At 45.8% G+C, this 144,179-nt stretch overlaps 1 protein-coding gene across 2 annotated transcripts; it reads left to right on the plus strand.

Annotated features, from left to right (window-relative positions):
- The first annotated feature begins 43,046 nt into the window (after positions 1–43,046).
- On the plus strand, positions 43,047–109,949 carry OLFM1 (olfactomedin 1). Of its 2 annotated transcripts, none has more exons than XM_066580236.1 (6): positions 43,047–43,621; positions 79,894–80,043; positions 81,024–81,179; positions 91,626–91,845; positions 105,765–105,871; positions 108,196–109,949. In XM_066580236.1, the coding sequence occupies exons 1-6, from the start codon at positions 43,556–43,558 to the stop codon at positions 108,868–108,870; spliced, it is 1,374 nt and encodes a 457-aa protein (XP_066436333.1). In that variant the 5' UTR covers positions 43,047–43,555; the 3' UTR covers positions 108,871–109,949. The 2 variants fall into 2 exon arrangements, with proteins under 2 accessions (XP_066436333.1, XP_066436332.1); XM_066580235.1 differs by lacking the exon at positions 43,047–43,621 and adding an exon at positions 77,141–77,713.
- The last annotated feature ends 34,230 nt before the right edge of the window (positions 109,950–144,179 follow it).

Here is a 144,179-nt window from a genome sequence, read left to right on the forward strand (position 1 = left end):
TCCTGCCAGTATAGATTACACGGTGCAGTATATATTCTGGCTATGTAGGTGACATGGCATGATATCCTGTCGGTATAGATTACACGGTGCAGTATGTATGCTGGCTATGTAGGTCACATGGTATGATATCCTGCCAGTATAGATTACATGGCACAGTACATATGCTGGCTATATATGTCACATGGCATGATATCCTGCCAGTATAGATTACATGGCACAGTATATATGCTGGCTATATATGTCACATGGCATCAAATCCTGCCAGTATAGATTACATGGCTCAGTATATATGCTAGCTATATAGGTCACATGGTGTGATATCCTGCCAGTATAGATTACATGGCGCAGTATATATGCTGGCTATATAGGTCACATGGCATGATATCCTGCCAGTATAGATTACATGGCTCAGTATATATGCTGGCCTTACGACTGGTCGTTACGCTCAGTAGTTTGGGAGCGTGCATCATTCTGACACAGTCCAGCCCTTCCATAGTGTTAACCTTTAGACATAGAACAAAAATAGGAAGCGATAGAGCCGCAGAAATTGTTTTGCACACCGTCTTCTGCCCGCCAGCAATTTTTCAATATCTTGTAGCACAAATATGCAGCACTTCAATCCGGAGAGAGCTGTCAGATGGCGGAGCGGGTAACTTTTTACACGTTTCAGGTGAATAACAATGAGGAGGAAAACACAACAGTGCAATTTAGAGAAATGACTCCACGTTCCTCCAGCCTCACCGCTCTCCGTATCGGGGAACGCGCATAAATCAGAGCCGCAACGAGGGCGTTCAGGGCCCACGGCTCAAAACACATCATTACTGAGCCGCCATTTACTAAAGTATAACAGAAGAGGCGCTGATATGTTCTCTGACCCCACAGCCGTACGGGAACGAGGAGTCACAAGGTTCCTTCTGAACACCGTTCCCGCTAACCTAAAGTAACATTTTATATTGTTTGTCGAACTCTGAAGCTGCGGATCTCAAGAGACGAGGCTGCTGTCTGCAAGTCCCAAGCTACTGCGTATATAACAAAACATATATATGGAGTGTACAGAAGTTAATGTCAACATGTGTTCTGGAAGTTTCTGGATGGTCTATGTAGTCTTGTGTTTCTTTGTTTTTCCACTGTCTTCTGTGTATGAATATGATGTGTATTGTACCTTTGCAGCACTGAATGGGTTACTGTCTGGGTTATGTCTGAGAAAGTATCTATTTGTATGTCATGTGACCTTGTTTTTTATATATATGTGGATGAAAGTGGTTGTTGTTGAGTTTAGTTTGCGGAGAGAGGATTCCGTGTACAGTGAGCTAGGACTGGGCCTGTACTCCGACACCTTCAGTCTGAGTACAAGAAGAGATGGAAGAGGCTGAGCGCATACCCCTCTACTGCCGCAAACCCCTTCTTCTCCTTCCCCTTTTTCTGTGGGGTATAAGTGGAGTTTGCCCGCCATATGGTGTGAGGCGAAAAGGTTGCAAGGATCTGTGAGAGCGGACCGGTAGACTGTTGGTGGAGTTTCTCAAGAGTCGGTGTCCGGGACCAGGGAACCACAGATGACTAGACCTGTGTAAGTCACCCTGTTTCTCCCGTGTTTCCTCCCTGTCTCTTCACTTGTTCTGAATCCTCACTATTTTACTGGTGGATGTAAAGAGGACTGTTATAGAAGGGTTTATTCAAGTTCCTCAGTGAACGGCTTCACCGACCGTTCCCAGTTTGGCCTATTGAATTCTACCCCATGTGTGGACTCTTTTTTACTCCCCGGAGAGATCACCGTGGTGGAAGGAATGGTGGTGTCACGAGTGACAGTTTAATATAGTCTGCCCGTGCTCCTTGGATGTGTCCCTGGTTACCCTCTGGGTGGGAGACGGTAGAGTCACTGTGACAAGTGAATTACTCTACCCCGCTGTCTCCTAGGTTGGGGTCCGCTACTCGGATGCTGCAGGGCGGAGCTATATCTTGGTGTCACGAAGAACATAAGTTCCTTCTGTGCCTGTACACACTTGGTTGGAGTGAGGACGCCTCCGCCATTACCTTCCCAGATCGGAGGAAAAAAAATTTGCTATGCCCGTATCTGGAGTGTCTAAATTCCTATATTTCCAGTTCGCTGAGCCTGCTGAAGTGTTATAAGGAGGACAAGACTATGTTCCCACAGAGAAGAAAAAGTAATGCAGAGTCAAGGGGATTCTTTTTCTACACCTGATGTGTATGTTGCCAGGATGCGCTATGCCCTGAGGCAAGGACTTGTAGAGTTACGGGACCCTGCAATATTGCCTGACCTACGTGTCCTAACTGTTCAAGAAACTGAAGGAGTAGAGTTACAAAATGGGGCTCAGCCTTCTTCATCCACGGCTGCAGAGCCTGCAAAAAAGTTCCCACCACAAACTTCCCGCCATTGCTGGAGAAAAAGTAGCAGGGGCCGCCCCCACCGCAGAGCATCAATCTGCAACAGGAGACCGCCCAGAGGAGGAGACTTCCTCTGACGCTAGTGAACCGCTGGACTTCTCTCTGCAGCACAGAGCAACTTCTCTCTCTGAAGACATGGCTGCAGGGATCGTCATAGAAGTGCCAGCCGGTTATCCTCCTACATGTCCCCGCTTTTATTGGGGCAACGAGCCGGAGCTACAAGACTTGGCGAAGCTGCTGCCAGTACCTTTTTCCCCGCTGCTGAGTGAGCACTGACTGGAGCCTCCCAAGAAGTCTCTCATCAGGCCTGGAAACATGAGACCTACGAGTAAAAGGTCTCCTCCAACTTCTATTTCTCTGAGGCGGAATCCACGTCTGCCCAAGGCACAAGCATCTTTCAACATCGAGCGGAACTATGCTTTGTGCCCTGGATTGTAATCCACTGTAGTAATGCAGAGGCCCGAGCTTCCATTTTACCTGGCTTGCGTCCCCATATACGAGAGTTTGAGGACCCAGAAGTCCAACTTTATTTCTATGCTCGGACGCAACTGGCACCAATGGCAGGACTGCGCCATCCTCTTAGTGGACCCCCTCTGGTCTACACTCCTACCCAGGACCCTGACTGCGGCACCGTATCCAACTGGACTGTTATATGGTGGCAGTCGGAGGTAAACTGTTTTATGCCCTTGCAACCCACATTAGATCCTAAGGACAATGAGGACGAAGAGGTAAGACTCTTTCTGTAAGAGCCCTTCGCTGTGTTCGTCTATGGGGATTGAGTCATGGTCATCCTACCGTACGCCCACTGGACTCACCACAGAGTCAGAAGCTGAGGAGCCTACTGCTACTCATCAAGTAGTCACTTGGTGTTAAGATACTCCCACACAGACAGCCTTTTGCTGTTAGAACTTTATTTTGCTAAATTTATTTGAAAAAGAGACTCCCGTGGTTGTGAGACTTTTTTTTTTTTGCATATTTCTGGACTTTGTTTTTTCATCATCATCGTAAAAGACTTTAAACATTAACGTTGTATATAAACTTTGCATGAACAATAGAAAATGATGCAAATAAAATAACTTTAAAGGAATGTGCAATTTTGATTGCCCTTAGGAATGTGTATGCCTGCTTAAAGTATGTTTGAAGTATGCAAGACATCCAGTCTAGACGCTACCCTACTAATTACCAGGCGCTCCAGTGTCAGTCTGTGATTTCATTTGTTTCAGGAAATCACAGCCTTGTTAATATTTTTCTCTTCAGTCAAGCTGGGCTGGCGGTATATACCTCAGGTTACCACCCCGCATGAGATCTTTGGGAGGTGATGGTCATTCCACTTACCCTTCATTTTTGCCTGCAATCACCCTTTTCCATTTTATATGTAGTCACAGTGATGTATTCTCTCACTTTTGTCTTTGGGGAGAAGAGTTATATATGTGCCCCATAGCTTATGTTAGTGCAACCTGGATTCCGTCCCGCCTAACAAGTTTTCTCAAAACGGTATGGCAATACAAATATTCCTTACATCCTGTCATAGAATTACACTGTATATAGAAAGTGACGTCTCAAGTAGTCAAAAGTACACTTAGATGGGTTAAGCTTTGTATAGTAACCAAAAGGGGTACATTGTGTTTAATCGGTCTTTTCTTTGGTTTCTGGGAGAGAGAAAGAGAACCTGGCCTGTACCCAGATACCTTTAGTCTGAATACAAGAAGAGATGGAAGAGGCTGAGCGGATACCCCTTTAATGCTGCGAATCCCTTCATTCCCTTTTCCTGTTTCTGTGGGGTACAAGTGGAGTTTGCCCGCCGTGCGGTGTGAGGTGAAAAGTTTTGCAAGACCTGTGAGAGCAGACCGGTAGACTGTTGGTGGAGTTTCTCAAGAGTCGGTGTCCTGGACCAGAGAACCACAGATGACTAGACCCGTGTAAGTCACCCTGTTTCTCCCATGTTTCCTCCCTGTCGCTTCACATGTTCTCAACCATCACTATTTTGCCATTGGATGTAAAGAGGACTGTTATGGAAGTGTTTATTCAAGTTTCTCAGTAAACGGCTTCACCGACTGTTCCCGGTTTGGCCTTTTGAATTCTACTCCGTGTGTGGACTCTTATTTATTCCCCATGATATCACCGCAGAAGAAGGAATGGTGGCATCACGTGTGACAATAAGGACTCAGGTAATCCACTCATGGGTTTCCCTATTTAATATAGTCTGTCCGCGCCCCTTGGACGTGTCCCCGGTTACCCTCTGGGTGAAAGACAGTAGAGCCACTGTGACAAGTGAACTACTCTACCCCCGCTGTCTCCTAGGCTCTGCCCCCGCTGTCTCCTAGGCTCTGCCCCCGCTGTCTCCTAGGCTCTGCCCCCGCTGTCTCCTAGGCTCTGCCCCCGCTGTCTCCTAGGCTCTGCCCCCGCTGTCTCCTAGGCTCTGCCCCCGCTGTCTCCTTGTGCTGCCCGCTTACTCCAATATGCAACTGTCAGTGTTGGATTGGCCACTTTTTGGCTTTCCTCTACTCATTCTGTAACGCTGTACCCTGTCACATACAACCCATCCTAGATGTAGACAGGCCATTGCTTCTTACAGCAGCAGGACCCACACCTCCTGAAATACTCTGTGCTGCTCGGGGACCCATGTCTGTCTGTAACTATGTCTGTCCTTCCACTTGTCTCCATTGATAGCCAGCACTTGCTACATACAGCCCTACCATACCTACCTGAATCACTTAGGCCACTCCCACACCTGTGTTCAGAATATGCCGCTTGGAATAGCAAGAATTTTACCTCGGTTTCGAGCAATGTTTTTGAACACATGGTACAGCATTTGACCGCGCTTTTTAACGTACCCCATAATGGGTGATGAAGTACGTCAAACACCGTGAAATTGCACAAAAATTGAACAGACAGCACTTGAAAATTGCGTTGTTAGAAATGGCGCGTTCGAGCGCAGGTCTGTGAAGGCACATTAGAATCAATTGCGGTAAAAAGCCAAGCGTGTGAGAGCGGCCGCAGGACTCCTTCACGCCGGTGAGAAAATTGCACGATTTTTGCGTGATGTGAGACTGACTGAAAACGCATGATTATGAAGCCAATGATTTTCAATGGTTTCATTCTCATTCGCGATGTTTTCGCTCCTGCGATACTGCGTGATCTCCTGCCGCGGTTGTGGGAGCCGCGACGGGGATGAAGAGAACCCCACAGAGATGCAAGGCTTTTTCCATGTGCAAACGCCTCGCATCCAGGGGTTTTCAGAAGGATTGCGAGAGCGAGATCAGTGAATCACGGCCGATGTCGCCCTCGCCAGTGTGCACGATTTTTTTTTCCTCACAGCATCGCAAATGTGAAGTGAACAATTAAAAATGATTGGTCTCATAATTCTGTGTTCTTAGCAAAAATCGCACAATTTGCTCGCCCGTGTAGAGCCAGCCATACTGATACTAAACCAGCGCACGCTCCTCCAGAAATTCTCTGTGCTGCTGCGGACCCTGGAGCTTCCACTATGTAACGCCTATTGCTGCCATCCAATAGGTGGCGCTGTAGAGGAATTGTTCTATCTCTCTTATTTACGATAAAAAAGACCCATCATGGCGGTACATCGGATTTTCACGCAGGTCAAAATTGCATATTGTAGCAGGAAAAATGTAAAAATCGCACTGCATGCAACCTGCTTGTACCCGCTTGAGTTTTGTGCGAGCGGGATGGGATTTTTTTTACCCACTCATACCAAATTACAGATGAGTCTTCGGCGTTTTCACAGGTAAATAAGACGTGCGGCAGTTTTTCCATCTTGAGGCATCCCTGGGAGAGAAAAATCGGTACATGAAAATGGACTCATTTAAAATAATGGATTCCATTTTCGTGCGAGTTGTGTGTCTCGCAACGAACGCACAAAGCACGCACGGGTATATCGGCTGCGGAAATACGGCCTCAGTCTCTAAGCGCCATTCTCACATCAGTGCAAAGTCCGCAACTACATAACCGCCCTCCTAAAGTTCTCTGCGCTGCAGCGATTAATCTAAATACCTGGATACAGAGAAGCCTGCCGCCCGCTGTGACCCCCGGTACCCCCTAGTGGTCGCGCCAAGTGTTGACCTGCGTCCCACATGGCGCTCTCGCCTCTCGCGCTGCGGAGTTTGTCTCATAACACATTGTAAAGGCGTTTTTATTGCTCCCGCAGTCTACATCCAGCATGTAACTGCGCCCATCTAGTTTTACGGGGTTTTTATGCCGGGTCACATTAAAAGATCAACTACCTTCTATAACAGGAGAATCAGAAGCATTGCGGACGTCCGGGCGAATCACCAGATACACAGGGAGGAAATGGCGCATAATTATTTCTGGGCAGCCGGATGCGAGGCGATCCGGAGCAGAACTCATTGTGCTAAGGTGAAGACGAGGATCTGTCCGGTCCCCTCCTCCTGTGGCGTCAGCGCCTCCAGATCTGGTCTGCAGCAGCACTCTGACCTAATTAGCATCGTCTTGTGGAAATATTATACATTATAATTAACCTTTCATCCAGATGAGAACCAAAGAACGAGTAGTGGAAATCATCATGAACGGAGGAGGCCAGGATCAAGATTAGTAATTAGAGATGAGCGAACGCACTCGGTAAGGGCGATTTCGCAATCGAGCACCGCGATTTTCGAGTACTTCACTACTCGGGTGAAAAGTACTCGGGGCGCTGTGGGGCGGGGGGTTGTAGAGGGGAGTGGGGGGTAGCAGCACGAAACAGGTGGGAGCTCTCTCCCTCTCCCCCCCACTCCCCTCTGCAACCCCCCGCTCACCCACAGCGCACCCGAGTACTTTTCACCCGAGTAGTGAAGTACTCGACAATCGCGGTGCTCGATTGCGAAATCGGCCTTACCGAGTACGTTCGCTCATCTCCATTAGTAATCAAACCTTATGTCATATGTCATGTGGCTCTAAGGAGCTTGTAACTAAGAATAAATGTATTATTACACCTATAGCCTAATTACAGACATTATATTCTTGTACATAGGGGGCAGTATTATAGTAGTTATATTCTTGTACATAGGGGGCAGTATTATAATAGTTATATTCTTGTACATAGGGAGCAGTATTATAGTAGTTATATTCTTGTACATAGGGAGCAGTATTATAGTAGTTATATTCTTGTACATAGGGAGCAGTATTATAGTAGTTATATTCTTGTACATAGGGGGCAGTATTATAGTAGTTATATTCTTGTACATAGGAGGCAGTATTATAGTAGTTCTATTCTCATACATAGGAGCAGTATTATAGTAGTTATATTCTTGTACATAGGGAGCAGTATTATAGTAGTTATATTCTTGTACATAGGGGACAGTATTATAGTAGTTATATTCTTGTACATAGGGGGCAGTATTATAATAGTTATATTCTTGTACATAGGGAGCAGTATTATAGTAGTTATATTCTTGTACATAGGGGGCAGTATTATAGTAGTTATATTCTTGTACATAGGGGGCAGTATTATAATAGTTATATTCTTGTACATAGGGAGCAGTATTATAGTAGTTATATTCTTGTACATAGGGGGCAGTATTATAGTAGTTATATTCTTGTACATAGGGGGCAGTATTATAGTAGTTATATTCTTGTACATAGGAGGCAGTATTATAGTAGCTATATTCTTGTACATAGGGGGCAGTATTATAGTAGTTATATTCTTGTACATAGGAGGCAGTATTATAGTAGCTATATTCTTGTACATAGGGGGCAGTATTATAGTAGTTATATTCTTGTACATAGGGGCAGTATTATAGTAGTTATATTCTTGTACATAGGGGGCAGTATTATAGTAGTTATATTCTTGTACATAGGGGGCAATATTATAGTAGTTATATTCTTGTACATAGGGGGCAGTATTATAGTAGTTATATTCTTGTACATAGGGAGCAGTATTATAGTAGTTATATTCTTGTACATAGGGAGCAGTATTATAGTAGTTATATTCTTGTACATAGGGGGCAGTATTATAGTAGTTATATTCTTGTACATAGGGGGCAGTATTATAGTAGTTATATTCTTGTACATAGGGGGCAGTATTATAGTAGTTATATTCTTGTATATAGGAGCAGTATTTTAGTAGTTATATTCTTGTATATAGGAGCAGTATTATAGTAGTTATATTCTTGTACATAGGAGGCAGTATTATAGTAGTTATATTCTTGTACATAGGGGGCAGTATTATAGTAGTTATATTCTTGTACATAGGGGGCAGTATTATAGTAGTTATATACTTGTACATAGGGGGCAGTATTATAGTAGTTATATTCTTGTACATAGGGGCAGTATTATAGTAGTTACATTCTTGTACATAGGAGGCAGTATTATAGTAGTTATATTCTTGTACATAGGGGGCAGTATTATAGTAGTTATATTCTTGTACATAGGGGGCAGTATTATAGTAGTTATATTCTTGTATATAGGAGCAGTATTTTAGTAGTTATATTCTTGTACATAGGAGGCAGTATTATAGTAGTTATATTCTTGTACATAGGGGGCAGTATTATAGTAGTTATATTCTTGTACATAGGGGGCAGTATTATAGTAGTTATATACTTGTACATAGGGGGCAGTATTATAGTAGTTATATTCTTGTACATAGGAGCAGTATTATAGTAGTTATATTCTTGTACATAGGGGGCAGTATTATAGTAGTTATATTCTTGTACATAAGGGGCAGTATTATAGTAGTTATATTCTTTTACATAGGGGGCAGTATTATAGTAGTTATATTCTTGTACATAGGAGGCAGTATTATAGTAGTTATATTCTTGTACATAGGGGGCAGTATTATAGTAGTTATATTCTTGTACATAGGGAGCAGTATTATAGTAGTTATATTCTTGTACATAGGGGGCAGTATTATAGTAGTTATATTCTTTTACATAGGGGGCAGTATTATAGTAGTTATATTCTTGTACATAGGAGGCAGTATTATAGTACTTATATTCTTGTACATAGGGGGCAGTATTACAGTAGTTATATTCTTGTACATAGGGGGCAGTATTAAAGTAGTTATACTCTTGTACATAGGGGGCAGTATTAAAGTAGTTATATTCTTGTACATAGGAGACAGTATTATAGTAGTTATATTTTTGTACATAGGGGGCAGTATTATAGTAGTTATATTCTTGTACATAGGGGGCAGTATTATAGTAGTTATATTCTTGTACATAGGGGGCAGTATTATAGTAGTTATATTCTTGTACATAGGGGTCAGTATTATAGTAGTTATATTCTTGTACATAGGGGGCAGTATTATAGTAGTTATATTCTTGTACATAGGGGTCAGTATTACAGTAGTTATATTCTTGTACATAGAGGCAGTATTATAGTACTTATATTCTTGTAGATGGGGCAGTATTATAGTAGTTATATTCTTGTACATAGGAGGCAGTATTATAGTAGTTATATTCTTGTACATAGGGGGCAGTATTATAGTAGGTATATTATTGCACATAGGGGCAGTATTATAGTAGTTATATTCTTGTACATAGAGGCAGTATTATAGTAGTTATATTCTTGTACATAGGGGGCAGTATTATAGTTATATTCTTGAACATAGGGGCATTATTATAGTAGTTCTATTCTTGTACATAGGGGCAGTATTATAGTAGTTCTATTCTTGTACTTAGGGGGCAGTATTATAGTAGTTCTATTCTTGTACATAGGGGGCAGTATTATAGTAGTTCTATTCTTGTACATAGGAGCAGTATTATAGTAGTTATATTCTTGTACATAGGAGCAGTATTATAGTAGTTATATTCTTGTACATAGGAGCAGTATTATAGTAGTTATATTCTTGTACATAGGGGGCAGTATTATAGTAGTTATATTCTTGTACATAGGAGGCAGTATTATAGTAGTTATATTCTTGTACATAGCAGCAGTATTATAGTAGTTATATTCTTGTACATAGCAGCAGTATTATAGTAGTTATATTCTTGTTCATAGGGGGCAGTATTATAGTAGTTATATTCTTGTTCATAGGGGGCAGTATTACAGTAGTTATATTCTTGTACATAGGGGGCAGTATTACAGTAGTTATATTCTTGTACATAGGAGCAGTATTATAGTAGTTATATTCTTGTTCATAGGGGGCAGTATTATAGTAGTTATATTCTTGTACATAGGGGGCAGTATTATAGTAGTTATAGTCTTGTACATAGGAGGCAGTATTATAGTAGTTATATTCTTGTACATAGGGAGCAGTATTATAGTAGTTATAGTCTTGTACATAGAGGCAGTATTATAGTGGTTATATTCTTGTACATAGGGGCAGTATTATAGTAGTTATATTCTTGTACATAGGGGGCAGTATTATAGTAGTTATATTCTTGTACATAGGGGCAGTATTATAGTAGTTATATTCTTGTACATAGGGGGCAGTATTGTAGTAGGTATATTCTTGTACATAGGGGCAGTATTATAGTAGTTATATTCTTGTACATAGAGGCAGTATTATAGTAGTTATATACTTGTACATAGGGGCAGTATTATAGTAGTAATATTCTTGTACATAGGGGCAGTATTATAGTAGTTCTATTCTTGTACATAGGGGCAGTATTATAGTTCTATTCTTGTACATAGGGGCAGTATTATAGTAGTTCTATTCTTGTACATAGGGGCAGTATTATAGTAGTTATATTCTTGTACATAGGGGGCAGTATTATAGTACTTATATTCTTGTACATAGGAGGCAGTATTATAGTAGTTATATTCTTGTACATAGGAGGCAGTATTATAGTAGTTCTATTCTTGTACATAGGGGCAGTATTATAGTAGTTATATTCTTGTACATAGAGGCAGTATTATAGTAGTTATATACTTGTACATAGGGGCAGTATTATAGTAGTAATATTCTTGTACATAGGGGCAGTATTATAGTAGTTCTATTCTTGTACATAGGGGCAGTATTATAGTTCTATTCTTGTACATAGGGGCAGTATTATAGTAGTTCTATTCTTGTACATAGGGGCAGTATTATAGTAGTTCTATTCTTGTACATAGGGGGCAGTATTATAGTAGTTCTATTCTTGTACATAGGAGCAGTATTATAGTAGTTATATTCTTGTACATAGGAGCAGTATTATAGTAGTTATATTCTTGTACATAGGGGGCAGTATTATAGTAGTTATATTCTTTTACATAGGGGGCAGTATTATAGTAGTTATATTCTTGTACATAGGAGGCAGTATTATAGTAGTTATATTCTTGTACATAGGGGGCAGTATTATAGTAGTTATATTCTTGTACATAGGGAGCAGTATTATAGTAGTTATATTCTTGTACATAGGGGGCAGTATTATAGTAGTTATATTCTTTTACATAGGGGGCAGTATTATAGTAGTTATAGTCTTGTACATAGAGGCAGTATTATAGTGGTTATATTCTTGTACATAGGGGCAGTATTATAGTAGTTATATTCTTGTACATAGGGGGCAGTATTATAGTAGTTATATTCTTGTACATAGGGGCAGTATTATAGTAGTTATATTCTTGTACATAGGGGGCAGTATTGTAGTAGGTATATTCTTGTACATAGGGGCAGTATTATAGTAGTTATATTCTTGTACATAGAGGCAGTATTATAGTAGTTATATACTTGTACATAGGGGCAGTATTATAGTAGTAATATTCTTGTACATAGGGGCAGTATTATAGTAGTTCTATTCTTGTACATAGGGGCAGTATTATAGTTCTATTCTTGTACATAGGGGCAGTATTATAGTAGTTCTTATCTTGTACATAGGGGCAGTATTATAGTAGTTCTATTCTTGTACATAGGGGCAGTATTATAGTAGTTCTATTCTTGTACATAGGGGGCAGTATTATAGTAGTTCTATTCTTGTACATAGGAGCAGTATTATAGTAGTTATATTCTTGTACATAGGAGCAGTATTATAGTAGTTATATTCTTGTACATAGGGGCAGTATTATAGTAGTTATATTCTTGTACATAGGGGGCAGTATTATAGTACTTATATTCTTGTACATAGGAGGCAGTATTATAGTAGTTATATTCTTGTACATAGGAGGCAGTATTATAGTAGTTCTATTCTTGTACATAGGGGCAGTATTATAGTAGTTATATTCTTGTACATAGAGGCAGTATTATAGTAGTTATATACTTGTACATAGGGGCAGTATTATAGTAGTAATATTCTTGTACATAGGGGCAGTATTATAGTAGTTCTATTCTTGTACATAGGGGCAGTATTATAGTTCTATTCTTGTACATAGGGGCAGTATTATAGTAGTTCTATTCTTGTACATAGGGGCAGTATTATAGTAGTTCTATTCTTGTACATAGGGGGCAGTATTATAGTAGTTCTATTCTTGTACATAGGAGCAGTATTATAGTAGTTATATTCTTGTACATAGGAGCAGTATTATAGTAGTTATATTCTTGTACATAGGGGCAGTATTATAGTAGTTATATTCTTGTACATAGGGGGCAGTATTATAGTACTTATATTCTTGTACATAGGAGGCAGTATTATAGTAGTTATATTCTTGTACATAGGAGGCAGTATTATAGTAGTTATATTCTTGTACATAGGGGCAGTATTATAGTAGTTCTATTCTTGTACATAGGGGGCAGTATTATAGTAGTTATATTCTTGTACATAGGGGCAGTATTATAGTAGTTATATTCTTGTACATAGAGGCAGTATTATAGTAGTTATATTCTTGTACATAGGGGCAGTATTATAGTAGTAATATTCTTGTACATAGGGGCAGTATTATAGTAGTTCTATTCTTGTACATAGAGCAGTATTATAGTAGTTATATTTTTGTACATAGAGGGCAGTATTATAGTAGTTATATTCTTGTACATAGAGGGCAGTATTATAGTAGTTATATTCTTGTACATAGGGGGCAGTATTATAGTAGTTATATTCTTGTACATAGGGGGCAGTATTATAGTAGTTATATTCTTGTACATAGGGGGCAGTATTATAGTAGTTCTATTCTTGTACATAGAGGCAGTATTATAGTAGTTCTATTCTTGTACATAGGGGCAGTATTATAGTAGTTCTATTCTTGTACATTGGAGGCAGTATTATAGTAGTTCTATTATTGTACACAGGGATAGTATTATAGTAGTTCTATTCTTGTACATAGAGCAGTATTATAGTAGTTATATTTTTGTACATAGAGGGCAGTATTATAGTAGTTATATTCTTGTACATAAAGGGCAGTATTATAGTAGTTATATTCTTGTACATAGGGGGCAGTATTATAGTAGTTCTATTCTTGTCCATAGGAGAGGATAGACGTGTGCTTGTGAGCTCCCAGTAGGGAGGAGGCATGGCCTCTGACCCAGGAGGAAGTGAGTGCAGCTGGGCTGACGATCCTGGGAGAGCCCAGAGCCTGGAGTGTGGCTTGCAGCATGGAGATCAAGAAAGTGGTAACCAGGAAATGGTGGCTGGTGAGATTACTGAATCATGTAAAGCATTTGGATTGAGTATGAAAGTGACTAAGAAAAGTTTATTTAAACTGGAAAGACAAATTTTGAAGTTAAGAGAAGAGATTAAGATAGAGACGGATGCAAAGACAAAGCTGATGAAGTGTGAGTGCCTGGATAATTGCACACGTGAGCTCGCTATATTAAAGGAGCGACTAGACAAAGAAGCAAATGCAATACCTAAAGTAGAAAACTGGGCAATGGAGAAAAAGAGGGAGGCCAGAGTGCAAAATATGAAGAGGGAGGCCAGAGTGCAAAACATGAAGATTAAAGAAGTCATTGAGAAAAAAGGTACTGATTATAATGTTGTGTATGGTATGGTGGAGCAGGGAACCCCTCTGAGATGTGCGGGTGCAGCGCCTGGAGGGTCACTGAGTATGGGAGCTGAGCTATCAGACTCTGAAAATGCTGCTAATACTGAGGAGCAAAATGTGACAGCCAATAAGGGGTTAATTGCAAAGGACTCTGTTTGCAGTGCTGATGAAATGAATGCAAGTAGTAAACTGGTGTATGCTTCAGGTACTGACATTGTAAATGAAACACCGTGCAGTATAATGAGTGAAGAGACAACTGCATTGTCCGGAGTAGATATGGTGGAGATTTGTGAAGGTTCTCAGCCATCCGCAGAGGTGTGTGTACAGCAATATGCAGGACAGTCTCATACCACCGCAGGTGTGTCTGCAGGACAGTCTCATACCACCGCAGGTGTGTCTGCAGGACAGTGTGAAACCACCGCAGGTGTGTCTGCAGATCAATCAGGAGTCAGTAAGCCTGCTGATGAGGAAAGGTCAGGCACTCATCCCTCTGCTGACCGTCCACAATTCAACAGACTATTCTCCAATGTCACAAAGCCAGCTCCCCCTCCACCACAGAGGAGAAACGCTGTCAGGATTAAGTACACAGGGCCAGAAGAGAACATTCCCTCCAGACTGTACATCGGGAAGAGTCTCCTAAAAGACTTTATGAAGTTTAAAGCCTCTGAGGTGTACGCTCTGATCCATATCCCCTCCAGCAGAATCTACGACATCAGCTTTAAGCTGCAATATGACTTGGATGCATTCTGGAGTATATATAATGACACAAGGGGACAGTCAATCTGGGAGTATCTCCAGGTGATCCAGCTGTCCAAGCCTCAGGTGGTGAGGGCCACCATATTGTTCCAGTCTGAGGTGGTGGCGCTGGCAGATCTGGAGCACTGGCTGAGTAGGCAATGTATGATCATGAACTATCCAGAAAAAATCTATGATGAGGAGGGAATCTGGAATGGTGGATACACTGTAAAGATCCAATTAGAGCGAGCCAATGGTGTGACCAGACATCTACCGCACTCCTTCTATCTAGGCTCAGAGAGAGGAATATGCTATTACCCTGGTCAGCCTCGTCTATGTCATAGGTGTGGGGGCAGACACCTCGCTTTCAACTGCTCTCGAGTCAAGTGTTCATTATGTGGAGAGTTTGGACATTCAAAAAGCGATTGTAGAGGACCCGTCATTTGTAACCTGTGCTTAGGAGCAGGGCATACATTCCGGGAGTGTCCACATGCAGAGCATAATAAAGGAGGTGATGATATCGGCATAGAGCCCATGGAGGAAGGTAAAGAGGACGTCGCCGCAAGAGCAGATACAGCCCCAGAATCCAACAGTCCTAATACTAATGTAGTGCAAAGTACCAGTGACCCTGCTTTAGAGACTGATAACTCACCCGCTGCACTACAAGTACCAGCAGAGGGAGAGATGGATGGTCCTCCCACTACAGTACAAGTACCAGCCACCGAGAATGCATCTGATGGAAAAGGAAAAATCCTTGCTGTAAGAAGTGAAATATCCCCTGTTGTACTACAAGCACCAGCTATTGAAGAGAAACCTCATGAAAAGAAGAAAATATCCAGTAAACCTGTTGCTAAATCAACTGAACAGAAGTCATGTAAGGCTGCAGAACCCTCCGACCGAGCCGCAAGGTCCAGACGCCCCTCTGTGGATGAAGAGGGGTTCCAGGCGGTGAAAAGAAAGAATAAAACTGCTGCGGCGATTTTTCGAGCAGAATTTGCAAAGAAAATCCCGTATCAGCCGGTGCCGGCCATAACTTCCGGACAGTATGGAGTGCTGGGAGAAGAATCAGAGAAGTCGGAAAAAGAATGTGTCTCTTTACATAACTCTGATGATGACCTTCAGGAAGAGGAACCTCAGCCATCAGTGTCCACCAAAAGATGGGGCTCTGCAGGTGACAGCAGCGGACGGAGGAGGAAAAGCAAGAAAGACCAGTGACTTAAATGAGTTTTGAGAGTCTGCTCTATAAATGGGAACAGTGTAAAGACTAAGAACAGAAACAATGTACATAGTATAAACTGGAGGAGAATCCGGGTACCAACTTCTGTGCGGTTGGTCTGAAGTTTATTTTGTTCTGCTTTTCTGTTCTGATGTTCTGTTTTCGTTGTTGACTCTTATGTGTTTATAGTTAGTATATTGTAATAATTTTGTTGCAAGTTTTAAATAAAAAGATCATTATAGTAGTTATATTCTTGTACATAGGGGGCAGTATTATAGTAGTTCTATTCTTGTACATAGAGGCAGTATTATAGTAGTTATATTCTTGTACATAGGAGCGGTATTATAGTAGTTATATTCTTGTACATAGGGGGCAGTATTATAGTAGTTATATTCTTGTACATAGGGGGCAGTATTATAGTAGTTATATTCTTGTACATAGGGGGCAGTATTATAGTAGTTCTATTCTTGTACATTGAGGCAGTATTATAGTAGTTCTATTCTTGTACATAGGGGCAGTATTATAGTAGTTCTATTCTTGTGCATTGGAGGCAGTATTATAGTAGTTCTATTATTGTACACAGGGATAGTATTATAGTAGTTCTATTATTGTACACAGGGATAGTATTATAGTAGTTCTATTCTTGTACATAGAGCAGTATTATAGTAGTTATATTTTTGTATATAGAGGGCAGTATTATAGTAGTTATATTCTTGTACATAGAGGGCAGTATTATAGTAGTTATATTCTTGTACATAGGGGGCAGTATTATAGTAGTTCTATTCTTGTACATAGGGGGCAGTATTATAGTAGTTCTATTCTTGTACATAGAGGCAGTATTATAGTAGTTATATTCTTGTACATAGGGAGCAGTATTATAGTAGTTATATTCTTGTACATAGGGGGCAGTATTATAGTAGTTATATTCTTTTACATAGGGGGCAGTATTATAGTAGTTATAGTCTTGTACATAGAGGCAGTATTATAGTGGTTATATTCTTGTACATAGGGGCAGTATTATAGTAGTTATATTCTTGTACATAGGGGGCAGTATTATAGTAGTTATATTCTTGTACATAGGGGCAGTATTATAGTAGTTATATTCTTGTACATAGGGGGCAGTATTGTAGTAGGTATATTCTTGTACATAGGGGCAGTATTATAGTAGTTATATTCTTGTACATAGAGGCAGTATTATAGTAGTTATATACTTGTACATAGGGGCAGTATTATAGTAGTAATATTCTTGTACATAGGGGCAGTATTATAGTAGTTCTATTCTTGTACATAGGGGCAGTATTATAGTTCTATTCTTGTACATAGGGGCAGTATTATAGTAGTTCTATTCTTGTACATAGGGGCAGTATTATAGTAGTTCTATTCTTGTACATAGGGGCAGTATTATAGTAGTTCTATTCTTGTACATAGGGGGCAGTATTATAGTAGTTCTATTCTTGTACATAGGAGCAGTATTATAGTAGTTATATTCTTGTACATAGGAGCAGTATTATAGTAGTTATATTCTTGTACATAGGGGCAGTATTATAGTAGTTATATTCTTGTACATAGGGGGCAGTATTATAGTACTTATATTCTTGTACATAGGAGGCAGTATTATAGTAGTTATATTCTTGTACATAGGAGGCAGTATTATAGTAGTTCTATTCTTGTACATAGGGGCAGTATTATAGTAGTTATATTCTTGTACATAGAGGCAGTATTATAGTAGTTATATACTTGTACATAGGGGCAGTATTATAGTAGTAATATTCTTGTACATAGGGGCAGTATTATAGTAGTTCTATTCTTGTACATAGGGGCAGTATTATAGTTCTATTCTTGTACATAGGGGCAGTATTATAGTAGTTCTATTCTTGTACATAGGGGCAGTATTATAGTAGTTCTATTCTTGTACATAGGGGGCAGTATTATAGTAGTTCTATTCTTGTACATAGGGGGCAGTATTATAGTAGTTCTATTCTTGTACATAGGAGCAGTATTATAGTAGTTATATTCTTGTACATAGGAGCAGTATTATAGTAGTTATATTCTTGTACATAGGGGCAGTATTATAGTAGTTATATTCTTGTACATAGGGGGCAGTATTATAGTACTTATATTCTTGTACATAGGAGGCAGTATTATAGTAGTTATATTCTTGTACATAGGGGCAGTATTATAGTAGTTCTATTCTTGTACATAGGGGGCAGTATTATAGTAGTTATATTCTTGTACATAGGGGCAGTATTATAGTAGTTATATTCTTGTACATAGAGGTAGTATTATAGTAGTTATATTCTTGTACATAGGGGCAGTATTATAGTAGTAATATTCTTGTACATAGGGGCAGTATTATAGTAGTTATATTCTTGTACATAGAGCAGTATTATAGTAGTTATATTCTTGTACATAGAGGGCAGTATTATAGTAGTTATATTCTTGTACATAGGGGGCAGTATTATAGTAGTTATATTCTTGTACATAGGGGGCAGTATTATAGTAGTTATATTCTTGTACATAGGGGGCAGTATTATAGTAGTTCTATTCTTGTACATAGAGGCAGTATTATAGTAGTTCTATTCTTGTACATAGGGGCAGTATTATAGTAGTTCTATTCTTGTACATTGGAGGCAGTATTATAGTAGTTCTATTATTGTACACAGGGATAGTATTATAGTAGTTCTATTCTTGTACATAGGAGCAGTATTATAGTAGTTATATTCTTGTACATAGGGGCAGTATTATAGTAGTTATATTCTTGTACATAGGGGGCAGTATTATAGTACTTATATTCTTGTACATAGGAGGCAGTATTATAGTAGTTATATTCTTGTACATAGGAGGCAGTATTATAGTAGTTCTATTCTTGTACATAGGGGCAGTATTATAGTAGTTATATTCTTGTACATAGAGGCAGTATTATAGTAGTTATATACTTGTACATAGGGGCAGTATTATAGTAGTAATATTCTTGTACATAGGGGCAGTATTATAGTAGTAATATTCTTGTACATAGGGGCAGTATTATAGTTCTATTCTTGTACATAGGGGCAGTATTATAGTAGTTCTATTCTTGTACATAGGGGCAGTATTATAGTAGTTCTATTCTTGTACATAGGGGGCAGTATTATAGTAGTTCTATTCTTGTACATAGGGGGCAGTATTATAGTAGTTCTATTCTTGTACATAGGAGCAGTATTATAGTAGTTATATTCTTGTACATAGGAGCAGTATTATAGTAGTTATATTCTTGTACATAGGGGCAGTATTATAGTAGTTATATTCTTGTACATAGGGGGCAGTATTATAGTACTTATATTCTTGTACATAGGAGGCAGTATTATAGTAGTTATATTCTTGTACATAGGAGGCAGTATTATAGTAGTTATATTCTTGTACATAGGGGCAGTATTATAGTAGTTCTATTCTTGTACATAGGGGGCAGTATTATAGTAGTTATATTCTTGTACATAGAGGCAGTATTATAGTAGTTATATTCTTGTACATAGGGGCAGTATTATAGTAGTAATATTCTTGTACATAGGGGCAGTATTATAGTAGTTCTATTCTTGTACATAGAGCAGTATTATAGTAGTTATATTTTTGTACATAGAGGGCAGTATTATAGTAGTTATATTCTTGTACATAGAGGGCAGTATTATAGTAGTTATATTCTTGTACATAGGGGGCAGTATTATAGTAGTTATATTCTTGTACATAGGGGGCAGTATTATAGTAGTTATATTCTTGTACATAGGGGGCAGTATTATAGTAGTTCTATTCTTGTACATAGAGGCAGTATTATAGTAGTTCTATTCTTGTACATAGGGGCAGTATTATAGTAGTTCTATTCTTGTACATTGGAGGCAGTATTATAGTAGTTCTATTATTGTACACAGGGATAGTATTATAGTAGTTCTATTCTTGTACATAGAGCAGTATTATAGTAGTTATATTTTTGTACATAGAGGGCAGTATTATAGTAGTTATATTCTTGTACATAAAGGGCAGTATTATAGTAGTTATATTCTTGTACATAGGGGGCAGTATTATAGTAGTTATATTCTTGTACATAGGGGGCAGTATTATAGTAGTTCTATTCTTGTACATAGAGGCAGTATTATAGTAGTTATATTCTTGTACATAGGAGCGGTATTATAGTAGTTATATTCTTGTACATAGGGGGCAGTATTATAGTAGTTATATTCTTGTACATAGGGGGCAGTATTATAGTAGTTATATTCTTGTACATAGGGGGCAGTATTATAGTAGTTCTATTCTTGTACATTGAGGCAGTATTATAGTAGTTCTATTCTTGTACATAGGGTCAGTATTATAGTAGTTCTATTCTTGTACATTGGAGGCAGTATTATAGTAGTTCTATTATTGTACACAGGGATAGTATTATAGTAGTTCTATTATTGTACACAGGGATAGTATTATAGTAGTTCTATTCTTGTACATAGAGCAGTATTATAGTAGTTATATTTTTGTATATAGAGGGCAGTATTATAGTAGTTATATTCTTGTACATAGAGGGCAGTATTATAGTTATATTCTTGTACATAGGGGGCAGTATTATAGTTATATTCTTGTACATAGGGGGCAGTATTATAGTTATATTCTTGTACATAGGGGGCAGTATTATAGTTATATTCTTGTACATAGGGGGCAGTATTATAGTAGTTCTATTCTTGTACATAGAGGCAGTATTATAGTAGTTATATTCTTGTACATAGGGAGCAGTATTATAGTAGTTATATTCTTGTACATAGGGGGCAGTATTATAGTAGTTATATTCTTTTACATAGGGGGCAGTATTATAGTAGTTATAGTCTTGTACATAGAGGCAGTATTATAGTGGTTATATTCTTGTACATAGGGGCAGTATTATAGTAGTTATATTCTTGTACATAGGGGGCAGTATTATAGTAGTTATATTCTTGTACATAGGGGCAGTATTATAGTAGTTATATTCTTGTACATAGGGGGCAGTATTGTAGTAGGTATATTCTTGTACATAGGGGCAGTATTATAGTAGTTATATTCTTGTACATAGAGGCAGTATTATAGTAGTTATATACTTGTACATAGGGGCAGTATTATAGTAGTAATATTCTTGTACATAGGGGCAGTATTATAGTAGTTCTATTCTTGTACATAGGGGCAGTATTATAGTTCTATTCTTGTACATAGGGGCAGTATTATAGTAGTTCTATTCTTGTACATAGGGGCAGTATTATAGTAGTTCTATTCTTGTACATAGGGGCAGTATTATAGTAGTTCTATTCTTGTACATAGGGGGCAGTATTATAGTAGTTCTATTCTTGTACATAGGAGCAGTATTATAGTAGTTATATTCTTGTACATAGGAGCAGTATTATAGTAGTTATATTCTTGTACATAGGGGCAGTATTATAGTAGTTATATTCTTGTACATAGGGGGCAGTATTATAGTACTTATATTCTTGTACATAGGAGGCAGTATTATAGTAGTTATATTCTTGTACATAGGAGGCAGTATTATAGTAGTTCTATTCTTGTACATAGGGGCAGTATTATAGTAGTTATATTCTTGTACATAGAGGCAGTATTATAGTAGTTATATACTTGTACATAGGGGCAGTATTATAGTAGTAATATTCTTGTACATAGGGGCAGTATTATAGTAGTTCTATTCTTGTACATAGGGGCAGTATTATAGTTCTATTCTTGTACATAGGGGCAGTATTATAGTAGTTCTATTCTTGTACATAGGGGCAGTATTATAGTAGTTCTATTCTTGTACATAGGGGGCAGTATTATAGTAGTTCTATTCTTGTACATAGGGGGCAGTATTATAGTAGTTCTATTCTTGTACATAGGAGCAGTATTATAGTAGTTATATTCTTGTACATAGGAGCAGTATTATAGTAGTTATATTCTTGTACATAGGGGCAGTATTATAGTAGTTATATTCTTGTACATAGGGGGCAGTATTATAGTACTTATATTCTTGTACATAGGAGGCAGTATTATAGTAGTTATATTCTTGTACATAGGGGCAGTATTATAGTAGTTCTATTCTTGTACATAGGGGGCAGTATTATAGTAGTTATATTCTTGTACATAGGGGCAGTATTATAGTAGTTATATTCTTGTACATAGAGGTAGTATTATAGTAGTTATATTCTTGTACATAGGGGCAGTATTATAGTAGTAATATTCTTGTACATAGGGGCAGTATTATAGTAGTTATATTCTTGTACATAGAGCAGTATTATAGTAGTTATATTCTTGTACATAGAGGGCAGTATTATAGTAGTTATATTCTTGTACATAGGGGGCAGTATTATAGTAGTTATATTCTTGTACATAGGGGGCAGTATTATAGTAGTTATATTCTTGTACATAGGGGGCAGTATTATAGTAGTTCTATTCTTGTACATAGAGGCAGTATTATAGTAGTTCTATTCTTGTACATAGGGGCAGTATTATAGTAGTTCTATTCTTGTACATTGGAGGCAGTATTATAGTAGTTCTATTATTGTACACAGGGATAGTATTATAGTAGTTCTATTCTTGTACATAGGAGCAGTATTATAGTAGTTATATTCTTGTACATAGGGGCAGTATTATAGTAGTTATATTCTTGTACATAGGGGGCAGTATTATAGTACTTATATTCTTGTACATAGGAGGCAGTATTATAGTAGTTATATTCTTGTACATAGGAGGCAGTATTATAGTAGTTCTATTCTTGTACATAGGGGCAGTATTATAGTAGTTATATTCTTGTACATAGAGGCAGTATTATAGTAGTTATATACTTGTACATAGGGGCAGTATTATAGTAGTAATATTCTTGTACATAGGGGCAGTATTATAGTAGTAATATTCTTGTACATAGGGGCAGTATTATAGTTCTATTCTTGTACATAGGGGCAGTATTATAGTAGTTCTATTCTTGTACATAGGGGCAGTATTATAGTAGTTCTATTCTTGTACATAGGGGGCAGTATTATAGTAGTTCTATTCTTGTACATAGGGGGCAGTATTATAGTAGTTCTATTCTTGTACATAGGAGCAGTATTATAGTAGTTATATTCTTGTACATAGGAGCAGTATTATAGTAGTTATATTCTTGTACATAGGGGCAGTATTATAGTAGTTATATTCTTGTACATAGGGGGCAGTATTATAGTACTTATATTCTTGTACATAGGAGGCAGTATTATAGTAGTTATATTCTTGTACATAGGAGGCAGTATTATAGTAGTTATATTCTTGTACATAGGGGCAGTATTATAGTAGTTCTATTCTTGTACATAGGGGGCAGTATTATAGTAGTTATATTCTTGTACATAGAGGCAGTATTATAGTAGTTATATTCTTGTACATAGGGGCAGTATTATAGTAGTAATATTCTTGTACATAGGGGCAGTATTATAGTAGTTCTATTCTTGTACATAGAGCAGTATTATAGTAGTTATATTTTTGTACATAGAGGGCAGTATTATAGTAGTTATATTCTTGTACATAGAGGGCAGTATTATAGTAGTTATATTCTTGTACATAGGGGGCAGTATTATAGTAGTTATATTCTTGTACATAGGGGGCAGTATTATAGTAGTTATATTCTTGTACATAGGGGGCAGTATTATAGTAGTTCTATTCTTGTACATAGAGGCAGTATTATAGTAGTTCTATTCTTGTACATAGGGGCAGTATTATAGTAGTTCTATTCTTGTACATTGGAGGCAGTATTATAGTAGTTCTATTATTGTACACAGGGATAGTATTATAGTAGTTCTATTCTTGTACATAGAGCAGTATTATAGTAGTTATATTTTTGTACATAGAGGGCAGTATTATAGTAGTTATATTCTTGTACATAAAGGGCAGTATTATAGTAGTTATATTCTTGTACATAGGGGGCAGTATTATAGTAGTTATATTCTTGTACATAGGGGGCAGTATTATAGTAGTTCTATTCTTGTACATAGAGGCAGTATTATAGTAGTTATATTCTTGTACATAGGAGCGGTATTATAGTAGTTATATTCTTGTACATAGGGGGCAGTATTATAGTAGTTATATTCTTGTACATAGGGGGCAGTATTATAGTAGTTATATTCTTGTACATAGGGGGCAGTATTATAGTAGTTCTATTCTTGTACATTGAGGCAGTATTATAGTAGTTCTATTCTTGTACATAGGGTCAGTATTATAGTAGTTCTATTCTTGTACATTGGAGGCAGTATTATAGTAGTTCTATTATTGTACACAGGGATAGTATTATAGTAGTTCTATTATTGTACACAGGGATAGTATTATAGTAGTTCTATTCTTGTACATAGAGCAGTATTATAGTAGTTATATTTTTGTATATAGAGGGCAGTATTATAGTAGTTATATTCTTGTACATAGAGGGCAGTATTATAGTTATATTCTTGTACATAGGGGGCAGTATTATAGTTATATTCTTGTACATAGGGGGCAGTATTATAGTTATATTCTTGTACATAGGGGGCAGTATTATAGTAGTTCTATTCTTGTACATAGAGGCAGTATTATAGTAGTTATATTCTTGTACATAGGGAGCAGTATTATAGTAGTTATATTCTTGTACATAGGGGGCAGTATTATAGTAGTTATATTCTTTTACATAGGGGGCAGTATTATAGTAGTTATAGTCTTGTACATAGAGGCAGTATTATAGTGGTTATATTCTTGTACATAGGGGCAGTATTATAGTAGTTATATTCTTGTACATAGGGGGCAGTATTATAGTAGTTATATTCTTGTACATAGGGGCAGTATTATAGTAGTTATATTCTTGTACATAGGGGGCAGTATTGTAGTAGGTATATTCTTGTACATAGGGGCAGTATTATAGTAGTTATATTCTTGTACATAGAGGCAGTATTATAGTAGTTATATACTTGTACATAGGGGCAGTATTATAGTAGTAATATTCTTGTACATAGGGGCAGTATTATAGTAGTTCTATTCTTGTACATAGGGGCAGTATTATAGTTCTATTCTTGTACATAGGGGCAGTATTATAGTAGTTCTATTCTTGTACATAGGGGCAGTATTATAGTAGTTCTATTCTTGTACATAGGGGCAGTATTATAGTAGTTCTATTCTTGTACATAGGGGGCAGTATTATAGTAGTTCTATTCTTGTACATAGGAGCAGTATTATAGTAGTTATATTCTTGTACATAGGAGCAGTATTATAGTAGTTATATTCTTGTACATAGGGGCAGTATTATAGTAGTTATATTCTTGTACATAGGGGGCAGTATTATAGTACTTATATTCTTGTACATAGGAGGCAGTATTATAGTAGTTATATTCTTGTACATAGGAGGCAGTATTATAGTAGTTCTATTCTTGTACATAGGGGCAGTATTATAGTAGTTATATTCTTGTACATAGAGGCAGTATTATAGTAGTTATATACTTGTACATAGGGGCAGTATTATAGTAGTAATATTCTTGTACATAGGGGCAGTATTATAGTAGTTCTATTCTTGTACATAGGGGCAGTATTATAGTTCTATTCTTGTACATAGGGGCAGTATTATAGTAGTTCTATTCTTGTACATAGGGGCAGTATTATAGTAGTTCTATTCTTGTACATAGGGGGCAGTATTATAGTAGTTCTATTCTTGTACATAGGGGGCAGTATTATAGTAGTTCTATTCTTGTACATAGGAGCAGTATTATAGTAGTTATATTCTTGTACATAGGAGCAGTATTATAGTAGTTATATTCTTGTACATAGGGGCAGTATTATAGTAGTTATATTCTTGTACATAGGGGGCAGTATTATAGTACTTATATTCTTGTACATAGGAGGCAGTATTATAGTAGTTATATTCTTGTACATAGGAGGCAGTATTATAGTAGTTATATTCTTGTACATAGGGGCAGTATTATAGTAGTTCTATTCTTGTACATAGGGGGCAGTATTATAGTAGTTATATTCTTGTACATAGGGGCAGTATTATAGTAGTTATATTCTTGTACATAGAGGCAGTATTATAGTAGTTATATTCTTGTACATAGGGGCAGTATTATAGTAGTAATATTCTTGTACATAGGGGCAGTATTATAGTAGTTATATTCTTGTACATAGAGCAGTATTATAGTAGTTATATTTTTGTACATAGAGGGCAGTATTATAGTAGTTATATTCTTGTACATAGAGGGCAGTATTATAGTAGTTATATTCTTGTACATAGGGGGCAGTATTATAGTAGTTATATTCTTGTACATAGGGGGCAGTATTATAGTAGTTATATTCTTGTACATAGGGGGCAGTATTATAGTAGTTCTATTCTTGTACATAGAGGCAGTATTATAGTAGTTCTATTCTTGTACATAGGGGCAGTATTATAGTAGTTCTATTCTTGTACATTGGAGGCAGTATTATAGTAGTTCTATTATTGTACACAGGGATAGTATTATAGTAGTTCTATTCTTGTACATAGAGCAGTATTATAGTAGTTATATTTTTGTACATAGAGGGCAGTATTATAGTAGTTATATTCTTGTACATAAAGGGCAGTATTATAGTAGTTATATTCTTGTACATAGGGGGCAGTATTATAGTAGTTATATTCTTGTACATAGGGGGCAGTATTATAGTAGTTCTATTCTTGTACATAGAGGCAGTATTATAGTAGTTATATTCTTGTACATAGGAGCGGTATTATAGTAGTTATATTCTTGTACATAGGGGGCAGTATTATAGTAGTTATATTCTTGTACATAGGGGGCAGTATTATAGTAGTTATATTCTTGTACATAGGGGGCAGTATTATAGTAGTTCTATTCTTGTACATTGAGGCAGTATTATAGTAGTTCTATTCTTGTACATAGGGGCAGTATTATAGTAGTTCTATTCTTGTACATTGGAGGCAGTATTATAGTAGTTCTATTATTGTACACAGGGATAGTATTATAGTAGTTCTATTATTGTACACAGGGATAGTATTATAGTAGTTCTATTCTTGTACATAGAGCAGTATTATAGTAGTTATATTTTTGTATATAGAGGGCAGTATTATAGTAGTTATATTCTTGTACATAGAGGGCAGTATTATAGTTATATTCTTGTACATAGGGGGCAGTATTATAGTTATATTCTTGTACATAGGGGGCAGTATTATAGTTATATTCTTGTACATAGGGGGCAGTATTATAGTTATATTCTTGTACATAGGGGGCAGTATTATAGTTATATTCTTGTACATAGGGGCAGTATTATAGTAGTAATATTCTTGTACATAGGGGCAGTATTATAGTAGTTCTATTCTTGTCCATAGAGGCAGTATTATAGTAGTTATATTCTTGTACATAGGGGGCAGTATTATAGTAGTTATATTCTTGTACATAGGGAGCAGTATTATAATAGTTATATTCTTGTACATAGGGGGCAGTATTATAGTAGTTATATTCTTGTACATGAATCATAATCCTACCTACTAGTAAGTGAAAGGCAAAGCCTCTGGTTGGGTGCCGTGCAGTGTTAGGATTTGGACTTCAATATCATCATCTTTCAATAATTGACTCCAGACTCTTCAGAATCACCAGTGAAGTGACTCTCTGACCCTGAAGCCTCTCATCTAGACACGTTATTGTAGCTTTTTATGGGCAATTGAGCCATCGTGTATAAAGATTATAACACGTTCTTATCTGCAGACAAGGATCCGACGTTCTGCTCCATTTTATCCTCACTTCCAGCACAGGACACAATTTATAGTGTCCGGATCACAGCGACAATATTTACGCATTTTATTTCACGACATGAAGCTCACATGAGCGCGATGATCCTTCCCCTCTCTGGTGGTCAATCATCAAGATTCATTATGTCTGAGATCCGTTGTGTTGGTCCGAAGAGCCAGCACAGCACTTGAGCAAGAGGGGTACAACACTAGGTGAATATTCTGGTCTATTCAACCCCTCTGGAATCTGTCCATCAGTTGCCAGAATGAGGTGACTTGTATTTAAGGGGTATGCCAGCTGAGGGTCAATGGATATGCAATATATATCTGTCCATTACTGTTAATAGGGAGTTATGGAAATAGCTTAGCACAGCGACTTTGGCTGTATTTGTCATTTCGGCCATCTCTGCATTGAATAACAGCCTGTATGTGGCAGACGGACAGCATGGGGTCGGGGGACCTCTGTTCTCTCAATAGGTGCGCATCACACATCTATCAGATATTCATAGCATATCCTGTGGAAGAAAGGAATATCCCTTTAAGATACATCAATGGTCAACGATGCCACGCTGCCCCTACACTGTACAGTGCAGCAGTACTTAATAAGGCCAAATTTATGACCAGTGATTGCAGCTTAGACACTTCGGAGTCTGTCTGAAATTCATCTTCTTTTCAAGGCTTGGAGCACTTTCCCCCATGCTTTACACTGCATCTCTTCTATTCTTGCTTGGACAAGCTTATGTGCCTAGCAATAACGGCAGCAAGTCAGTGCATGGAGAATTGGTTTCTAGTATGGCAAGAATGATAAGAAATTACAAGAAACTAAATTGCAAGTGAGAGAAAAAGTTATCAGAAATGATGGGAGAAGCCTATATAAGGAGGCGGAGCCTAAACTCAGCTTTACCAAACCGAACAATATTGCTCGTTAGAAATCACCATGTATAAATGAAACTCCCCAAAAGACATCCATATGATCCAATGGTGCAAAATGTACTTGTGTGAATTGCTGTGATATGTGGGTAGCCATCCCCTTAAGAAGCAGCTTAAGGCTGGGCTACATGGCGACATGTCATGCAACATAGCGCCTCCTAATCATTTGTGTCATCGCTGCCACCAGACTGCTGCAGAGATGGAGTTTGGTAATTAATAACAGCCAAATCACACTCCGGTCATAGGCAAGTCTAGTAGGATGCATGGCTGGCCGTAGCTACATGCAACATGTGTGGTTTCCCAGGGCACCACCTAGGCTGGTAGGTCCGCCTGGCCTGCTGCTATTTCTCCTCCATGTAGTGTCTTGCAGAGCTACATGAACCATCTTCCTCCTGATTCTGTCTCCGCACCCTCTGATGTTCTGATTTTCAGCTGTCAGCCCATCAGAGCCCCCCCCCCCCCGCATCACAATAGTTTATTTCTCCTACTGTATTTATGTACTGAGCTTGTTTCTGGAGCCGTATGCATGTACTGAGCTTGGTGCTGGGGCTGTATTTGTTATGCGTTTGGTTCTGCTAATGTATCTATGCACTGAGCTAGGCTCTGGGGCTGTATGCATGTACTGAGCTTGGTGCTGGGGCTGTATTTGTTATGTATGTGGTTCTGCTAATGTATCTATGCACGGCGCTAGGCTCTGGGGCTGTATGCATGTTCTGAGGTTGGTTGGTTCTGGGGCCGTGTACATGTATTGAGCTTGGTTCTGGGGCTGTATTTGTTATGTGTTTGGTTCTAGTAATGTATCTATGCACCGAGCTAGGCTCTGGGACCGTAGGCATGTTCTGATGTTAGTTCTGGTACTGTATTTATGTAATGAGCTTGGTTTTGAGGCTGTATGCATGTTCTGGGGGCGGTTCTGGAGCTGTATGCATGTTCTGAGGTTGGTTCTGGGGCCGTATGCATGTACTGAGCTTGGTTCTGTGGCCGTATGCAGGTACTTAGCTTGGTTCTGGGGCTGTATCTGTTATGTGTTTGGTTCTGCTAATGTATCTATGCACTGAGCTAGGCTCTGGGGCTGTATGCATGTTCTGAGGTTGGTTCTGGGGCTGTATGCATGTTCTGAGGTTGGTTCTGGGGCTGTATGCATGTTCTGAGGTTGGTTCTGGGGCTGTATGCATGTTCTGAGGTCGGTTCTGGTACTGTATCTATGCACTGAGCTAGGCTCTGGGGCTGTATGCATGTTCTGGGGTCGGTTCTGGGGCTGTATGCATGTTCTGAGGTTGGTTCTGGGGCCGTATGCATGTACTGAGCTTGGTTCTGTGGCCGTATGCAGGTACTAAGCTTGGTTCTGGGGCTGTATTTGTTATGTGTTTTGGTTCTGCTAATGTATCTATGCACTGAGCTAGGCTGTGGGGCTGTATGCATGTTCCCAGGTTGGTTCTGGGGCTGTATGCATGTTCTGAGGTTGGTTCTGGGGCTGTATGCATTTTCTGAGGTCAGTTCCGGTACTGTATCTATGCACTGAGCTAGGCTCTGGGGCTGTATGCATGTTCCCAGGTTGGTTCTGGGGCTGTATGCATGTTCTGAGGTCGGTTCCGGTACTGTATTTATGTAGTGAGCTTGGTTCTGGGGCCGTATGCATGTACTGAGCTTGGTTCTGTGGCCATATGCAGGTACTTAGCTTGATTCTGGGGCTGTATTTGTTATGTGTTTTGGTTCTGCTAATGTATCTATGCACTGAGCTAGGCTCTGGGACTGTATGCATGTTCTAAGGTTGGTTCTGGGGCTTTATGCATGTTCTGGAGGTTGGTTCTGGGGCCGTATGCAAGTACTAAGCTTGGTTCTGGGGCTGTATTTGTTATGTGTTTGGTTCTGATAATGTATCTATGCACTGAGCTAGGCTCTGGGGCCGTATGAATGTTCTGAGGTTGGTTCCGGTACTGTATTTAGGTAATGGGCTTGGTTCTGGGGCCGTGTGCATGTACTGAGCTTGGTTGTCGAGCTGTATTTGTTATGTATTTGGTTCTGGTAATGAATCTATGCAATGAGCTAGGCTTAAGGGCCGTATGCATGTTCTGATGTTGGTTCTGGTACTGTATTTATGCAGTGAGGTTGGTTCTGGTACAGTATTCACTGAGTTGTTCCCATGTGGGTATCCTGCTATCTTCAGGCAGACTGCCTGTAGGTGCAATATCTATTGGGGTTTCTTATGATCTACCAAGAGTGCCATCTAACCCAGGACTGGCTCTGGTCGCATGGGACTTACATTGATGTCTATGGTGGAAAAGTCACATGACTAAAATGCAATTGAGCAGGACTTTCCCGATGGTGACAATGCGACGCCGCTGACAGTCGTTAGATGTGAGCAGCAGGATCTGCGCTCCCCCGGTGTAACATCCGTTCCCGAGGCCCCAAGTACTGTAAATTGGCTATAGAAGTAGACGCGATCCACCGTAAATAAGATGCCTCCCCGAAGTGCGGACCGTCACACGACAGACCGAATACTCCTCTCCAGTCGCACACAAACAAGCGTTTTCTAAGGCTATTCATAAAAAAACGTAAATTACTGCTATCGTCATGACAACAGGAGAATAGCCTGTAATCAGCCCACACGGGAAAAAAAGAAAAATCTATTGTTCTGACCTAAAAAACAGGACAGCATATGTCCTGGAAAAGCTGCCTCCTGATAGGCTGAGGGATTGTCATGTGACCGACTACTGGGGATTATTATCGCACTCACGGGAAACCAAACAGAACAAACTGCCGAGACGGCCGGAGCTGGAAGATTGTTACAGAAGCACCTGACAAAAGGCAGCGCAATTTAATAACCATTATTATTAGCGGCCTGCGAGCCCCGGAGTAAGAATAGTGTTCGCGAGGCTTATAATAAACAGCCCCCCCCTCCTCGGAGACGATAACAGACAATCGGTAGATGTTCTGCGTTCTTATATAGTCAGTGATATTAAAATGATTGATGATCTGCAGTACCGTCCCCGCGCCCCTCGCTACACGCCAGGTTCTCCATAGGGGGCGATGTTGTCAAATACGCAGCCAAATTGGAAATAATGTCTTCATCATTCAGAAACCTTAGGTACCCCATAAACCATGAGGAGGGTAATGAAGGGGGTCGACTTTTGCAATGGTCAAACGCCCTCCATGAGGGGGGACGCAGTGCGGGGGAGATGATAATGACGCTCTCCCGCTGGTAGAGGACTGATCACGATTGTCAGCCCGCTCTGCCCCAGCCCTGTTACCGCTGTTGTCATATATCCTGTGATCGGTGAGGTCCATCGTGTCACGTTCCTGCTCAGCAGAGGCTACATGATAGAAAAGTATTACCAGTGGAAGCAGGGGTACTTAAAAGGGGTCCTCCAGCAGCAGCTATAATCAAGAGAGGTAACCTGGAAGCAAGTGCTCGCTTTCCCTGCAGCGCCCCCAGAGGTGAAATGAGGAATTACACACTGTTCACATCAATTGGTTAATCTGTGTAATGAAGATCAATCCAGGTCCTTCAGGCTGAGAGGTGCCCTGGAAGCCTGAGCCGTTATGACCAGTTGCCTATTAAGATGTGCCACATTGCATTACACTACATTCTATGGGCGGCTTCAGATGACCATATATCGGACGGGTTTTCACGCCCGGCCAATATACGTTGTCCCTCTGCAAGGGGAGGAGGCTGGAAGAGCCAGGAGCAGTGCACTGAGCTCCCGCCCCCTCTCTGCCCCTCGCCACTATTTGCAATGGGAGAGGGCAGGGCATGGCGGAGCTAAGTTCTGGGACTTGGCTCAGTGTACTGTTCTTCCAGCCTCCTTCCCCTGCAGAGAGGGACACCATATATCGGTCGGGAGCGAAAACCCGGCCGGATATACGGTCGTCTGAATAAGCCCTAACTGTCGGTCAGACTGCAGTGTAATGCAAATGCTACGGTATTGCATTATATTGCATGAGCGATCCAATGACTGCAAGTTCAAGTCCCTTACAGGGACTAAAGAAATAAAAAAAAAAAAACAAACACAAAATAAGTAGGAAGAAAAGTTTTATTGATTATTAGACAACAATAAAAGGTAATAAAAGTGTATAAAACCCCTTTCTTATATTTATAATAAAAAAAATAAAAAAACACATATTCGGTATTGCTGTGGTCATAAAAGTCTGATCCATCGAAGTAACGTATTATTCACCCCCCGCAGTGGACATCGTCAGAAAAATAATTACACTATGCCAGAATCACACTTTTTTGGTCACCCCGTCTCCAAGAAACAAATTAAAAAGTGATCAAGAAGTCATATGAACTCCAAAATGGTGCCAATAGAAAGTACAGGACGTCCCGCAGAAACGAGCCGCGCACAACCGTATCAAGGGAAGAACAAGAAGTTAATCGCCATCACAAGAAGGTGAAAGAAAAAAAAAATGCATTTTTTAAAACTGGTACAGCAAAAGAAAAAAAAACTATATAGATTTGGTTTTGTCGTAATTGTGCTGAACCAAAGGATAAAGTTATCAGGTCATTTTTTCTGCGCCGTAAAATCAAGACCGCCTCATAGATGGCGGAATTACTGTACAAAGTTTTTTAGTACATTACATGGTGCATTGAATAGCACCATTGCAAAATAAGCCCTGAGACAGCGACGTCGATGGATAAATAAAAGCGTAACGATTTTTTAAAAGTGCGGCAAAATAACCCAAAAAATGGAGAAAGAGAAATGGCCGGATCATTAAGGGGTTAAAGTGAAGCTGTAAGCTAGGCATATGGGCTCATCGGACAGGGGGTTGGGGAGTGGGCTTTTAATACTTACCCGACACCTCGTTCCCTCGCTGCTAGCCCTGGAGGTTGGCGCTTGGTCAGAGGTGAGTCAGATGCACGGACCTCCCACTGAGCTGGGCAAGTATAGAAACTCCTCAGCCGCCGCCCTATAACCCCATAAGCTTAATTATGGTGCTTATAGGTGATGACAGGTTGCCTTTAAAACCGCTGTCCACACTGACCAAAAAGTGAGGAATACGAAAGAGACGCCCCCCCCCCCTCCCCATCCGCTCACAATCCTCTGATAGGGTCCATCACAAGAAGTTCACTAAGCTTGACAACTCCTTAAATTAGGCAAGATCTAGTAACAAAGACAATATGGTCATAATGATCACAGTCGCAGGGGTGCACCCCAGATCAGGCCTGGAGGGGATGATGGGAAAGGGACACACCTGAATTAGGGATCCTCCTGGACACCCCGGTGAGTGGGAACTTCAACTGGATTCATGTCTTGAGGAGCGAGTTGCTTTCTTAAATTTTAGTGAGCATAATGGGGAAGCTCTTACTTTGGGGAGTGCTGTTACTGTACGGGGGCACATTGGGGGCACTGCCACTGTACAGCAGCACATTGGATGCGCTGTTACTGTATTGGGGCACATTGGGGGTGCAATATTGTATGTGGCACATTGGGGGCACTGTTACTGTACAAGGGTACATTGAGGGTGCAGTTACTATATAGGGGCACATTGGATGCGCTGTTACTGTATTGGGGCACATTGGGGGTGCAGTTATTGTATGTGGCACATTGGGAGCACTGCTACTGTACGATGGCACATTAAGGGTGCAATTACTGTATGTGGCACATTGGGGGCACTGTTACTGTATGTGGCACTGTTACTGTATGAGGGCACATTGAGGGTGCAGTTACTGTATGGGGGCACTGCCATTGTACAGGGGCACATTGGATGCACTGTTACTGTCCGATGGCACATTAAGGGTGCAATTACTGTATGTGGCACATTGGAGGCTCTGTTACTATATAAGGGCACATTGAGGGTGCTGTTACTGCATGTGGCACATGGGGGCACTATTAGTGTATGGGGGTACATTGAGGGTGCAATTACTGTATGGGGGCACATTGGTTGCGCAGTTACTGTATGGGGGCACTGCCATTGCACAGGGGCACATTGGATGCACTGTTACTGTAAGATGGCACATTAAGGGTGCAATTACTGCATGTGGCACATTGGGGGCACTGTTAGTGTATGTGGCACATTGGGGCACTGTTCGTGTATGGGAGCACATTGAGGGTGCAATTACTGTATGGGGGCACATTGGTTGCGCAGTTACTGTATGGGGGCACTGCCATTGTACAGGGGCACATTGGATGCGCTGTTACTGTACGAGGGCACATTGAGGGTGCACTTACTGTATGTGGCACATTGGGGCACTGTTACTGTATGGGGCACATTGGGGCACTGTTACTGTATGGGGCACATTGGGGCACTGTTCGTGTATGGGGGTACATTGGGGCTGCTATGTCTATACAAGGGCACATTGAGGATGCTGTTACTGTATAGGGCACCGCTATTGAATGGGGCACATTGTGAATTCTGCTGCTGTATGGGGGCACAGTAGCGGCATTAGTATGGCACTATTCCGGCTTGTTACTTTGTGGGGCACTATGGGTGATGCGTTTGTGCTGCGAATATGTGAGGAGCCCAAAATGTCTCTGTTTTTTGCGCATGTAGGTCCCCGTGTGAAAGAGGCCAAAAGGCAGACTGGTTGCTAGGGATATACTGCAGGACATAAGCCCATAGCAACCAGCCGGCCCACTGACCACAATGGGAGAAAAGGACTAGGCAAAATGCACAGACGTTCTGTTGCCCAATCCTTGGCGTGCGCCAAATACACGACGTACATTAGACACATTTATTAATGAACTGCTGCATTTTTTGCTAATTAAGTGGCGACCGGCTGTAGAGGAAGTGATTGCACCCAAAGGTCGGTGACTAGTTATGGGGACGGAGCTAGGAAAGTGCAGCCATGATTGTTCCCTCTCTGCCAGGCTCCTCATTATGTCCGTGGGGCTCGTTATCGGCTCCGGCTGAGATACACATTGTGATGACTCCAGTTAACCCCTTCATGCACTATTTAAGGATTGTCTGTACCAAACACACCCAGGCAGCCGTAGGCTATTGAGATGTCAGATAACAAACTCAGTCCGGAGTGAGAAGGGGCAAAAGGGGCAGATTCCACGGAGCAACTACCCCCCCCCTGTGATTATAATAAAGCGCCATGGGATAACGTTTAGGAACCATATAGCGCCGTTATGTGAGCTCTCCATAGCAGTGGGTTGTGACCACTACATGATGCTATGATGGAGGCACTATTATTTAGGCATTCCATGGCGCTGCTGTGTGAGCACTATGTGGCACCATTATTATATGGTATTAGTGTGGACGCACTATATGGTACCAATGTGTAAGTGCTATACGGCTATATTAGTTGGGCATCACTGTTGTGTAAGCACTATATGGCACTATTATTTAGGCACATATGGCACTATTGTGCAGATACGGTTTGGTATTTATGTAGACACTGCATGATGTAATATTTAGGCAGTATACAACATTGCTATTGGGGCGGTATTACCGCGGTCTGATGGCGCCGCCATATGTGGCATACTTTTGTAGCAGAAAATTGCGCCATATAATCCTACGGGTGGAAAACAGATCAGCAGCACATATAAAATGTAAGGGGGTTGTGAAGGAACTGAAAACAATGGGCACAGTTCATGCAGCCTTCGAGACTCTTAGGCAGGGTTCACACAGGGCGGATTCCCGTCGGAAATCTTGCGGTTTGGCCGCAGCAAAAACCGTGAGATGTCTGCCGGGAGAACCGCCGCGGAAAAAGCCGCGGCGGCTTTAAAGTGACCCGGCCGCTCGCTTTTCGTTGTGGCCGGCGCTCCCATAGAGGAGAGCGCGGCCGCGACGAAAGTAAATAATAAACAGGCATGATGCATCTTTTGAAACCGCGGCTGCGACGGCCGCAGCCGCGGTTTTAGCCGGACTTACCGCAGCGGATTGGCCGTCCCGTGTGGACGAGGTTTCTGAGAAATCTCGTGCACATGGCTGGCTAATCCCGAGATTAGCGGCCGTGGGCGGATTTGCCGCGGCGAAATTCCGTGCGGCAAAACCGCCCTGTGTGAACCCAGCCTTACTATAACTAGGACGGAGTGATTGCAGCTCCAGACCAGAGGGGGCAGTGTTGCGGGTGGAGCTGCTTGTTCCTATCTGACAAAGGGCTCATGCCCACGGCCGAGTCGGATTTCGACTGCAAAATCTTGCAGCGCAATCAGCCCCGGAGCCCCCCCCCAGAGACCCTATACGCATCTCTCCGGATCCGCCGCGGGTATCTCGGCCCGCAAACCGGTGCGCAGACACCATTGCAGCGGGTGTCTGGTGTCTGACCACGAATTCTGCAGCGATATTCTGTCTGTGGGCATTCGGACTTAGTGCCATTCAGCCTGATAGGAATAATTAGACTCTGCCCTTCACCCACAGCCATGCCACCCAGTCCAGAGCTGCAATCACCCATCACCCCCTGCTGGTTACATAGATTGTAGAAGTGAAGTTTCATAACGTTTGTGCAATTCCCACCAAAATCTGCAACAGCCATTTGATTTTGCATAGTTTGGGCTCGTGTCCACAGGCGTTCTATCACTGCGTATTACACGTGCGCTGCACGGCCGCGCAATACGTAATCCATGCACATGTGTGTGGACAGCATGGGAAACAGATCGCAGCACGCTCTACGTCTCTGCGCAGCGTGAGCCCTATATATTAGACATCATTGAATGGCTGTGATTGGATAATCGAGCGCCGGCTTTCATTGGCTGACACAGCGCTCGATTAACCAATCAGAGCATTAGCTTGATGGAATTAGGGTATTCAAGCCCCGCTACCAGGAAGAAATGCTCTGTCGGCGTGCAGGAGGACACGGAAGCCTGCAACAGTGCCGCAGCCCAGCGCCAGGGACCCGAATGTCGGCTGCTAGGTGAGTATTGTTTTTTTTTTTTGCATGTATTGTAACTAGGGCTTTTTTTCAAGGGATGGCTTATATTTCAAGCCCCCCCTCCTCCCAAAATCAGGGTAGGGCTTATTATCGGTGAAACACGGTACATCCATATCAAGGACCACTACCTCTATACCTACATAATACGGACCACTACCTCCTATGTTCCCCGCACACCTACATATCACCACGCCACCCATCATCCTCTTATGCGCCTCTTTCCACGAGGCGTTGGCCACAACTCTCATCATTTACAGATCTGCCTGAGATGGAACTGCAGGACGAGTTTTGCAGCAAAACGACAACTTCTTCTGGGGGCCGGAGTGTAGTGGAAACTTGTAAAGTCTTTCCTGCTCTCCCAAATCAGCCCAACATGTCGGTACGGACATCCGACCGGCGCTGGGGGTCAGAGATTATACTGGCCTGTAAGGACTTCAGAACGTCTTTAGATGCCAACATGGTGCGGCTCATGAAGACCACTACTGGTGGCCACAGAGGTGACGATCGGCCGCTCCTACGAGTTCTCCCACTGATTCTGTGTACATTTTGCGCTACAGATCAGGCAGATCCCCTCCGCCCCTCCCCCACACGACACGCATTTTATTTTACCATCAACGTCTGGATTTTTCCCAACATCTGCTGATAATAAATTGTGTTCGCTGACGTTACAGGAAGAAGAGAGGTCAGATTCGTGAAAGTTTTGTGCGTCTTGCGAAACGTGAGATTTGCGCTTGTGTGCTTGTAGCCTCGGGCCGTATTCACACTAATATTTCATCGCGGCTATTTTACCGCGATAAAACCCTGTCCGAAAATCGCGACCATCTCATCCATTGGATCCCAAAGCATTTGTTCAGATGGGCCATTTTCCGGCGCGTAAAAATCAGCCCAGCCGGAAAAGATAGTGCATACGCTGCGAATTCCAGCCGGCCACTTTTACGTGCAGCCAGAAAAGATAGGTCTTGCCTGATCTTTTGGCTGTGATCAGCCAACAACTCACATAGAAGCCTATGGGAGATGCTGGCAAAGGGAGGAAGAGGGAGGGACTATAGAAGCGACTCACGCTGCTAAACTCCCTTCCCCTCCCTTTGCCAGCAACTCCCATAGGCTTCTATGGGAGCTTCTATTGCCACAATCAGCCGGCAAAAGGAGGGGGCTGACGGAATTCCGGGCTATGACATATACGCTGCACCCGGCCGTATATGGGCGAGAAAACTGGGGATTTAGCCGCAACTTGGTGCTCGCACGTTCCGCATTTTTTTGTGGATCTGCACCAAAATCCATGACAAACTTTGGAGCAAATCTACCATATGTGAACGCACCTTAGTAGATAAGAGACCTATTGAGGGAACCCTCTTATACCATCTGCATAGATCCTACATAAGGGCATAGGTTATATTCAAGGATACTCTCTTGGAGCGGCCGTTCTGTCCGCTCTTGGTTCTGGTTCAGGGCAGGGAACCCACAGAGGGAACCCACCCATGATGCCCTAATAGACAGTCCGCTAGCAGTGGAGCGACTCTCCCACTTGGTGGATAGGGATGGGGCTGCAGAGGTCTCCCATCAGAGAGGAGCGGAGCTGCAAGTGGTTGACTAACGAATTACTAATTGATATCATCTTGCTGACTAAATCAATAGCTCCAAACAATGACTGCATTGTTATATGACATTTACTGTAGATACAGCCTGACTAATGGTGAGGTACAGTGTGGCGGGTTATTAGCGGACGCACATGCGGGGCCAGGAGTGGAAGGCTTTACCTCCGCTCAAAAATATGCAAAAACAACTAAGTGCTCTGATAGAGGATGTACTGATGTGGATAGGATGGAAGGAATAAGAAATGCACCCTGTGATGTCAGCCGCCAGCAAGGACTCCTATGTGGCTGCGATCTGTGGGGCGCCACGTGTCCTACAGAACTTGTAACTGGTCATCTCCAGGTGTAGTGGTCCAGAGTTAATGGGGCCCCTCCATAATGTATGCATGCATTTGTCTTGTGCCTATGTGTTGTCAGTGTCTTTGATGTTGTATGATTATGATGTGTATTGCATAACTGCAGCACTGAATGGGTTAACTGTCAGGTATGTGAGATGTCTGGAAAATGTATCTTGTTGTTTGTCACGTGATCATGCTATATATAGTTGATTGCAAGGTGTTGTGCAAGGTCTTCTGTTTTTGCAAGGGAGGGGAGCATCTAGAGTTCTGCACGTGAGCCACACAGACACCTTCAGTTCTATGTGGGCTAGAATGGAAGAGGCTGAAAGGTATCCCCAGTTGTCGCTGGGCCTGCTTTGCCCAGGAGATGCCAGTGGAATCCTGAACCACTGAGGAGAAGAGAGAGAGTGGAACCGCCATGCAGCATGGAGTGCCTGCCAAATGTGAGTGCTGACCGGTAGAGAGCTGGAGAGCGTAAAGGAGTTTGTACCAGAACAGAACCCCACAGATAACTTGGACTGTGGATTCTTCTGATGTCCTGTGATTTCCTCTCTGTCGCACCACTTTGTGATTTTGCACCCTTTCCTGCTGGCGTGAATTTTGTACTTCCGTTGAACTGTAAATATTGTTCAAGTTAATGAGCTCTGACGACCGTTCCCGGCTTCACTCCTAAAGTTTCCCTGTGTGTGTGGATCACTTATTCCATCATCTGGATTCACCGCAGAGGAAGGAACGGTGGCGTCACGAGTGACAAGACTGTTTAAGGTAAACCACGTATTGGGTTACCCCCATGAAGGTCCCCCAGCGGTAACTTCGTTGGGTCCCAAGCTACCCTCATGGTGGGAGATAATAGAGCCCTGTGACAAGGCCTAAACTCTACCCCGCTGTCTCCTCGGTTATGGGCCCGCTCCTCGGATGCTGCACAGGTTGTCTCTAGGACATGAAAGTAACATTGGGGCCCCGAGGAGGACAAAGGCGCACAGTGTCAAAGTAATAATGGTGCTGGACCCCCAATGACCCTCCGCAGATGCCGGATACGGATACAACCATGCGGTGAATCGGCCTCCTGGAGCCGCCGCTGTAAGATGGCGAGTGACAGAGAAGCTCTCATGAGGCTCCGTCTGGTTAACTGTAATGGTTCTATTACACAATGGGATCCAAAATCCAAGACTTACTGGACTGTACAAGGTCCTAAAAGTAACAACCTCTGGTTAGAAGTCCCAAATGAGTGGAACTAAAAGTCCCAGCATAGAGAGAATAGCTTTTATAGTGGTGTATATTAGGTTTTCTCAGGTCCATTGCATCAAAATCCTCAGTACTATTTATTATCCCCTCGTGTTGGCAGAAGATAACTCAGCGCCAGGCAGTCAGCTGAGGGTGAGATGGTACTGTATGCCCGCTAGTCTGCCTCTACTGTCAGAGGGGCAGAAGGCTGGGTTTTATGGGGGAATCTGTGGCTGGTAATGTTAAGGCCTTTGCGGTTGACACTCTTATGGGGGCATCTGTGGCTAGTGATGTGAAGACATCTATGGTGGACACTCTTATGGGGGCATCTATGGTTGACAGTTATGGGGCATCTGTGATTGGTGATGTGGGGACATCTATGGTTGACATTCATATGGATGCATCTGTGGTTGACAGTCTTATGGGGGCATCTGTGATTGGTGATGTGAGGACATCTATGGTTGACATTCTGATGGAGCTTCTATGATTGGTAATGTGAGGACTTTTGTGGTTGACACCCTTATGGGGGCATCTGTGGCTAGTGATGTGAAGACATCTATGGTGGACACTCTTATGGGGGCATCTGTGGCTAGTGATGTGAAGACATCTATGGTGGACACTCTTATGGGGGCATCTGTGGCTAGTGATGTGAAGACATCTATGGTTGACATTCATATGGATGCATCTGTGGTTGACAGTCTTATGGGGGCATCTATCGTTGACAGTTTTATGGGGCATCTGTGGTTGGTAATGTGGGGACATCTATGGTTGACATTCATATGGGGGCATCTGTGGTTGGTGATGTGAGGACATCTATGGTTGACATTCTGATGGAGCTTCTATGATTGGTAATGTGAGGACTTTTGTGGTTGACACACTTATGGGGGTATCTGTGGCTGGTAATGTGAAGATATCAGTGGCTGACATTCGTATGGCGGCATCTGTGACTGGCACTCTTATGTGGGTATTGTTGTGAGGACTTCTGTAGCTGGAAAACTTTGGTGAACAGGTGCAGCTGGTAATGTTGTGGGGGCATCTGTGGCTGACACTTATTGGGGAATCTGTACTGACACTCAAAGGGGTTGCTGATTTGTAAATTATTAATGTCTGTCAGCAGGGCAAGCCATGAATAATAGTTCAGCGGGGGTTTGGCACTCAGACTCCTGCCAATCAGCTATTCGCTGGTCAGCTGTGCTTGTGCACGGAGTTGATTCCTGCAGGAAGCGGACAGCTGTGTTCCCACTGCAGTGGTCAGGCTTGGTATTGCAAGCTGTGCCACATTCACTTTACTGGGAACTTTGTATGTAATACCAAGCCTCACCACTACAATGGGAACGGAGCTGTCTGCTTCTTGCAGAAATCAGCCCAGTGCACAAGCCTAGTGAACAGCTGATTGGCGGGATTCTGGGTGCCAACCCCCCACTGATCTACTACTCATGGTATTCCCTGCTGACAGGCCATCAATAGTTTACAAATGGACAACCCCTTTAAAAGTGTCAGTACAGATGCCCCCATAAGTGTCAGCTACAGGTACTCCCACAACATTGCCAGGTGCAGATGTCCTCACATCATTACCCCATGAGAGTGTCAGCCATAGATGCTGTGGAGGCGCACACTGACCTATGGCATAGCTGATCAGCGAGTATCCTGGGCACCGAACCCCCTCTGATCTACTGTTGATTGCCTATGCTTAGGATGGGCCGTCAATAGTTTGCAACCCCTTTAAGACTGCTGCACATATGCCGTTTCTCTAATCATTTATTGCAGGAGGGTTGTGCCTACTTTTTGTTTTGGGGGGGTATCCCTGCATGCCCACTACCCCACTTTAATGCTCTTAACCGCAGCCAATAATCTATATGCCAGCTTCACAAATGCCCATTTGGCCCCCACTGGGTGGGCAGAGGAGAGAGGCCAGCATTGCATCCTTGTACAACATGATGGCTGCACCTGCCCTCCCTGCAGCATCTCTCCCAGCAGATGCCCCCCAGCTGCCCCTCTCCCAGCAGATGCCCCCAGCCGCCCCTCTCCCGGCTCTGATTTGTATTTTCTGCATAATGGGAAGCGATGTGGTTATGTGGCTGTTTAACAGGAGAGTAATGTGACGGCCGCGTCTTCCAGCAATCTGTGCATTGTTATTGCTGGAGGAGAGGAGAACAAAAGACGAGCGGCGGAGGGGACGACACAGCCTCCAATCACCACAATGCTGCACACCGAATGACGGGTCCAGTAAGCGAGCTGGGCAGGCGAATATTAATGGCCAATCTCAGCTGGGTGCACAACAGCCAATCCGCAACCGCCTTACAGCTTCCATTTTGCTGGCAGAAATTCAGTCCTCTAAGGAAAAATTGTGGTACCTTTTCACTAGCTGCATCACTGCTAACCACCGCTTCTGGGTTTTTTTTTCCTCCCCTTCTATCCCTGCCCTCCCTTTCAAGGCAAACTTTTGGCAAAAGCAATACCATCATTTTGTGCTCCATTGAGTTCCTCCTTGCAAATGCCTTTCAATCAAGGAAGCCATTAAAAAAAAAAGCCACACACATAGAGACACAAGGCGAGGAGCGAGGATCTGGGATATCATACAAATATGCAAAGTGTGCACTTCACACACCAGACTCCTCGCCTCGTCTCCTAGGGCTGCCGAGACGCACCAGAAGGAACGAACAACGGACCCCCTCTGGAACAAAAGCACAGTGAAGAGGAGGAAGAAAAAGAAAGGAACGGATCGGGAAAAAAAGATTCCCCACGGCAGACAGCCAGAGGAGGCAACCAGATCAAGACTGAACCTGGCACCGAGAAATGCAACCCACAAGCAAGCTCATGAGCCTGTTCTTCCTCATCCTGATGGGCACCGAACTCACCCAAGTAGGTTACCTTACAGCCTTCCCTATCCAAGACCCCTTCCCCCCCAATCCCATGAAAGTGATTTAGTTGCTGGCCCTCTTTGGCGTCGTGTATCCCGACCTCAGCATGCTGGTCAGGTCTACCGGAGCCCATTGGGGCAGTTGGATATGTTGCATGGTGCACCATCCTCCCCGGGGTCCCTTATTGTGGCTAGGTGTGATTGGTCCTGCCGGATGGGTGTAGTGCTTGGCTCAGCCTGCGGCTACAGTCAGCAATCCATAGGCAGTCTGTTCCCAGGGACATTGCCCGGTGCAGCGCCGGACACCCACAGCACCGCCGTCCTGGTGAACAAAGGCATCGCACCCCTCCGCCGTCCGCTGACTTTTCTTCATGTGACTATTCTTTTTTTTTGATTGACTGTGACATTTAAATGTCCTTTCAGGGTCTCCGGCAAGAGATATCCAGGGGGTAATTAGTTTTGCAGGCTGCCGGAGAAGTTCATCTACGTGAACGGCTGCGAACCAGCCGGCAGACTTTACGGATTTGTTTGATTAGCAGAATAGAAGTCAAGTGAAAGGGGATTTACACTTTCCAAATGAGATTAGGGCTATAAAGTGCTCAGAGAGAGCGGGGTGCTGAACCCAATTACATCCGGCTTACAGGAGGCTGCAGAGCGGGAAGCAATTGTCGCTTAGTTTCTGGGGGCTCGTTCGGGGGTCCCAGGGATATTCACATATCCCCTATTGCACTGCTGACAGCAATGTCATTGCACTTAGTAAACCTGCAGCCTGGCGGTCAGTGCGGTGTGCGGATGGCGAGGTTATTGTAGGCGCTCTTTATAGCACGGTCTTCTTCTGTGGCGCTGTACACTGTGACGAATCTCCAGCAGTCACCCACACATACAGTACAGTGTGCCGTCGGAGAACAGCTGGCTTCATTAGGAGAACCCCGCGAGTCTGGAGACAGAGGGCACCGGGGGTAACAATCAGTGGCACAGCCAGTCTTCTGCTGGGCACAGGATGGATGGCACCTGAGTGGGCGCCGGGTTATTTAGGGTAACACTGCAAGAAGTGTCCTTCAATGTCAGTTTCAGAAGCAAGGTGTGAAGGAAACTTATAGCGTATCTTGGAGGGGCGGCTGAGGTCACATGTCCTCTACTACCATCATATGGGACCTCTGCGGACAAAGTGCTCAGAGGAGAACAGAGACCACCAAAGCAACAGGCCGCGCTAGGAGGCAGTGCACGGGCTAGCAGAGATGAGTTAGTCATGTGAGGCTGCAATGTCTATGCGTCTATTATAATACACTAAGAGCAGTAGGACCTGCAGTCCTATGTAACAGTGATAACTGTATAGATAATGTAGATGTTATTTGTGGTGTTACATAGGACTGCAGGTCACAGCTACTACATTATCTGTACTCCGAGTTATCACTGTGGTATCTGTGATGTTACATAGGACAGCAGGTAACACAGTGATAACTCTCCTGAGTACAGATAATGTAGTAGATGTGACTTGCAGTCCTATGTAACACCACAGATAACATCTACATTATCTTTACTCATGTTTCAGTATGTTATCTGTGATGTTACATAGGACTGTGGGTCACATCTACTACATTATCTGTACTTAAGAGTTATCACTGTGTTGTTTGTGATGTTACATAGGACTGCAGGTAACAGTGATAACTCTGAGTACAGATAATGTAGTAGATGTGACCGGCAGTCCTATGTAACATCACAGATAACATACTGAAAACTGAGTAAAGATAATGTAGATGTTATCTGTGGTGTTACATAGGACTGCAGGTAACACATAGTGATAACTCTCTAAGTACAGATAATGTAGTAGATATGACCTGCAGTCCTATGCAACACCACAGATAACTCTCCGAGTGCAGATAATGTAGTGGATATTACCTACAGTCCTATGTAAAACCAACAATTGCACATTGTGGTATCAGGGAAGATTGTGCCAAATGACAAACTCAGTTTTGCTACATCTGTACCACACCAGGCTATTGTCCGTGTATGGGCTCCAGCTAGGTGGGGGGTGGGGAGGCGAGCAGCCAGGACTCCCATCTGCAGAGGACCAGGAATAAGACGGTGCTCCCCCCGCAGGCTGCATGGACCTCGGGGTCTGCTTAACGGGATTGTCATCAGCAAATGACCTCTTATACAAAAACTGAATTTCATATTCAATATTTTGGAATTTTTGGCGTTTTTTAAAATGTTCTATGCTCTGATGTAGTTCTCACACTGACCACTAAGCCTTATAAGGGTCTGACACTTCTTGTTCTGGAGCCGTTCTCTTATCATCATCACAGGCAGGATTATACTGAGAGCAACACCTATCTATGGAGAACACAGGATGGACTATTCACAATAGGTGATGTCACAGCTCACCTCCTCCCCACCCTGCACTTATCACAGCCGTATGCCCACAACACTCTCCCATAGAAAACTATAGCTCATGGCTCCAGCTCACCTCACCCCACCCGCGTCACAGAGCATGTCCACAGCACTCTCCCGTAAACGTTTATAGGCAATGGACAAAGCTCATTCTGGTCATAGAGCATGCCTGTATCACTCTCCCATAGAAGTCTATATGTGATGGCCGCAACTCACCTCTCTCCACTCTGGTCACAGGGTATGCCCACAATGCTCTCCCATAAAAGTCTATAGGCAATGGACAAAGCTCATCCTCCCCCCGCTCTGGTCACATAGCATGTCCACAACACTCTCCCATAGAAGTCTATAGGCAATGGACAAAGCTCATCTCCTCCCACTCTGGCATGTCCACAATGCTCTCCCATAAAAGTCTATAGGCTATGGGCAAAGCTCATCCTCCCCCGCTCTGGTCACATAGCATTCCCACCACACTGTCCCATAGAAGTCTATATGTAATGGTCACAGGGCATGCCCACAACACTGTCCCATAGAAGTCTATAGGCAATGGACAAAGCTCATCTCCTCCCACTCTGGTCACATAGCATGCCCACAACACTCTCCCATAGAAGTCTATATGTAATGGTCACAGCTCACGCTCCCCCACTCTGGGCACAGAGCATGCCCACAACACAGTCCAAAAGAAATGTATATGTGATGGTCACAACTCCTCTCCCCCCCCCCCCCCACTCTGGGCACAGAGCATGCCCACAAAACTCTCCCGTAGAAGTCTATAGACAATGGACAAAGGTCATCCTCCCCCACTCTGATCACAGAGCATGCTAACAACACTCTTCAATAGAAGTCTTTATGTGATGGCCACAACTCACCTCCCCCCACTCTGGTCACAGAGCATGCTCAGAACACTCTCCCATAGAAGTCTATATGTGATGGTCACAACTCACCTCCCCCACTCTGGTCACAGAGCATGCCCACAACACTCTCCCATAGAAGTCTATATGTGATGGTCACAGCTCACCTCCCCCACTCTGGTCACAGAGCATGCCCACAACACTCTCCCATAGAAGTCTATATGTGATGGTCACAACTCACCTCCCCCACTCTGTTCACAGAGCATGCCCACAACACTCTCCCATAGAAGTCTATATGGGATGGTCACAACTCACCTCCCCCACTCTGGTCACAGAGCATGCCCACAACACTCTCCCATAGAAGTCTATATGTGATGGTCACAACTCACCTCCCCCACTCTGGTCACAGAGCATGCTCAGAACACTCTCCCATAGAAGTCTATATGTGATGGTCACAGCTCACCTCCCCCACTCTGGTCACAGAGCATGCCCACAACACTCTCCCATAAAAGTCTATATGTGATGGTCACAACTCACCTCCCCCACTCTGTTCACAGAGCATGCCCACAACACTCTCCCATAGAAGTCTATATGGGATGGTCACAACTCACCTCCCCCACTCTGGTCACAGAGCATGCCCACAACACTCTCCCATAGAAGTCTATATGTGATGGTCACAACTCACCTCCCCCACTCTGGTCACAGAGCATGCCCACAACACTCTCCCATAGAAGTCTATATGTGATGGTCACAGCTCAACTTCTCCCCCTCCCGGCAAGGTAACCAAGCATGCACACAACACTCTTGCACACAAGCCTATGGGTGATGGTCACAGCTCACCTCACCCTCCCTGTACAGGACACAGAACATGTCTTGACGATTTTCACATAAAAGTTTTTAGATTATTGTCACAGCTCACCTCCTCCCTCTCCCGCCATAGATCACAGAACATGCCCATAAGACTCTTTCATACACGTCTATAGGTGATGGTGACAGCTCACTTCTTCCCCCTCAGTTCACAGGCAATAGAGCATGCCCACAACACTCTTCTATAGAAGTCTATAAGTGTTGGTCACAGCTCACCTCCTCCCCCTCTCTCCATAGGTCACAGAACTCTCCCACAACACTCTGTTATGGAAGTCAGTGAGTTTCCTCCTATCTATTGTGCTCGTATGCCCCATGAGGCTGCTATAAAGCAGATCTCTTAAGTGCTGTCTGGTGCAGCTCGGGCAAGATGGCCGCCCCATAATCATGTACGAACAATGCAAGAAAAAAATCTGCAATCAGAAGATAAACACAGATGCCATAACTGGAGAATGAGAAATAACATAGGGGATCTGGTCCCTTTAAAAGGCGCAGACAGGGTGGCCATACCCATATCAGCCGAGGGCGATCCTACGGTGGTCACCGACCATTGCAGGCTCCCCATGTATAGTGCGGCCTTATACCAAGGGCAAAACCACCCGAAAAAGGAAATAAGCAATTATTTATCATGTGAGCGTCCTGTGCGCATAGATACATGTATACAGCTGGGAGTAACACAGGCTACAACATACGGAGGTCATACAACTGCACGACCCGCCTGCACCCCAGACAATACAGTCCTAAGGAACACAGAACACATTCAGCTCTGCTACATCTAGGGGTTTGTGGGCTGCAGAAGTAGTCCTTGCAGCCCTGGGCATGAGTGTAGAGATCGGGGTACACGACCGCTGCCCCCTGCTGGATCACACGGGTGATCCAGTCCCCACTGATTTATGGTGGAAGCATCTGGAGGGAGACCAGTGAACCTACCTGCACCTCCTTAATATCCATGTGACTCTGGAATGGCTTTAACCCCGTGCGTTCACAGCGGAGCGCTCCACAGGATCCCAGGGGAGAAACCATGTGCCAAAATACACGGATGAAGCAGAGCTGAGGGAGCTATGGCACGGATTTCTTTGTGCATACTAATAACTGGATCACCTTGATCAGCAGTCCCATGTAAATAGCAGGCGGTGACACCCACGGCCCGGTAATGGAGTCAGCATCATTCTACACAGGACAGTTATTGAACGCTTAGATAAAGATTATCGCACCTGAATGGAGGGGGCGCGCCGGAGATCTCTACCAGTCAGCGTCCGTTCGCAGTGAACAGGCAGTTGTTTATAGATGAAGACGGCCTGTTTACACGGCGCAATTATTGCCCGCTTTTTAGGTCTGCGGAAAATATACGGCGAGCAATAAGTGACCGACCTGCCGTTCATCGTTCAGTCGCTGTCTGCTTTTACACTGAACCATTAGCATTCAGTTTCGCACAATGGAACAATGACCAGATCGATACAGATAATGGAGTAGATGCGACCGGCAGTCCTATGTAACACTACAGATAACACAGTGATAACTCTGACTACAGATAATGGAGTAGATGTGACCGGCAGTCCTATGTAACCCCACAGATAATACTTTGATAACTCTCTGACTACAGATAATGGAGTAGATGTGACCGGCAGTCCTATGTAACTCCACAGATAATACTTTGATAACTCTCTGACTACAGATAATGGAGTAGATGTGGCCGGCAGTCCTATGTAACTCCACAGATAATACTTTGATAACTCTCTGACTACAGATAATGGAGTAGATGTGACCGGCAGTCCTATGTAACTCCACAGATAATACACAATGAACAGATTGGTAGGTATACACAGACACAATATGCGCTGCGAGACGCACAAATCTCACACAAATACGAACCCCATTCTTGTGAGCGGCGTCGTACGCATGAGCGATTTTTATTTATTTTTTCTCCCACATTGCACCGTGATGTGGGAAAAAAAGATGGCGGCTTGTCGTATCTCTGGGCGTGTCCTCGCATCGCCCATTGCGTTCAGTAGGATCATGCAGCGCAAAGACAACAATGGGAGACGCTCCCCGAAGCGATGAGACATTTTCCATACAAGAAACCGCATGTTGGCGAGCGCGATATCCGACCGCGCTTCCCAGCCAGGTCCGGCACTCGCCGTGTGAAGTTAGCCTTATACGTGGTGCTCGCTCCTGTGCTGGGAAGGGGGAAGAGTGAGCTGGGAGCGTCCTCTTGCCTCCATTCACAGTATTGGGCCATTTACATGGAACGATTATCGCTCAAAGTTCGTTTAAACAAAGCGATAATCGTGCGGCGTGATAGCGAAACACATTATAACACCCCCCACTATGGATGCTTTCACAAGCTTTTATCGCTGTCTTCTAATTCCGTGTAAACGCTCCCCGCTCACATAGAAGGTGAAGTGCTGAGAGAGAAGCCCGCGGGGAAGTCTGTCTGTGTAAACGCTTTGCGCGAGCGCTAACGACCTTAGCGGTGACATCAGAAGCTCGCGCCGTCATTTACCCGTCGCCCTATGTAAAAGGGCCGTAAGCCGATCGCAGTTCGGTCGCTGCATGCGTTTATCGCACAGATTCCGTCGTTGCACGGCTTTGCGTGTATGTAGTTGCTATTTAAGCACTTCTCTAATGTAGAGTGTCTGCAGCGTCACAAGAGGAACACACGAAGCCTTGATGTCAGCGCTGAGGAGGAGAACGGCCCCCGATACTGACAAGTCCATTAGCACCTCGTCCCGGTGGTGGCGGCGCCCTCTCCAGCGCTGGCACACACTTGGCCGCTTTCTTTCCTTTTTCCAGCTGTAGTCCGCAGATAAGACGCCCGCGCTATTCTGCTTGACCAGCTTTATAGATAGACAGCGGGGTGCCGGCTCCTGGGGGGGCTCTGGTTGAGCATGGCATCAATATAAGCCCCTCATCTGTTAAGCGTCTTCTTAGATCTATCACTTCCTAGGAAAGCTGGGTGACAATCAGTATTTGGCCACCATTACCGCTCCTGCAGACGTTGTCAGAATCCTGAATAGTCAATGTGGTTAGCTTACGCTGCAGCGCAGGGTTGCCGGTCAGGATTCTGGAAAAGCTGGGTGAGAACATCTGTAATGGCGGCTATATAACCCAACACACAGATCCTCCAGAAATGGCTGAATAGGATTTTCACCAACGTGAGAAAAGAGCGAGGACTGGAGAACGTTTATGGTGAGCGCACACGGGCGGATTCGAATTGCGGAGTCTGGGGCGGGCGACCGCCGCTGGATCCTGCAGCAAATACCGCCCATAGCATGCAATGCAAAAGTGGTTCTTCGTGCGCACGAGCGGAAACCAACTGTGGTTTCCGCTCCCCAGTAGTTCTATCATGTCTAATGCAATGCCCTTACACAGCCAGTCCAATGACATCACTGGCCTCAGATTCATCCGTCACATGACTGCATGCGTTTTTACATTCGCCCGTACGCACCGTATTATCGCATGTATGAATTTGGGCAACCCTACACGTCGTGAAGTCTTGAAATGGGACGTGCGTACAATTTATCTCTGAGATAGCGCCAAAGAAAAAAAAAGTCAGGTGCGGTAAGATCCGAGAAGCGAGCCGGCCACTCCACGAGCGCACGCCTGCGTATGCAACGCTCTGGGAACCTCTCATCTAACCAGTCATGAATACAGGGTGTACATAAGCTGCGCCCGTCCTGATAGGACAAGCGGAAAGAATAGGCCCATCAATCCCGGGACACCATTCCTGCGCAGACCGCCACCCCAGGACTGTGGTTCTCCACCTCGATTGTCACTTCGGTTAACGCCTCTGCAGGTGGATACATACTGTCAAGTGCGATGAGCCGGGCAGGAATTTCGTATTGTGGACGGATAGTCCCGTTCTTTTTTTCCGATGATGCCTTCATCCAGGATTGGGATATTTTCAGCACCATGTGGCGGCACATCCTATTAAAGCTTGCCATCACTGAGAAGTTCAGTAACATGGCGGTTCAGACGTGTAGGGATGTGTGCGAACACGTGGCTTATCGCCTCCACGCTTGCATCCATCTTGAGGTGTGATTGTTAATCATTATGTCAAACACCGACATTACATCTACTTTGTGGATGTAACAAATGGAAATGAGAATTAGCCGGTCTGTCACTGAGCTGGTCTGTAGAAAATGCTGGAATTACTTCTGAGACGCAGACGGAGCCTTTCAAGAGACGACCCCTGCCAGGGGTGAAGCGCGCCGCCTGGTGAAGATCACTCCATATAGTAAATCTAGTCTGACTGTGTTTGGGCATCGTCTATCCCTTTTGAGCTCGGTGTGTCAAAATTCGCCAAAAAACCGAGCATAACTCGGTGGGGTATCACTTCGAGAAAAAAACATAAATTCGCAATATTTATAGTTTATATAACAAATATTTATAATATATAAAACTATTTAATAAATCCAAAACCCCCATAGCACAGGCCCTCGCCTCTCACTGCCTCCCCCTCACTTATCTTAGTAATGAGCCCAAAGCAGTGACAGCACCCCCCACAGTGGCCCCCAGCAGTGACTGCACCCCCCACAGTGGCCCCCAGCAGTGACTGCACCCCCCACAGTGGCCCCCAGCAGTGACAGTGCCCCCACAGCGGCCCCCAGCAGTGACTGCGCCCCCCACAGCGGCCCCCAGCAGTGACTGTGCCCCCCACAGCGGCCCCCAGCAGTGACTGCGCCCCCCACAGCGGCCCCCAGCAGTGACTGCGCCCCCCACAGCGGCCCCCAGCAGTGACTGCGCCCCCACAGCGGCCCCCAGCAGTGACTGCGCGCCCCCCATAGCGGCCCCCAGCAGTGACTGCGCCCCCCACAGCGGCCCCCAGCAGTGACACCGCCCCCCACAGCGTCCCCCAGTAGTGACAGCGCCCCCCTGCAGTGACAGCACCCCCCACAGCGGCCCCCCCCTGCAGTGACAGTGCCCCCCACAGCGCCCCCCCTGCAGTGACAGTGCCCCCCACAGAGCCCCCCCTGCAGTGACAGTGCTCCCCACAGCGGCCCCCCCTGCAGTGACAGTGCCCCCCACAGCGGCCCCCCCTGCAGTGACAGTGCCCCCCACAGCGGCCCCCCCCTGCAGTGACAGTGCCCCCCCGAGACCCATGCACTTACCCACTCCACGTCCTGGAAGCTCCACTCCTCCACTGCCTGGTGCGCCACTAGCAGCGATGATCTCTGGCACACACTGTAACATCAGTGTGCTGCCGGACGCCTCCTCCCCCGGACGCTCTTGCGGAACTTACAGGTAGGAGACGTCGGGGGGAGGTAGATCCCGGCTGCACACTGACATCACGGTGTGCGCCGGGATCAGCACTTCTAGTAGCGTTGGTTAGTGAATACCGGCAAGGGAGCCGCGCCCCCTGCCAGTATTTGCTATAAACCGGGTCAGCGACCGCGTGTCAGCGACTATGGCTATGCGTGTCAGTGCTGACACGCGTCATAGATTCGCCATTACAGGTCTATCCCCTGGTTGGGTTTGTACCTGGAAGGAAGCCGCCCAGTAGGACCAGAAATATGTTTTTTTTTGTAGACGAGCCAATTATCATTTGAACGAGCGTGTGACGGCGCCGCGGGCTCCTCCGTTCTCCTTCCGCGGGCTCCTTCACTTTCATGCAGCCCGTTTAGAAAGGCAGATACATTGTTGACTCGTTCAAACGGGAATCGTTCACTTGTTCCCATGCCTTCTGTAAGAGGGACTAAACGAGCGCGTCTGAAACCGAACCGCCATTTATACGGCTGCATGAAGTATACAACGATCAGAAGTAAACTATTATCGCTCAGTCGCGGCTCGCATTGCGACCGAACAATTATTGTCCGCTTTCTCTCGTTTGAACGATATTGTTCCATCTAAAAGCGTCCACGACCGTACGATTACCGCGTGTGCCGTGGGCTCTGCGCAGTAACTCGCAGGCGATCAGTTACATTGCCTTACACGGTTCCACTCACATTAGCGTGTCACAATTGCGTAATATGTGAGAGCAAAATAGAATATATATGTGAGATAGAGCCCATTGTTCTCCTTAGGCACGTATATACATGCGCCCATACAAAGTTATATTATGTATGGGCGACGGGTATATGCATCATCGCTAAGTGACGGCGCTGGAAATATAAAGCAAAACCCCCCCCAAAACAGGTGTACTATGTATAACCGTGTGCATGAGTACAGTTATGTGTAGTACAATTTCGCCATCATGCGTGGCCGTACGCAGCGTCTCGGACAGCTCCACAGCTGCGAAATGTGGCTGGAACCCAGCGTTGTATGCTCACGGCCGTGTCAACCTGGCCTAAGGCTAATTTCTCACGGGCGAGCCCGATATCGCGCTCGCCAACATGCAATGTCCTCCGCGGAGGATGGCGGAGTGTTTCCCAACTGTATATCTATAGAAACGGGCAGGTGGAAGATATAAGTCTAGACATGTAATCTGTAGATCCCCCCAATCCTACAGGATCACAGAATCTTCACTCATAATTAGAGATGAGCGAGCGTACTCGGATAAGCACTACTCGCTCGAGTAATTTGCTTTATCCGAGTATCGCTGTGCTCGTCCCTGAAGATTCGGGTGCCGGCACGGAGCGGGGAGCTGCAGGGGAGAGCGGGGAGGAACGGAGGTAAGATCTTTCTCTCCCTCTCTCCCGCCCGCTCTCCCCTGCTCCCCGCTGCGACTCACCTGTCAGCCGCAGCGGCACCCGAATCTTCGGGGACGAGCACAGCGATACTCGGATAAAGCCAATTACTCGAGCGAGTAGTGCTTATCCGAGTACGCTCGCTCATCTCTAGTCATAATATAATAGTTTGGAGGCATGAAGTATCCGGAGAGAAGGCGACACTTACTTGTGTCTTATTATAGCGTTCTTTTATTCTTCCCATTCTCAGGATCGGATCTTGTTCTGTAACCAATTCTGTATCCACACATTGCACAATGTTACTAATATATAGAAACAAATCCTTTAGAAAACATAACAAAAACACAAAAACTGTAACAATCGCAAACTCATAACCATTCATAGCAAAAAATAAAGTCGTCCCCCCAACCCCCCCCCCCCCCCGGCCCATGACCCACAAACAAAAATATTTTGATGAAATCAGTTTACATTGGGATGATTTAGTGATCCTGCACTGAGCAGGGGTCGGGCCGATGACCCCGGAGGTCCCTTCCAACTCCACCATTCTATGTCATCGGACATTTTTCGTCCGCCAAACGCTCACACACGGCATACCTAAAAGTGTACTGGTGCAGAACTCTGAGTGGAGACAAGGGTTGGCCGGCCAGAGTGATGCGGAACACCCCGTTTACGTCCCCCCAGGTTAGGGTTAGTCGTATGGATAGGCATCTGCTCACCACCCCCTTCTGCGCTGTGCAGTCTGCCTCTGCTGAGGATGCTCAGCTGCTGTTCAGCCGGTGCACACAGCGAGTGCCAGGGAGAGACAGCAGGGCATGGGAGCAGAGCTCATCCGGTGCTTACGTACAGGCATCTAGCAGCAGTGCCGGGTAAAGCGCCGGCAGCTCCATACATGCTGCCATGTGACAGCGTGGTCGGCTTGAACACCGGAGCCGGGCAGGAGAACACATTGCAGTGGCAATTGGCGGGCAGAGCCAACAGTGCCGCAGCTGGAACGTCAGAAGGTAGAGCAACAGTGAATACAGCAGCCGGGTGGGGAAATAATGGTAGAGTGGCAGCTATGTCGGGTGTGGAGATGAGGAGGGGACACTCAAAGCGGTCAGAGATGCTGAGATACAAGGGCGGCGCAGAACAATAGGAGAGGGGTCACCCACTTGTCCATCATCCAATCCTCACTTGTGCCTGTCACCTACCCCTCCCCTCTAACTGCAACAGGACCACCCATGTCTCCACCCCTAGTTTCGGTGGAGACAAGATGCACCAGTACCACTTAACAGAAAGCCAAACAGCATATGAAATGAAGCTGCCTAAAGCTCCACAAGTCTGGGCACAAACATGGCAATGTACTTTCCCTTCCTTTTTTAAAAAGGTCTCCCTCTTTTTTTCCCTTAATTTACCCTAGACCAATGTTGGCGAACCTTTTAGAGACAGAATGCCCAAACTGCAACCCAAAACCCACTTATTTAATCGCAAAGTGCCAACACGTTAGGGGGCGGGGCTTATCACGACATATGATTTTACCTCCGTCATTCTAAAAAGAACAGGACTGTTTCAAAATAGACCGGGTGCAGATTTTGACTGCTTTTTGGATGCGGAAATGCTGCGAAATTTGTCACGAAAATGTCCGCTGAGGACATTCTGCAGCATTTTTGCCACATTTAAACATACCCCAGTAGTAATAGTGTCCCCCACAGTGGCCTCAGCAGTAATAGTGACCCTCACAGTGGCTTCAGTAGTAATCGTGACCCCCAAAGTAGCCCCAGCAGTAATAGTGACCCCTGCAGCGTTCCCAGCACTAAAAGTGACCTCCACAGTGGCCCCAGTATTATTAGTGTCCCCAACAGCGGCCCCAGTAGTAATAGTGACCTCCACAGTGGCCCCACTATTAATGGTGACCCCCACAGTGGCCCCAGTGGTAATAGTGACCCTCACAGCGGCCCCAGTAGTAATGCTATTATTACTGGGGCCGATATAGGGGACACTATTACTAATAGTATACCCTATATCATCCCCAGTTGTAATAGCACCCCCCTGAGACCCATATACTTACCTCCTCCTCCTCTGCTCGGCGCTGCTGCGGACGTCAGTGTGTGCGCCCAGATGCCTCCTCCCCTCTGCTCTTGCGGAACCAAGTAGGAGACGTCAGGGGAGGAGGATCCCAGGTGCACACTGATGTCACAGTGTGCGCCTGGGATCAGCGCTGCTGAGTGATTACTGGCAGGGAAGCTGCGGCACCCTGGTCGGTATTCTCTATTGTGGTGAGGTATTCTCTGCATTCTGCCTCTGGCATGCATGCTATAGGTTCACGACCACTGCTCGAGACAATCCTTAATCTGACCCTTTGTCTGACCCTTCATAGAGACTGTCCCTATCCTGTTCCTACTGTTTTCCTCCCTACTCTAACGAAAAACAAGCCTTAGACGTGCCCAGCCTCTCATACTCCTCAGAATGTACCTTCACCAGGTCACCCAAGATGTTCCTACATACTGTATCCATGGGTAGGACTGTTAGCTAACTCTTTCCCTAAGGGTCAAAGACCAACCCTTCCACTGATTAACCTTGTGAGTGGCACCATACAGTCTGTCTACCAGGCTAAATTTGATGCCGAGTACTTTTGCCGAAGTCTGAGGCACTGAAAGGGTGTCCAGGAGATCAAACGCAAAATCCCCACTTTCCTAACCAGAGACTCTCACACTTCTCCCAGTTGATGCTGGACTCGTATGCCTCCGAGTAGTGGTCCACCTCTAACACCAAAAAACTCCTCCCCCGTTACCAACACGAAGAGTGTGACATCGTCGGCATATGATACCACCATCAGATTGATCCCAGCACTGCCTGTTCCATCCTGACCCCCTCTATAGCTTAACAATCAACCCTTCTATGGATGAAATCTAACATAAAGACATACAAAAGGGGACTTCGAGGACAGCCATGAGGGACGCCTGACCCCACTTCAAAAGGGCAGCCAACCAGCGGGAAAGTCTCAACCCCTGTATACAATGTTCAAAGCCAATCAACAAGCCCCCCTGGCTGGCCATATTTCAGAAAGACTGACCAGAGGTACTCGTTATTCACCTGATCAAATGCTTTTGCTTGATCCTGGAACAGCCAGGCCCCCCATCTGGGGACTATAGATGTTGATGAGTCTTCGTTCTTGTCCCTGCATGAGGACATCTAAGATCAGGCACCTTCCCATTTCTAATTCAATTACTCGTCGGCATTCAACCAAAGTGGTAAAAAGGACCGCCACTCCGCTATACGGCTCGGCCGCAAGAGATCAATAGGAAGGGCCTGACCTCCACTCCCTTTTTGCTTTATGTATGGCTGCCAAATCAGACAGCCTGGTCTCCTGCAAAAATAAAATGTTGGCTTCAACCCGGCCAAGAAAATCAAAGGCCGCAAATTTAGCCTTATCTGACTTAATGCTGGCAACGGTAATCGATGCCAGCGGAGTGGGTGCTGCCATCAGAAGTAATTAAATTATATGGCTTTCTTCCTTGCACCCCCTCCCTCGTGGTCAAAGGAAAGCCCATTGTTTATCTTTTTGGAAACGGATGTATCCATAGCAAGGGGTCCCCTCGTCCTTGGCCCCAGGCCCCAGAGTAGACCCTTCCTGGAAGGAACTATTCTTCTATGAGAAGGAGACCAAGCGCCCCCAGAATAGGAGTAAGAGATTGTCTTGGAGGACACAGAACCCATTGGAGAGTCCAACTGGAGGCAAGCAGGTTTCTCTCTCCAGTACTTGGCCCGGGGTGGGAGAAGACCTTGAATCCCCCTTCGTTTCCTCCTCGAGGCACCTAGCTTACGTCTTTTCTCTAACCATCTCTTGCCTTCCTCATCCACACTTTCATAGTGGAAGGAATCTGAATAGTTTGTCTCATCTTCCTCCCTCTTGACCCTCCTGTCCTCTTCATCTAAATCGTTGTCTCTCAAAGCCTCAGCCGTGAGATTTGCTTCTGGACTCCTGTCAGCTCCCTGCTCTGTCTGTGCTTCTCCTGATGCCTCTGCTGAGTAGCTTTCTTTTGCCGGTTCTTCCCTGGCTCCTGAGCTCCCCCACCTCTGCTGGTCCCTTCACCCCCAGAGGCCACATCTCGACCCCCATCCGTAGGGGCTGAGACCGTGTTAGCAATAGAGTGCGGACAACGGCTAAATGGGTGACCAAGGTCACCACACGGGTTACTCCTAATCTCTGCACAGGAGGCGGCTAGATGACCCAGACCCCCACAGAGCGCACTTCAAGGTCTTACAAGCGGCGCTCAAGTGTAAAGGGTCACCGCACCCGTGGCAGAGCTTTGGCAAAACACTCTCTAGAGCCCGGAGACAAGGAGGTCCTCCTCCATCCAGAAGTGACACTAGCATAATTACCAAATGTTGTTGCGCCACAGGGGTGAATGGACCATGATCCCCCTCTGGCCTTACTACATTGCTATTCCCTAAACTCCACCCATACCTGCATCCACTTAAGTGGCATCATATCTGCCAGAGGTACCCAAGGCACTCGAAGACTCAGCTGCAGAAGAGGCACCCATATCATCCTCTCTCACATCCCCAGCATTTTCTCTTTTTGGTCTCTGTATCACTGGGAGTCCAGGATCCTGTCTGACATACTCCCTGATAATTGGAGACATCAGATTTTAGGCCCGCAGCCCCTTGGCATCACAGGCACTGTTTACTCTATGATTTGTGGTAGCGACGCCACTTTCTTTGCCGTTCCCTCCAGCTGTACTGGCCTTTCCTGCACCTTTCTTACTCACCTCTCTGTCCCAATTACCAACTAGCCCAGAAACGGGGTCTGACCAGATTGGCCCTTTTCTTCTCAGCCCCGTACTCCTAACTCACCACAGAGCCCAAGTCAGGGTGGTTCTTGAGGAACTATGATCCAATTTTTCAGCCAAACCAACGCTCTCAGGGACTAATACAAACACCAGCCATTCCTGCAGCTTCTCCAGTGTCTTCTTTCTTGTTTTCTGGACTCCATAGTACTACTTCCCCTGCCCGGTATACTGGGTGCACGGTACTACTTCCCCTGCCCGGTATACTGGGTGCACGGTACTACTTCCCCTGCCCGGTATACTGGGTGCACGGTACTACTTCCCCTGCCCGGTATACTGGGTGCACGGTACTACTTCCCCTGCCCGGTATACTGGGTGCACGGTACTACTTCCCCTGCCCGGTATACTGGGTGCACGGTACTACTTCCCCTGCCCGGTATACTGGGTGCACGGTACTACTTCCCCTGCCCGGTATACTGGGTGCACGGTACTACTTCCCCTGCCCGGTATACTGGGTGCACGGTACTACTTCCCCTGCCCGGTATACTGGGTGCACGGTACTACTTCCCCTGCCCGGTATACTGGGTGCACGGTACTACTTCCCCTGCCCGGTATACTGGGTGCACGGTACTACTTCTCCTGCCCTGTATACTGGGTGCACGGTACTACTTCTCCTGCCCTTTATACTGGGTGCACGGTACTACTTCTCCTGCCCTGTATACTGGGTGCACGGTACTACTTCTCCTGCCCTGTATACTGGGTGCACGGTACTACTTCTCCTACCCTGTATACTGGGTGCACGGTACTACTTCTCCTGCCCTGTATACTGGGTGTACGGTACTACTTCTCCTGCCCTGTATACTGGGTGCACGGTACTACTTCTCCTGCCCTGTATACTGGGTGTACGGTACTACTTCTCCTGCCCTGTATACTGGGTGCACGGTACCACTTCCCCTGCCCGGTATACTGGGTGCACGGTACTACTTCTCCTGCCCGGTATACTGGGTGCACGGTACTACTTCTCCTGCCCTGTATACTGGGTGCACGGTACTACTTCTCCTGCCCTTTATACTGGGTGCACGGTACTACTTCTCCTGCCCTGTATACTGGGTGCACGGTACTGCTTCTCCCGCCCTGTATACTGGGTGCACGGTACTACTTCTCCCGCCCTGTATACTGGGTGCACGGTACTACTTCTCCTGCCCTGTATACTGGGTGCACGGTACTACTTCTCCTGCCCTGTATACTGGGTGCACGGTACTACTTCTCCCGCCCTGTATACTGGGTGCACGGTACTACTTCTCCTGCCCTGTATACTGGGTGCACGGTACTACTTCTCCCGCCCTGTATACTGGGTGCACGGTACTACTTCTCCTGTCCTGTATACTGGGTGCTCGGTACTACTTCTCCCCCCCTGTATACTTGGTGTAAGGTAACATTCTCTTGTGCTGCTAATGCTAGGCTCTTTCCTAGTCTATCTCGGCTGACTATTATATAATACAGGCAGATACAATATCTCACGGTAGGGATATGCATCTGTGCTCAGGAAGGTGTTTCTGGTAACATAGTGTCACTTTCAGTCTCCGCATCAGTAAGATTGGCACAATTAGTTCAACTTCCCCCTCAATGTAAGTTGCAATTTACATAGTATTTTCTACCTGTAGCCTTGCAATGAAAAGAAAAAGTACGTTTCTTAGAATCGTGCGCTACAAGGGAGGGTCCTACCACACGGCTCACGAGGGAAGGGTCCTACCACACGGCTCACGAGGGAAGGGTCCTACCACACGGCTCACGAGGGAAGGGTCCTACCACACGGCTCACGAGCGAAGGGTCCTACCACACGGCTCACGAGGGAAGGGTCCTACCACACGGCTCACGAGGGAAGGGTCCTACCACACGGCTCACGAGGGAAGGGTCCTACCACACGGCTCACGAGGGAAGGGTCCTACCACACGGCTCACGAGGGAAGGGTCCTACCACACGGCTCACGATGGAAAGGTCCTACCACACGGCTCACGATGGAAGGGTCCTATCACACGGCTCACGATGGAAGGGTCCTATCACACGGCTCACGATGGAAGGGTCCTACCACACGGCTCACGATGGAAGGGTCCTATCACACGGCTCACGATGGAAGGGTCCTATCACACGGCTCACGATGGAAGGGTCCTATCACACGGCTCACGATGGAAGGGTCCTATCACACGGCTCACGATGGAAGGGTCCTATCACACGGCTCACGATGGAAGGGTCCTATCACACGGCTCACGATGGAAGGGTCCTATCACACGGCTCACGATGGAAGGGTCCTATCACACGGCTCACGATGGAAGAGTCCTATTACACTGTTCACGAGGGAGGGTCCTGTCAAACTGCTCACCCTCGCCTAAGTCTCCAGTACTCCTCTCCTTCTTAAACATGGTGGTTTTCTTCCATTAACAGCACCACACCTGTCCCTGGGTTGTCTCTGGTATTGCAGCTTAGCTCCATTGCAGTGATGCAATACCACACACAACCTGTGGACAGGTGTGGAGCTGTTTCTGAAACAAAGCTACCATGTTTTTCTAATCTTGTACAACCCCTTTAATCGTGGCATCATTGTGAACACCGTGTATTCCATGACGGCCCATTTATTGCAATGAGCTATACATAACTCCTCATTGGTGCTGTAGCCTAGCATTGAGCCCCCTTGTGGCCAGTTGTGTATACTCCCCATATACGCTGAATATGACCGCCACCTAATATAGGCCTGGTGGTATGTGTTTGGATGCTCTGCGTTGGCAGACATTTACTTCGCTGTATTTACAATCATTACCGACATTATGTTAAAGTCAATGAGCGATGTGTACAACGCCACGGCATATGTCGGGGCAATATGCTCAGTGTATGTGTCAGGGGAATGTGGGAACAAACGGGGGGCAGTGGAGACGCTCGTTGCATTGACTGGTTCCATCTGATCCTCTCTATATCTTTGCAGTTCTCCCATGTTTGTCTCACCTACCATAAGATAGGGCGACCCACGGGCGCTACGTGCGGCTACCAGCTCCCGGGCAGGAACAAGTGGTTACTCTGCCATCACTGCCCGCCTGGTTTCTCAGAAGCACTTAGGCTGTAGTGAGGAGGCGCAGTGTCAGACCCCACAAATATTTAATGATAAGTGCAGAGTCCTGAAATATTCATCATTTACTGTACTGCTGGGAAGAAGACGGCAGAAGAAGCCCATGTGTTATGTCACCTGCAGGATCGCGCGGACACGGCTAAACGGGCCGATGAGCTTTATAACAGTGCAATGGCGTCATAAGAGGAGTGACGTATATCACACATATGATGGAAATGTCTCCGGAACGTTATAAGAGGAGCGGATGATATCAGTCACATATATGATATCTCAGGAGGTTATATCAGTATTGGAGCGTTATAAGAGGTGTGGCTATCAGTCATATATATGATATCTCTAAAGGTTATATCCGTACTGGAGCGTTATAAGAGGAGCGGATGATATCAGTCATATATATGATATCTCTAAAGGTTATATCCGTACTGGAGTGGATGATATCAGTCATATATATGATATCTCTGGAGGTTATATCAGTATTGGAGCGTTATAAGAGAAGCGGATGATATGAGTCACATATATGATGTCTCTAGAGGTTATATCAGTACTGGAGCGTTATAAGACGTGTGGCTATCAGTCATATATATGATATCTCTAGAGGTTATATCAGTATTGGAGCGTTATAAGAGAAGCGGATGATATGAGTCACATATATGATGTCTCTAGAGGTTATATCAGTACTGGAGCGTTATAAGACGTGTGGCTATCAGTCATATATATGATATCTCTAGAGGTTATATCAGTATTGGAGCGTTATAAGAGAAGCGGATGATATGAGTCACATATATGATGTCTCTAGAGGTTATATCAGTACTGGAGCGTTATAAGACGTGTGGCTATCAGTCATATATATGATATCTCTAGAGGTTATATCAGTATTGGAGCGTTATAAGAGAGAAGCTGATGATATCCGTCACATATATGATATCTCTAGAGGTTATATCAGTATTGGAGCGTTATAAGAGAAGCGGCTGATATCAGTCACATATATGATGTCTCTAGAGGTTATATCAGTACTGGAGCTTTAGAAGAGGGGCGGCTGATATCAGTCACATATATGATGTAAATGTTTCCGGCGTTTTTTTCAGTACTGGAGCGTTATAAGAGGTGCAGTGTATATCAGTCATGTATATGATGTCTCTGGAGGTTATAGCAGTACTGGAGCGTTATAAGAGGTGGGGCTGATATGAGTCACATATATAATGTAAATGTTTCTGGAGGTTATATCAGTACTGGAGCGTTATAAGAAATGCGACTGATATCAGTCACATATATGATGTACAAATGGGATACGTTTTACATTGATAGTGATAGCATGGTGCAGAACGTTACCACATGTTAACCCATTAAAAAGCTGCTGTTCTTTTATCTTAATGCAACAAAAGCCATAAAGGAATTCAAAGTCTAACTAAACCGCCCCGATCACATGCCCAACCCGGGATATGACTTGGCCCTAAGAGTCAAGCTAAATAATAACCAGTCTGTAAATGTCTCTGGAGGTTATATCAGTGCTGGATTATTATAATATAAGTTACATATATGATGTAAATGTCTTGGAGGTTATATCATTGCTGGAGCGTTATAAGAGGAGTCGCTGATATCGGTCATATATGATGTAAAGGTTTCTGCACCCCTTTTCTCACATTAGTTGTCCTCTCCCCATTCTTGATTGTCTGATAATTGGGATCAAAAGATTGTATTACCCTGTGCTATAGTCAACCTCAAGCAGGCTTGAAATGGCTGATAACAGGGAGCAACAGATTGTAGTCACCTGCACAATAAAGTTAGCGAAGACTAGTTTCCCTTTAATTAAAGTTACTCTTGCCCTGAGAGCTCTACGGTGGCAGATCTGCCCGCATTACATGTCAGGAGACTGGCAATGGGCAACACAACAAGATAGTTCAGCCGGGTGGCAGCTTCTTCTGCCCAGCGCTGGATATTATAGACTTTGCCACCAGGAGAACACATGTTAGATGTGAGCTGCTGAAGAAGCCGCCAGCGCCTGTCAGAGGCTGCATTGTCTATACTGTGCTGCCCTCTACAGCCAGCTAGTGCCTAACCAGGCTGAATATCTCACCAGCCTCACACTGCGGGCACAGCAGGGAGAAAGGCTTCTACCAACCCAAATACCAACTTTCTAATAGGTTATTTTCTATTATATACATGATTTATTCCTTCTTCACCATTCTATAGACCACTGCTGGCTGTCAGTAAATATAAAGTGCTGCTTACATGCAGAGGCTGATGAGCCCCCCTGGCCTGGTTCTGCTCACACTGGTGCCCTCTACCTGATACTATTACATGTGCCCATCTGCGGGTAATCAATCTCAGGATGTAAACAAGAATTTACCCCGTTATTGACAAGCAGCGGAGATACTGAAAATAATAGAACATCGAAATACAAAGTCTATTAGAAAGTTCCAGTACCTGCAACTATCGAATTATAACCAGGACCGTTCCTAGGACATGAAGTCATCAGCATGGGGAGCGTCCGTCCAAATCCAGATCACTGATTAATAGCCATTCTGCTGGTTAGCAGGAACTAGTCCAGTCTGCGAGGGTCAGTGAGAGAGCCCAGAAAGACGCAGGTTGGATTCATGCAAATTGAAGTAACTTCTTCAGGGCGCTTTCACACACAGCGGTTTAGGAAGAACCTTGTAGCTTTTGTAGCTGTTTTTTTGAGACAAAGCAAGAAGTAGATCTGGTAGGAAGGAGAAGAAGAAATCCAGGAGTGGATCCAGCAGGAAGGAAATGTAGAAGCAGGAAGGAGATGTAGAAGGCCAGGAGTGGATCCAGCAAGAAGGAGATGTAGAAGGCCAGGAGTGGATCCAGCAAGAAGGAGATGTAGAAGGCCAGGAGTGGATCCAGCAAGAAGGAGATGTAGAAGGCCCGGAGTGGATCCAGCAAGAAGGAGATGTAGAAGGCCCGGAGTGGATCCAGCAAGAAGGTGATGTAGAAGGCCGGGAGTGGATCAAGCAAGAAGGAGATGCAGAAGGCCTGGAGTGGATCCAGCAAGAAGGAGATGTAGAAGGCCTGGAGTGGATCCAGCAAGAAGGTGATGTAGAAAGCCAGGAGTGAATCCCACAAGAAGGAGATGTAGAAGGCCAGGAGTGACTCCAGCAAGAAGGTGATGTAGAAGGCCAGGAGTGGATCCAGCAAGAAGGAGATGTAGAAGGCCAGGAGTGGATCCAGCAAGAAGGAGATGTAGAAGGCCAGGAGTGGATCCAGCAAGAAGGAGATGTAGAAGGCCAGATGTGGATCCAGCAAGAAGGAGATGTAGAAGGCCTGGAGTGGATCCAGCAAGAAGGTGATGTAGAAAGCCAGGAGTGAATCCCACAAGAAGGAGATGTAGAAGGCCAGGAGTGACTCCAGCAAGAAGGTGATGTAGAAGGCCAGGAGTGAATCAAGCAAGAAGGAGATGCAGAAGGCCTGGAGTGGATCCAGCAAGAAGGAGATGTAGAAGGCCAGGAGTGGATCCAGCAAGAAGGAGATGTAGAAGGCCAGAAGTGGATCCAGCAAGAAGGAGATGTAGAAGGCCAGGAGTGGATCCAGCAAGAAGGAGATGTAGAAGGCCAGATGTGGATCCAGCAAGAAGGAGATGTAGAAGGCCAGATGTGGATGCAGCAAGAAGGAGATGTAGAAGGCCAGGAGTGGATGCAGCAAGAAGGAGATGTAGAAAGCCAGGAGTGGATCCAACTAGAAGGAGATGTAGAAGGCCAGGAGTGGATCCAGCAGTAAGGAGATGTAGAAGGCCATGAGTGGATCCAGCAGGAAGGAGATGTAGAAGTCCTTTCTGTTTATTTCCCATTCCTTTTGAAGCCAATTCTGGTTTTGTTTTTTTTAAAAAAAGGAATCAATAACTACCATATTTTTCCAAAAAATGTTGTTCTCTAAAGGTTACAGGGCTCTTGATATTAAATTAAAGAATTTTAAGCCATGTGTGACCTCCTGTAGACGCTGCAACAGTACATCGGTCTATTAGTAATCGCCCAGAAATACTAATTATTGTGAGAGGCTATGAGCTGTAAAGCATCGTGCATAGAGGAACATAAGTGGATGATTAGCTAGTGGAAGAAGGGTGGCATGGTGATATATAGGTGTGCAGGGAACGTAGGGGGTAGTAGTCCTTGATATGTATGTAGATCTGGAGGGCATATAGAGGTAGGGGTCCTTCATATGTAGATCTGTAATGAATATATAGTAGTCTTTGATATGCAGGACTGTGCAGAATAAAATGGGTAGTGGTCCATTTCATGTAGGCCTCTGACCCCCACCGTCGCCTCCGTTTCCAGTGGTGTTGTGAACGATGAAACTGGACGCTACGGAGGGGAACCAAGTTGTCTTCATCAACTAATCCATGTTTAATTTGAGCACTGAGGACGGCCGTGTTTGTGTCTGGAGACCTCGGGGTGAACACCTCAAACCTGCCTTTGCTGTGAAGCGGCACACTGCCCCCTGCTGGTGTGATGGTCTGCGGGATCCATTGCATATGACAGTTGGTTACCCCTAGTAGTGGCACAAGGGACACTAACAGCTCACCGATATGTTCAGGACATCCTGCAGCCACATGTGTTCCTCTCATGCTGGCTTCCAGCAGGATAATGCTCGGCCGCACACACAAGGGGGTCACAGGAGCCCCCACAACATTGTCACACTTCTATTGCTGCCGGTCACCAGATTTATCACCAATTGAACATGTATGGGACGATCTGGGACGCCAACCTCTACAGCCTACAAGTTTACACGATCTAGAGTCTTAATTACAGCAGATGTGGAGCGATATGTCGCAGCATACCATACAGAACCTGTATGCCTCCATGCCCGCCCGCATCACATCTTGTATCCAAGCTAGAGGTGGTACAACAGGGTACTAGAGCCTCCATGCCCGTATCACATCTTGTATCCAAGCTAGAGGCAGTACAACAGGGTACTAGAGCCTCCATGCCCACCCGTATCACATCTTGTATCCAAGCTAGAGGCGGTATAACAGGGTACTAGAGCCTCCATGCCCACCCGTATCACATCTTGTATCCAAGCTAGAGGCGGTATAACAGGGTACTAGAGCCTCCATGCCTGCCCGTATCACATCTTGTATCCAAGCTAGAGGCAGTACAACAGGGTACTAGAGCCTCCATGCCCGCCCGTATCACATCTTGTATCCAAGCTAGAGGCAGTACAACAGGGTACTAGAGCCTCCATGCCCACCCGTATCACATTTTGTATCCAAGCTAGAGGCAGTACAACAGGGTACTAGAGCCTCCATGCCCACCCGTATCACATTTTGTATCCAAGCTAGAGGCGGTACAACAGGGTACTAGAGCCTCCATGCCCACCCGTATCACATCTTGTATCGAGGCTAGAGGTGGTACAACAGGGTACTAGAGCCTCCATGCCCACCCGTATCACATCTTGTATCCAAGCTAGAGGCGGTACAACAGGGTACTAGAGCCTCCATGTCTGCCATATCACATCTTGTATCGAGGCTAGAGGTGGTACAACAGGGTACTAGAGCCTCCATGCCTGCTCATATCACATCTTGTATCCAAGCTAGAGGCGGTACAACAGGGTACTAGAGCCTCCTTGCCCACCAGTATCACATCTTGTATCCAAGCTAGAGGCAGTACAACTGGGTACTAGACCCTCCATGCCCACCCGTATCATATCTTGTATCCAAGATAGAGGCGGTACAACAGGGTACTAGAGCCTCCATGCCCTCCTGTATCATATCTTGTATTGAAGCTAGAGGTGGTACACCAGGATACTAGAGCCTCCTTGCCCACCAGTATCACATTTTGTATCCAAGCTAGAGGCGGTACACCAGGGTACTAGAGCCTCCTTCCCACCAGTATCACATCTTGTATCCAAGCTAGAGGCAGTACAACAGGGTACTAGAGCCTCCATGCCCGCCCATATCACATCTTGTATTCAGGCTAGAGGCGGTACAACAGGGTACTAGAGCTTCCATGCTTGCCCATATTACATCTTGTATCCAAGCTAGAGGCGGTACAACAGGGTACTAGAACCTCCATGCCCCTGTATCACACCTTGTATCCAAGCTAGAGGTGGTACAACAGGGTACTAGAGCCTCCATGCCCACCCGTATCACATTTTGTATCCAAGCTAGAGGCGGTACAACAGGGTACTAGAGCCTCCATGCCCACCCGTATCACATCTTGTATCGAGGCTAGAGGTGGTACAACAGGGTACTAGAGCCTCCATGCCCACCCGTATCACATCTTGTATCCAAGCTAGAGGCGGTACAACAGGGTACTAGAGCCTCCATGTCTGCCATATCACATCTTGTATCGAGGCTAGAGGTGGTACAACAGGGTACTAGAGCCTCCATGCCTGCTCATATCACATCTTGTATCCAAGCTAGAGGCGGTACAACAGGGTACTAGAGCCTCCTTGCCCACCAGTATCACATCTTGTATCCAAGCTAGAGGCAGTACAACTGGGTACTAGACCCTCCATGCCCACCCGTATCATATCTTGTATCCAAGATAGAGGCGGTACAACAGGGTACTAGAGCCTCCATGCCCTCCTGTATCATATCTTGTATTGAAGCTAGAGGTGGTACACCAGGATACTAGAGCCTCCTTGCCCACCAGTATCACATTTTGTATCCAAGCTAGAGGCGGTACACCAGGGTACTAGAGCCTCCTTCCCACCAGTATCACATCTTGTATCCAAGCTAGAGGCAGTACAACAGGGTACTAGAGCCTCCATGCCCGCCCATATCACATCTTGTATTCAGGCTAGAGGCGGTACAACAGGGTACTAGAGCTTCCATGCTTGCCCATATTACATCTTGTATCCAAGCTAGAGGCGGTACAACAGGGTACTAGAACCTCCATGCCCCTGTATCACACCTTGTATCCAAGCTAGAGGTGGTACAACAGGGTACTAGAGCCTCCATGCCCGCCCGTATCGCATCTTGTATCCAAGCTAGAGGCCGTACAACAGGGTACTAGAGCCTCCATGCCCGCCCGTATCACATCTTGTATCCAAGCTAGAGGCGGTACACCAGGGTACTAGAGCCTCCCTACGAGGGGTCGGTTCTCCACAATAAATGATGCTTTTGCTCTGATATGTAATCACTTATAACAATGTTGCCATTACACACAGAGGAAGTTACATTCCATCCAACAAGTTCTGGGGGAGGGAGGTTTTTTTTACAATGAGTGTATGTGGGCTAGCATTATCTTGGTTAGTTATTCCCCTCTCTCTGAATCTTGGTGCGGTCCCGCTCCTCAGGGGGGTCATGGGGTCTCATTTCAACCACCTGAGAAATACGCGGCTTTATGTTCTCTCACCCAATCAGTTTTACAGTCAGCATAACTACAGTGTGATGGTATTACATACATTGTACCACACGAGCTCTTCATGGGGGCAGAAACGCCCATCACAGTTACTGATGATGATTAGAGACTCCTGTCACACTGCATATTTATGGTCTATAACTTTTTTTAAGTCATTAAAGAAAGTAATGGCAGTATCCTTCCTGCAGGCAGAAACGGTACTACCTATAGCTGGTCATGTGATGCTGTGCTGATGCATCATGGGAGTGTTAGCAGAGCATAGAGAAAGTGAGAAGGAAGAAATCTCAGTATCAACTATAGTGCCTGATAAGTATCAGACAGGAGGCTGCATCGCATGGAAGGGACTGCAATATACATAGGAGATGTGCGGGTGAGGGAGGTAGGGATGGAAAATGTGTTTTCCTTGGAGTGGCCCTTTAATCTAAAAATATAAAATTTTCTTCACTCTCAATGGCTGCTTCTAATAAAAGCTTTGACACACGAGCCCCGCTGCTCTAACTCAATTTTTCATTTCTGCTAATCAGTATGTTGGTCTAGAGGTAATATAGGGGTAGTTGTCTTGGTTACTGTATGTAAGTCTGGAGGTTATGTAGGGAAGTGGTCCTTGATGTGTAGATCTGTAATGAATAATATATGAGTAGTGGTCCTTGATATGTAGATCAGGAGGGAATACGGGGGAAGGGCTCCTTGATAGGTAGCTAAGCAGGGAATACGGGGGTAGTGGTCCTTGATAGGTAGATCAGGAGGGAATATGGGGGCAGTGGTCCTTGATATGTAGGCCTAGAGGAAATACGGGGGTAGTGGTCCTTGATATGTAGATCAGGAGGGAATATGGGGGTTGTGGTCCTTGATAGGTAGATCAGGAGGGAATACGGGGGTAGTTGTACTTGATAAGTAGATCAGGAGGGAATACGGGGTAGCGGTCCTTGATATATAGGCCTGGAGGAAATACGGGGGTAGTGGTCCTTGATATGTAGGCCTGGAGGGAATACAGGGGTAGTGGTCCTTGATAGGTAGATCAGGAGGGAATACGGGGGTAGTGGTCCTTGATAGGTAGATCAGGAGGGAATACGGGGGTAGTAGTCCTTGATATGTAGATCAGGAGGGAATATGGGGGTTGTGGTCCTTGATATGTAGATCAGGAGGGAATACGGGGGTAGTGGTACTTGATAAGTAGATCAGGAGGGAATACGGGGTAGCGGTCCTTGATATATAGGCCTGGAGGGAATACGGGGGTAGTGGTCCTTGATATGTAGGCCTGGAGGGAATACGGGGGTAGTGGTCCTTGATATGTAGGCCTGGAGGGAATACGGGGGTAGTGGTCCTTGATATGTAGGCCTGGAGGGAATACAGGAGTAGTGGTCCTTGATATGTAGATCAGGAGGGAATACGGGGGTAGTGGTCCTTGATATATAGGCCTGGAGGGAATACGGGGGTAGTGGTCCTTGATAGGTAAATCATGAGGGAATACGGGGTAGTGGTCCTTGATATGTAGGCCTGGAGGGAATACGGGGGTAGTGGTCCTTGATATGTAGGCCTGGAGGAAATACAGGGGTAGTGGTCCTTGATAGGTAGATCAGGAGGGAATACGGGGGTAGTGGTCCTTGATAGGTAGATCAGGAGGGAATACGGGGGTAGTGGTCCTTGATAGGTAGATCAGGAGGGAATACGGGGGTAGTGGTCCTTGATAGGTAGATCAGGAGGGAATACGGGGGTAGTGGTCCTTGATAGGTAGATCAGGAGGGAATACGGGGGTAGTGGTCCTTGATAGGTAGATCAGGAGGGAATACTGGGGGTAGGGGTCCTTGATAGGTAGATCAGGAGGGAATACGGGGATAGTGGTCCTTGACATGTAGATCAGGAGGGAATACGGGGGTAGTGGTCCTTGATATGTAGATCAGGAGGCAATACGGGGGTCCCCAAGATATTGTGACCAGTAGTATGACAGCTGAAGCTATGGATTATAGCTACACATAAGAGATGTGTTGCAGGAGATGCATTATGGATCATGTCTGGCGGGATTTAGACTGCATGGCGGCTGACAATGACATCTCTTCCCCATAACTTGCCCTCAGCGGATGTCTCACACGCATCGAAATAAAGTAGGAAATGCAGTGTCCACGATGAGATGAGCGTCTCCTGCTAGATTATAGCAATCATTAGACTTCACCTCCTGCAGGATGCCCAACTAACACCAGACCTGCACCCCCCGGCCAGGGCTTGGTCTGCACATCCCAAGGATCGCCTGGCCAGGGCTTGGTCTGCATATCGTAGGGATCCCCCGGCCAGGGCTTGGTCTGCACATTCTAAGGATACCCCGGCCAGGGCTTGGTCTGCACATTCTAAGGATACCCCGGCCAGGGCTTGGTCTGCATATCGTAGGGATCCCCCGGCCAGGGCTTGGTCTTCACATCGTAGGGATCCCCCGGCCAGGGCTTGGTCTGCATATCGTAGGGATCCCCCGGCCAGGGCTTGGTCTGCACATTCTAAGGATACCCCGGCCAGGGCTTGGTCTGCATATCGCAGGGATCCCCCGGCCAGGGCTTGGTCTTCACATCGTAGGGATCCCCCGGCCAGGGCTTGGTCTTCACATCGTAGGGATCCCCCGGCCAGGGCTTGGTCTTCACATCGTAGGGATCCCCTGGCCAGGGCTTGGTCTTCACATCGTAGGGATCCCCGGCCAGGGCTTGGTCTGTACATCGCAGGGATCCCTCAGTCAGGGCTTGGACTGCACATCGCAGGGATCCCCCGGCCAGGGCTTGGTCTGCATATCGCAGGGATCCCCCTCCAGGGCTTGGTCTTCACATCGTAGGGATCCCCCGGCCAGGGCTTGGTCTGCACATTCTAAGGATACCCCGGCCAGGGCTTGGTCTGCACATTCTAAGGATACCCCGGCCAGGGCTTGGTCTGCATATCGTAGGGATCCCCCGGCCAGGGCTTGGTCTTCACATCGTAGGGATCCCCCGGCCAGGGCTTGGTCTGCATATCGTAGGGATCCCCCGGCCAGGGCTTGGTCTGCACATTCTAAGGATACCCCGGCCAGGGCTTGGTCTGCATATCGCAGGGATCCCCCGGCCAGGGCTTGGTCTTCACATCGTAGGGATCCCCCGGCCAGGGCTTGGTCTTCACATCGTAGGGATCCCCCGGCCAGGGCTTGGTCTTCACATCGTAGGGATCCCCTGGCCAGGGCTTGGTCTTCACATCGTAGGGATCCCCGGCCAGGGCTTGGTCTGTACATCGCAGGGATCCCTCAGTCAGGGCTTGGACTGCACATCGCAGGGATCCCCCGGCCAGGGCTTGGTCTGCATATCGCAGGGATCCCCCTCCAGGGCTTGGTCTTCACATCGTAGGGATCCCCCGGCCAGGGCTTGGTCTTCACATCATAGGGATCCCCCGGCCAGGGCTTGGTCTTCACATCGTAGGGATCCCCGGCCAGGGCTTGGTCTGTACATCGCAGGGATCCCTCAGTCAGGGCTTGGACTGCACATCGCAGGGATCCCCCGGCCAGGGCTTGGTCTGCATATCGCAGGGATCCCCCGGCCAGGGCTTGGTCTTCACATCGTAGGGATCCCCCGGCCAGGGCTTGGTCTTCACATCATAGGGATCCCCCGGCCAGGGCTTGGTCTTCACATCGTAGGGATCCCCCGGCCAGGGCTTGGTCTGTACATCGCAGGGATCCCGCAGTCAGGGCTTGGACTGCAGATCGCAGGGATCCCCTGGCCAGGGCTTGGTCTGCACCCCTTGGCTCCAATGGTTGGGTGTCAGGGGATGCTGGGAGTTATAGTTTTCCACTGCTGGAGAAGCACAGGTTGCAGATGACTGTTTCAGTCCACACACCGTGCTGAATATGAGGAATGGGAGACACAGAGCGCAGCGGAGGCGATTTCCTAATGTAATTTCCGCACATCACTTCCCTAATGTAATTACTAGATCAATTAGCACATATCTAATTTGACGACTTAAAAGGTAATTTCTCCCTTATACACGGCTAACGGAGAAAATGCCGCACCGTGGAGAGGAGCTCGAAATGGGGCGAAACTCAACCAATAGAGAGTTAAGTTCTGAACAATCGATGTTAACTTCCAACCATTCCCCGATGCCCGTGTTGGGCGATATAGCCGTTAGCGTCATGTGGCATTGATTCAGGGAGTGCGGGATCCTGTCCTGGGTGGCGCTGACCACGGGGTACTGACCAGAGTCCACAGTTCATCCTCATTACAAGCCGTTACTCCACGTCTAATCGTGTCCATCGGATTCTCGCTTGGACACGGGCGATCTATGAGAAACTGCTAGCATCGATACTGGAGCACCCATCGCCGTCCGCACGCTCCACATAATGTCACCGGCTGCGGATTGTGGAGGCTGGATGCAACGGTCTGTAAGCACATTTAGGTCTGCTGACCACCATCCCCAAATCTGATCCACGGATATGGGATCTCTTTACACGTCCGCCACTATAAGATGCAGAAACGAAGCGGCCGTACGTAGCCGGACAGCGAAACCGCATCTGCACAAAACAATGGCACAAAGCGGTCATCGTGGGTCCAACGGCTCCAGAGTCACAGACCGCTTTTCGCCTTTTATCCCGCTCCCAGATCACGTCTTTGCCCTGAAATTGCATGATATTTCCTCTTTGCATTTCACTTTTGGTGTTTAACCACGATGGCCCTTCATCCCCAATCCACAGGACAGATGATAAAAGCCCGATTGGTGGGGATCTCACTGCTGAGACCCCCACCGATCCCGAGGACGGGAGTCCCGTCACCCTCTTTTCTTGCCAGAGCAGGTTCGCTGCACCCACCCGCAGTGACGTCAGATTAAATGGAGCTCTGGCCGAGCATGCGCCGTGCCCCCCATTCATTTCAGTGGGGGGACACACATAGTCCAATACAGGTCTACAGCTATCTGAAGATGAATGGAGGGGCATTGTGCATGGGCAACCGCTGCTTCATCCAAACCCTTCCTCCCTGCGGGGAGTACAGCAAGCCCATAATGAGGAGGAGGGGGACATGAGACCCCTGTTCTTGGGATTGGTGGGGGTCTCACCTATTGTATGGATATGTGATAAAAGTCTATTCTGGTAGATCCGCCTGACCTGTGGCAGTAAACTTAGTGGCAACGCAGCATGAAGAGGCGTCATCGTCTCCTTAGGCTCCATTCACGTGGGGCCAGGGGCGTAACTATAGGGGGTGCAGGGGATGCGGTTGCACCCGGGCTCTGGACCCTTAGGGGGCAGATAAGGCCTCTCTTCTCCATATAGGGAGCCCAGTACTATGAATAAAGCATAATAGTTGGGGGCCCTGTTACAGGTTTTGCATTGGGGCCCAGGAGCTTCAAGTTATACCTCTGTGCAGCATGGTTTAGGTATGGGTATGGGTACAAATACAGATAGGGGGGGGGTCAAAGGGAAATTGTGCTGCTACCCCTTAATGGAGAAGACCAGCACTGTGCCCATATTAAAGGGAACCTGTCATCACCTTTAAGCCCCATAAACTACGGAGAGGGAACGGGGAGTCCAGGGGGCGGTTTCATACTCAATGGGTTTCCCGTTCCTGTGCTTTGTACCCATTAAGTTGATGCACTCACAGTCTCGTGAAAAGAGTCCTGCTGTGCCAACTTCAGGGGACACAGTTTTGGAATGGGACGCCCGCTCCCTCCCCTTTTAGCTCCGTAATTTAGTTTATTGGGCTCAAAGCTGATGAGAGGTTCCCTTTAAATACTGAACACGTGGCCCATTATCAAACAGGGCACCGTACCTACACAATGCTGCTGCCACCCTAGTGTCACCCTCTCTACAGTCGGTTCATACACCACCCCATCCGCCACTAGTCACAAATCACAGCAACGCCATCGCCCTGCGCAGTCAGGACCAGTGATGCATGAAATATGCGATTGTCACATATTCTTTTCTAGAGTTCAGCTTTGCAGGGAAGAGCGAGGAAATCTCCTCAAAAATGTGACCGCCTCGGGGCTCCTTCACAATATGACCATGACATTTTCTCACGATAGACAATAGGGCAGGTTCCACACGGGCGAGATTTTGTTTAACTACAACTCCCAGCATGCGAAATATTACCATTCAATGCAGAAAAAACGCAAATATTCAGGTATGGGGGGTGGGGATTCATGGTTGAGTAAACGCACAGGCCAGGTGATCCCCGGCTCATCTATGCCAGGTATGAGGTGCAGGCGTGTGGCGGGATCACATGGCACAGGGTCAGGCTCTATTCGCGTCTACATGCGATGTTCGCTCAGAGCCTCCAGCACAGCAGATCATCCGGCAATCCCAAAAGAAGCATGCTGAAGGGCCTGTTGTAATTAATGGAGTCTGTCCAACGCCGTTCGCTTCCGTCCTAGGACGCATTTGGCTTTCGGTTTTTCTATTCCTATGACAGAGCAGAAAAATGGAAAGCAAAACAGTGATGTCAGCGCGAGGCGAACCTTCAGCTCCTGTCCTATAGACGCAGCCTGCACTGGGGATTCAATACTGTGCTGCAAAGTATCCGTGAAAATACTGAATTTCGCCGCCACCACATTTACAGGGACGCTTCCACCATTTCTGCTCAGTTATCTGTAATGCCCCAGAGATGGATATTTTAGGACTATGCCTGGGATGCCATAATAATTGGGAATTACCCATCAGGCACCTGTTAATTAAAGAGCTAGCATTCTCTAATTGCTGTCCCTGCTGGATGCATGAGGCTGCAGTGCGGGCGAGGAGCAGCAGATGGCGCCAGGACACCACCTTTCTCCTGCTGTCATTTGGCTTCTACTGTTAATTACCCTAAAATGAAGAGCCTTCCTACGGAGCAGCGCCCTTCCCTGCTGCCAGCGGGCTCTTGCCAGAGGGGCACTACCTGTGTAAGCACTTTCACAGGGCACGATTTAAATATATTATGTTAATGCTTCTCATACCTGCGCTTCTGTCAGGAACTGTGGCTTCCTCGCAAATTCCTAATGTATTCCCTAAAGGGGACCTGCAGACGGCACTTCACATCCATCACTGTCACCATTCGACTCCTTCCTTGCCATGTCCAGCTCCGACTACCCTCCTCTTCAAGAGGAAGGAGCACGGAATCACTGGATACATCTGATCTGTCATTCTATATTCTACGCCATATCTGTGCCATCCGTAATTCTCACCGCTATAGTATATGATGGCCCTTGTATTGATACATTGTATTTACTTTGCTCCTTTCTGTAGCTTTGGGCTTTACTACTCCTATAGCCCAGACCCTTACATCAGCATCACAAGGACCCTGCCTCATTATTCATTCAGGGCTGGGAGGGATGCGTAATAGTGCCCCCCCAGGTCGGTGCCCATGTGTGTGGCAGGAGGCTGCCCCATATCTATTAAGTCACGTGATGCCATTAATTAACACATTCTTTACACTTGGATCCTCTTTTCCCTAAGATGCTCCTGTCCTTTGAGAGCCCAGATGACAAGTAGAGGAAGGAGAGGAGGAGGAGGAGGAGGAGGAGGAGGGGGGGGGGGGGCGTAGGGAAAAAAATAATCTGACATCAGCTTGCGTTTTCTTGCAGCGACCCTGCAGCTCCTCCTCCCAGCACTAATCCATCCCCAGCCTTCCTCCGATCAGTAAGTTGCATGTCAATTGCACAGCTCGGTAGGGATCTGGAGACTTGGTTCCGAACAGCAGGGAACGCTCTTAAAATAACCTCTTCCGGAAGAGAAGCGGCGATTGCGGAGGGAGGATTGTGACCAAGTGGCATCAGCGGCGGCGGTGGCATCAGGGAGAGGGGAGACTACAACCCATTCCTCTGCGTCTGCTGCTCTCGTCTAGGAGCCGCCTGCAATTGTATTAGTGTTTGTGGTGGACGGAGGGAGATCGAGACTCGGCTTTCCCCACGCAAGAAGATGTCTAAAAAGCGCCCGGCTCTGCTGGACTCCTGGGAGGCTCAGATGTTAGCTGCAAGCTCCCTGCAGTCTAAAGCAACCTGCCCGGTCCGTGCAGTATGAAGGTCTGGTGGAGGAGGAAAGCCAAGCAGAGATGTCGGTGCCTTTACTCAAAATTGGGGTTGTCCTGAGCACCATGGCGATGATCACCAACTGGATGTCACAGACCCTGCCGTCGCTGGTGGGCTTAAACACCACTAAGTTAACGGCGGCGAATGCTGGCACCCTGGACAGGAGCACCGGTGTAAGTTACGGGGGGGTTGTCATTGGTGTAACCCTCGCAGCCTAGCTGCGCACCTGGTGGCGAGACGACCCGGCTTCACCACATTAGATGCACGAGGAGATCAGGTGTCAGCTGCTTTATATTGGTGCCTCTGGGTGTCCTTTAGTTGAGGACACTGGGTCCTTGGGGGGGCGCTCTTCTCACAATGAGTAGCATCATTATAGAGGTTGTCATCATGAGAGAGACATTAACACAAATGCTACAGTCATTAGCATAGCAGGGAGACAAGTGCCGGCTCGGGAGGAGGACAGGGAGGAGACGGGGGACATGCAGGAGGGGGCCGGGGTCCTGGAGACCCCCGTGGGGACGTGATTAATACTAGTAAGAGCCGGGCTGATACAGAACATCAGCAATGTCACCAAATGCTTCATGTCTGCTACTACAAAGAGACCGGCGCTCCATCAGCTCCAGATCACTGGCAGAGATGGAGCAGACCTGAGTGTCGCCGGACCCCGAGTCAATAGTGGGCATTTCTATGTGGGAATGTTCACTGGGTGCTACAGAACATAAACTAGGCCTTACATTACATTATAGGGGGTCGTTTCATATTATATTAAAAGGGGTCATTCTGTATTGTAACATATTATAAGGGGTCGTTTTGTAGTGTTACATTGTACTATAGGGAGTCATTTTACAATAGGTAGTTGTTTTGTATTGTTCCATTATATTATATGGGGTTCGTTCACATTATTATAAGAGGTCATTTCATATATTCATTGGGGTCATTTCATACTATTATATTATAAGGGGCCATTTCATATTGTCACATTACATTATAGGTCATTTCATATTATATTATAGGGGATCATTTCATATTGTCACGTTATATTATAGGGGTCATTTCATATTGTCACATTACATTATAGGTCATTTCATATTATATTATAGGGGATCATTTCATATTGTCACGTTATATTATAGGGGTCATTTCATATTGTCACATTACATTATAGGTCATTTCATATTATATTATAGGGGATCATTTCATATTGTCACGTTATATTATAGGGGCCATTTCATATTGTCACATTACATTATAGGTCATTTCATATTATATTATAGGGGGTCATTTCATATTTTCATATTATATTATAGGGGGTCATTTCATATTGTCACGTTATATTATAGGGGTCATTTCATACAGTCACATTATGTTATAGGGAGTCATTCTGTATTGTTAAATACTATTCATTATATTTCATATTGTCACCTTACACTATAGGTCACTTCATAATATATTATAGGGAATCATTTCATATTGTCACATTACATTATAGGTCACTTCATAATATATTATAGGGGGTCATTTCATATGGTCACATTATGTTATAGGGGTCATTTTGTACAGTCACATTATATTATAGGGAGTCATTCTGTATTGTTAAATACTATTCATTATACTACATAGTGCTCCATTACATTATAGGGAGTCATTTCATATCGTCACCCTCCACTATAGGTCATTTCATAATATATTATAGGCAATCACTTCATACAGTCCCATTATATTATAGGGCTCATTCTGTATTGTTACATTGTATTCATTATATTACATTGCGGTGTATATTATTTAGTTTCCTCTAGTATGTTGTTACATCCCATCAGACACGATTGCTGTATACCTGGCGCAGTGTTACATTATAGTATACACACAACTATCATATCATATGATAACTACAGATGGGGAACCTATTTGCATACAGCAGTAATGATTATTCTGCAGACACCCCACAGAGGGTGAGAGCGGGCGGCGAGGCCTCTACACCCCGTTCCGTAGCTGGGTGCCCCAGGTTTGAATTTCCGATGCGCTTAGCGTTTTGCCTCGTTGGCCGCAGCTGCTGACATTGAGCGGCTCCTAGAAATGTTATCACACGGCAATGACGGGAAGAGGCTGTGATCCATTTCCCGGCTGCGCTCATTATCTGGAGTCTTCATTATGCCATTACAGTGTGACTGTGATGTGTGGGGCAGAGAGCTGACAATCGGCCAGATCTCCAGCCATGCCAATGTACTGAACCCCGTAGATCCTGCTGAATGTCTACTAGCAGTCATCATCTTCATATGAGTCTCTCCCATTTCTCCATCTTTCCTTATAAGATTTTTATTTTTTACGGGTTTTTTGCCCTCTGCTCCATTCCTAGGTGTTGCCAACCAACCCAGAAGAAAGCTGGCAGGTATACAGCTCCGCCCAGGACAGCGAGGGGCGATGTATATGCACAGTGGTGGCTCCACAACAGACCATGTGTTCACGAGATGCCAGGACAAAGCAGCTCAGGCAGCTATTAGAAAAGGTGAGACGACGCGGGGAATAACGGCCGTCCGCTACTAATCAGAAGCTCCAAATGAGGCGCTTGTAAGGGACCCGGGATCGGCGGCACCGCAAGCCGCGGTTAATTCTGCACCAAAATCTGCAGGTCTAATTGTGAATTCGGATGCAGAATTGAGAACGGCTTAAAACCTGCCTGCAATTCTGCATCAAAATCCTCCATTAGATCTGCAGATTTTGCTGTGGAATTTACCGCAGCGGCGAATTCAGCTTCATCCGGCGGCGAAATTCTGTCCAGATCACTAAAGCAGAAGAGAGTTGTCAAGGCATGGATACTTGGGCTGCATATGGAGAGGACGGGGTTAGGGGTTGGATGCATAGACACCTGGATTGGATGTGGACAGGAGGGGGTTAAGTATTAGATGCACAGACATTTGGGCTGGATGTGGAGAGGACGGGGTTAAGGGTTAGATGCATATATATCATGGACCATAATGGCAGAGGTGGCAGCTTCATAGAGGCCGTACTGGTTGTCAGAGAGCAGAACGAGTACCCCCTCCCCTCTCTCCCAATTCGGTCTACCAAGCCAATGGGTAGTGCCTGCACTCCCGCTAGTATACAGAGAGGTGAGACTATAGACCAAAGGTATAATGCAATGAGGTCGATCCCGTGAGGGCGGCCGATGTACTACAACCCCCATCATCCTAATGTGTCTATAAGGAAGACGAAACGCCTGGATCTGATAGAGGCCACTATATCCAAGCCCTGTGATGTCAGCATTGAACACACCGAGGGGGTCTCTATAATGGTGAACATATATCCATGTGCGGCGCTGACCCTGTGTATTATCAGTGCTGGCGGTGGGGTATGTAGTAGGGGGCACTATTACTCCAGTAATAACTGGTATTGGTGCTGTCCTCCTGATTTATGGTGTACGGCGCTATAGCAAGTGGGGCGCTATATGTACGGTTATTAGCGTGCTGACGTGCTGCGATCTCTCTGTAGGTGCAGAATATGTCTCAGTCTATAGAGGTGCTGGACAGGAGAACTCAGAGGGACCTGCAGTATGTCGAAAGGATGGAGAATCAGATGAAAGGCCTGGAGTCCAAATTTAAACAAGTGGAAGAGTCTCACAGACAGCACCAGGCGAGACAGTTCAAGGTGGGTGACCTCCTGCTGCTGCAGCCATAGGCAGCCTGTAATGCTCTCGCTGTGGCCTCACTACAAGTCCCAGCACGTTCTAGGACATGGAACTAGATTTCCCCAGCATGCACCACGAGACTTGTCGTCTTAAAGCAGCTAGAGCAGTACACAATGCCTATGGAAAGGAGACCGCCTGCATATATTTTACAGAGAAGTCTATCCTCTGGCTGGTGAAGAAATCCTTTCTCATCTCGCTTCCTGCTGCCTTGTAGTCAGGATCACAAGCCAAGGGTTCCCATTTACATCTTGGATCTTTCCATTCAGATTATATTGAGATCTGAGCTCGCATGATTTTCTGCACCCCTTTCCTCATCAGTAACTGGGGCTTTATTTTTTTTTCCCCAACTTCTTACAAAGTTGTCTTACTTCAAAAGTTAAACATTAGAGGATTGGATGCGACTATAACGTAGCAGGAACCATTCAGAGGATAGAACGGGAAGATAAAATATTTGCTCAGGCTTCTCCTTTCTTCTATGTGTGATGATGTAAGTCATATTTGCTGAGAGTGATGATGACAGTCAGTTATATAGAGCAGGAGGACATTAGACGCCACCTATTTTCACTGAGACTATTTCAAGTAATGGGGCCGAACTCACAAAACCATCAATAAGGATGTCTATGCTATTACTGCACCGCGTGCTCCAACATTCAGTACCTCAGTCACTGGGATATTCAGTCCCCTTTAGACAAGCAATCTGACATTGAGCATCGGCAACACCAATATTCAAGCACTGATACTAAGTAGGTGAATTGATTGCCCTATGATAAATCCCCACGGCTTATCTCTTTGACAGACCATAGGACACAGTTTTCCCACACACTTCTTACCCCAGGTGCATCATAAATGGTGATCCACATTAAGATGTGACAATAATTAGGTGGGGGGGGGGGGGGAGTGAGCTGTCAGCAAACACAATATGCAGAACAATCAATATTATGGACACAACATGAAGAAGGAACGTCTACCTTACAGGGATTATCATGCATAAAGTCATTTACCACCTATGAGGTGATACCCCAAGGACCACCGCCAACCACTAGAACAAGGGTCCCGAACCTCTGCTCCACCCACAGAGGAGTGTACATGGAGTATGTGTCCTGAAGCTCCATACAAGGTGGACATGGCTGAGCACAGCGCTCAGCTATCTCAGTTAGTCCCTTAGACATTGCATAGGATAGCAGGGTGCAGGCTCCTCCAGAGTAGGGGGTCTCACACCCCCATTCTAGTGATCATTGGAGGTCCTGACATTTATCTCCTATCCTGTGGAAAGGTGATAAAGGATTCTTGTGGTACAGCCCCCAATAAAGTTGATGTTAAGCTGTGGACACATGTTACAGGGTACAATACAGGATTATTTTCTACAGATGCAGCCAAGTTTAACTTGACTGATGACTTTCCCAGACGAGTTATCTTATCTTAAGGCATTGAGTAAACTGCAGCACAGACAATAACTGTAATGTGTTAGGAGTCAAGTTAAACTTTGCTACCTCTATACAAACTATTTAGTCACTTTATAAATTCTTCAACTTCAGAGTTGGAGACACCCAGCATCCCCTGCTTGTTCTGTATCTGCACAGAGCTTGGTCTAGTGATTTGCATTCTGCAAAGTGTCATCTTTACACAAGGTACGGCACAGTCATCTGATGTAGGAAAAACTAACTTCCCCTGCATTATAGGAGCGTAGCTAGGCTGCTCTAGAGTATTACTTTTCTAATTGCTAGCGCAATAGTGAGTGCAGCTCTGGAGTATAATACAGGATGTAACTCAGGATCAGTACAGGATAAGTAATGTATGTACACAGTGACTCCACCAGCAGAATAGTGAGTGCAGCTCTGGAGTATAATACAGGATGTAACTCAGGATCAGTACAGGCTAAGTAATGTATGTACACAGTGACTCCACCAGCAGAATAGTGAGTGCAGCTCTGGAGTATAATACAGGATGTAACTAAGGATCAGTACAGGATAAGTAATGTATGTACACAGTGACTCCACCAGCAGAATAGTGAGTGCAGCTCTGGAGTATAATATAGGATGTAACTCAGGATCAGTACAGGATAAGTAATGTATGTACACAGTGACTCCACCAGCAGAATAGTGAGTGCAGCTCTGGAGTATAATATATGATGTAACTCAGGAGCAGTACAGGATAAGTAATGTATGCACACAGTGACTCCACCAGCAGAATAGTGAGCGCAGCTCTGGAGTATAATACAAGATGTAACTCAGGGTCAGTACAGGATAAGTAATGTATGTACACAGTGACTCCACCAGCAGAATAGTGAGTGCAGCTCTGGAGTATAATACAGGATGTAACTCAGGAGCAGTACAGGATAAGTAATGTATGTACACAGTGACTCCACCAGCAGAATAGTGAGTGCAGCTCTAGAGTATAATACAAGATGTAACTCAGGGTCAGTACAGGATAAGTAATGTATGTACACAGTGACTCCACCAGCAGAATAGTGAGTGCAGCTCTGGAGTATAATACAGGATGTAACTGCGGGTCAGTACAGGATAAGTAATGTATGTATACAGTGACTTCACCAGCAGAATAGTGAGTGCAGCTCTAGAGTATAATACAAGATGTAACTCAGGGTCAGTACAGGATAAGTAATGTATGTACACAGTGACTCCACCAGCAGAATAGTGAGTGCAGCTCTGGAGTATAATACAGGATGTAACTCAGGAGCAGTGCAGGATAAGTAATGTATGTACACAGTGACTCTACCAGGAGAATAGTGAGTGCAGCTCTGGAGCATAATACAGGATGTAACTCAGGATCAGTACAGGATAAGTAATGTATGTATACAGTGACTTCACCAGCAGAATAGTGAGTGCAGCTCTGGAGTATGATACAGGATGTAACTCAGGAGCAGTACAGGATAAGTAATGTATGTACACAGTGACTCCACCAGCAGAATAGTAAGTGCAGCTCTGGAGTATAATACAAGATGTAACTCAGGGTCAGTACAGGATAAGTAATGTATGTACACAGTGACTCCACCAGCAGAATAGTGAGTGCAGCTCTGGAGTATAATACAGGATGTAACTAAGGAGCAGTACAGGATAAGTAATGTATGTACACAGTGACTCCACCAGCAGAATAGTGAGTGCAGCTCTGGAGTATAATACAGGATGTAACTAAGGATCAGTACAGGATAAGTAATGTATGTACACAGTGACTCCACCAGCAGAATAGTGAGTGCAGCTCTGGAGTATAATACAGGATGTAACTCAGGATCAGTACAGGATAAGTAATGTATGTATACAGTGACTTCACCAGCAGAATAGTGAGTGCAGCTCTGGAGTATAATGCAGGATGGAACTCAGGATCAGTAGAATATAGTCACTTATCGTTGATACGGATTATATCTATAATATAAAATGTAAAGTTTCTCTGTATAAAATCACATCTAGCACGGACATCGGGACGCTAGTTTAATCCTTTAGTCCCTTTTGAACATCGAATGATATAGGGATAAGGCTGAGAAGCATATATAGTTCATGCCCTCATGTACCAGCCAACTCCAGAAGGCCACTGATAACGTCTTCCCTTGCCAATTTGGTTGAAAGACATCAGTTTTCCATATATTGACCCTTCAGAATTGACTCCACTCACATTAGGATTCATTTCGGATAGTGAGGTGGCCTCATCCACAGATAATGAGATTGGAAAGACCGATTCTTCAGCAGAAATGAGGTGTGACGAGGCGTGACACTTGTTAATTAGAGGGAATGGATGTAAGCACGCCTGGCGTGACTAAATAAACACGCTCGCTTATGGCTATTCCTGCTAATTGGTCAGATAGGAATCTGCTGGAGCTCCGCAGATACAGAGGGACATTAATATGATATCCCAGCAGTCAGCGGCAGGTAGAAGGACTCACCCTGCTCTGAGACTAGAGGATACACATAGAACGCATCACACATAGTCATAGTACATAAACCAGATGTTGGAGTATTGGATCATCTTCATTACGGGGAGAGAGGCTTATGGGAAATGGATACATTACATGTAGCCGAAAGGGTCTAATAAAACCTCATTAGAGAATCTACAGCCACTGAAGCCTTCATAGATGTGAGGCAGATAAGTTCAATGCAGGAGCCATACCACAGGTCAGCGATGGTGCTGACCATCTAAGGCGAGGACGTAGAGAGAAGAGAGGAGGACCATGCCAGAGGTATTGGTAATGTTCTGGTACCTATGGAGAAGGGGCATTATATAGGCCTGCAGCACCCATGGGAAGTCAAGGGAACACAACTTTTATGGCCCCTATCTTCTGGAGGACAGCAAGTCATGCAGAACTGAGCAGCACAGTAAGATGTTGGTCTCTTGCAGTAGTCCTTCTACAGCCGCAGAGGCCACAGCTGGTCATAGAGGCTATTCCTAGGAGGTTTCTGTCTAATCCTTACTCTATAAGCTGCCAGGCCTCCTCCCATCACCTACAAACATCATTGCAGATTGTGCAGCCGCACCATGACAATTAGGCTCACTCTGTATAGTAATACACATAAGGCAATGTCAGCATCCCCCCGGGCCTCCCATAAGACGCTCACCGTGTAGCCGCAGGTTGGAAAGCCTCCGCGCCGATTCACATTTCATCCTTTAAGCAACATTCAGAATCTAGGTGAGCGGTAATTGCCGGCTCTGCATTAGTAGACTGGAAGCTCCCATATACGGCTTCTGCCACAGTTCCTGCAATGCTCTCATTATAGGGACGCCGCATTGCTCTAGTTTTCTATAGTCTCAGCAAATATTAAAGGGGGTCTCCCTTTTGACACAACCCCCAAACCAGCCGTGACCTGAATACCTGAGTCCTATCAGGCCAACCGGTCACTCCAGCCTTGGAGGACTTGGGTTTTCCACCAAAGGCTGAATTAGAATGAACAGGAGAGTAGAGAGGGATAAAGGAGCAGCCCCCCCCCCCCCCCCCATCATAGGGAGCAGAATGATGTAAAGTGTAGAGGCAGATAGTAGTAAATAATATGGTGGAGGAAAATGCTGTACATATAGTAACAGGTATAACATGCCAAACTAATGACTGAGATCTGGGTCACTGCACACCTATAAGTGTGGCCATTAGTAACAGGAGGCTATAGGGCTACTGTACACTGAGATATAGCTAATCCTCACACATGCATCTTAAATGCCACTTAGGCTTACTTTAGAGGTCCCTATAGGGTCTTACGCTCATCTTAGATATTAGGCTCATTTTAGATATCCCTATAGGGTCTTATGCTCATCTTAGATATTAGGCTCATCTTAGATATCCCTACAGGGTCATATGTTCATTTTAGATATCCCTATAGGGTCTTATGCTCATCTTAGATATCCCTATAGGGGCTTATGCTCATCTCAAATATTCCTATGGGGTATTATACTCATCTTAAATGTACCGTTAGAGTCTTTTGCTTATCTTAGATATCCCTATAGGGTCTTATGTTCATTTTAGATATCCCTATAGGGATTTATGTTCATCTTAGATATCCCTGTAGGGTTTTATGCTAATCCTAGATGTCCCTGTGGGTTCTTAGCCTCATCTTAGATATCCCTGTAGGGTCTTAGCCTCATCTTAGATGTCCCTATAAGGTCTTAGCCCCATCTTAGATATCCCTGTAGGGTCTTAGCCTCATCTTAGATATCCCTGTAGGGTCTTAGCCTCATCTTAGATGTCCCTATAAGGTCTTAGCCCCATCTTAGATATCCCTGTAGGGTCTTAGCCTCATCTTAGATATCCCTGTAGGGTCTTAGCCTCATCTTAGATATCCCTGTAGGGTCTTAGCCTCATCTTAGATGTCCCTATAAGGTCTTAGCCCCATCTTAGATATCCCTGTAGGGTCTTAGCCTCATCTTAGATATCCCTGTAGGGTCTTAGCCTCATCTTAGATGTCCCTATAAGGTCTTAGCCCCATCTTAGATATCCCTGTAGGGTCTTAGCCTCATCTTAGATATCCCTGTAGGGTCTTAGCCTCATCTTAGATATCCCTGTAGGGTCTTAGCCTCATCTTAGATATCCCTGTAGGGTCTTAGCCTCATCTTAGATGTCCCTATAAGGTCTTAGGCTCATCTTAGATGTCCCTATAAGGTCTTAGCCTCATCTTAGATGTCCCTATAAGGTCTTAGCCCCATCTTAGATGTCCCTGTAGGGTCTTAGCCTCATCTTAGATATCCCTGTAGGGTCTTAGCCTCATCTTAGATATCCCTGTAGGGTCTTAGCCTCATCTTAGATATCCCTGTAGGGTCTTAGCCTCATCTTAGATGTCCCTATAAGGTCTTAGCCCCATCTTAGATATCCCTGTAGGGTCTTAGCCTCATCTTAGATATCCCTGTAGGGTCTTAGCCTCATCTTAGATGTCCCTATAAGGTCTTAGCCCCATCTTAGATATCCCTGTAGGGTCTTAGCCCCATCTTAGATATCCCTGTAGGGTCTTAGCCTCATCTTAGATATCCCTGTAGGGTCTTAGCCTCATCTTAGATATCCCTGTAGGGTCTTAGCCTCATCTTAGATATCCCTGTAGGGTCTTAGCCTCATCTTAGATGTCCCTATAAGGTCTTAGGCTCATCTTAGATGTCCCTATAAGGTCTTAGCCTCATCTTAGATGTCCCTATAAGGTCTTAGCCCCATCTTAGATGTCCCTGTAGGGTCTTAGCCTCATCTTAGATATCCCTGTAGGGTCTTAGCCTCATCTTAGATATCCCTGTAGGGTCTTAGCCTCATCTTAGATATCCCTGTAGGGTTTTAGCCTCATCTTAGATGTCCCTATAAGGTCTTAGGCTCATCTTAGATGTCCCTATAAGGTCTTAGCCTCATCTTAGATGTCCCTATAAGGTCTTAGCCTCATCTTAGATATCCCTGTAGGGTCTTAGCCACATCTTAGATATCCCTGTAGGGTCTTAGCCACATCTTAGATATCCCTGTAGGATCTTAGCCCCATCTTAGATATCCCTGTAGGGTCTTAGCCTCATCTTAGATGTCCCTATAAGGTCTTAGGCTCATCTTAGATGTTCCTGTAGGTTCTTCGCCTCATTTTAAATGTCCTTATAGGGTCCTATTCTCACCTTAAATGTTCCTATCTGGTCTTAGTCTCATCTTTTATTGCATGCTTCTATAGAAACTTCACAGTATATTGTTTTTTAAAGATGGTGAACCCATAAGCTGAACTTTACTGCGGTCCAATAACAGACTATATAGAACGTCCAAACTACCCGCTGCTGACAGCAGATTATGGGATTGTGGTGTCGGTCCCGCATTAGATGTTGGGAACACTTTGTATTATAACACATCACAAAGGAATTATTATATTGCCCAACAGCGTCTGAAATATTGCTTCAAAAGGTAACAATTCCCTTCACACAGTCAAAGGGGCATTTGGTCTCAGCTGGCGGAACGTCCAGGGCTGATACCCAATTATAATAGCTGGGAGTAGCGCTTCTAGTAATGATGGAACAGACAATAAAGTCACGTCAGAAAGGCTCAGGAAGGACGTCGCTAGCACCGCTGCTGTCGCTTCCTCCTGTTTAATTGCTCCCACTGGGAGAGCAGCGGAGCCTGGAGAGAAATTCTGGTATTAGAGAGGCAATAGCGGAGCGGCTCGTCATACATCAGCCCCTCCAAGACACCATGCATTGACAGGGAAGGTTCCTGGCACATGCCGCCCTGCACCAGGCTGCCCGGACTAAGCAGATGAGCCCTGTGGCTTACGTGACCGCAGCTCCTCTGGGGCAGGTGTGGAGCTACTAATATAAAGGGAGAGAATGAAGTTATCACACCTGACATACTCCGCTGATGTAGCGATACAGATGTAGCAAACATGAACTTGACACAATGCATTCAATACTTTAACCCGCCACTTAACACAACACAAGCCATTGGAACAAGCACAGTAAGATCCGCTGCATCCGTACAGAAGTAGAAGCCTTAAGCAGATCTTCACCCATTTCCCGGTGGCCACGGGTTACCTGCGCCCTTGCCCATACTACACCCACCTTACTTCCCTGGCGGTGCTCCCTTATGCAGGTATGAATACCCCGGGATGATGTAGGTTGAGCGGGAAGGTTATCTCCATGGACTAGCAGGTTATTAGTGAAGCAGATACACAAATTGGGGCCCGAATCCTATTCACAAGCATTCCCATTAGTCATCATCAGGGACCCGTGACGTCAGTGTCCTCGCTCCATGCTCAGAGAGCTCCTCTGTGCTACTTGTAGCCGCAGTACCACATTCTAATCTCCATACAATGCTTAGAGCTCCGTTAGGAGACAGGACCCATTTATTTGGATGGGTGTACGCTCTTAGGTTTTTGTTTTTTACTCCGACTGATCGAGAATCTCGGGTGCAACTTTTAAGTCGCCTGTTTACAAGTAGTCTTATTATGTACTGATCCTTGCAGCAAGTCTTATACTCCAGTCACATCCAGAGCTGCTGGGGCATGTATGGAGAGGACTGTGTATTCCTTCCACTATCCGCTGCCATCATCTCACCAGAATTATCCAGGACTGCAAGTAAATAGTGAACAAAGCCTCAGATGTGATTGCAGGATAAACCAACGGTTCAGACTTAAAGCGACCCTCCGCTCCGAGGACTTGTTCCAGGATCGGAGGAGACGTACTCTTACCTCCTGCTCTCCCTTTATGGCGTTCTGCTGTGGGATCACCGGTTACCGGGACCACCTTTCATCTTCTTAATGGCCGCACCTATTCTCTGACTACCTGATCCACTCCACCTGCTCCCTGAATGGCCACCTGAGCAGTGCTAGCCAATCCAAAAGCAGCGTGCAGTGTCCCAGACTACTAATGCACTTGGTAGTGAGAGGACAGGAGTCTGAATGGTGGTCTGGTAAATGGCGACTCCGCAGTAGAACGCTGCAGGTGGAAAGCAGAGGGTAATGTCATTTTCCCAGGGCTGGAACGAATTTTGGTTCTGGGACCAGAGATTCACTTTAAAGCAACCCTCCAGTCCTGGACAAATAAAAATGGCTGCTTCTCTGACTACCGGGTGCAAACTGTGCCTTAGTATACTCTGGCAGCCTGAGACACTACAAGCCGCTCTGACTGCGCAGTACAGGGGCAGCACTGGCCAAGGAAAGCCGCATGTAGTGTCTTAAGATGGCTTTATACAGGAGGCATAGTGGTCCCAAGACTTATTGCCTCTGTGCTTGCACACAGGAGAAATGCTCAAGGACTAATGGAGCGCTGGAGACGTCTTCCTGCTGCCCGTCTCCATTCACTGTGATCAGCCAGATGAATGACTGCCGCTGCAGTGAGGGAGAACCCGCTGACTAGTCGCTTGCTTTCAGTCCAGAAATGAAGCGACTATCAACTAGTGAGTCATTCCTGTTGGGTTCCATGTTTACATGGGACCGCTACACTCGTTTGAAGAATAGTTGTCCCATGTAAGGCCACCCATGGTGCATACAAGTGCGCCCCAGGTAGTCAGAGAAGTGGTGCGGCCGTCCTTGAGTGTCCAGAACCAGAGGGTCGCTTTAATGATTCTACCCTTAAACAGATGTGCAAAGGAACTTTAAGAACTACCCTCCCAGATACCTATAGAGTAGAACAAGGGCGAGATCTTACCATATCCATAGACTACTTTATGGGCAGCGCCACGTGGGCATCCTGCCCCCGGTGACCTGCTCTCAGGATTTGTGTGAACAGATCCCAGCACAGGAAAGATCCTTCCCTCTGCTGGGATCCACAGGAGGAAGGTACACGGTAACTAGACGGAAGGTAGCGCCCCCTACCTGCATGATGTAAGTCTTCAGCACTGGAGGAAACGTGTTGATGAATGCAGATTAGTGCTCAGACTCTTCACCAGTATTTCCGTTTTCTTGATTACAGGGCTAACTTAACTTGCAGTGACTGAAGAGTTAACTCCTATGTTACCGAGACACACAGCAGTTTGGGCACCAATCAGAATTTCTCGTTTTTTTTTTTTTCCTTTGACCTCCTTTTTTTTTGATTCTTTTACTTTTGTAATCCTTATTCTCCCGATTAGAGCTATTTCACTAAGGAACGTTCAACACGTTGACTTCCAATCTTCCTTTGCATGCGAATGTAGCTGCATTTCATGAAGACTTTTTAACCCTTGTCAATGCATTCTACCTTTTTTTTAAAGAAAGAAACTCTTTGTGTATGTGTTTTAAAGAAAAGACGCATGTAACCATAAGATGTCGCATTTGAAAAAAAAAATGACTAATAAAGGCCTTTCCCAAATAAGTTGTATGGAGGATTTATTAATCTGCTATTGGACAGCACTCTCATGGCACCAGTAATGGCCTCCGAGGGGTTTATTGCACCACTGCACCCAGCGGGTAGGCAGGGCAGGGCAGGCACAGGGGCAGGACAGGGTGTTGCCAAGTTTTGCATGCAGAGCACTGAACCAGCTTATTTTAACCTTGCAGGCAATAAAAGCGAAAATGGAGGAACTTAGGCCTCTGATACCAGTGTTGGAAGAGTACAAAGCCGATGCCAAATTGGTATTGCAGTTTAAGGAGGAGGTCCAGAATCTGACGTCAGTTCTAAACGAGCTTCAGGAGGAGATTGGCGCCTATGACTACGAGGAACTTCAGAGCAGAGTGTCAAATCTTGAAGAAAGGCTTCGTGCATGCATGCAAAAATTAGGTAGGCTCAGACCTGTCACGGTGGCAACAGCCTGCTACCTCCATCTCCAAACACCCATAACTGTAGCTAGCGGTGCTGAAGCGGACAGCTCCCCGAGGCACGGTCACAGAACAGCATCCCGCTATTTGCTTTCTGTTGACGCTCATACGATATGCTAAGGCTAGTTAGCAAAACACAAGGGATTATGGGTAACACACTTGTTAGGGGGGTGCTAATTTGATTCTGTGTTAATGTGCGGGTGTAGCAGAGCTGAGCTTGTCGATGGCATGGCGGCGGTGATGCAGACGCTTTATCGGCGGTTTACAGATGAAAATCGTAATGAGTCGTGCCAAAGGACAAACTCAGCTCTGCTACATCCAACTTATTTTAAGTGAATGGGGCAAATCGAGAGATGGTTAAGAAAATATGTTGTGTTTTTTTTTTTTTTTACATTTCTGCCCTCATCTAACCCATTGTGGAAGCACCAGCTTGTGGGATGAGTATTTGGCGCGGGGTGCCTCCTACCTTGCAGGTATCTACTCCCGCATGATGGCTGCTTTCACCAGGGATGGGCGACGGGTCATGTGACATCTGTGGAGGGCTGCGTTATGAACGTGTCCAAGTGTCGCCCTTTCTTTGTGGTTTGACAATGTCTTCCGATGCGGTCATGTAATGATGATTAACTGGCAGTTGCTGCTGACACAGCGGTGGCCACGCACCCAGGTCACCTTTATCAAAATGCGGACTGATTGCCAAAACCGAGAACGCCAAACGCCAGATCAGCAGATACAATCCCAAACATGCGCAGAGTCGGGGAGCGGGGCTGGGGAGCGGGGCTGGGGAGCGGGGCGGGGAGTGGGGCGGGGAGCGGGGCCGGGGAGCGGGGCGGGGAGCGGGGTTTGGGGTTTTCTTTCTGTTCGGATGTGAGATACATGGGCTGCAAACCCAATAGAGGAGTAATAAGAGTCCAGATGCCTCCGATAGCGATAAGGGTCGGGGTAAGCGCAAAACCTATGAGCTATTATGGAGAGGGATACGATGACCTAGAAGGGTCCCGTTTACAGGGTGAGGGGGTTACAGGCAGCAGGGAGGTGAAGAACATGCCCCAATAGCATATATTACCTGTATTACTGACTTCATGCTCCTGGCAATAAAGGTTCGGCCCACAGCCATTCCTCCTGACTCCCCCAATGTCTGGCTGACAACTCTCCCCGACTCCCCCATACACATGAATGCTCATTTGGCCGAGCGCTGATGTGTTTTCCATCGGGATAGTGGAGAAGGCCACAACCAGACAGCTCTGGTCATAGCTTCATCGTATCATAGTATGTAAGGTCGAAAAAGACACATGTCCATCCAGTTCAGCCAGGTCCTCCCCAATGTTGATCCAGAGAAAGGTAGAAAAAACAGTAAGGTAGAAGCCAATTTTCTTCATTTAAGGGAAAAAAATTCCTTCCCGACTCCAAGCTGGCAACCAGAATAATCCCCGGATCACCGACCCCCTGGAGTATTTAGTGATATAACATGTAATATTGTATCTCTCAAGAAAGGCGTCCAGGCCCTCTTGTACTCTTTTATCTAGTTTGCCATCCCCACATCCTCAGGCACAGAGTTCCACAATGTCACTGCTCTTACAGTAAAGACTCCCCTTCTATGTCGAGGTAGAAACCTTCTTCCCGCTAGATGTACAGAGCGCCCCCTTGTTACAATCCTGGGTATAATAGATGATGGGAGAGATCTCTGTACTGACCCCTGATATATTATACATAGTTATTGGAGCGCCCCCTTGTTACAGTCCTGGGTATAATAGATGGTGGGAGAGATCTCTGTACTGACCCCTGATATATCTATGTATAGTTATTAGAGCGCCCCCTTGTTACAGTCCTGGTATAAATAGAGGATAGGAGAGATCTCTGTACTGACCCCTGATATATCTATGTATAGTTATTAGAGCGCCCCCTTGTTACAGTCCTGGTATAAATAGAGGATAGGAGAGATCTCTGTATTATCCTCATATATATATAGTTACCCGATCAAGCTCTGATATGTCCTTCTTGAGCACCGGTGTCCCAAACTTCCACAATATTCCATGTGTGGTCTGACCAGTGACTTTTAAAGAGGAAGAACAATGTTCTCATCATGCACCCCTAGACCTCTTCTGATGCCCCCATGATCCTATTTGCCTTGGCAGCAGCTGCCTGACACTGGTTGCTCCAGTTAAGTTTATCTCTAGGGGAAACACAAGGATGAACATTGAAATTTAACGTGTGGATCCTTCCATCCCCTGAGACAGATGAAAGCGGGGATGCCCCCATACATGTGCAAGAGTCATCTGCTCCAACCAAAATCTGTGGGTTCAGACAACTATAGTTTAATGTGTTTGGAGGATTAAAAGAGGCATCCCCGTCTTAACCAAACATAACTGAGCTGGGAATGCCAATGTATGCGAAGTGACCAGGAGGATGAGAACAATATGGCTGGGCTATACTATTTCCAGTTATGCAGTTTGCATAACTCTCATTGACTTCTATAGGAGTTATAAAAACAGTATAATGAAGCCTACTTAGTCGTTTCTGAAAGACCTGACCACCCCTGGCCATTGCAGTTAGCGGGGAACTGGTGGGTTGGCACAACTCTAGATAGTTTTGGGTTCGACCTCTGATATCCACACCTATTATACGTTTAAGACCTATTCTATGGATGGGAATAACCCTTTAAAAACTTTTTAAGAAAAAAAAAAATCCAAAAAGTTGGTGCTGCCGTAGACCTCCAGACACACGGGCCAACAGACAGACTCTAATCCAAACAGAGGCTACTCTAAAGCATTCGAATCAGAGGCGTGACTCGAGGCTCTTGGGCCCCAATGCCAACTCTGTACCCGGCCCCCACCTACTATGTGCTACTTATAGTAGCGGAGTCTTCGGAGGAGTCGCTGCTGCCCCTGCCCCCCCGATGAGGACACGGGACGACCTCCATGAGCCTGATATGCAGCTGTATAACCATCTCATAGTACATGGCGGTATATCACATTATACGGCTGCTTTTCCCTTTCATCGACGTTGATGTCATTAATTATGGAACACAGGAAATGATTAGGAGTTTGCAGCTTTCTTGTTTGTCACAGTGAAGCCTGAATTCATATTCCTATAAACGGAAGCTTTATTAGTTCCCTAGAAACCAGCGAACCGTGAAAATGATTCAGCCCTTATCCATATTAATTAGTGCAGCCAGAGCCCGCTGACATATTTATGGGAGGCACACATGCGCCTTGCTTGTAAAGGGAGATAAGCTCTGACTTGGTGACTAGAAGGCTGTTCACACATTGCAGATTTGCTGCAGCTGGACGCCCCTCGCACATCTGGAAGCCGCCGTTCCTGCAGACGGTGCAGGGATGTCCAAAGTCAGTCGAAAAAATTTGCAAAAGATCAGCGGTGTGTGAAAAAACTGCACCCTAAAAGTCCTGAAAATGCACCAAAGTGCACATAAATGCACCATTTTCACTACATGTGTATGTGAGTATTTGGTGCCTATGTGCGTTTTTTATGTCTGTGTTGCATCAGCCCAGAAAACAGGGTGTGTCAAAAAAGTATGGATGCTTATGCCTGCTTGCTGCATTTTTTTATGCACCCCCAGACATGACTACGCACTAAAATACAACATGCTGCGATTTTATTTTTTACATGCACCTATGGTCCGCATAAAATGAGCGCACGTCTGAATATACCAACGTAACTCATTGGGGCAGCGAGCGGTCTGCAGCCCTTAGACTGTGTTTCCATACAGCGAAAACTGCTTGCCGCTGAAGCCGCCAATGGTTGCAGGATCTTGCCAGCAGTATCAGTGGCATCATGTGGCCATTGGCTGCTATGGATGGGCAGGGCTTGGGCTGAAAGGGGTTTTCGTTGAGTGCAAGAGTGCTTCACACATGACTTCCATAGCTTGCGAGACGTGGAAACAGTGTAGCCCAGGGTGCATCCGTAAAACCCAGCCATCCAGCTGAGCCTGAATAAGACTGGACAGTGTTGGGGTCCCTTATTCTAGAGATACGTGCAAAAGTTGGACCCGCATCTACCACATCAAAATACTAATGACCACCTGTCCGTGAGTGACTGTGTGAGTTACATGCCCCGCCCCTGATCACATGAAGGTGACGTCATCAAAGGTCATAAAACATGCAGAGCCTGACAGCAGCTGTGTGCTTACAGGACCTGTGATGATGTCACCGTCATGTGATTAGTCATCTGGGCTCTGTGTCCGTGAGTGAGTTACATGCTCTGCCCCTGATCAGATGACTGTGACATCATCACATGTCTTTGATCCCTGTGCAGATTACGAGCAGACTACATTCTCTACAAGCCCCCGCGGCCTCAGTTGCTATGGAATACGACCACTTGTCTGTGAGTGACTGTGTGAGTTACATGTGAAGATGCCACCGTCATGGGATCAGTCACCGGGGCTTTGAGCTCTGCCCCTGATCACATGACGGTGACATCATCCCAGATCCTTCACTTTACTAAAAACCTACAGAGCCGGTGCTTACAGCACCTGTGATGATGTTACTGTCATGTGAGCAGTCACCTATGTGGAAGGAGTCTGTGGTAACATGACCAGGGGGTGATAAGTATGTGCAGGACTCTGCTGTGCTGCTTGTGATCCCTGTTGTATGGGATGAAGAATGTATGTAGCAGAGCTGTGTGTGTGTGTGACGTACATATAGCAGAGCTGTGTTTGTGTGTGACGTGCATTTAGCAGAGCTGTGTGTGTGTGACATGCATGTAGCAGAGCTGTGTTTGTGTGTGACGTGCATTTAGCAGAGCTGTGTGTGTGTGACATGCATGTAGCAGAGCTGTGTTTGCGTTTGACGTGCATTTAGCAGAGCTGTGTGTGTGTGACATGCATGTAGCAGAGCTGTGTGGAGCATTGCGCCCCTAGAAACTCTGGTACTATAATTTCCTAATAATTACTAGTATATCTAAATGTGCAAGACGGAATTACCCCTTTAAGTGGCTTTCAGATGAACTTCTTGACATTGAAGTTTTGGCCTGGAGTGATCTTAGCGGCCGCATCATGTACAGGATGTCATGCTCATACATTGCAGGGCCCAATGCTCATCTATGAAGGCGCAGATCCATGTAGCAGCTTCTACTGTGCGTGGTTCCCTCGTAGACGAGGAGAACACCACACACTCGCAGGCGCGCACAATCTGTCGTGCAGTCGTGTTGTGTGGAGAGAGTAACATTCACAGCAGTGATACCATATGGTATATAGATGGGGAGAGGAGGAAAAACAGGAGCCGTTATAATGAGATGTCATTCTGCACGGTCCCGGCACATTATACTCCTATCCAGTTATTATCTACAAACAGGTTCAAGCGGACTGACTCCTCATCTATGTCCTCCTGGTCAGATCCAGTCACAGCCAGAGCTGCATTCACACTTCTGTTGGATTCCTCAAGGTGCGGTCGCGTCTTCACTTATCGCAGTGTTGCTGCTGCTCACCCGGAGAGCTGCAATAAGCGGAGGTGATGCTTACAGCCACTGACGCTCCAACTACGGGTACCATGGCTGTCGGCAAAGGGGTTGACGGAGTTTAGATGCAGCTCTAGGTGGGACTGGAAAATAAGACCCCATTCACATCTGAGCCAACAATTCCATTCTGTTTCTGTTGTCGGCTCCATCCATACTGGAATCACCAGATCCAGCACATGCCGGGCTCAAAGAGACCCCATGGACTATATCCTCCAGGACTTGGTCCCGGATCTGCAGCGCAGGCTATGAGCGGAGCCTCCAGCGCAGATGTGGATGGGCCCTGTGCGCTCGCACTAATCCTCGGTCCTTGTCACAGGCCTTGTAGCCACATAGGACTCTTTCTTTTGGAAGTTGCCTCATTGTTTGTTTCCGTCCTTCATTCTGACTTCCGCACTGAAGGATTTAATCAGTTTCCATGCACGTTCCTGTACGAGCGGATGAGAAGGTTTCTCTCCATCGCAGGGCGCTCGGAGAGAACGGAAAATTAATGCGCCGTCCGCCATCCCAACTAAATAATACATCTCGTTCCGGGATGATGAATCACAACAGGTAAGGCAGTCCACAGACAGAAAGCAAATGAGCAGCTGCAGCGGATCCTAGAGCTAATGCTAGCAGGGAAGGTGATAACCGGGAACACCTACCTGCGCGGCAAATGTACGGCAACGGATGAAGAGTATGATGGGCTTCGGATCCAAATCTTATTATTAGATTATTTTCTAAGCTCTGCAGAATTACTCCATAGAAACTCATAGCGGGCACAAGCAGTGGCATACAGAGACCAGAGGGGGCCCCGTAGCCAGCGCAGCCACAAGCCTTTATGGTGTCACATGTGGAATGGTGCCCTCCTGCAAAAGAGAACAAGATGCCCAACACATACTTGAACCATTGACAGCTGTCTTTAGAAGTGACAGAGTAATAATAATGCCAATAGGGGCCCAAATATGGATTGTGACCCACTTAATGACGCAAGTAATAGTAATAGTGACCCCATTAGTAGCCCAATAGTAATAGTAATCCTAGTAGTGGCCCCAATACTAAGTGTCCCCCTTAGTGGCCCAAATACGGATTGTGACCCACTTAATGGTGTAAGTAATAGTAATAGTGACCCCATTAGTAATAATAACCTTAGTAGTGGCCCCAATACGGATTGTGACGCACTTAATGGTGTAAGTAATAGTAATAGTGACCCCATTAGCAGCCCAGTAGTAATAGTAATCCTAGTAGTGGCCCCAATACTAAGTGTCCCCCTTAGTGGCCCCAATATGGATTGTGACCAACTTAATGGCATAAGTAATAGTAATAGTGACCCCATTAATAGCCCAGTAGTAATAGCAATAGTAACCCCAGTACTGGCCCCAATACTAACTGTGACCTTAATGGTGTAAGTAATAGTTACCATGTTAATAGCCTCAGTGGTAATAGTGACCTCATTAGGGGCCCCAGTAGTAATAGTGACCCTGTTAATGGTCCCAGTAGTAATAGTGACCTCATTAGTGGTCCCAGTAGTAATAGTGACCTCATTAGTGGCCCCAGTAGTAATAGTGACCTCATTAGTGGCCCCAGTAGTAATAGTGACTTCATTAGTGGCCCCAGTAGTAATAGGGACCCCATTAGTAGCCTCAGTAGTAATAGTGACCTCATTAGTGGCCCCAGTAGTAATAGTGACCTCATTAGGGGCCCCAGTAGTAATAGTGACCCTGTTAATGGTCCCAGTAGTAATAGTGACCTCATTAGTGGTCCCAGTAGTAATAGTGACCTCATTAGTAGCCTCAGTAGTAATAGTGACCCCATTAGTAGCCTCAGTAGTAATAGTGACCTCATTAGTGGCCCCAGTAGTAATAGTGACCTCATTAGTGGCCCCAGTAGTAATAGTGACCCTGTTAATGGTCCCAGTAGTAATAGTGACCTCATTAGTGGTCCCAGTAGTAATAGTGACCCCATTAGTAGCCTCAGTAGTAATAGTGATCCCATTAGTGACCCCAGTAGTAATAGTGACCTCATTAGTGGCCCCAGTAGTAATAGTGACCCCATTAGTAGCCTCAGTAGTAATAGTGATCCCATTAGTGGCCCCAGTAGTAATAGTGACCTCATTAGTGGCCCCAGTAGTAATAGTTTCTGGAATGTACAGGAACGCAGATGCCAGGATGGAGGGTTGGAAAGGTCAGGAAGTGACAGGACTAATGACAACAGTGGTGGTCGGAGCGGAGCCACAGATGGAGTCAGTAGAATGCTTCCTCAGGTTGTTGCCCGTCCGGCTCGCAGCCAGCAATTATCTTTTAACTGGTCATTAGTATAGCTGGTAAAACATAAATACCGGCTGGTGGTTAATCCCCTGTTGCTCCTCTGAGGTCCTGCAGTTGGCCGCCTGAGGCAGCACGCTCAGGCCACCTTTTGGTAGGCTCACCATTCTCATAGCAAAGAATAGAATGGGCCCCTTATTAAGGTGCTGGATTTTGGCACCCAGAAGAGTCTGTTTTTAACATTCCTTTTCCATCACCCTTAAGACATTTTGCAACGGCCTTGTCTTTAAGCACTTCAGTTCCTCTGGAGAGGGGAGTCCTGCACGGGTTCCAGTCACCCAGTAGAAAAGGTGATGGGGCCAAACATTGCTAGGCCTCCTATCTCCACGGGCCCCATAGCTGCCGCATGTCTGCCTCTACGCCCTGGGGTATAAGAATTGCACTATGTGTTATTAGGTGCTGCACCTGCCTGAGAGCGCAGCTGTGGAGGACCAGCTACACTGAAACGTATAACTCATCTTTTCCTGGTTACTGAAGGGAAGTATCACGCACGAGCAGGGAGGCAATGATTAGCATGAAAGGAAGGAGCAAAGCCCAGACGTTAACACAAGAAAAAGGGGCAACAGGCATGGGGGGCACATGCGGTGGTGATATTGCCACAACATGACAGGATGGTACTGTCCGCATTTTCGTGGGCTGCCACCAGAAGCATTGCAGATTGGATTTTCTATGGAAATGCTGACCTTGCACTGATTGGAAGTTGAAGGTTTTTTTTTCTAGTAAAGACATTTATCCCCTAACCACAGAATAGGAGAGAAATAAATGTCTTATTGCTGGGGATCGCCCGCAGGAATCCCCAGTGATCGTAAGACCAGCGCACCTGAATGCCCCATGTGAATGCAATAGTGGTGCACACTCAACCACCACTCCATTCCCTTCTATGAGGCCGGCTTCACACTGGCGAGGGCGATATCTCCCGCACAATCCATGTGAAACCCCTGGATGCAAGGCGTTTTAATGTGAAAATAGCTTTACATCACTGCGGGGAATCCCACCAGCCGGGGCTAAAAGGGATTTCCCTGCTGCAGCTGAAAGGGATTCCCCCTGTCACAGCCACAGCAGAGGATCGCGGAGTTCTCCCATTGCTTTTAATGGGGCCAGCCCCATCGCAAACAATGGGCAATATCGCAGAAAGATAGAACATGCTGCGATTTTGTTTTCAAGCAACATCACAGATGGGAATGAATCCATTGAAAATCATTGGTTTCATAATTCTGCGTTTTCACTCACTCTCGCATTGCGCAATTTTTTTGCAAGTGTGAAGGCGCCCTGAGACTGAGGGAGATCTATACAATCAGTAATCTTTGGCTATCCCATACAAGTGAATGAAGCGACAGTTGGGCATGTGCAACGCTACTTCATTCACGGGGCATTCCAGTCTCGGGATCACTGGGGGTCCCAGCAGTTAGACCCCCAGCAATCATACATTCATCAATCAATGTCTTTAACCTCTTCCCAGTCCATGACGTACCGGTACGTCATGGAGCCGCGGGGTATGTATGAAGAGAGGTTGCGTGGCAACCTCTCTTCATATAGTGCGGGCGTCAGCTGTTTATAACAGCTGACACCCGCGGGCAATAGCTGTGATCGGCCGCGCGGCCGATCGCGGCTATTAACCATTTAAATGCCGCTGTCAATTCTGACAGCGGCATTTAAATCCCCCGAACGATGTTCAGGGGTCCCGCACGGCTTCCCCCGTGGTGAGATCGGGGGAGCCGTGCAGGTGTCATGGCATCCAGGGGCCTAATGAAAGGCCCCAGGGCTGCTTTACCAGACTGCCTATCAAGCCATCCCCGTGGGGTGGCTTGATAGACTGCCTGTGAAAAAGCAGTATGACGTAATGCTATAGCATTACGTCATACTGCAGGAGCGATCAAAGCATCGCATGTTAAAGTCCCCCAGGGGGACTTCAAAGTAATGAGAAAAAAAAAAAATCAATAAAGTTTTTTAATTGTAAAAAAAAAAAAGTTGTAAAAGTTTAAATCACCCCCTTTTGCCATATCAATTACTAAAAAATCTAAATCATACAATAAAATATGTATTTGATATCGCCGCGTCCGTAAAAGTCCGATCTATCAAAGTAGCGCATTATTTTTCCCGCACAGTGCACTATATACTGGTGCAGCACTGCCAGTATTAAGAAATCTCCAGCCGCGGCTATGCTAGACCACCATTGATACGGCACTGTTCCCCCCTGAGCTCATCAGCGCACGACAATCCTCTCTGCTTAGCATGCAGCACACAGGGAACAAAGCACAAGGAGAAAGGTTAGGGAGCGTCTTAAGCTGCTACCTGGGGACCGTATGCTAATAAGGCCCTTCTCTTAGGGCAGACTTAATTCTGCTGGATAGATCCCCGACTAATTAACATTTGGTCGGCGACCGTCCTTCACCGCTTAAATGTCAGTCCAGTAAAACAGACCTTCTAGTTAGAGCAGCGGAGCGAGGCATTGATGGACGTCCAGCTAGGAAGGTCCTGTAATTGACCGCCGCGCTCTGGGCCTCGGGGGCAATGACCCGGCCAAGTGAACCATTCGAGCCAAAATGAACGATTTAATAAAGACGACCAAACAGAATAAGTGTTTCTCCTGCAGAGATTCCGGGGTTGCATTAGTGAGAGTCGCGCATCCTTCTTGTGCTCCGACTGCAGCAGGGACCGGTCACCAATAAGGACGGGGTCAGTAATGGTGGCGCTGCCCAAACAGGACCTCAGACAATGGCCTGACTGCTGAAGATTAAATGCCACCAGGCTTCAGGATGCACAGCGAGCCATTAATTAAACATCTCTGGTGACATTTCAATGACAGATCAGGGAGACTGAGCCTGAAGAATAATTAGCAGCAGAACAATACGGGCGTCCCGCGCAGCGGGCTGAGGGCCACGGCCCATCCCAGACGTGATACTTCCTACTCAGGGTCACCGCTACTTCCAGGATGGAAGAACCTCCATGAATTAGCTTTCATAGTAATTATATCGATAGTGAATGCAAAGCAGAATGACCCATCTGGACAAAGTGGCTACCATCAGAACCAAGGGCATTGTGAGAATGGCTGCAGATGGCATAGGGAGAATGGCTGCAGATGGCATAGTGAGAATGGCTGCAGATGGCATAGGTAGAATGGCTGCAGATGGTATAGTGAGAATGGCTGCATATGGCATAGTGAGAATGCCTGCAGATGGCATAGTGAGAATGCCTGCAGATGGCATAGTGAGAATGGCTGAAGTTGGCATAGTGAGAATGCCTGCAGATGGCATAGTGAGAATGGCTGAAGTTGGCATAGTGGGAATGGCTGCAGCTGGCATAGTGAGAATGGCTGCAGTTGGCATAGTGAGAATGGCTGCAGTTGGCATAGTGAGAATGGCTGCAGTTGGCATAGTGAGAATGCCTGCAGATGGCATAGTGAGAATGGCTGCAGATGAACACCTAAGAGCCCAGGAACGTGTGATTGCCTAATCTCGGGGGAATGGACTCTGTGGTCACTTCTCCTTTTGAACAATACTATCCATCTACTGTAGCCGAGGTTCTAGGTTTCTTAGGGGTGCATTTCAGACCACCGCAATCTCCAATAGATATTGGGGTGCTTGAAAGTTTGTGAACCCCTCAGAATTTTTCATATTTCTGCTTATAGTTGACCTAAAACTACATCAAAGTTTCACACACGTCTTAAAAGTAGATAAAGAGAACCACATCAAACAACTGAGACATTTATTTATTGAGGAAAAGGATTCAATATCACAAGGCAAAAGTATGTGAACCTTTGCTTTCAGTATCTGGTCAGACCCCCTTGTACAGCAATGCATCTAAATGCTTTTGCCAATTGTTGATTAGTCCTACACATTAGCTTGGAGGAATTTTAGCCCATTCCTCCATACAAAACCGCTTCACCCTGTTATGTTGGTGGGTTTCCTCCCATGAGCTTCTCGCTGCAGGTCCTTCCCTAACATTTCTATAGGAATAAGGTCAGGACTTTGACTTGGCCAATCCAAAACTTTCTTCTTCTTTAACCATTCTTTTGTAGAACGACTTGTGTGCTTTGGGACGACTTCTTGCCACATGCCCCATGTTCTCTTAAGATTCAGCTCATGGACAGAAGTCCTGACATCTTAGAATTTGCCGGTAAAATTTTAAGTCAGTGTTCCATCAATGATGGTGAGTTGTCTTGGCCCAAATGTAGCAAAACAGGCCCAATCCATGAGACGACCTCCACCGTGCTTCACAGATGGAATGAGGTTTTTATGCTGTAATGCAGTGCCTTTCTTTCTCCAAACATAACACTTCTCATTTAACCCTTTCCAATCCAATTTGTATCCTGGTTTTCCTAGGGGGCTTACTCTTTTTCTGGCGTTATACAACGGCGCTATCTGCTGGCTAAAGCCAGTACTGCATGAGGTGACATGTTGGATAGGCTCCGACAGCAGAGAGGCTGGCAATATACAGTAAGAGAACCCCGACTGATGTCTTCCAACATCGGAGCAGTACAGCCTTAAATCATAATGTCTTCAGAGGTCAGACAGTGGATTGGAAAGGGTTAAGCCAGAAAGTTTGGTCACATCTGTCCACAAAACATTATTCCAATAGCCCTTTGGCTTGTCCAATGATCTTTAGCAAACTGCATATGGACAGCAATGTTGCTTTTGGAAAGCAGCGGCTTTCTCCTTGCAATCCTGCGATGCACACCATTGTTGTTCAGTGTCCTCCTGCTGGTGGACTCATCAACATTAATATTAGTTCATGTAAGAAAGGCCTTTAGTTGCCTAGAAGTTATCTTGGGTTCTTTTGTGATCTTGCGGACTATTAAACACCTTGCTCAACCACTCCTGGGAGGGCAATAATGGTCTCAAATGTTCTCCATTTGAACAGTCTGTCTGGCTGTGCTGTCAAAACTCTTTAGAGACGGTATTCTATCTTTTCCCACCCTGATGAACCTCAACTCTTCTTCTGAGGTCCTCAGAAATCTCCTTTTTTCGTGCCGTGATACACTTCTACAAACATGTTGTGAAGATCCGACTTTGATAGATAGATGCGGTTGCCCGTTCACACCTGATCGTCATCCCATTGATTGAAAACACTTGACTCTTAGGGCGCTTTTACATGGGACAATCTATTGGGCAACAGATATCTGGTAGGCCGCCCAGCGATAATCGTTCTCGTTCAGCGTTCAGTTGGTGCATTTCTACTGAATGACAATCTTTAGATCCTCATCAGATCGCGGGGATCTGAATGATAATCATCCCGTGTAGAAGCCCCTTTATTTCACCTTCTAATTCTCTGCTAATCCTACAGGTTCACATACTTTTGCCGCTCACAGACATGTGATATTGGACCATTTTCCCCAATAAATAAGTGACTAAGTCTAATATGTTTAACTCATTGGTTTGATTTGGTTCCCTTTATCTACTTTTAGGACGTGACAATCTGATGTCGTTTTAGGTCAAATGTAAGCAGAAAGATGGAAAATTCTGTAGGGTTCACAAACTTTCAAGCACCCCATGTATGCAGCTGATCTGGAGATGAGCGGCACTTAATGGAGCAGAACTAATAACTTCATACATGCAGTCATTGAGCTCCTCTTATGTTCCGTGCAGTTTTGGACTGGCTTGAAAAAGAAAAGTTATTAAAAGTCCAAACTTGGGGGTGGGGGGGTGGGGGGGTGCGCATGTAAGAAGGGGCCTCAGAGCAGACGTCCGGTCGAGGTTCACACTGCTAACCCCCCAACCCCTATAGTACACATGTTGTAAGTAGTATGCACCATATTCTAGGATCAGCAGCACAAAGCAGGGGGCACCGCTGATCTCTACTGCTACTTTACATGCACCAGACCCAATTCCACCTTTCACACCCACAGACCGGCTACAAAGTGACGACGCCGGCTGGAAGGTTTTGATGTGACCCTTGTATCGGAGATTTACATGTAGTAGTAAAAGTCTCGCTTAGAGATCTGCAGAATATTACTCCTCCATATTCCTCCCACTATGTCAGCCATATTTTACTCCTATATGATATTCTGTCTGACTCGGCCCCATAAATCCCCCGGGAGGATATAAATGTGTGACATTGCACTGTGATTGGGAAGTTAAAATGCATGAGAACGTAATTCACTGGTGTTTTGCAGCCTGTGGGAAGCTGACGGGCATCAGTGAGCCGGTCACAATCAAGGCGTCCGGATCCAGGTTCGGTTCGTGGATGACAGATCCTCTGGCTCCAGAAGGAGATAACAGAGTAAGTAGCATTTACTTTATACAGTAGATCGACCCCAGCATATGGAGAAACTGGGAAGGCTGGGTTATAACCAACATGGCTGCCATCGCGCCTTCTGCCTACCTATAGAGTGACATTGCTGTGGGAGGTACAGGCAGATTTGCGATTTGGATATCTCAGAAAGATGGGTCAGATATGTAATATCAGCTATATTGGCCGTCACCTGGCTGTCCCAGGAACCGAACGTTTACAGTATATTAGGAGGAAATGCTCCTTGAAAGGCTATTCCTATCTTAGGGCTCTTCTACACGGCAGTCGGATGAGCACTGATCAACGAGTTTGGCATTTGTTGAAATGGCCTTTACGCAAGTCGATGGGGACAAATTCGTCCCCAATACAGAATCATCATTGGCAGCACCCCCCCCCCCATTTACATGGGGAGGTGTGCTGCGACAACAATGATTTCTTTGCCTGCACAAATGATGAGATCAGCCAAGTGTTTGCTTCTTCACTGGCTAAACGCAGCTTCATAAGGCCTCATGATCATCGGCTGTGTAAAAGGTCCTTTAGGATGTGCCATAGATCCCCCCTCTGGAACCCAAAAGGATAGTCCCGCCCCCTAGTCTACCTGGTGAGGCGGCAGCCATTTCCAGGTGGAGAATAAATGGACAGATAGCTCCCTAGGATTCACCGAAATAGCCACATACACTTTCATACCAGGCTGGAGGGCGTGGGGGACCCCCATTCTGCAAATATCGGCAGAGATGGAACCCGCAGCTATCAGACATTTATGGCATATCCTGTGGACAAGGTTATAACATTGCAAAGTATAACTTGAAGCTCCTGGGCTTCTATGGTTTCCTCTTATGTGGTTGAGGGCCCCTATAGCTACTTCTTGTCTAGTGGACTATGAACAGGACATATATGCTATAGTAAGATTGGCATCGCCTGCCATGTGACGATACGCAGAGGATGATATCGCAGTGATAATAAGCCATGAACAGGGCAGCTGTAGCCCCCGCAGCCTCACAGGCCGGTGGGTGCTGGAGGGAAATCCTTTTCTGACATTTTCCTTGGAAATGTCATATGTAAATGTTGTAGCCGGGTGGGTGCAGGATCCTTGCAGGCTGTCACTGCGGGGTATGAATCACGCAGGCACCAAACACAAAGATCTGGCCAGAACACAAGGGATATTTGAAGGTCTCGGTTTTTAAGTTCACAGTCATCGGAGTTCCGGTCTCATCACTCCGATTGTGGAAGAATTGATCTGTGAAGTCGAGTTTATTAACATAGGAATAAATCATCTGGTTTTTCTCTCAATTAACATCGCTCTCATCGAGTTTTTGGTAGATTCTGTTTTCCTATACTGCTATAGAAGCAAGAAAACAGAATCCCTGGCCAAATGGATCCAGATTGTGATGGAAACAGACGGCGCAGAATAGCTCCCATTGACTTTAATGGGGTCTGTCCAACTTCCTTTATGCATTCCAGCACTTTCCAGGATGAAGCAGTGCAGCATGCAGCGCTATTTCATCCTCGGTTGTAAACGGAAATCTGCAATTTCTCTGAATGAAAAATCTATGCAGATATCCCCATCCTCAAAGGGGTTCTAACACAATTACAAGTTATCTTGCTAATCGGTTGGGGTCTCATCATTGGGATTCCCACCAATCTTAAGAGGGTCACTCTGTCTGTCATGCCCAAGTCAGTACTCTCCCTGCAGTGGTGTCACACATTGAATGGACTGAGCAAGTGTGGTTGGCGCTCCATTCATTTCAATGGGGCTGACGGAACTAGCCAAGCAGATGCCACTCAGGTATCTCCGCAGTCATAGAATCCTAGAATGGTAGAGCTGGAAGGGACCTTCAGGGTCATCGGGTCCGACCCCTGCTTAGTGCAGGATCACTAAATCATCCCAGACAGATATTTGTCCAGCCTTTGTTTGAACACTTCCATTGAAGGAGAACTCCCCACCTCCCGTGGCAACCTGTTCCACTCATTGATCACCCTCACTGTCTAATATCTAATCTATGTCTCCTCCCTTTCAGTTTCATCCCATTGAAAGGGAATGGAGCGTTGGTGTGTTTGCTTGACCAGCACTCCGTTCACTCTCCTCCTCACTGCGGAGGGTACAGTACTCCCACAGTGAGGAGGAGGAGGGATAGGGGACCCCAATTCTTAAGCTCAATGGGAGCCTTGGGGGGGGGGGGGGGGTTGACAGCCCAGTGCTCACTTATATCACCAAGTGAGCACACAGGATATCTTACCCCTTCTTAGCCGCGCCCTTTAATACTTTGTGCTGCTGTGAACAGTTCTTACTGTTAATGTGTTTATTGGCCCTGCAGGTCTGGTACATGGACGGATATCACAACAACCGATTTGTAAGGGAGTACAAGTCTATGGAGGACTTCATGAACAGTGACAACTTTACCTCTCATCGCCTGCCCCATCCTTGGTCTGGGACCGGCCAGGTTGTATATAACGGATCCATATATTTCAATAAATTCCAAAGTCACATCATCATCAGATTTGACTTGAAGTCAGAGACAATCCTGAAAACGCGCAGCTTGGACTCAGCTGGTTACACCAACGTTTACCACTACGCATGGGGGGGCCAGTCAGACATTGACATTATGGTGGACGAAAATGGATTATGGGTGGTCTACGCCACCAATCAAAATGCTGGGAACATTGTGATCAGCAAACTGGACCCCAACACTCTACAAATACTGAAGACCTGGAATACAGGTTACCCCAAGAGAAGCGCTGGCGAGGCCTTCATGATCTGCGGGACTCTCTATGTCACCAATGGATATTCTGGAGGAACCAAAGTGCACTACGCTTACCAGACCAACACATCCAACTATGAGTACATCGACATCCCCTTCCAAAACAGGTATTCCCATATTTCCATGTTGGACTACAACCCCAAGGATCGCGCTCTCTACGCCTGGAATAACGGACACCAGGTCCTCTACAACGTCACCCTGTTCCACGTTATCAGGTCCGATGAGTTGTAGCTAAATCTGTTGTCCTGGCGAACAAACTGACCAAAAGAAAAAAAAAACAACAAAAAACAAGAAAAAAAAACATAAAGAATACCGTTACTAGAATAAAAATGGCTGCCAAAACTCCACCGTCCATTGAACGTTCCAACCAGATTGGACGATTCCCTCCAGATGTAAAAAAAAAAACAAAAAAACCCCAGAAATCTTCGGGAACTTTACCTTTTAATACCACATAATCCAACGATAGAGGAAATCAATAAACTGCTGCATTCACCATCCAAGGCGAAACCTTCTATACAAGGCAGTGACTGTTTGCTACAACGGACAGAGACGCTGTGACTATGAGGAGAAGGGGAGAGACTATGTATCATTCCAGCGCTGCGGCTGTAAAGAACGGAGGATTTATCCTTACATTTTTTTTTTGGGTTCTAGATTAAAAGAAAGATGAATAAATCCGTAAAAAGGAGCTTATAGATATCTGAAGGGGCCGTGGCTCCGCAAGTATTCGTAACCGAGAAGCTCTCTCCTAATCGCAGTGGATTGCGGTTCGTATTGCGGCGATAACAGTAGATTGTCCATATTGTTTAAACTTATGTATCAGAAGACTTCTCATGTATAATGTCTGTCGTTCTCTGAAGTATTCCGCTGTATTTGTCTGTTCACGCGATGAATGTCGTTCAGTTTGAAGTAGTTTGGATTTATTAAGAGCAATGAATTTTGTTTCTGTAAAAACTATAAAAAAAAATGAAGAAAAAACTATTTATGACATATAATATATACATATGGATACGTAAGAGTAGAGGAGATGGTTATATACGAACGGGGAGGCGGCAGAGCCGTCGTCTCAGTAGAGAGCACATTCACTCATGGGAAGGTGATGGCGATTCGGCAGGATGGGACCAGATCCTACCCCTCCCCCACCCCCCCACCCCCACCTCCAGTACATATAGGGGAGAGATGCAGGGGCTTTGTTTTATAGTTACTGTATTATTATTATTATCACGCTCATCAGGAGACACCGAATCACAAGATGCAGGACAAAATGATTTGTACGATCCACAACTATGTAAAGAACAATAAAAAGAGATATTAGAAGACGCGCCTTGTTTATATCACGTGCCGCCCCGTGACAGCGAGGAGGTCACTTCTGTATGTCCGCCCTAACACTTTCATATCTTCTATGAGCTAATCATGGCATTTTCCCCCAGCCCTGATAGATTGCTACAATGTATCGGTACTTTGGTAAACTGTTTAGAGTTTCTATAAACTGGATACAATGTTTGTAAACACTGAGCTGTGACCAATACTAGGTAAGTTCTGGCTTCATTCACACTGTACAAAAGCTCATGAAAGATATCCATAGGCTCCTGTTATCCAATGGTGGGTCCTCTTGGCCTCTATATCAGGCCAGTATACATCGATATAGCTTTTTTAATGCTAGATACCGTGTTTCCCTGAAAATAAGACAGTGTCTTATAATAATTTTTGTTCAAAAAGGTATAACTTTTTTTACATGTATAGCTGCCTGGACACTATTTAAATTGACTTTCAATTAACTGTTAGCAGGGCTTAATTTTGGAGTAGGGCTTATATTTCAAGCATCCTCAAAAATTCTGGAAAATCATGCTATGTCTTATTTTCAGGGAAACAGGGTATAATAGTGTAGTCAACCATGCTATTCTATACAAATGAATCCATATTAGAAAACCATATTCTGAGTGGTCTATGGGCAATGTATGGCTACAGGGTGCTACACGTGGAATGCATCTGTCAGTGAGGTATACCTGTGATATACACTCCGGATGCAGCTTGACCGTGCCCGAAGGCTAGATGGTGACTTTAGTTGTAGGAGATCAAGTTCCAGAAAAAGCAACCAAATTGCCGACAGATTGCAGGGGAGTCCCATATAATGTTCATGGAGTCTATGATGGGAAAGTCTCATGCCACCAAACATTCAACCGTTGTGGATATTTTTTTGCGACTTTTGCATTAGGTCACGGCTTGCAACACAAAGTGATGGTCATTAGATGCAATGCCAGAATGCAACACAATGACCAAAGTTGCTGGGTAGCTCCAGCCTAAGGCTGCCTGTTGTGGTATCCATGGCGGAGATCCGCACAGTGACTCCGCAGTATTAACCCTCCATAGCATGCTATGGAAAAAGCCTTTTTCCTGCACACTTATGGAAACCAATTGCAGTTTCTGCAAGCGGAGGAAAAATTGGAGCATGCTCCATTTTTGCATAGATTCCATGCAAACAGCTTCCATTGAATTCAATGGAAGCAGTCCGACCTGCGGCCCATCTGCAAATAGCGGACCGGTCACGGATTCCACGTCGTTGTCTAGCGGTGGCACAGGGGGAAAAAATGTGAATAAAAAAAATGTACTGTGCATGTCCGACAGCGAGCCGGCGGGTCCATCCACAATACAGATGAAGAAGCGAAAATACAGGTATGCGCGGACGCCGCTGCTGTCAGGGCTGGATTCCGCTGTGGGCTCTCGCATGCAGAATCCATCTCTGCTGTGTGCAGGATACCTAAAGCTTGTCCAGCCCCTCAGTCCGCACACTGATAGCAATCCACGTACATAACGCTCATGCATTTATATGTAGCGACGTAAATACTCATTTTCATTTCAGTAGCAGAAAATGCATTTTCGAAGACTGATCTGAGCGCTGACAGGGTCTTAGTACAGGGATGCGGTCTATTCCTTTAGATCATGTGATACTATGTCTGGGTCAGACATTTTAATCAACATGGCTTACGCTGTTTCCTAGGCAACCGTTCTGGCGGTCAGAGATCAGCTTCCGACTTACCACAGGAATCCCGTCTTTTGTATTATTTAACCAATATCCACATCAATTACAGGAATGACATAAAAGATATACGCAGACCGTCGCATGACGAACAGCGCTGATAGGAAGCGCCGTGGAGCCACAATTTCCTGTGAATTAAGTCTACAGATCAGCATCAAACTGGGGGCCGAGTCCAGCTTTGCTGCAATTCCTCCCACCTAAATCCTCCTCATTACCCCAAAGGATCAAGTGAAGAGCGCGGGCTGAGACTGCGCCCATTTAGAGGGCCGAGAAGTCCATTCTCATGACACCTCCACTGGGCTATATACATCCTTAAGGGCAAATGCCAGAGCTGGCAGAGGGCCAAGCCTGAAGAAAGCTGCAATTAGCAGGCGGCACAATTTCCTGCACCGCAGCCATGAATGCAGCACGTCTTCCAATCCTCTTGCACATTCTCCATACTTTTATTACATACCCAAAGAGATATTACACCATAATATATGAGTATCCAGAACAGACTCATATAAAGTCCAGAGCAGAAGTCTGATATCTGGGCCCCTGTGCTGCGGATACAGGTCACACTTCCATCTGGACCCTGGTGCCACATGGGATGGCAGCAGGGGCGTACCTAAAGGCTAAGGGACCCGGGTGCAAAAGTTCAGCTGCCCCCCCCCCCCCCCCACCATCTGTACCCGTACCTATACCTAAACCTAAACCGTGCTAATTAACAAACATGATGCAGCCCCTTGGCGTAAGCCTTCTCATTATGACTCCTTTCCTTGACTACGTAAAAACCTGTTGGTAATGTCTTAGGCCGCTTTCACACGGCCGCAAAAACATGTGTATCTCCTGTATATAATTATATACATACAGGAGAGGTATAACTTATAGCAGCTGCACATATATAATTATATACAGGAGATACACAATTTATACCAGCATGGTACACATCACTATATACAGGATGTATATCCCCCTGCATATAGTGGTATGTCCCATGCTGGTGTAACCTGTGTATCTCCTGTATATAATTATATATATACAGTTGGTATAAGTTATACCAGCCATACATATATAATTACTATTCCTTCTCTACTCACCTCTGCAGCAGTCTCTGGGCAGCCTGTAATGGAAAGTCCCGCGTCCTTTGATCACATGACCAGGCTGATCACATGACCAGAGCCTGGTCATGTGATCTGCAGCCACAGGTCCTACTTCAGGTCCTGTGCATCCAGCGCTGGTGAGGTGAGTAGAGCCGCACTAGCCCCTCCCCCTGGTAATCGCTGGTCACCAGAGACTGATAGTGGGAGGGCCGCGCCGTGGGAGTCTGCAGCCTGTAATTGGCTGCCGACTCCAGTTGTAACAGCCCTCCCCTCTGCTCTTGCCGACCTGCAGCGCTGCCTCCCGTCTCTCTCCTCTCCTCTCCCTCCTCCCCTCTCAGCCATCATCCGGCCGACAGCGCTGGGCCCCCTCAGCTCAAGGGCCGGGTCGCCATTGCGACCCCTGCTTCCCCTCACCGTACGCCAGTGGATGGCAGTACTATATATAGCACATGCTTGGTTGATGAGTTTTGGTACCGATCTAGCATTGGGCTCCATCTACATCAACCTACATCCCAATGAAGAATCTACACCTGGGCTCCATCAGCTGCCACATATTACACTGTACTCTTGTGGCAGGAGGGTCTTCTGAAAGTTCCAAGATCTTGGTGCAAATGCAGCCTATGTACCCCTATACTGGTAGTATACCACCGAGGTCCAGGAGCATCAAGAATCAGCTTTTGGCAGCTAACAGCAAAGTAATGTACCATCATATGTCACGGTGAAACCCAGTATGGGATCTATATAAACCGCAACAAAGTATCTATCCATACAGCGAGCTAGTTGTTTCTATAATACACCCCTGAGACTGTATTGTGGCATCACTTCTACCTACCCAACTTTACTGGTTGCCACATCTGTAATGATGGCCACTATAATCAAGTTAGAGGGGTTAATCCCGCAAACCTTAATCCTAAAACTGTCCCAGGTAAAAGTACAGTCTGCTTAAGTGCATGCGGGATTATCATTTTCGGAAACGCACTATTTTTTGTGTTCTCTCACCCCATGAGATCCACTTCCTATATTTCTCCTGAAAGTGTGGGCGGGCCATGAATAACACGCTGTGTCCCATAGATCCCTAGAACTGTTTTCTGCATACTAGTCAGCTGATCCACACAATGCCGCTCTGCATTATGTTATAACCTCCACCTGTATAGTATTACCCACTCTGTATGTTATAGGGAATGATATACATGGGGTTAATAAATAATGCACAGGAAGAGGCTGGGGGGTAACATACACAGGGGTGACTTTGCAGCCTAATCGGCATCATCTTACACTGTGGCTTCCTAGGAACATCCCTGATGATCAGTGCATGTGCGGTCCGTATATAATAGTGGCGAAGGCAGGAAGGATCTGCTCTGCACACAGCGATCAGATACCACTTGTAGCATTATCAAAGGACCAAACTGAGAGAATCTGCACATGCATGACCACTGATTGCAACACCCACTACTGGATATGACTGGGTAGGTTTATATTATAGGGAAAAGGCCCTTTTACACAGTCCAATGATCGAGAATGTACATTTTTCAATCATTGGCATATCTAAATAATGCCATCTACTACCGCACGTAAAAAACCCTCTCTCATCAGTAGTACATTCTCTCATTAAGGCTCTTTCACACAAGCCCTGTTTGAGCGCTCTGAGATAGCTGCACTAAAACAGAGCGACTATCTGAACGTTAAATCCCATGAATGAATAGCATCAGCTGCTATCAGTGAGCATGCCGCTCCCCTCCCTTCCCCTTCTTTTGCCGGCCAGCTCCCATAGGAGTCTATGGGAGCCGCCAGCACTGAGCTGTCAAAAGATAGGAGATGTCCTATCTTTTGAGGCGAGAAATCTCGGAACGTCAAAATATCGCTCATTTTAAAGAACCCATAGGAAGCCATAGATGCGATTTTCTGATGAACCTAATCAGCGCTAAAACAGTGCTCGTGTGAAAGAGGCCTAAAACAGAGAGGTGTGCTGCTGACAAAGGCTATATTTATGGGGACAAATGATCCTATCAATGATCATTCACTTGTTGCAGAAGATCAGTAGTATGGGGATGAAGGGCAGTGATGAGTGACGATCGGCAAGTGCCCATTTACACGAGCTGAGAAATGAGATACAAGTGGGCAACTTTGTAGAACACTCAAATAGCTGGGGTCACGGGATACATGATTTTCATTCAAGGGTCACATTTCATCAGAAGTTGATAGGTGCAATCATTTTTTCAATACCTGCAACTATTTTCCCATTATAGATGATAATGTTAGTGCAATTGCACTTTGAGGGCTCTTTCCCACGAGCGTATATCGGCCGTCCGTTTTCATGGCTAGCTGATATACGCTGTGATCTGATGCATTGGATTCCAATGCATCAGATCACAATGCCGTGTTCCTGAGACGTAAAAGTGCCCGGCCGGCCAATATAGCGCCAGGCGTTTTTATGTCGGGCCCAAAAGATAGTCCTTAAACTATCTTTTGGGCCGAAATACGTTGCCGCTGCATGGGCTCCTATGGGAGCTCATGGCAGTGGCTGAGGTGGGAGGGAGTTTAGCAGTGTGGCTGCTAAACTCCCTCCGTCTGCTTTCCTTCCCTTTGTACATTCTCACCTTTGCTCTCCTCCCTGCTTGTTCTTTGAAATGGGAGGTGGTGGGATGGGGTGGAGCTAAGTGCCATCCCTTCCCACCTCCTCCCATTGCTAGCTGCAAACAAGGGGTGGGATATGGGTGGAGCTAAACTACCACCCTCTCCCCGCCCTTTGTCCATAGCCATCAATGGGAGGAGGTAAGACGGGATGGCGCTTAGCCCCCCCGCCCACTCCTATTTCAAAGAACGAGCGGGGAGGAAAGCAGAGGTGAGCCTGTGAGAGGGAGGGGAATGGGGTGACGGCATGGAGACCTTGGTGCATATGCGCCAGGGCCCATGCCATGTAAACGGGTGCACAAACATTTGATTTGTTCGCCAATTCATGAGCTATTTCACCCCAGATGATAGCGTATATCAGCCAGCCATGAAAACGCCAGCCGATATACGCTCGTGGGAAAGAGCCCTAAACTATACTGTGGGTGCCATATTAGGTGTGGTTGGTATGAGGTCAAAGAAAACACTTTAAACAACAGAATGGGATGTGTTACCAAAGTGATCTTCTGATTTATTGTATTAAGACACAGCTTTTCTAGACAAATGGGTTTTTCAAGTTGATATAGAAAGGGGTGTTACAAAGACAAACTCGTCTGCATCATTCATTTGGTTCAAGCTGGTTTTCCTTTGAAGTGTAAAGAATGATCACGTTGTGTTGACTCGTCTCTCTACTGGTTTCATGTGCTTGATAAGAATCCGTTTTTTCCTGTTTATGTTGAAACTCCTCCAGATAAGAAACAGTACAAATTTGCACTCTCATTGTGTATGGGGATGCTTGCTGACATAAGCAGATTTAGGCTGAATACAAACCTAATTATAGAAGAATAGAATTCTCTTTAGTCTTTACTTCTTCATTTAAGGCCTCCTGCACATGGTCATATTTTCATTACGGAATCCATGGCGGGAGTCCTCCTCCAGACTCTGCGGCATATACAGCCCATAGTATTCGATGGCAAAATGCCATTTTATCTCCATGAGCAGAAACGAACTGCGATTTTATGCTTACGGAGGATAATCGCAGCTTGCTGCAATTTTGTGCGGGTTACGCATGGCTGGCTTCTATTCAAGTCAATGGAAGCCATCTGTCCTTTGGCACTTCTGCAGTGAGCACTGTGGTTGTGTCATGGAATCCGCGTCACTCCGGATCGCGAGCAGCTACTGCACATGTGCGACGGAGTGCCAGATGGCACAGCTGCAGGGCTGTGCAGAGCTGACAGACAGGTACGCAGGTGTCATTGGCCGGGCACGGTGACGAAATGCCACCTGTGGGGTCCGTCCCGCCCATGTGCATGAGGCCTAAGGCTTATAAAGCTGAGCATACGCAAATATCCATACAAAATAAAGAACTTTTGTTTCATCCAAAGTGTCATATTGAGTGTTAATAAAGTTGTTATCTTGAATTATGTGGTATGGAAAACGCTAATCGCAAGTCTTTTCAGGTACAAGAAGATGCTGTTAACAGTCCAGGACAGTGTAGAGATCATCCTGATGTTCGGTAACAGAAATTCACATGAGGTGACCGAGGCTTACAATGAAGAAGACCCAAGTAGACAGTCAGTGAGTGCAGGAACCGTCAGCGGACTGATTCAGAAGTTCATGGAGACTGGTGGAGTCCAAGCCAAACCGAGAGAGAATGGATCACTGGTCGTCTGAGCGGTGTTTATGATCCCCAGGTTTCGACGGCTGTGCTAGCTGTTTTCAAGAAGAGTCCATAGAAAAACATTGGTAGACCGGCTGTGGAGCCCGGTGTGAGTCAGCCAACTGTCATGAACTTCTGTTACCAACCATCAGGATAGGCTCAATTCTATCCTGGATTGTTAACGGCATCTTCTGGTACCTGAGAAGACATGCGTATAGTGGTTTCCATACCGGATAATTCAACATAACTTTGTTAATGCTCAACATGATATCATCCATAACTCAAACATGGTCTCAGCTATTGAAAAAAATGACTACATCGATCAATTTCTATTTTAACTCTTGTATCCCATGACCCTTTTCCATTGAAGTTTCTTGGTCTGAATCCAAGATGGCCAGCAGGCATCACCATGGTGCAAGAAAGTTCCCAGCCCAACTAAGTATTTTACAAAGTTTCCTAACTTGTATCTGTTTACATCCAGAAGATATTCTGGGTGGCCCTGACTTTTGAATCACCCTGTACATCGATCAGATGGCAGACGATCAGCTTTATGAGATGGTTTGTCCCCATCGATGTGCTACTGGCCCGCTGTACATCTCCCCATTCACACAGTCTTCCAAGGGCCAAATTTATGCTCACAGATTAGGTGACAAATGAGCGATCATTCACTTGTCGGCTGATCTTCTGCACCTTAACATGGGCTGATTACCAGCGAAATGAATTATAACCTGACTGCATTCTATCCAGGAACATAACATTATTACCGTGCTTCCCCGAAAATAAGACAGTGTCTTATATTAATTTTTGTTCGAAAAGGTTTAACTTTTTTACATGTATAGCTGCCTGGACACTATTTAAATTGACTTTTTTTAAATTAACTGTTAGCAGGGCTTAATTTTGGAGTAGGGCTTATATTTCAAGCATCCTCAAAAAGCCTGAGAAATCATTTTGCATCCTCAAAAATTCTGGAAAATCATGCTATGTCTTATTTTCAGGGAAACAGGGTACTATAAGGATTTTTGCACCTTTTTGGCTAGGACAATGCTATACGGAGGGTTATATAGCCATATACACAACGCCTACATATCACAGTGACCCAATTAGTCTACGTTCTGCATCTTCATTGACAACGCTCCAGTATTATGGTGAGGATGGAGCATTACTTGCATCTGCACCCCTAGCAGAAGAAGGAGGGAGCCATGATACCTCAGCATCATTACAAGAGAAGGCAACAAGAGGGAAAACATTTGCTTTTTAGCGTAGTGTCATTTTTAATGCCTGCCCTCCAAAAACAGCTCTGCGGAGCGGCTCTGACAATGGAAAGGTCAAATGCAAAATGTCATTGTAGATGTGTTATCCATAGGCTTCCTATGGTTCTCTAAAAATAGCAGCGGCCTGTGAATCCCAGGAGAGATTTTCTTTCAGCCTGAAGTGGAAAGTTAAAAAAAAAATGCTGGATTGGAAGCACAGCCAGAAATAATGGATCTCAGCGGGAGGGCGGTGCGGCCGCAGATAGCGCTTCTGTTTTATGATATTAAGTACATTAGGAAACCACATTCATTACACAATTGTCTTCACGGTGAGATCAAACTCCTATCATACGCATTCTCCGTAATTTCTTATCATCATCTGAGACCTCATTAGGCAGTACTCCTCCTGTGCCTGCTACATCCATGATGGAGATTCTCATACACCCCTATAGAAATCATCAGACAGAGCGAATTTTTCTGTAGGCCAGTAAAGTAATGGGATTTATTGGACCCGACCGCTGACCTGCAGGCCTGACTGATTGTGGCTACTGCTTGGTTTGCTGTGGAAGTTGATTCATGTGAACATTATGTAGTAAAGCAGAGGCAGATCTCAGGTGCTGAACGCACAATGAGTAAGCAAAACCATTACCGGAAACGTGATGCACATACCCGGGCCATCGAGTAATTAAAGGGGCACTATCTTTTCAGAGAACTTATACTCATTTACTAGCTTGTGTCAGTCTTATCATTCCTGTAATATAGCTGTGTTAAAAATGTTGTTGTTTTACCCCTGTAAATCACGTTTAAAGTGTTTGCCACTAAGGGGTCTCCCTTCCAGCTCCGCTGCAATCCACTGGCTGTTGTTAGGTACAGAGCTTTTGTAGTAAAAAAGACACAGGGACATTTCCATAGCAACAGAGGAGGAGCTATCTTCACAGGCAGCTTACCCTGCACTTACAGGCTGCAGGCTATCAGGGCTCAAACCCAGAAGGTCATGTGTTCCAGGCGGCAGTTCTACCTGTTGAGCCATCCAGCCATCTGACAAGCTTTGCTGCCAACCCTTGTTCTTGTTCCTAGCTCCTATCCAGTCCCTTTTTCCCTGATTGCCCACCCTATATAACTGCGCCTAGAACCTCCCATCCTTGCGGGATTATTGTGCTCTCAGCCTTTAATCAAGCTCAGCTACTAACTACTCCTCTCACTACAATTGCTGCTTTCTTAGGTCTGCTACCTGTGTCTGCCACCCTCTTGCTATTCCAGGCAGACGCAGGTAGCAGACCATTCTTCTGTTTGAATGTACTCTTTGTTCTATTTTCTACCAGCAATGAGGGAGTTAATCCTTCTCAGTGCTCACAGCTCAGCTGCTGCTTAAATAGCAATTACCCTTCTATTTCTTTGACTCAAAATTGATGTGTGTTTGCTTCAGACACCCAGCACATCTAGGTTGCCTGTTTCAGGACTATTCTGTCTTTGGAGCCGGTATCTGTAACTGTTTATTTTGTATGTTCTTTGCCTTATGCGTTAGCCTGTGTTCATCTGTCCGGTCTGTGCATCATTCCTGTGTGGTGGTCAGCCTTGTTCTGTGCTTTGTGCACACTGTCCCTGTTTCCTATCAGGGATAGTCAGCCCCAAGTTTCCAGCGTGTGTCCATTCTTATCAGGACGCCTATCCTGCTTATAGGCAAGGGTCTTCCCATCTTCCTGCTTAGCTAAGGGCAAATAATCCATCTGAGTTTTCCTTCCTTCGGTACCTCTGACCACTGGGGTCAGCTGTCAGCCATACCAGGTCTGGTCTATAAGCCAGGTTTGGTTAGTTGGCACAGTGGGTCCACATCCAGAGTCCTAACATGCTTCTGTGTATCAATCTCTAGCTCCACCCTGACTACGCCACCTGTCTGCTTCTTTTGTACCACAAACAATGTTACCCGTTTACCGACCTCTAGCTTCATCCTGACTACACTACCTGCCTGCTCCTTGTGTACCGCAGCCGATACTGCCAGTGCACCAACCTCTGGCTTTCCCTGATCATGCTATTGGCCCACACTGGTCATAACAAGAGACTCCAAACTTGCATCTAATCATAACACAGATACTGTTATGACAATCTTCACAGTCTCTGCCTCTCCTGCTGTCATAGAGCGTAGGTGTGTGTGCACATTAGACACACATTATAGTGGGTTTACTCACCATTTGGTCAGAATGCCTCTAAATGCCTGAGCATCATAGTAAAGCAGAACAGAAGGCAGATACTGCCTCCCTGCTCATTGGACCAGAGATAGTTCAATGCAGCATGGAAAGTAAGGGCAAGGAAATCAAGACAGGGAACTACTGGCAGAATGCTAGGCTTGGTACATTCCCCCTGCATAAAAATGGAATGCAGATAGCAGAAAAGCGTAAAAAAGGGGAAGACCACCAGAAACTTACGGTAGCTAATGAGCAGGAGAACCTTCGGCATTGTAAGAAACTTGTTAAAAACTGAAGTACACTTTAAGACACATTCCACTACGCACAATAACCATGCAGATTAGCTGGCGCCCTCTATTCACCGATAACCCTATTTAACAGCCAGGACCAGTTTGTTATCCAGACACAATGTGACAATAAATTGCTTCTGACTAATTACAGTTTAGCTCAGTCTGGCTAAAGCTGGAAAACAGTGCAGAAAAACTGACACAAAAATGTTGTCTGCGGGCAATTAACATTTCCAGAATGTTACTTCTCTAAACCCCTGATATCTACAAATTACCTCTGGAGCGCGCGGTGGAACCATTCTGGAAAGGGCCAATATAATGAGATCTATCCCTGGTGCTTATTAAGTGTCCTAAACAACCTGATCCTCTTAAAGGAGATGATCCCCGGACGTCACCTTTAATATTTAACAAGGCGATTATTGCTCCACAGTCCGAGGTAAACAAGTACTAAAGAATATATCCATAAAATCCTAAAATCCCTTGGGCAGAGGTGTCAACTCCTGCGCCCCTATGGAGAATCTTAAACAGCCCCTCACTTCATGTGCCCTTTATGTGTCTTCCATGGTGTCAGAGGGGCCCAGTGCTGCCTCTTCTGCACCCCTATAGCTGCTCCATTGGGCCTGGAAATATAAACCACTGATGTCCTTCCTTCAGCTATTTACAAGGTCTTTTAGGCTAATGGAGGCTTTACAGCACCCACAGAGGTTACTAGGATTCTTCAGATGGGTATTAGCTTGCATGGTATATTCTCTCCGCAGTATACTCTTTATACATTGGCTTTGATGCTGTATCATATCTGTTTGCATTAGCGATGATTTACAGGTTAGGTTGTTGTGACGCAAGCGATCATTTGGTCATTCACGCATCCATCACTATTGGTTTACTGTGGAGGTGACTCTGGCTCTCAGGCCTCGTCCCCCCAGCTGATTGGCGAGGTACCTGCCCGTTAGTATGGAAGAACTTAGTTGGAGCAGAGTGGCAAAATACACAGCTGCAACTAGATGGATGGGGCGGTCTATTTACCCGCTGCGCTGATGGTGGCGTCTGCTAAAAGCTTTACCCCCTGATGAGGCCGCAGTATGGAGAAACATGTCAGGAGGGACTTTGCTTTAATTTTTAATAGCACTTACTGCACTTTAGTTCTGAGCCTCTAAGTCCTCAGTATGGTCCAATTTACAACATAAGTGCTCATGTTGTGCTATACATCAATTACACATATGGGAGTCTATAGGTTCTCTTACTCAGGCTTGGACTGGCCCACAGGTGCAACAAGTGAATCCCCAGTGGGTCCTGATCCAGGGTGGGCCTCTGCGCCGAGCTGCGTACATGCTGGGTGAATAGAAGCCTACCAATACCTGCTTACTGCATTTTCCATCTATTTCAGTGGAAACACGGCCAAACGCAAATACAGCCCTGTTAAAGTCTACGGAAAACGCAATGGTGAGGAATTTGTGAACGAGGAACGGGTAATATTAGCATGTAGCTGTATACTGGACACCCAGAATGAATTTTACTGGTGAGCCCTGGACATCCCAGTCTGACACTGGGTAACCTAGGCTGGCTACTTAGTCCTCTGGACTTTTGGGCCTCTTGCCCGGTGACTTTGCTTTCCATGAATCCTGACCACCAGCGGCAATGGGCTAAAGCCACCAGTACCGGAGCCAGCTGCGCCCTGCCAGCCTCGGTGTTGGATCGAGAACCACGCGTGATTGTCCTATCGTACGGACACACTAATCTTTGGATGTAATGGCTTCCTTAATCTGCTCGATCTGCAGCTTTGGAGTAAATCTTTGTTGCTGTTTGGTTTCTTTTCTGATTGCAAAGGAGCAAAAGCGACACGTTAAACCCCGGAGATTACATCAGACAGGATGAGAGATGAGACCACAAATCTGCCATCTGCTGTAATTTACAGCACTCTCTTTGTATTTAGACAAGTTAACATGTGTTTTTCGGGGGGCTCTGGATAGTTTGGCTCCGCTGACTGTTCATTTATTTTCTGTGTACATTGTCATATTCAGTATTGATATGTGGGGATGATAATAAAATGTGCTGTCTGCTCTGGAGGATGTGCATTCAGCCAACAGATGATAATGTCCTATGAGAGATAACAAAACTTGATGTCCTGTTATTTACTGTCAGGCGCATTCATTAGATAGTGAGTAGTACAGACGCCGATGTATATTGGGCGCCAGCTGTGTGTACTGTGGGGCTCAGCACGGATACAGTTTCTCCTTAGGGAGGGCACCTAGTAGGGCTGAGGAGACTTATAGGGCCATGCATGCTTGTAAGTAAGGTGGTAGAATTATTGGATTGCGGATCTTGTGATCGTCTGACTTTCCGCGGCAAAATGCAGGTATTGAAAGGCATGTAGTTTTAATTTTTCCTTCCGCTCGTGGAATACGCAATTTGTATGTACAAGTGGGAAGAAAAATTGCAGCATGCTCTATTTTGCTGCGGAACTCGTGTGGGCGGCCTCTATTGAAGTCAATGGAGCCATCCATTAGCATTGCGTATGGGCTGCGGGGACCACATCATCGCTAAGCCATGGCACGGAAAATGCAAACAAAGCAAAGAAAACCCAAAACTGTACTGCGCATGATCGCCTGTGAGCCTCCAAAGTACAGTTACGGGAGGTACGCAGGGTCGCCGGTTGGGCTCACAGCCAGAATCCACTGCAGGCCTCCCACATGCAGAATCCAACCTATTCATGAGAGCCTGGAACCAGAGGCTGGTGATTTCCCATTAGGATGGTGGCATTTTTAGGGGAAGGTTGGTGATGTCAAAGTGAAAGGTTGGTGATGTCACTGCTCATCTCTGATTGGTACCTGTTAGCACCCCTCTCCTGCTGTGAAGAGATTGTGGAGAGCTGTTCCCATAAGGACTGCTGCCAGGCAGCAAATAAGGAATAATGCAAAATAAATCTACATTTATTGATATCGCAGCCTTTAAAGGGGTTCTCTAAGTTATAGCTTCTCTGTAAAACTTAATCTCCATGCACTAACATAACAAATAGGCATATACTTGCCTCTCCCCGCTGTGTCCCGGTCCTTCATTCTAGTGTTTGCTTACATGCTGCAGTTCCACCTTGTTTACAGGATATCACAGGTGTTGCAGCCAATGACAGACCTCAGCAATTGAGTGGTGAGCTCTGCAATTGGCTGAAGCACCTGTGACGTCCCATAAGCAGGCTGTAAAAGTGACATCAGAGGGGAGACCTGGAGCAGCAGTTCTGGCTACAGTGGGGAGCAGGAGAGGTAAGCCTATTCATCCAATGAAGATCTCCACGGTAAATCAATTCAAAATGCCATAAAGGGGTTTTCCGGGCCACATACAACTTTGGCTCCCTAATGCTGCCCTGGCTAATGAAGCATTTTTTGGCGCACCTTCATGTGATACACCTCCTCCGAGTTTCTTAGCTTGTGCCAACATAACATCCATAGCTCCCTTCCGGTCTTGTCTGTCTTATGATGATATCAGCTATACAGAGGCAGAGAGATGGTACCAGAAGCCATATCAGATCGTATGTGGAAAGAAGGGGAGCATCGAAAATCCCCTTTAAATGTGTGTCGATACGTCGCTGATTTGGTGCCGATTTTGGTGCAGGACTGCAGCAGATTTCACCCTTTCAACTGAATTCAAATTATAGGGGTCAAATCTGCTGCAGATCTGAACCAAAATCAGCAGTATATCAGCTACATGTCAACACACCCCTAATATCTGGCAGGTGGGGCCCTCGGACCAAGACCCTCACATGGCCAAGAATGCAGGGGATTTTTTTCCGATCTATTGAATACAAAGTTCTTCATCTCTTCGCAGTAACAAGTTTATTTTCTAAATCCGTCCTGAATATTTCACTCTGGTGATGAGAGCGACGCGTGATCGATGTGCATATAAGATGGAAAACATTAACAGATTAGCTGCTTGGGTGAGGCTTGCTATAAATTGCAGGGCTATAATTATAGAGACGCCACAGCACTCAGGCTGAAGACAGGAGCAGAGCCCCCCTCCCCCCATGAATGATACACAATACACGGTTACGAGTTTCTCAGGTGCGCAGATCTTCATAGAAAATAACTTTTTGTAGGGATTTTCTGGGACAAAAATAATCTAATGTGCAGGGATTGTGATAAAATAGATAAAATAGAAAAGCAAGGCAGGCTCACCTCCATAAATGCGTCCCCATCCCCCCAATGCAGTGACCCCGCTATTTCAGAAGACGTGGAACTCACATGATGTTCATTGTACATGTGATCACTCAGCAAATCACAGCCTTCAGCGGTGATTCTGCCATGGACGGCACATGACCAGTTAGGAGTCCTTTTACAAGGGCTGATAAACCATTCAGATTCCTGCACTCCACAATTATCTTTCAGTGTGAATGCAGCCCAGTCTGTGATGGGCAGAGGGGATCGGAGCTCCTGTGCTGGATTGAAGGAGCATTGGTGGAGTTAAGTATGGCTTACTTATCTATTTCATTACATTCCCTGCACATTAGATTTCTCTTTCGTAATCCTGGAAAACCCTTGAGCCTTCAGTGCAGTAATCAGTCCCTTTTAATAAAGTGACAATATCTGAAGCCACAAAAGCAAGACAAGGAATGATTACTACACTGAAGGCTCAATGATTACTGCACTGCAGGCTCAAGGGTTTCCCAGGATTACCAACAACCCCCATTAAATTGCAGCTTAATAATCAGATAATGACAAGTTTCACAACATGGTAATAGACTTTAAGGCTCTGTTATTCATCATTTGTAAACACTCTGTTTACTATCAGAGAATGGATACATTCTTGTTTGCAACCAGATCTACTGTATCACTTCCCCCAGATGTGCGTTTGATACAATTGTATCCAGTCTACAGAAACTGAGCTAAACAGTTTAGACTTCATGCTGCAATGTAACAAACTATCAGGACAGAGGAGATATTTGTATCATTCCTCGGCTCACCTATATGAGCAGATACTCAGGTTGGCCCAACAACCAGGCTGTGCCGTATGTAGGAGGGCGCAAACGCCAAGATGCCCTAATAAATGTACTGATCATAGTCAAAGACAAGGCAAGAAAATCAAGAGACAGAGGTGCATTTATGTATCTGGGATTGCCATCTTACACGCTGGTCTTACACACGTGCCTCTGGAATAAAATGCGCCAAATGTATTAAGAGGTGCAAGCCTCTTAATGGAATTGTCATATCTTTGGCAGCTCGTGCGCCTCCTCCATAATCCATACCATTTCCAGTTTACTTTATACCAGTTTATGACATAAATTACAGTGAATCCGGTGGGCAACAGATATCTTTTTTCTGTGACTTTCTTACGCTAGAATTCTGGCTGAAACACATAAATTAACCACTAGAATATAAAGTAAAGATCGCTTGCACATTTGTGATACCAATTCTTTTTTTTAATTGTGGCTATAAAGCTATTTCGTACATTATAGGCAGATTTACTATTGAAAATGCGCCACTTTCCTCTGCAAATTGCACCAGGAAACTGTCTTTCATCCTTTACACCACATTTATGATGATTTTTAAACACTTCTACATGTCTGAAACGGGACGTGGATTCACAGTGTTATGATCATGTGGGCAGACTAAGCACGGGGCCCACACGATCGTGACCAAATAGGGGACGGAACATACGTGGTTTCACACAGATATCACACAGGTTTCAAGCAAACTGACCCTCTGCTACAAGGGAGGGATGACAGTGGCTCTACCTGAGCAGGGACATTCCCGCAATAAGGGCAAGCGGTCTTCGGAACTGGGCCCTAGCTGATCCTAGGAGCCACGCCACAGAACAGGAGACATACACATGCCACATGACAAAGACAGAACAACAGGGTTCACAGAGCCAGAATACACAGCATACAAAATGCAACCACTAGTAACAGATAAGCTGAATATAAATACCCGGTATTAGTTGACATTTTGTACAAGACATGGAAGCTAGCGGGCCATTTCACGGCTCGTGGTTATACTGCTAGTCCCTACACTAACCAGGAGTCCAGCAGAACCGGACACAGTTCACACAGAATGCTGCAACACGACAGGACACAGATAGCAGGTCACACAGCAAGCCAACACAAAACTGACAGAATATAAAAATACAAACGGACATGAACCAGCAAGACACAGATCACACAGCAAGCTTGCAACAGGACAGAGCAGGGGGCACACAGCAAGCTGACAGAAAACTGACAGAATATAAACATACAAATGGACATGAACCAGCAGGTCACAGATGGCACAACAAGCTTGCAACAGGACAGACAACCAGGGCACGGACTCTACCATATAACACAAACCACACAGACTCACTTGCAAACACAGATCAGAATGGGGACAAGCTGAACATGACTGATAACAAGTTACAGAAGTAACATGACTGCTCACCTTGGGACCCAGCCAGACTGACCAGGAGCTGGGTTTATATGTGAGCACAGACCCAGCTCAATTAACCCTCCACCACCTGTAGCTGTGCTGCTAGGAGTACATAGTACAACAGATCCCAGCAGCACATCCTGACACACAGCAAGTGTGTGACTTCATAGAAAGGGGCATAACTTAAATGCAACACTGCTTGCCAAAAATTGCATCACAGTTTCGGTGCAAAAAACTGACATAAACTAAGCAAACTAATAGGTGGTATATAGTTAGACAAAGGTGTGTAAAGCCATCCCAAACTTATCATCCAGCAGTAGTCATGGTGGTCTGCACTGTGGTCTGCACTGTCTGACTATTAGACACATTTAGTACATCTGCCCCATTATGTAAAGCCCGAGAACATATTTTGGACACAGGTCTCTATCCAAGGCCAAAGCTCCAAACATAAAGATTACTGTCTGAAACATGGGAACAAATTTTAACAAGGAGAGAAACGCCGACTCCCCGCGTACGTTCATTTCTATATAGGACTGTTCATTGTGCAGGTTTCGCCTTTCTAACATCTATAAAAGCAGCTACAAAGAGATGGCCAAATATGTGATGCGTTCCCTGGGCTAAGGGCTGATGTCACCGCGTGTTCTCGCAGGAAGCTCATCTGAGCAGAGATCATTCAGGGATCCTGCTGCGGTCCCGAAACATAGAGAAAGGCTACAACATGTTATCCGGCTGCAGCGGGCAAGAGGCATGAAAGGGAATTGCTATGTATTCGACGATCAGAGAATATCTGCACTCGGCAACAAGTCTCTGAAGTCAGGAGTCAGCGGCCGCAGCAGCCATGGAAACGAGATGCTCATTTTTATAATGACTTAATCCCCTGTGTTGTGCGCATCCAAAATAAACGCTTGCCTCAGTTTTCCCTCCATTAACAGATGACGCCGATATAAATAGACCTTCTGTGTTTGTTTGTGTTCTCTTCTGTGCCATTTAGATGGATGATATCAAGTAAGATGCTTCTGCCGCGGCCTGGAGGCTCCAGGAACTAGAGCCGTCATGTAGACGTCTCTGGAGGTGGCAGGTGTGCAGCTGCTGTACGCACAGGTGAACGCTGCGCCCCTGGCAGTCGCATCACCAGAATAAATAAAGGGGACATGTAGACTCTGCACAGACAGAAACTAAAGGTGACCGGATGTGGACTGCAGTGCCATCCATATTAATGTATGACATGGTAGCCTGCAGATCAGAGGCGCCTAAAGCCATCGTCTTGTTTTATGCAAATAATGGGACTATCCATTCCATGCAGCTATCTAATACACTTTCTATGTCAGCTCCTCGCCATTTTCAGGATCTGTGTTTGCTGTCACTGAATGGGTGTTCACGTTTTTCAGGGTAAACTGAGTGCTTTTATTCACTGACAATAAGCAGATATATTGAAATGTGGAGGAATTGAAACAAAGTATTTTAGGAACAAATGAGGAAAGAGTCTTAGATATGGTAAATAGATGTGTCCGGTGCAGGAGGATTAGAGACATGGGAACCAGGTGAGAACATTCTAGGTATATCGGACTATGACAGAGTGATGATTACTGACTACAGATCTGATCCCATATATCGGACTCCGACAGAGTGATGATTACTGACTACAGATCTGATCCCATATATCGGACTCCGACAGAGTGATGATTACTGTACTACAGATCTGATCCCGTATATCGGACTACAACAGAGTGATGATTACTGTACTACAGATCTGATTCTGTATATCGGACTACGACAGAGTGATGATTACTGTACTACAGATCTGATCCTATATATCGGACTATGACAGGGTGATGATTACTGTACTACAGATCTGATCCCGTATATCGGACTTCGACAGAGTGATGATTACTGTACTACAGATCTGATCCCGTATATCGGACTACGACAGAGTGATGATTACTGTACTACAGATCTGATCCTGTATATCGGACTACGACAGAGTGATGATTACTGTACTACAGATCTGATCCCGTATATCAGACTACGACAGAGTGATGATTACTGTATTACAGATCTGATCCCATATATCGGACTACGACAGAGTGATGATTACTGTACTACAGATCTGATCCCGTATATCAGACTACGACAGAGTGATGATTACTGTATTACAGATCTGATCCCGTATATCAGACTACGACAGAGTGATGATTACTGTATTACAGATCTGATCCCATATATCGGACTACGACAGAGTGATTACTGTACTACAGATCTGATTCCATATACTGGACTCCGACAGAGTGATGATTACTGTACTACAGATCTGATCCTGTATATCGGACTACGACAGAGTGATGATTACTGTACTACAGATCTGATCCCGTATATCAGACTACGACAGAGTGATGATTACTGTACTACAGATCTGATCCCGTATATCGGACTACGACAGAGTGATGATTACTGTACTACAGATCTGATCCCGTATATCAGACTACGACAGAGTGATGATTACTGTATTACAGATCTGATCCCATATATCGGACTACAACAGAGTGATGATTACTGTATTACAGATCTGATCCCGTATATCGGACTACAACAGAGTGATGATTACTGTACTACAGATCTGATCCCGTATATCGGACTACAACAGAGTGATGATTACTGTACTACAGATCTGATCCCGTATATCAGACTACGACAGAGTGATGATTACTGTACTACAGATCTGATCCCATATATCGGACTACGACAGAGTGATGATTACTGACTACAGATCTGATCCCATATATCGGACTCCGACAGAGTGATGATTACTATACTACAGATCTGATCCCGTATATCGGACTACAACAGAGTGATGATTACTGTACTACAGATCTGATTCTGTATATCGGACTACGACAGAGTGATGATTACTGTACTACAGATCTGATCCCGTATATCAGACTACGACAGAGTGATGATTACTGTACTACAGATCTGATCCCATATATCGGACTACGACAGAGTGATTACTGTACTACAGATCTGATTCCATATACTGGACTCCGACAGAGTGATGATTACGGTACTACAGATCTGATCACGTATATCGGACTCCGACAGAGTGATGATTACTGCACTACAGATCTGATCCCATATATCGGACTACGACAGAGTGATGATTACTGTATTACAGATCTGATTCCGTATATCGGACTCCGACAGAGTGAGGATCATCATACCGCAGATCTGATTGGGTATCTTGAGTTATTACACAGTGATGATTATCATTCAGTAGATCATATCCCGTATATCGGACTATCACAGAGCAGCGGATACCGGACTGCAGAGACATTGTGTTCTGATTTTTTTATATTCCTATTTTACAATCAGAAAGATAAATATGTGAGATAACCATAAAGTGAGGCCACATAACGCTCGGCTCTGTCACGGTGACTGCCATGCAGCACTGAAGATATTGCAATGACGTAACATGGGATGTGCGTTCGCCAATTTACTGGTGTGTTTTATGTGCGCTGACACCGGCATAAATCCCTGACTAATAGAGGCTTGTCGGACGTATTTCAGCTCCGGTTAATGGGATTTGATAGAGTTTCTACTCCTGGCAGCCGCGATATCAGTGGGAAACGAGAGCTGTTTATTTCTTCTTTTACAGATGATTTGTATTAAAATGAATCAATCAAAACACAAAGTAAAAGCAGCAAATGTAGTCATATAAAGAGCAGAAACAAATCCCCAACTAATCAGTGATGTCAGGACGAACCTCCCTGAGCAGCCAGATGCTTCACTGCAATCTAACGGAATGGAATTAAATGAAGGGGAAGACCGAAAATAGCATGATAGAAGAGACATACCCAACGATGTCAATGACTTCCAACGAGACTCAGTCATTGGTGATAAGGTAGCTGGGACCAGGACTTCACTGCCAACGGTGTAGAGAGTATACAAAGAATGGCACGATTGAAGAAAGCATCCAGCGAAAGGGGATCCTGTGGGCAGAAACAACTCATCACCGAAAGGGGTCAGAGGAGGATGTCAAGAATCGTTATGATCTACATGCACTGCATAGTCAGGAGCAACTGAATACAATGCTAGTTTTCCAACTAACATGTCTGACTGCACAACCCCTTGTCCTTAGCATGGATGGGATATAACTGCAGATGACCAGTTCCAGCACCATTGTGTCTAAGAGAAACAAGAACGCGAAACTCCAGCGGGCAACAGAGCGAAGAACTGTATAACTGAGCCGGGTACAAATATCTCCTGGTCAGATAAATCCATATTTCTGTTGCACCGTGCTGATGGTTAGACAGAATTTGGCACAAGCAACATGAATCGATGACCCCTTCCTGTCAGCTGTTCAAAGCATGTCAGGACCGCCATCACGTTTGTGCTCTATAGGAAGCTTCCTGTTCGCATGGACAAATATTCCTGCAAATTAATTTCATCACATGCTGGAATCTATGCTATGACAAATTGTTGTGGTTCTGAAGGCCAAAGAAGGTCCAACAGGCGCCTAGATGGGGGGTCTCTAATGAAATGGCCATTCAGGGTATAAGCTGGTCACATGATCTATTGTCCCTATAGCACATGACTACATTATAAAGTCAACTGCTTTCATGTAGAATATGACTATTTATGGAGTGTTAAGTGGGCTGAAGACACTAGAAAACGGACATATGGAGATGTTACGGTAATCTAGTGCCGCCCAAACTATGGTTTGTAAGTCACATGTGGATCTCTTGGACTCCTACATGTATGGTGCAGATACTAGAACACCTTACCTTACTGAAGGAGGGGATCATGGTCAGAGTCATAGGACAGGTAAGTGCTGCCAATCGGGGTACTATATCATGGTCTCAGGATGATAGAACAGGCATCTGGGACAGATCATATAGATTTTGGTGATATTGACACTTTGATGCTTGCAGTAAGCTCTTCTTCAAGGAGCAGAGAGCAGCACACGTCCCACGTCTATGGGTAACTCTGTGCTGGCAGTACCACTTGGCGTGCATTTCTATACACAACAGTTCCAAGGTGGCATCACTGTGCAGGTATTCGGGAGCCCCAGGGTAAGGACTAGTTACCGGCTGCTCTGTCATGCGGAACAATTTAGGGAAGTCCAGCTCTGGGCATTAACTGACAACACAGTACAGTATAAGTGTTAGAATAAGGGTTATTTTGAGGGTGTTGTCAGAATAAGGGGAGGGGTTAGGCTTGCATCTGAAAAATCTGCATTGGTACCTATGTCTTCCATAACTAAAAGTGGCCATAAACATCAGACATACGTTGGGCAAACCAGCCGATGGTCTGTAGGACATTGTTGGCGAATATTCAATCGGCATATGTTGTCAGGAAAAAAGAAATGGGCTGGCTGAATTTTAAATTCCCTGAAGCTTTGTTCTCAAGGGAGATAAAATGCCACCAGAGGGGTCTGGAGGAGGACAGAAGGGTCTATAGGAGGACAGAAAGGTTGATGCTCTAGGGATAACTCATCAGGATTCTGGAGGATAGAAGAGTCTGAAGGAGGATAGAAGAGTCTGGAGGAGGATAGAAGAGTCTGGAGGAGGATAGAAGAGCCTGGAGGAGGATAGAAGAGTCTGGAGGAGGATAGAAGGGTCTGGAGGAGGATAGAAGGGTCTGGAGGAGGATAGAAAGGTCTGGAGGAGGATAGAAAGGTCTGGAGGAGGATAGAAGAGTCTGGAGGAGGATAGAAGAGTCTGGAGGAGGATAGAAGGGTCTGGAGGAGGATAGAAGGGTCTGGAGGAGGATAGAAGGGTCTGGAGGAGGATAGAAGAGTCTGGAGGAGGATAGAAGAGTCTGGAGGGGACAGAAGGGTTGATGCTGTAGGGATAACTCATCAGGAGTCTGGAGGATAGAAGAGTCCAAAGGATAGAAGGGTCTGGAGGGGACAGAAGGCTCTGATTGAGGATAGAAGAGTCTGGAGGGAACAGAAGGGTCTGGAGGGGACAGAAGGGGATGGAGGGGACAGAAGGGGATGGAGGGGACAGAAGCAACTGGAGGAGGATAGAAGCGACTGGAGGAGGATAGAAGAGTCTGGAGGGGACAGAAGGGTTGATGCTGTAGGGAAAACTCATCAGGAGTCTGGAGGATAGAAGAGTCTGGAGGGGACAGAAGGGTCTGATGGAGGATAGAAGAGTCTGGAGGGGACAGAAGGGTCTGATGGAGGATAGAAGGGTCTGGATGGGACAGAAGGGTCTGGAGGGAACAGAAGGGTCTGGAGGGAACAGAAGGGTCTGGAGGGGACAGAAGGGTTGATGCTGTAGGCATAACTCATCAGGAGTCTGGAGGATAGAAGAGTCTGAAGGAGGATAGAAGAGTCTGAAGGAGGATAGAAGAGTCTGGAGGCGGATAGAAGAGTCTGGAGGCGGATAGAAGAGTCTGGAGGCGGATAGAAGAGTCTGGAGGCGGATAGAAGAGTCTGGAGGCGGATAGAAGAGTCTGGAGGTGGATAGAAGAGTCTGGAGGGGACAGAAGGGTTGATGCTGTAGGGATAACTCATCAGGAGTCTGGAGGATAGAAGAGTCTGGAGGATAGAAGAGTCTGGAGGAGGATAGAAGAGTCTGGAGGAGGATAGAAGAGTCTGGAGGAGGATAGAAGAGTCTGGAGGCGGATAGAAGAGTCTGCAGGCGGATAGAAGAGTCTGCAGGCGGATAGAAGAGTCTGCAGGCGGATAGAAGAGTCTGCAGGCGGATAGAAGAGTCTCGAGGCGGATAGAAGAGTCTCGAGGCGGATAGAAGAGTCTGGAGGAGGATAGAAGAGTCTGGAGGAGGATAGAAGAGTCTGGAGGAGGATAGAAGAGTCTGTAGGGGACAGAAGGGTCTGGAGGGGATAAAGGGGTTGATGCTATAGGGATAACTCATCAGGATTCTGGATGATAGAAGAGTATGAAGGAGGATATAAGTGTCTGGAGGGGACAGAAGGGTCTGGAGGGGAACAAAGGAGGCTGAACGAAAACAGAAGAGTCTGGAGGAGGATAGAGTGGTTTGTAGGGGTGCAGAGGAGTCTTGAGGAGAACAGAGGGGTTGGGAGTAGGACAGAAGGTTCTCAAGGACAGAGGGGTCTGCAGGAGGCCAGAATGGTCATGAGGTCATCCTCAACTTCACCTTCATGTCCAAGGAACTCTAAACTATATCCCTTACCTTGACCAACACATTTATAGAGCCAATCGTATCATATGGACTTGTGTATGAAAACCTCATAAGATTCAGGACAGGACAAGGTCACTGAATGGCTGTTTTCTGCAATGTGCTGACGTGCTGAACGCCGAACAGATAAATCACCGCTCTCCACCTGGCTTATGGAAATGATGATAATAAAGGGAGGGATGGGTTTTATATGTAAAATTCTTTATGTTCTTGCGTGCTTCATCATTTGGAAACAGATGTTGCGGACTACGGAAGCGATCACGCACACAGGGCACGTGTCTAATGAGCACAACAAGCCGTTAAGATAGACGTCTGTCTTCAAAGTATTTTTTAATGACGCATTTTGCTGGATAATGTCAGAAAACAGAGAACAGTCATCTCTGCGGCTCGAACTGCTCAGAGGAGAAATCAGGCTGGAAGGAGTACTGGATCTAGAAGGTGTTACTGGGGTAGAGTCTATGGCTGGGGCTATAGACTTCCATAGGGGGTAGTGCTATGGGGCGTCTCAATGGAACGCCATCAGCATCATGCTATGCTGTAGGGATCACCGATCAGGAAGCTATTCTGTCATGTGATGGTGCTGCATTAGAATGCAACCATATGCAGAAACTTTATAAACCTCAAGTCATTCTCCCTTCTACCGTACAGATGAGTCATCTGTTCCCTGTTATCAGACATGTCTAACTGATGAGATTCTGGTTGTCATACCCCCCCAATTTTTGGGGCGCTGAAAGGGGGGAGATTGCAGCTCATCCTTCTGACAACATGGTCTGTAGTAGAGATGAGCGAGTATTGACATTTTCGAGTACCTGCTCGCTCGTCTCAAAAGATTTGGGTGCTGGCGGGGGAGAGCGGTGAGTTGCGGGAGTGAGCAGGTAGGAGCGGGGGGGGGGGGGGGGGGAGGGAGAGAGAGATCTCCCCCCCCCCCCCCCCGTTCCTCCCTGCTCTCCCTTGCCGCTCCCCGCCCCCCGCCGGCACCCAAATCTTTTGAGACGAGCGGGCAGATACTTGAATAAGGCACTAGTAGTTTGCCTTAGCGAGTATGCTCGGTCATCTCTAGTCTGTAGCTTACGTAGGCGAATATAGCAGGTAATGATAATTAAATTCCCCCAGCAGGCAGAATGACAAACCCCCAGCTAATGCATGATGGGATAGATGTGAAAGTGAGACCAAAAAATTGTTACTATCAAAATGGTGCCTGATAAGCATCAGACAGGGGATGCAATGCATGGAAGTGATTGCAAGATATAACAAAGACTTCCAGAGTGTAACAGGCAATCAGGTGAGGGGGCAGGCATGAATACATGTGTTTTCACTGGTGTGGCCCTTTAAATATTAGCACAAAAATCATCATAATATAGGAGTATTTATGATCCAAATTGCACCATATGATGAGATAATATGCAAATTGGGGTCTCCTATACAATTAGGAATAATCTATGGAGCAATAAGGTAGGTTTATTTAGGCAGATCTATTTCCAAGGTCAAAAAGAAGGATATTAAAGAACCAAAGTGAGACAGAACGACTTGTGTCAAAAATAGGGGCTCTCCCCCCGAAAGAGGGGCACTTGGGAGGTACGGGCATCGGCCGTCCTCTAGCGATCAGCACGAAGCAAACTGAGTTTGGTGTAAAAATGCAGCAAACATAATTCTGAGGCTCGTATAGAGAATGGCTCTCCGTGAGGTTGTTAGGCGGCGTGCGAAGAAGACAGCGTATAATTACACGTCTCCGCAGTGAATCCTCCAGGGGTCAGAGTATCTGTGGAAACCCGGATCACCTGATGAGCGGAGGCCTCTATAGGCTCCACAGACATCGCAGCTCCCCAGGTTATTGACTGTTTACTTTGCAGTCTGAATCTCGGGTCATGTTGGGTCACTAAGTTCAGTCAGGCCTCTACAGCATGAGACCGGCTGTGGTCCCTATATGACAGTCCTAAATAAGCCACGAGCAAAGTTCATAACGCAACACAGGGGACATCTGCTTACTGTACCTGTGTGGTGCAGAGTGTTAGGGTATCAAAAATGCAGTCCTAAGCTCTCGCTCACGACCTGAAGGTTGCAAGTTCAATCCCTCAATGGTTCAGGTAGCCGGCTCGAGGTCGACTCAGCCTTCCGAGGTCGGTAAAATGAGCGCCCAGCTTGGTACTCATTTTAAAATAAATCAATTACCTGAAAGTGCTGCGGAATAAGCTGGCGCCATACAAATAACAAGATTTACTTTATTTACAATGCACATGATATGGACAGATCCCAGTGGCATCCTGACTTGGTTCAGGTTATCACCAGCAGATAAGAGATATAAACCCAAAGATCAGAAATGACTGTTTACCGATGTCTCATCTGGAAGCAGAAAACCAATATCTGCAAGTGGCGCCTGCAGTCTGGTAAATCTACTGTGACCTATATATTATCCTGGAAGATAGATCTATTCATTGACATCATCATGGCAAGCAGAGGTGCGCAATATAATCACCCAATCCCTATGTCATACCGGGGAGATAAACGACCACACGGACACCTCGCTGTATGTAGCGCAGAGCCGAGACCACGGACATAGAGCAAATGGAAGAGGAGAATAATGGGAAGGACATAGCGGACAGGCTCTGGTCGGCAGATGGACGGAGCAGCCCCGTTCTATTCTCCTTATGACTAGGAGTAAAATGTTTTTGATGTTTTTGCCTGCAGTGACTGAGGGCCACGTGGGAATGACGGATGTTGTATGTAATATATGTGAAAGGATAAATGGCTGATTGTTGGCGAGGGATGATAAAATTATGGTCAGAAGGGGGCGTTATTCCTGGTAGGAGCTCCGATAACAGTGGGAGAGCCCCATTACACCGGTGTGGACAGGAGCCGTCAATATACGATTGTGGGAGAGAAGAATATTTTCATAGTTAACAGCTGAAAGGACGGAATTCCTGAACCGCAACCAAAACAGCGGCTCACGGACTCGGCACATCAACTGCCGGGGATGGTAAAGTACAAAGCAATACCCTTCAATACGATACAGCAGTGACATGTAACACACATTTATATGCCATTCCAGATGTGTGGATAGTGGGGATGGTAAAGGGGCCTCTCACCCAACAACCGGTACACATCTATGAAACTTAGTAACAGAAAAATGGAGCACAACGAATAACAGTAAGGTTATGTCCAGATGGTATAATAAACCTCAGAAAGATCCTATGTGGACACTCTATGAAGCAAGCTGTTACGATCGTGGGGGCAAACTAAGCACGGGGCCCACATGATCGTGATCAAAAAGGGGACGGAGCACACGGGGTTTCACATGGATTTCAAGCAAACTGACCCTGTGCTACAGGGAGGGATGACAGTGGCCCTACCTAAGCAGGGACATCACCCCAATAAGAGGGTGACCCAGCGGTCTTCAGAACTGGGCCCTAGCTGATCCTAGGAGCCACGCCACAGAACAGGACACATACACATGCCAGGAACAGAACAAGATACCCAGAGCCAGAATACATAGCATAGAAAATGCAACCACTAGTAACAGATAGGAAGCTGAATGAAATACCAGGTATTAGTTGACATTTTGTACAAAACGTGAAAGCTAGCAGGCCACTTCACGGCTCCTGGCTATACCACTAGTCCCTACACTAACCAGGAGTCCAGCAGAACCGGACGCAGGTCACACAGCAAGCTGCAACAGGACAGGACACAGATAGCAGGTCATACACAGGCTAACACAAACTGACAGAATATAAATGAACAAATGGACATGAACCAGCAAGACACAGATCACACAGCAAGCTTGCATCAGGAACAGGACAGAGCACAGGGCACACAGCAAGCTGACAGAAAACTGACAGGAAATAAACATACAAATGTACATGAACCAGCAGGTCACAGATCACACAGCAAGCTTGCAACAGGACAGCCAACCAGGGCACAGACTACCGGCACTGACTCCACTGGATAGTGCAAACCACACAGACTCCACCTACAGCTCACATGAACACAAATGAAACTCACAGCAAGTCTATGTGTCCTCATACCAGGGGGATAGACAGTCGGCCACAGAGCTGACATAGGGGACTGTGTCAGGGATCCACCAACAAACCTACTTGAAAACACAGATCAGAGAGGGAACAAGCTGAACATGACTGATAACAAGTTACAGAGCACAGAAGTAACATGACTGCTCACCCTGGGACCCAGCCAGAGACTGACCAGGAGCTGGGTTTATATGTGAGCACAGACCCAGATGATTGGCTAGCAGGAAGCACCACACCCAGCCAGCTCAATTAACCCTAAACCACCTGTAGCTGTGCTGCTAGGAAGCTTAGAACTACAGATCCCAGTAGCACACGTAGCAGAAGCATTGAATCCACATCAAGATGTAACATCACTTCTTCTTTTATGCATGAAGCAGATGTCAAATCCATGCATGGAAAAAATGTACATTGTATATAGAAAGCAGATTTGACATGGATTAGGTGTCACATTTTGCCATGTGCACATGGTCTATGGCTACAGCCACACAAGGCATAAACACTGTGGATTTCCTGTGCGGAAAACAGCATTTACATTAGCTGCGAAGTAGATGAGATTGAAATAAATAGGAGTTGACATAAACAAGCAGATCACAAAAATCCGATTTTGAGTCATCTGACCACAGAACAGTTTTCCATTTCGCCTCAGTCCATTTTAAATGAGCTTTGGCCCAGAGAAGACGCCGGCGCTTCTTGATTGTCTTGACATATGGCTTCTTCTTTACATGATACGGCCTTAACTTCCATTCGTGGATTACACGGCGAACTGTATTCACAGACAATGATTTCTGGAAGTATTCCTGAGCCCACGCAGTGATTTACATTACAGAATCATGCCTGTTTTTAATGCAGCGCCGCCTGAGGGCCCGTAGATCTCCAGCATCCTATATTGACCTTCAGCCTTGTCCCTTGTGTATATGAATTTCTCCAGATTCTCTGAATCTTTTGATGATACTTTATACTGTAGATGGTGGGATATTCAAGGTCTTCACTATTTTATGTTGAGAAACATTTTTTTTTAAATTTTTCAATTTGAGGGTGGATTCAGATGACCGTATATTGGCTCGGTTTTCACGCCGAGCCCATAAACGGTGTCCTCATCTGCAGGGGGGGGGAGGATGGAAGAGCCAGGAGCAGGAACTGAGCTCCCGCCCCCTCTCTGCCTCCTCTCCGCCCCTCTGCACTATTTGCAATGAAAGGAGGTGGGACAGGGGTGGGGCTACATTCCGTGAATAAGCCCCATCCCGCCTCTTCTCATTGCAAATAGTGCAGAGGGGTGGAGCTCCGTTCCTGCTCATGGCTCTTCCAGGCTCCCCCCCCTGCAGAGAGAGACCACGTATATGGGCTCAGCGTGAAAACCGAGCCGATATACGTTTGTCTGAATCCAGCTTTAGACAGATTTTCACAGAATAGTTAATTTTTAACCATCTCTGCTTCTGAGAAACCCTGCCTCATGGGTGGAACCTGCAGCTAAGCTGCAATAATAAACATACCATTTTGTGCAGGATTTTGCGGTTGCGAATGTTCTTCAGTTTTCGCAGCAGATCCGTCCTGCGTGGACATTTCATGAGTCACGTTTTCCAATACTGAGGTAATGGTCTTGGGAAATAACACCATAATGTCACTTGAATGACTGTGGATGTCCATATTTGCTATGCTGCTGTCAAGACATTGCCCTAAATCAGTGGTGCAGAGTCGGCCGCAGAGATGGCAGCTGAATCAGATCGCCAGTGCTTGACAGGCCCATAAGGTTCCTCTGCTCAGAAGAGTGGACAGCTGGACTATAAAGTTTTTTGGAGAGGAAGTAACTTTGTATCTGTTCCAACAATCTTCAAACATTGCCTCCGCCAGAATGATGCATCCAAAATAATGGATCTCCTGAGTTGTTTCCACTTATGGCCAAAGTCCCGAAGAGATGCGTATCGCCTTCCTGAACTGGCATCCTCCCCGCACGCGGTGCAGCAGACTCGCTAATAGATTTCTATAAAAGATGGTTCATCAATTTCCGTAACTGTCCGGAGTGTGAGATTTACACTCCCCTAAAAGTGCATCTTCTAATTAGCCGATTGATTCATGGGTCGGTCACAACACAAGTCTCATCTCCTTCGGCTTGTAGGGTGTTAGGGACCTAGAATAAATCCCAAACTACAACACGACGCCCAGTTCCTTATAATTAACTCCCAGGTATCTCATTAGTTTTGACTTTCCCAAGTACCAGGAAATTGCGCATTAACTGTCCCAATTTCACCCGCTGAGGATTTCACATCTCTTAATAATGTCTCAGAGTTCATAAGAATCCTCTTGTGTCTGATGTAAATTGCTGAGCTGTCCCTGGCCGGAAGAGAGATATTATGTGCCATGGCTGGCCTGATGTCTTCCAATGGCCATCCTATCATTAACCATTACAGATCCTCTATGAAACAGTTAACCTGCTGGAAATACACTGCAGTATACTCCAATCACATCCAGAGCTGCATTCACACGTGAGCCCTACATGGACAAACAGACTGCTTCCTTCAGTTGCCACAAAGTAATGCATGAGAGGCAAAGTCTTTTCCCCTTCTGACTACTAAAGAGGGGCCAGATGTAAGCATTACATTAAAGGGGTTTTCTGGTTGTGTGAAAGAGTAGGCTGCCATGTTGTCATCAGCAGCCATATGGTCTCTTGCTCTAAGATTACATATCATATATCGCTTTGCCTGGCTCAGAGTGGTATAATTAAATTACAAAAGGTGGGGATCATTGCCCACTTCTCAGTCTTAGGGTTGTAGTAGTGCAGTACACAGAAGGGCCTGTAGAGGGCCAGAGACAGGACTTCTGTTGCGAGGGTTAACCAAGGGGTGGAGCAGGAAGCAGATAAAAGCCAGTTCCTGCCAAAGAGAGGGGAAGAACCAGCGCAGCAGAGTGAGGTGCTGCAGGCTGGTGGCCTGGAAAGGCAAGAGGTTGACAGGGTGAAGCACCTAACCTCAATACCTGAGAGAGAGAGGGCCAGCGCAGCAGAGGAAGGTGCTGCCGGCTGGTGGCCTGAAAAGGCAAAGAGTCCGACAGGGATGAGGACCTTGGACTCTCACCCAAGTTGGGGTGCTAATGGACATTAAAGTGCTTTACTGTGCTGTGACGTGTGCTGAAATAAACGCTGGCCGGAGCCAGATAAAGATATACGCTGGTCCTGAGCCGTGTTTTCCCGTGGGGTGCGCCATTCCTGGTACTAGAGCTCAGCGATCCCGAGGCAAGAGAACCCCCCTTGCTACAGGTCCATTTACACGGGATGAGACATCAGGCAAACAATGGCTGACACTCGTACCAGTAATGCTTGCTCCTGTGCTGTTACACAGAAGCGAGTATCGCTGGCATCCGGAATGGAGACGGAGTGGGCCGGGGAGTGTTCTCCCTCTGCCGGCCTCCATTCACAGTATGTAGATAGCCGTTCAGAAACGGAACAATTCTTGCTGAGTTAGGCCACGGCATGCGTTTACATCAAACGATTATCGTTCAAATTTGACTACTTCTGAATGATAATCGTTCCGTATAGAAGGGTCATTATACTTCCCTTAATTACCTCAAGATATGAAATATAAACATCTGAGGGTCAAAATAACTTAATAAATAAATAATAACTTTGTTTTGAGCAGAACAGAAGACAAAGAGGTCCTTTATGGTGGATGATTGTGCTGCTTTAAGACGGCCCTCCATAATAATGGAGTAAAGGCCCATGTAGACTGGATGAATGTCGGGCAAAGGATGCCTGACACTCGTCCCCGCACATACTCGCTCCTGTGCTGTTGTACGGGAGCTAGTAGCGCTGGCTCGCTTGCAGAGCGGCCAGCAGGGGGGCTGCAGGAGATTTCTCTCCTCGCGCTCCCCCGCCCCTCTCCAGTGACTTTACATGTTGCATAAACGATGGGCGATGATCAGATCGCTGATCGCTCAGTGTAAATATCGACTCTTTAGTACTGAATGGCTGCTATGTTAAGTATAATATGTGCGGGGACGAGTGTTGGGCATCATTTGCCCGGCATTCGTCCCATCTAAATAGGGCTTAAGCCAGAGGGAGTCGTGAGTGACTGTATCTTGTGACGATTCGGAATGGATGTTGTTCCAGCAGCGTTCCTTATTCACAAATCTGTGATACATGTTGCTCGCCCTATTCTGGACTAGATCCAAGTCCATACAAGTAGGGTCGTAGGGCGAAGGATGTCCTGCTGCCCTGCCACTTTCTTCTCTACCTGTATCTTGCGAGGAATGTTTCCTATTTTCTGAGTTTGTCTGTAAGTTGTTACTAATTATTGTCTGCGCAGCAGAAGGAGCAACAAAGAAGGTGCACTAAGGGCTGATCCGGAAGCTCTACAGGCTTTGTCTCTCATGTAAAATGATACAGTCAGGTTAGAAAATACCCTTCTTGTACAGATAGAGGATAAGGGACAAATCTGGTGTAGAATCCTGTTGCTCGGGTGGTTTTTATTTGGCTCTGGCGGGGACACTTGGTGATGGCGTATTCTTTAACAGCCATAGTGGTGTGCCGTGGGAAACTCTGAGTGAGAAGGGTAAGTATTAGAGATGAGCGAGCATACTCGCTAAGGGCAATTGCTCGATCGAGCATTGCCCTTAGCGAGTACCTGCCCGCTTGGAAGAAAAGATTCGGCTGGGGAAGAGCGGGGAGCGGCGGGGGAGAGCGGGGAGGAACGGAGGGGAGATCTCTCTCTCTCCCCCCCCCCGCTTCCCCTTGCTCATGGCCGCAACTCACCTGTCACCCGCGCCGGCAGCCGAACCTTTGCGCCCGAGCGGGGAGATACTCGCTAAGGACAATGCTCGATTGAGCAATTGTCCTTAGCGAGTATGCTCTCTCATCTCTAGTAAGTATAATTAGACTATGGAAGTTAGTTATGGTATACTGGGGATTGGTAAATTACCACACTGATTTAAAGAACACCCTGAATCTCATTTAACCCCACAATGGGAGAGTGGTTTAAAGTATGGCAAGTGGATGAGTAAACCATTGTTAGGATGGGCAAGGCTGACTAGGGGAATGGAACTGGAATTCCTAAACAGGGTATCTTTGAGTTTATACAAAACCTATAAATCTAGATTAACAGAACCAGATAAAAAAGTAGCATGGTGGACATGGGCTACTGAATCTCATAAGAGGCAGCAGCAAACTCAAAGTATCTTTACAGTAAATGCAGAAGAGGTGGATGTATTAGGGGAGGAGGAAACTACAGAAGGAATTTGTAGCATATAGCATTTGGCAATGTGTCCGGTGGAATCTGCTATAGAATGAGGGGTTGCTGATTTTAGTACCCCAGATGCTTCAGGAAGCGCAGGAGCAAGACCAAAAAGGCAGCTACCAATGAGCCCTGAACCAGCTGCTCTTTATCCCACTGGAGATTTGGCATCTTTGCATGAGGGAAGAGGGAAGATCCTCGACTCCTGCAGAGGGAGCCTCTCCTTCTCCATTTTCAACATAAGGAAGCTAAAGGTGCTTCCCTACATCACTGTGAGTCCTCCAACAGCATGGGCAGATGGATGATCATCAGCAACCTTTCCCGCTCTCAGACACTCAATTTATAACCTCACTTGTACCACATGACACAGGAGGATAGATACATTCAGCAAACAGAGCTGACAGGCAATGATTTTAGCACAGTTAACCCTACAGACGCTGCAGCTGTGCAACACAGACAGAAAATGACAGGACAGTTTTGCACAGTGCATCCACATAATAAGACAATACATGTATGACAATTATGGAGGGGACCAGGATGGAGTACTGGGACACTACAATACCAGTATATAAACTGACAAAATTCTTCTGGGATCACAAGTCCTTCTAATACACACCAACAAGTCCTGAAACATCGATATCTTCATCCCACAG

Source organism: Eleutherodactylus coqui, chromosome 10 (assembly GCF_035609145.1).
Source record: "Eleutherodactylus coqui strain aEleCoq1 chromosome 10, aEleCoq1.hap1, whole genome shotgun sequence".
Taxonomy (NCBI): domain Eukaryota; kingdom Metazoa; phylum Chordata; class Amphibia; order Anura; family Eleutherodactylidae; genus Eleutherodactylus; species Eleutherodactylus coqui.

Excerpts from the sequence above, each read along its gene's own strand:
- OLFM1 (XM_066580235.1), top strand. The coding sequence starts at position 77,564 with ATGTCGGTGCCTTTACTCAAAATTGGGGTTGTCCTGAGCACCATGGCG. Across the intron at positions 80,044-81,023 it reads TCAGGCAGCTATTAGAAAAG|GTGCAGAATATGTCTCAGTC; the intron begins GTGAGACGACGC and ends ATCTCTCTGTAG. Across the intron at positions 81,180-91,625 it reads ACCAGGCGAGACAGTTCAAG|GCAATAAAAGCGAAAATGGA; the intron begins GTGGGTGACCTC and ends TTAACCTTGCAG.